General features: G+C 42.6%; 1 long non-coding RNA gene across 1 annotated transcript; it reads right to left on the reverse strand.

Annotated features, from left to right (window-relative positions):
* Positions 1 to 14,882: 14,882 nt before the first annotated feature.
* LOC149441924 (uncharacterized) lies at positions 14,883 to 81,775 on the reverse strand. Its single transcript, XR_016307269.1, has 5 exons — positions 81,485 to 81,775; positions 15,600 to 15,726; positions 15,411 to 15,510; positions 15,193 to 15,305; positions 14,883 to 15,084 (listed from the first exon to the last, which is right to left on the reverse strand). It is a non-coding gene; the product is annotated as an uncharacterized LOC149441924 (long non-coding RNA).
* Between the last annotated feature and the right edge of the window lie 62,404 nt (positions 81,776 to 144,179).

Raw genomic sequence — 144,179 nt, forward strand, 5'->3', positions numbered from 1 at the left:
AATTCTGTCTGTCCCTGAGTAACAATTCTCTGGCACTCAGTAACAATTCTGTCTGTCCCTGAGTAACAATTCTCTGGCACTCAGTAACAATTCTGTCTGTCCCTGAGTAACAATTCTCTGGCACTCAGTAACAATTCTGTCTGTCCCTGAGTAACAATTCTCTGGCACTCAGTAACAATTCTGTCTGTCCCTGAGTAACAATTCTCTGGCACTCAGTAACAATTCTGTCTGTCCCTGAGTAACAATTCTGTCTGTCCCTGAGAATGAATTCTGTGGCCCTAAGAATTCTCTGGCACTCAGTAACAATTCTGTCTGTCCCTGAGTAACAATTCTCTGGCACTCAGTAACAATTCTGTCTGTCCCTGAGTAAAAATTCTGTGGCCCTAATAACGTTTCTGTGGCCCTAAGTAACAATTCTCTGGCACTGAGTAACAATTCTGTCTGTCCCTGAGTATGAATTCTGTGGCCCTAACTAGCGTTTCTTTGTCCCTAAATAACGATTCTGTGGCCCTCATTAACAAGTCTGTGTCCCTGAGTAATGGTTCTCTGTCCCTAAGTAACTTCTCTCTGTCCCCAATTCTCGTTTCTGTGGCCCTAACTCTGTCCCTGTCCCTAGTACAGAGCGGTCTGCCTCTGTTCAATGACTGCAGGCAAATGAAGATTTCCAAAATGGCCGCTATATATACCTCGACCATTACACAGTGCTGGCTGGCTGGCTGCTGATTGGCTGATGCGATCACATGTCGTTGAGGAATGCATTATGGGGCAGCGCGCCTTGTCTGCGCGCCTTCCCCGACATCCCCGCTCCGTCGCCGCACATGTCAGCCGCCATTTTCGGAAAAATTTCGATTCGCGCGTCCGAATTAGGCTGTTTTTCGGATTCGGCACGAATCGAAATTTTTCCGATATTCGACTCGAATTCCACTTCGGATACTTCGATTCGCTCATCTCTACAGGATACATATGAAACACATCAGCATCTGGGTAACATAAAAGAGTACCTGTAGTTTTAGGGAAAATTATATGCTTCAAAGAAAGATCTTAGGGAAGGTGGATTTCCAACCTCAATGATGATGGTTTAAGGATATTTTGAAAGGGCCGTTGCAAGAACTATCAGTGAGACCTCACTCATCCATTTTGTCCAGTGTAATGAAGTTAGGCTGTTTGCTCAACTTATTTATTCCAATTATGATTTAGAGGAAGGTAACCTTTACCAATAGATATAAGTACTGAATAAAAGAGTATTAAAGAAAAGTGCCATAAAAAGCAAAATGATTTTAGCACATTGAATTTAAAGAAACACAAAAAAATGTCAAAAAGATTGCATAGATGTATACATTTATTATATGTATGTGCATAGTATTAATTTGAATACTTCCCCTTCATGGAATATTGGAACATGGATGGAGTTAACATTTCCACACCACCACATTCAGATGTGACTGCAGACCTGGAACTTGACTACTTAAAAGAGACCTTGATCTTTATTATCAGTGAAAATTCTAGCAGATTTGTGCTTCTCAAAGGTGGTGACTATACCAGTCAGATTAACTGCATTTCAAGAGAATGCAATCTGATGAACAATAATATGTGGCAGAATCTATTTAAAGGGTAACTCAAATTTCATGGGGAAAAAAGCAAATTAAATAAAAAATAATATAACATATACAATTACTACACATGTCATAATGTAACTGAATGTTATTAAAAATTAAATTTCCATTTCGATCTGCAATGTCACCATTTTCTGTAAAATGCAATGCAATATGGCTACCATCTGTGTACAGAAGCCCCCAAGAAATTTTACTGATTTTCTCAGAAGTCTGCACTAAGATACAAGTCAGATTTTGGGTATCCTCTGCAACAAAAATGTTATTTTTTGTGAGATACTCCCAAAGGGAAATCATGTCTAATAGGATGCAGACCCTGCCACTTTCTTCACACTATGGTTTCTCAGAGGGTTTCCTTTCCTAATGCTGAGGGTTGACTTTATGTTAGTCGAGGGGCTTCGAGGTTAATATCCTTATAGGATAATTTTTATTCATGGTTCATTTGTTCTTGTTATACTACAAACACACAATAATATAAAACAAAATATCAATTACAGCTACTGATTCCCTAAAAGTATAGAATTTTTTCCCCCATTTTTTCTTACTATTTTTATCATGGCTCTGAAGTGGGTAAAAGAGGGTGATAAGAGGGCAGACAGGCTGGTTAAAGGGTGGAATCAGAGGTTGGTATTAGCCATGGACTATAGATGTTAAAATAAAAACATTATGTTCAGGAAAAAAGGTAATGATGTGTTGGATGGTTGGATGAAATGAGGGATAATTTCATAGAAGAATAGATACAACCATGGATGGCTACATGGAGGCATAGATGAGTAAATGGACAGAGATGCATACAGAATTTACAAATGGACCCAAGTTGTGCAGCTGCTATTTTAACCTTTTCATGGTACAATAGTTTCTTTTAATCTGTTGAAAGAAGATTTGGAAGGATGTCTGCCATGCAATGGCAGCATAATGGAAAATAGACTTTTTTTCCTGCAGTTGGCCATTATACAGTGTGAACTGAATCTTAAAGGGAACCCATGAAGAGAGAAATCTGAGGTCTGCTTTTGCTGACCTGTTCTGCATTGCTGTCTTTTGCAGTGAATTTTTTAAACATAAGCACTGTCTGGCACCATGTTCTTTCCTCAGCAATATGACTATTTTGATGGAACACTGTCAACGGTGCATAGCCATGCCACTTAGATTTGTGTCACTTGGACAACAGGTGGCTAAAGCCACAAGTTCCACTGCCAGACTGCAAAAATGTAAATGTAAAGTGAGGGTGGAGGAAGCGCTCTCTCCCCTTTCTTGGGTTTTCATTCTAATATATACGGGATGTTAATTCAGACTTAGGCCAAGTACTCAATGATAGATCAGCTCCTTAATAAACACTTGTCATGTTTTCATGATGTTTGGTAAGTGGATAATAGTAAAAATATAAGTGAAAATATAAAAAATTAACCCTTGTGCTGTTACACCCTAAAAAACACAAATTATTTACTCCCAATAGCTGTTCACACCAAATGGTATTTTCATACACATATAAACATAAAATGAAAAGCAGTGCAGCACTTCTCCTTGTAAATTGGTAAAATAGTGACACTTTCAAAATTTGTGCATCAAAAAATAGTGCAATGCAACTTCACATATGCTACTAATCAAGAGACCTCTACACCCCAAAATGAAAAAAAAGCTCTTTGTTTCTTCTCTAACTTTAACAGTTCACACTGGGGTTTATTTACTAAAGCTGGTTCACTCAGAATCTCGTGCACTTCTGCATAAAAACCAATCAGCTTCCAGGTTTTATTGCTAAAGCTTTATTGAACAAGCTGAGCTTAGAAGCTGCTTGGCTACCATGCACAGGTGAATGAGATTCTAAGTGAACCAACTTTAGTAAATAAACCCCACTGTGTCCTGTACATCCAATATCTTTATAGTGCTCAAATCCACCTTCCATCACTAGAGATGAGCGAATCGAACATGACGAAGTGGAATTCGTTCCGAAGATTTGAAAAAATTCTATTCGCGACGAATCCGAAGATTAGCAAACTTCGGATGCACGAATCGAATTTTCCCAAAAATGGCGGCGACATGTGTGGCCACGGAGAAAATGGACAGAGAAGATGGGGCGGGGATCTCTGGGAAGGCACGCAGACAAGGCGCGCTGACCCATAATGCATTCATGACATGTGATCGCATTAGCCAATCAGCAGCCAGCCAGCACTATAAATCGCGGCCATCTTAGAATTCTCCATTAGCCTCCGGTCATTCAAGAGAGACAGACCTGTCTGTATTAAGGGACAGAGTTAGGGCCACAGAGACTTTAGGGCCACAGAATCGTTACTCAGGGCCACAGAATCGTTACTCAGGGACACAGAATCGTTACTCAGGGACACAGAATCGTTACTTAGGGCCACAGCTATCAAAGAATCGAAAATTTAAAGTGACATACACCCTTTTTTTTTTTGGTGGCTGTCGTGCACAGTTGGTGCTGCAGTTTGCCGATTGTGCAAAATAAACTGACTTTCTGCTTCACAACCACTATTGTACGTTCAAAGAGTTAGATCCATTTACACGCCGGGTGGCGGTAATATTTTTTGGGTGATTAGTGCATTCCAGTGACATAAACGTACAGTTTCCAGCCAACGGCAAGCTGCAATTGACCGATTGTGCTAAATAAACTGACTTTCTGCTTCACAACCACTATTGTACGTTCAAAGAGTTAAATCCATTTACACGCCGGCTGGCGGTAATATTTTTTGGGTGATTAGTGCATTCCAGTGACAGAAACGTACAGTTTCCAGCCAACGGCAAGCTGCAATTGACCGATTGTGTACAATAAACTGACTTTCTGCTTCACAACCACTATTGTACGTTCAAAGAGTTAAATCCATATACACGCCGGGTGGCGGTAATATTTTTTGGGTGATTAGTGCATTCCAGTGACATAAACGTACAGTTTCCAGCCAACGGCAAGCTGCAGTTGACCGATTGTGCTAAATAAACTGACTTTCTGCTTCACAACCACTATTGTACGGTAAAAGAGTTAGATCCATTTACACGCCGGGTGGCGGTAATATTTTTTGGGTGATTAGTGCATTCCAGTGACATAAACGTACAGTTTACAGCCAACGGCAAGCTGCAATTGACCGATTGTGTACAATAAACTGACTTTCTGCTTCACAACCACTATTGTACGTTCAAAGAGTTAAATCCATTTACATGCCGGCTGGTGGTAATATTTTTTGGGTGATTAGTGCATTCCAGTGACCTAAACGTACAGTTTCCAGCCAACGGCAAGCTGCAATTGACCGATTGTGCTAAATAAACTGACTTTCTGCTTCACAACCACTATTGTACGTTCAAAGAGTTAAATCCATATACACGCCGGGTGGCGGTAATATTTTTTGGGTGATTAGTGCATTCCAGTGAAATAAACGTACAGTTTCCAGCCAACGGCAAGCTGCAATTGACCGATTGTGCTAAATAAACTGACTTTCTGCTTCACAACCACTATTGTACGTTCAAAGAGTTAAATCCATATACACGCCGGGTGGCGGTAATATTTTTTGGGTGATTAGTGCATTCCAGTGACATAAACGTACAGTTTCCAGCCAACGGCAAGCTGCAATTGACAGATTGTGTACAATAAACTGACTTTCTGCTTCACAACCACTATTGTACGTTCAAAGAGTTAGATCCATTTACACGCCGGGTGGCGGTAATATTTTTTGGGTGATTAGTGCATTCCAGTGACATAAACGTACAGTTTCCAGCCAACGGCAAGCTGCAATTGACCGATTGTGCTAAATAAACTGACTTTCTGCTTCACAACCACTATTGTACGTTCAAAGAGTTAAATCCGGTTTTATTTTTGGGGTGCTTATTGAATTAAAGAGTATGTCAGACAACACGCAGAGGAGTGGCAGAGGAGGCAATGTATCAGGAGCGAGCAGACGTGGCAGCAGAGGAAGGGGTCGAGGCAGCACTAGTCGCAGCCAGAGGCCAGTGCTCCCCAGCGTCAGGTCGCTGGTGTCATCCAGCGGTCGTGTCTCCACCGACAACCCTGCCGTCATCGATTGGTTGACTCGGTCGTCTTCCTCTTCCCAGGTCACCTCTGACACCTACAGCCAACGGTCGGTGGGTACGTCAGACACAACCGTTAGTTGGCATGGCCCGGGAGCAAGCCCACTGAAATCACGTGTCCTCGACCTGCCCCTGTCCTTTGGTGTTCCCTCACCAAGCGAAGTATCGCATGCTGTGGGCTCAGCCCCACTGTACAGTGAGGAAGAGCTAACAGAGGGCGGTCAGGAACGGGGGGAGACATCTGCCTCTTCAGCAGCCAGGCGAAGAAGTACTGGCGAGGAGAGTGGCTCGGTAGCCGGTCTAGAGACAGGTCTGTCTCCTGACCCACACGCAGCCGAGGGGGCTAGTAGTGACGCGGAGACCCTAATTGATGATGATGAGGCTGATCGCACTTGGCAGCCTCGTCGTCATCAGGCTATTGCTTCCGCATCATCAGGAGAAGAGGGTGCCAGCTTGCCAGCGAGCAAAACAGTCGGTGGGTTGCCCAGGAGGCAGCAGGGTCGCAGCAGTGTCAGTGGAGCCAAACGGCCACGGAGTAGAGCACCAGCTCCACTGCAGCCTACCACCACGGCCAGTAGTGGTGCCAGTGTGCACGGAGGAAGTAGCAGTCAGCCAGTGAGGAGTAGCGGGGGCAAAGTTTCCTACTCGGCGGTGTGGCAGTTTTTCGTCAAGCCGCCCGAGGAAGTAAACGTAGCCGTATGTCGACTATGTGGCCAGAAAGTCAAGCGTGGCCAGGGGGCCAATGTTGGGACTACAGCGTTGCGTCAGCATATGCAGCGTCGCCGTTCGGTGGCCTGGGAAAACCGTGATAAAGATACGGCGGTTCTGTCTGCCCCAGCCCCCGCTCCATCACCCGCTCCGTTACTTGCTCCGTCACCCGACGTCAATCGCCCTCTATCAGCCAGTCAAGGCTCCAACACCTCTGCTGAGGGGAGTTGTCGCTCGTTGGCATCTTCCGATCGTTCAGATGCTCCTTCTCCTGCTACTCCTCTTCACGGATTCCGTCAGCAGTCTTTCTTGGAATCCGTTTCCAAGAGACAACAGTTTGCGAGCACGCACGCAGAAGCTGAACGTCCTCCTGTCCAAGTTGCTGGTGCTGCAGTCCCTCCCTTTCCAAGTGGTGGACTCAGCACCTTTCCGAGAAATGATGGCTTGTGCCGAGCCGCGGTGGAGAGTGCCAAGCCGGCATTTCTTCGCCAAAAAGGCAGTGCCAGCCCTGCATTCACATGTAGAAGAGATGGTGGGCCAGTCTTTGAGCACGTCGGTCTCTGCCAAAGTGCACGGCAGCGCCGACGTGTGGAGCTGTAACTACGGTCAGGGACAGTACATGTCATTTACGGTCCACTGGGTGAACGTGGTGCCGGCACAGCCGCACCAGCAACTTGGACAGGTCACGCCGCTTTTGCCTCCACATTTGCACGTCCTTGGTCCAGCAAAGATGTCCGCCTCTACCACCTCTTCTTCCGCCGTGTCCTCAGCCACCACCCCCGTGCCAAGTCCCATTACCCGACCGGCATATAACATGTGCAGGGCGCAACGGTGTCACGCTGTTCTGCACCTGGTATGCCTTGGCGAACGTAGTCACACAGGGGAGGAACTTCTGAGTGTAATGAACAGAGAAATTGACAGATGGCTGTCTCCGCGCAAACTGAAAATCGGAACCATGTTGACCGACAACGGAAAGAACATGGTGTCTGCTCTGCGTCAAGCAAGGTTGTGCCATGCGCCATGCATGGCTCACGTGTTCAATCTGGTTGTCAAGCGGTTCCTAAAATCCACCATCCCACTGCAAGACATCCTTAAAATGTCACGTAAACTTTGCATGCATTTCAGCCATTCCTACACCGCAAAGCACATCCTCCTTGAGCTGCAGCGGCAGAACAGAATTCCACAGCATCGCCTGATGTGCGACGTTGCAACAAGGTGGAATTCAACCCTACATATGTTAGACCGCCTTTACGAACAGCGAAAGGCCATCACCGATTTCCTGATGTTACAAGCGGATAAAGGTACTCCCCTGTGTAACTTAGATGTCAGCCATTGGCAGCTCATGCGTGACACCTGCCGCTTGCTCAGGCCCTTTGAGGAGGCCACGCTATTCGTGAGTTGGCAGGACTATGGGATGAACGACGTCATTCCTCTGTTGCACGTCCTGGAACAAATGCTGTTAACAATGGCTGGTCAGGGTGCGGTAGACGTGGCGCACAGATCTCAACGCCACATGACCCCTGTGGGGGCAGGACAGGAGGAAGAGGAGGAGGTAGAGGAGGACATTGGTGCTCAGGAATTATTGAGTGAAATGGGTGGTTTTTCCACTCAGCGGACAGGAGTGGAGGAGCAGGAGCATCTGGTAGAGGAGGAGGAGGAGACAGAGGACCCAGACGCACCGTGGCAGTATGCTGTGGAGATGGAGGCAGGGAGTCCCTCGCATTCCTTGGCACAAATGGCCCATAGCATGCTCGGTTGCTTGCGTAGCGACAGCCGAATAATAACCATCAGACAGAGGGATGACTTTTGGCTGTCCACCTTGTTGGACCCTCGCTACCGTTCAAAAATGGTGGCCTTTTTCACACCTGCTGAGAGGGAGGCCAAAATAAAGTACTATAAAAACCACCTATGTAGTCAGTTGGTCTCTGCCTTTCTGCGCCAACGTCCATCCTCAGACACTGTGGGCCCTGTGCGCTCGCGGGAATTGCTTTGTATATCTGTCGCCTTAGGGGCCGCTGTCTGGCGACATAATTTTTTGTCACTGTGTAGACATCTATTTATAGGCCGATGTTTGGCCACAAAAATATATTTAGTAATAACCTAGCCGTTCAGGCCGCTCCCTGAACACCTCGGGAATTGCTTTGTATATCTGTTGCCTTAGAGGCCGCTGTCTGAACAGCTCATGAATTGCTTTCTATATGTGTCGCCTTTGAGGCCGCTGGCTGGACAGCTGATGAATTGATTTGTATATATGTACTTATTGTCCGCTGTCCGGACAGCTCATGAATTACTTTTTGTATATAGCCTTCCAAACCACTCTCAGAATAAGTCATGATATTCATGCTGTGTATAGCCTTATAGGCCAATGGTCAATCAAGTCATGATTGTTATAGTGTGTATAGCCTTATAGGCCGCTGTCTTTACAACTTTATAATTCCATGCAGTATATAGCCCTATCGGCCACTTTCTGGCATCCAGTTGCTGTAGCCCCCATCACCACACTGTGCCACGGGCCCCTGTACCGCCTTCTCATACTGCTGCCAGATCCATCCTCTGCCATGTGCGTCTTTGTCGTCTGCTCACGCTGCTGGGTTCCAGTTTTAAACCTAGGCCTGTGTATGGCTTCCGAATACTGCTGCCTCCACCGCCACCCTGCGCCATGTGCCTCTGTCGTCTGCTCACGCTGCTGACGGCTTCCGCTTTTTAACCTAGGCCTGTGTATGGCTTCCGAATACTGCTGCCTCCACCGCCACCCTGCGCCATGTGCCTCTGTCGTCTGCTCACGCTGCTGACGGCTTCCGCTTTTTAAACTAGTCCTGTGTATGTCTTCCGAATACTGCTGCCTCCACCGCCACCCTGCGCCATGTGCCACTTTCGGGTCTCCTCACACTGCTGCCAGGTCCATACTGATTCATGGCCCCCTGTACCGGCTCCTCATGAACGTGGTTCAGCGGGTTTGCATCACTTAACGGCAAATCGTTGACAAATGCTGGGACGTTCAGTGTTGTGCGCATTAAGCCAGACACCAAAGGGCAGCACAGACCTGTTATTACTCGCTCAAGCATGGCTGAACAAAACCAGTCTCTACCACAAATTGGACCCAGACCTGCCCAGGGTCTCGTAACTAGATTGCACGGAGGAGTAGAGTCCGTTATCGGAATTAAATAGACAAAACGCCACACCAAAAAGAGTGGCCATTTCCAACACTTATTCCAGAAAGAGGAACAACCCGTTTCATATACGGCCCGTAGACGTTTCACGTCTGCCACATTCAGTCGATTTAAGACGCAAGCTCCACTTCCTGTGGTCTCTGACCGTCGATATACCTTTAAGTGTCAGCTTTGAAGCTATATTCCCTCCGGAGCACTGACACTGGTGCCCTTCCGTCAACATGCCTTTAAGTTTCAGTTTTCAACCATATTCCCCACAGAAGCCAAACTCTTGGGTATCCCAGAAGCTGCTCAGCGGGTCAGGGCAATAAAGCTCCCGGTTCGCAGGTTGTTCCGTCTTATGGATGGAAGTACTACGGTATATGATCTTCTTCGCACCCACGGCATTACCTCATAAAATTTCTGCATTGCATCTGCAATCACAACGCTGACTTCCTGGATCGCCACTCAGCCATTGGACTCTTGATAGTCGTCTCCCCACACTGCTGCTGGGGGGACTTTTTAACCTAGGCCTGTGTATGGCCTTCAATTGAAGCTGCTTCCGCTCCGCCACTCTGCCATTGGACTCTTGATAGTCGTCTCCCCACGCTGCTGCTGGGGGGACTTTTTAACATAGGCCTCTGTATGGCCTTTAATTGAAGCTGCTTACGCTCCGCCACTCTGCCATGGGCCTCTTGGGTATCCCAGAAGCTGCTCAGCGGGTCAGGGCAATAAAGCTCCCGGTTCGCAGGTTGTTCCGTCTTATGGATGGAAGTACGACGGTATATGATCTTCTTCGCACCCACGGCATCACCTCATAGAATCTCTGCATTGCATCTGCAATCACAACGCTGACTTCCCGGATAGCCACTCAGCCATTGGACTCTTGATAGTCGTCTCCCCACACTGCTGCTGGGGGGACTTTTTAACCTAGGCCTGTGTATGGCCTTCAATTGAAGCTGCTTCCGCTCCGCCACTCTGCCATTGGACTCTTGATAGTCGTCTCCCCACGCTGCTGCTGGGGGGACTTTTTAACATAGGCCTCTGTATGGCCTTTAATTGAAGCTGCTTACGCTCCGCCACTCTGCCATGGGCCTCTTGGGTATCCCAGAAGCTGCTCAGCGGGTCAGGGCAATAAAGCTCCCGGTTCGCAGGTTGTTCCGTCTTATGGATGGAAGTACGACGGTATATGATCTTCTTCGCACCCACGGCATCACCTCATAGAATCTCTGCATTGCATCTGCAATCACAACGCTGACTTCCCGGATCGCCACTCAGCCATTGGACTCTTGATAGTCGTCTCCCCACACTGCTGCTGGGGGGACTTTTTAACCTAGGCCTGTGTATGGCCTTCAATTGAAGCTGCTTCCGCTCCGCCACTCTGCCATTGGACTCTTGATAGTCGTCTCCCCACGCTGCCGCTGGGGGGACTTTTTAACCTAGGCCTGTGTATGGCCTTCAATTGAAGCTGCTTCTGCTCCGCCACTCTGCCATTGGACTCTTGATAGTCGTCTCCCCACACTGCTGCTGGGGGGACTTTTTAACATAGGCCTCTGTATGGCCTTCAATTTAGGCTGCTTACGCTTCGCCACTCTGCCATGGGCCCCTGTACCGCCTCCTCTTGCTGCTGCCAGGTCCAGAGTGTGTCATGGGTCCCTGTACGGCCTCCCATTGCTGCTGACTTCATCGCCAGACTCTGCCATGTGCCACTTTCAGGTCTCCTTACACTGTTGGTGGGTTCCATTTTGTGATAGGGTGCTGTATGGCCTTCCATTGCTGCTGCCTCCACCGCCACCCTGCGCCATGTGTCTCTGTCGTCTGCTCACGCTGCTGACGGCTTCCGCTTTTTAACCTAGGCCTGTGTATGGCTTCAGAATAATGCTGCCTACACCGCCACCCTGCGCCATGTGCCTCTGTCGTCTGCTCACGCTGCTGCCAGGTCCATACTGATTCATGGCCCCCTGTACCGGCTCCTCATGAACGTGGTTCAGCGGGTTTGCATCACTTAACGGCAAATCGTTGACAAACGCTGGGACGTTCAGTGTTGTGCGCATTAAGCCAGACACCAAAGGGCAGCACAGACCTGTTATTACTCGCTCAAGCATGGCTGAACAAAACCAGTCTCTACCACAAATTGGACCCAGACCTGCCCAGGGTCTCGTAAGTAGATTGCACGGAGGAGTAGAGTTCGTTATTGGAATTAACTGTGAGGGACTTTTAAACCTAGGCCTGTGTATGGCCTTCAATTGAAGCTGCTTCTGCTCCGCCACTCTGCCATTGGACTCTTGATAGTCGTCTCCCCACGCTGCTGCTGGGGGGACTTTTTAACATAGGCCTCTGTATGGCCTTCAATTTTAGCTGCTTACGCTCCGCCACTCTGCCATGGGCCCCTGTACCGCCTCCTCATGCTGCTGCCAGGCCCGTAATCTGCCATGGGCCCCCGTACCGACTCCTCATGCTTCTGCCAGGCCCGTAATCTGTCATGGGCCCCTGTACCGCCTCCTCATGCTGCTGCCAGGTCCAGAGTGTGTCATGGGTCCCTGTACGGCCTCCCATTGCTGCTGTCTCCATCGCCACACTCTGCCATGTGCCACTTTCAGGTCTCCTCACACTGCTGGTGGGTTCCATTTTGTCATAGGGTGCTGTATGGCCTCCCATTGCTGCTGCCTCCACCGCCACACTGTGGCTCCACACTCTGGTTTTGGCCCCGTGACTGCCCAAATGAGTGAAGTGTGCGGTGATTCTAAGATCGACGGCACTCATCTGCATGTCATACTGACTGACAGTATTATTTCTCTTCCCCAGCAGACTTCAAGGGCATTTAAATTAAAGGTACAGTGTTCTGCACTAATATAAAGGCTCTCTGAAGCCTAGAAACACCCTTTTTATAAGTTAAATTCGCAGCGAATATATTCGGCTCGAAGCGAATTTATTCGTCGAATTCGGCGAATCAGCCGAACCGAATTTTTGAATAATTCGCTCATCTCTATCCATCACCTCTGTACTTAACACCAGTTGGGCTCTCACCTGCTCTCCATGACCTATACATTATATTAGGCCATAAATTGCATTTTCCCATTCAATTCCTGCAGGTACCGTCTATCCTCTCCAGAAGTCAGGATCTCCCTGAGGAAGTCACGTGACAGTGACAAAATGCAGTGACGAAATGCATTGGACGGAGTTTAGGTGACATCATTATGCACACACGAACCAGAACATAACTGGGAGAATCTCTATGTGTATCAGCTGCTGATAACTCATTGTGTACTATACTACTGCACTTTATTACTTTGGTACACTAGGGTAAAGTGCACTATATAATGCGAGTGGATTTTTATTGGAATTTGGTTTCCTTTTGGGGGGTGGGAGTGATTAGTATCATATATGAAGTTGCATTGCACTATTTTGAAAGGGACTCTATTTTATTTGTTTTTTTAGGGAGTAGTGCTGCACTTTTTATCATTTGAAGTGAATAATACAGGAAAAGAATTGGCTGACAGGCGCATAGCATTAACCTCCAACAGAAAATGAATCAACAAGGGTATTCATGGCAAAGTTGTTTAATGAAAGTTGCAAATTTAAAATAATTAAAAAATTACCTTGGAAATTAATATTTCAAGATTATATAGGATTTTAATGATTGGGTTTACACATATGTCACAGGCATTATAAATCTTATCTATAACTTGGGGTCGATTTACTAAAACTGGAGAGTGCAAAATCTGGTGCCAATTACCTTCTAACTTCAGCTTTGACAAAACAAAAACCTGGAAGCTGATTGGTTTCTATGCAGAGCTGCACCAGATTTTTCACTGCAGTTTTAGTAAAGCAATCCCTTGTGTTTTTCACCTGCATAAGGTGTGCATTGATCATGCAGTTTCATTTATTGCACTGTACACACAGCCTATAGTAGAGTAAATCTTAACATTCCTGTTTCAGTTTGTGTTCAAATATGAGGACTGGAGTATGGCACTGCACAGGTTAATACACAACCTCTATAGGTGTGAACTAACTTGTAATTAGATTTGACAGACACACACAGGTAGATCAATAAACAAAAAGCTCACCATGCAGATTCTTACCATTTGCACTTTGCCATTTGTCATGCAACACAGATTAAATGGTGAGTCATGCATGGGACATTGTGGGGTTTATTTACTAAAGCTGGAGAGTCCAAAATCAGACTCCCTTCTGCATAGAAACCAATCAGCTTCCAGGTTTCATTGCCAAAGCTTCACTGAACAAGCTGAGGTTAGAAGCTGATTGGTTTCTATGCAGAAGTGAGTCTGATTTTGCACTCTCCAGCTTTAGTAAATAAACCCCTGTGTGTCCTAGAACAAAAAGTTGCCTGTCCCTTTAGTGAATCGGGACAAGCTATGTGAATGAATGCATGGACTTAGGGGATTCAGTGAACCCTGAAACTACAAACTGCAGCCACAACATATGAGGCCATCATTACAACATAAGGCAAACAAGGGACACATGGAATATAACTACATTAATACCTAATTAAAATAATGAAAACATTTGAAAGCGTACAATGCTTTTAAGTTACAATTCCAGTACAAATTCATGAGAAAACAAACTTTAAATAGTTAAACATTTTATGAAGAAAAAGAATGCCATGAAAGATTTATGACCTTGTTAATGGAACATTCTGATCAGATAAATATGAGGAGATAAAATATCAAATATATATGAAAAACTCCTACTCATAGTGAACAGACACTAATGTATATATTTCCTATACACATATCTGGCACTGCCAGTTGTAGCTAACATTAGATCTACAAGGTCATAGAGGTGAGGCCTTTCCTTGGTGCTCAAATTCTCTAGCTGGAGACAACACAAAAATACAGTGTAAATTTAAACGCCACATCTTATGAAACAGTGTTTATTTTCAGTACCATGCTTCCTTTCCACATGGCCATTAATAAGGTCAAGTTGCTTTCTGTGTTTCTAAATGAGTGTCTGCAGTGAATGTCAGTGCTGTTTTGTCCATGATACACTAAATTACAAGTACGAAATGCAAAATGAATTGGTTTATAACTAGATTTACTAAATGATAAAATACTATCCAGAAATCAGTCCTTTAAAATGGATAAAAACCAAAAATGTACAATTCCTCCCCACTCACCCTCTTGCTGCTGGCTGCCCAAAAATAAACATCAAAATAATTATCTTTCAGCAAGATCATTGATTCCCTAATATTGTGGTATTTGGCTGCTGATACTGTTGGGCTTTGTGTCCAGCAGGTGCTCAGACAGACCAGTCAGCCTTTCTGATTTACATAAATCCGGCTATTCACCACAGACTGGGGAATTATAAAGAACCACAGAAAAAAACAAATGGGACTTTACTGGTACAGAAAACAGACAACCTCATATTATTGTGTAAAAACATGTTTATTGAAACATATCTTCCAAAAATGTACCATAAAAACAGTATTTTAGCCAATAAGCCCAATAGTGTACAGCATTGTATGTCATGACATCAAAGTCCTCCAGAGGTCGATGCGTTTCGCGTTTCACTTATTAGCTTCCTCAGGACCCCAAAAGAGTTGGAGGCAAAGAAGTCCAATGCCCTAGCTGGAATATACATATATGCATATATATATATATATACACAAAACATTAATTAAATAATTGTAATTATTACACAAACTTTACCAAACGAAACCTTCTCCACAGACTCACATGTCAACATGAGTGGCAATAAAGGGTAGCAGCATCCACATAGCGATTAAAATGGTCATAGATGAACATTCGCACACACGGCCCAATCCCCTTGTACCTCACACAATGAGGTCCTGTAAATAGACCAGATAATCATATTTCATCCTAAAACAGAAAGGGGGGAGGGGAAAAGAAGAGGGGAAAAGAGGGGAACAAGAAAAATCCCAAATATGACTCACACTGAGTAGTTCACTGACAAGAGAGGTAGACAGCAAATCTAGCCACGTGCCAATGTCAAACACATGCGATATATCCTGTGCCCAGTCTACACAGAGTATTCTAAACACAATAATACAGAATCAGTGGGAGCATCCACATTTCTCACTGTTCCATCAATACCACTCCACCCTAAATCAGTAGACTCATACCTGGTAGTACCAACATCAAGGTGGAGGTAGATAAAGTCCACCCACGAATAATAATTATGCAGTATCACTGAATTGCTTGTCCAACAACTCTTCAGTGTCGGTCACCCGGATCATCCGCATATGGCTCCTGTAATTATATAAATATGTGACCATATTCAGTAAACAATACTGTTCCCAGCTCCAACCACTCCAAACAACATGCCGACTCAAAATGGTATGTTTTTTTCTGTGGCTCTTTATATGATATGAGGTACGTTTTCATTCTGGTTTATATAAAGATTGGGGAATTAGAGGTATATTAGACCTCCCTAGCTGACAGGCAAGTCATTTTTAGACATGTGCGTTTCGTTACGAATCAATTTTCGGATGAAAATTTAATTTTCAGAGATTCAGATGTATATAAATCTCCAAATTAGACATAGTAATGAATGTGAAGGAATCCAGAAAAGTGTTATAACAAAATTGACAATGCATTTGTTTCATTCTGATGACGTCACTTGATGCTTTAGTAGTTTGGGTCCATGGGGAAACTAATTAAATTTTTGAATTTGTTTGATAATTGAGATTCAAGTAACTTTTTTATTTAAATTGAATTTGTAATTGTCACAGTCAGTCAGATCAGTTCCAAAGTCTAATGCAATTCTTAGGTATTGAAAAATTCGGGGCCACCAAATTTTGCACTACTTATTCCGTTGCGTCCAAAAATATTGAATCCTTCCGAATAGTTTTGATATATGAATGTCAAATCCACCCGAAATATATAGCAAACTTCTGAAAAAATGGCAACATTTTTTAAATCCACCCGGACAAAGGAATATATCAAACGAATGCTGAAGATACGAAACAATTTCTGAAAACAAATCGGTTCAACATAATTAATATGATGCAACTAAATTCTTCAATGAACGAATGCATTTGAAATAAAACTAAAATTTCTTACATGCACGTGTCTAGTAATTTAAAATTTCTTACATGCACGTCTCATAATTTTACTGCTTTTATGTTTATTTTTCTGTAAAAGCAACAAGGGGGAAGGGTGGAGGGATTTAATTTAGACCTTTCAGTCCACTTTAAATCCTGACATAGCAATACTTGACAATAATGGTCAAATTCTGTTTCAAGTTTGATAAGTTGACTGGACATAATTTGAATTGTTTTGGTATACCCTGGCATGAAAATATTTTTTGCAGTAAATATTATTACCTTGACAGATCAAATCTGAAACAAAATCTGTGTGACCAGCCTAAAAAGAAAATGGTTAATTTTAATTTTACACTTTTTAAATACTCATAAACTGGCCTTTAGTGGCACATTACTTACGTAAAATTCTCATCTTATTAATAAATATAACATATCTCCAACCAAAAAAAAACTTAAAGTTTTGAATAGTGGTGAGGAGTAAGAAAGCCTTCCTTCCTGTTAGGAAAATGTTTTCTCTATTTTTGTCCAGTTGAAAATTGTCAGGACAAAAAGAGATAGAAATCCAAAACTACTGTATACACCAAGACAGGGAATGTGGGAAAATTTTTCAATGGAGAGACCTGTTTCAGTGACAATAGGCTATGAGGGTATTTGTTTACTACAGATGCCTTCATGACACTTTGTTTGCCAAGCATTCTGGGTTTTCCAACATGACAGTCCAGCAGTAGCTGCTCACTTTTGGACAGCAATCTACATTCTGATACATCCTAGTCTGAAACTTGAAACACTAATTCTCAGGCATTTGTATTAAAACTGTAATATTACATTATCTCTGTGACCATACACCATAAAAACTTCAGGTGCCGCTCCAGGTTTCCATCCCAGATTATGATGACTCTCACTGAAAAGGGTGCCAGTGTGGGCAGAGCCCACCCCAGCTCTGTGCACACTCACAAGGCACACAAGGATCCATCCATGACTACACCCTGTTAGTTGGGTGAAATGCATTGAAGGGGTGTGTCCTGGATGGAGCCAGGCAGAAGGCATTTCTTATCTGTCTGGGCTTTCTTTGGTGTGTGGCAGTTTGGATACTTGTTTGCCTAATAAATTATTTCTGTAGTCTTACAGCACAAATGCTTCAACTTCCCTCCCAACCTATAGTCCAAAGACGGCTGGGTGGGGCATTCAATGTTCTGGGTGGTCCTCCTGGAATGTGTCTCGGAAGCACCCCATGGGCCACGCTATGGTGAGATGGGTCACCTATTGTGTCCATCACACACTAACCAGTGTACCAGCCTCTGCAAGTACCATATGATCACTGTGACCAATCACAGCAGATCACATGACAATTGTACACAATGGATGGCCTTCATTCATGCCATCCATTGTGTACAATTGTGTTGATCCCTGTGATTGGTCACAGTGATCACATGGTACAGACAGAACCAATCACATCCCATCTGTACCATGTGATTAGCTGTGGCCAATCACAGCTAACCACAATAGTAAACAGTAAATGAATCAATTTCATTCAGTAAAAATGTTTGCTTATATCAGTGAAATTCACTGGTATAAGCAGTGTTAAAAGAAAATTCTGATCACTTCCCCATAGTAGTAAAATGTCACTATGGTAACATTATTTTGCTCTGGTCACAGTCTGTTAAAAAGAAAAAAAAATTATTAAAAAAAACACTTTTTTTTAACATCCTGCCACCAGTGTCCCTGATCACCGCCCCTCCAGTCATTTGATAACACTGTACTGCACTGGTGACAGTATTTTGAGAAAAAAAAAATTTAATTCAAAAGGCGTTTTTTAATTCAAAATGTTTTTTTTTTTTTGTTTATTCCGCAAAAAAGAAAAAAAACAGTTATGATTAAATATCACCAAAAGAAAGCTCTATTTGTGTGAAAAAAAATGATAAAAATATAATATGGATATTATATTATTACTGACTTTGTTGGCCAAATTAAATAAGCTGAATATTGTGTCACTCTTTGGAGAACATTTACAAAATTCCTTTACCACCATTTTTAAAAATTAAAATAAATACTGCCTGGTGCCCGAGCAACATGTTGCCAGCTCTGAGCGCTCTCACAGGGCAGCAGTGGATGCACCATATTATATGAAAGCGAGGGGCTTATTTAACAATGCTTTTGGTAAAAACTAATTTCTTTAGGAAACAGCGTCTTTTATCCACTTAGGCATGTGATTACGATGTCCTGTGAGATATCCTGTATTGCATGCCATTTAGCATTTCAACTTAGCAGACAGATAAACATTATGGTGCATGAAGTAAGACAGAGCATTGTGCAAAAGGAAGTATTCAATAGAAACCAAAACAATAAAAAACGAAAAAAAAAAAATCACTTTTCACTACTTGACTTTACTTAAATTTATAACCTCATTGTTTGCTAACAGGTATATTTAATCTTTTCAATACTTTTTTTAACCGTACACAAGGGATCACCTTGACATAAACACAGTACAGTAACTGTATTAGTGTGTTAATGTTTAGAAAGACCCTGTTTCTATGTAAGTATTTGTAATAATACAATATGTAACATTCACTCCTTAAGGATTTACTGGATTTTGTCTCCTGGTGACCCATTCTGTAGCTACATCCAACAATACACTGATCCATTATTAGCGACATCTAGGCTTTAGGCTCTGTAGATTCTAGAGATTTATTTGCTCAACACCTTGTAGAGAAAGGGTTAGGGGTACAGGCAGGGGCAGACTGACAACTCATGGGGCCCCCGGGCAATAGGGGATCATGGGGCCCCTGTGTCCTTGCCCAAACTCCAAAAAGCCTATGAAAACGGTACCAGGGGCATCTCATGGGGCCCCCTACTGACCCCGGGCCCTCGGGCAGTGCCAGAGTTTCCAAATGGTCAGTCCGCCCCTGAGTACAGGATACCTCAAAGCAGCAAAGAAAAATCTCTTAGGCCTTCAAGTAGCAAGTAGTAGAAAACTGATAGTGGCCTTTTAAAAGTATTGCTTAGTTAGTATGGCGATCTATCCTTTTTTTTTTGTTCAGCCTGCTAGGTTGAACAAAAAAAAAACTCTGTACCAGACATAAAGCAGGAGTGGAAACAATGTGCTCTTATTCCAACACAACCCAGTGTTCCTTTAGTGTCAAAACTAAAATTGACCATAAAAGCTGTAAAGAAACAGGTAAATACTTATCTATTCTGCCACAACTTTCACCGAACACAGCTCCCATCCAAAGAAGTCTTCAGTAGGAGGGCACTCCTTCAGGAGTGTTGAACCTGCTCCCCCACAGCACTCAATGGTTTCTTCTACTGACCTCCATGTCATTACTGTGTCCTGCTTGAAGGCTGACAAGAAAAACTACTGAGTACTTCAGGGAACCAGGAGATCAGCACCTCTGGAAGTGTTCATTTTATCAGAAAGCATTTCTATAGATCATAGTGGTGTTCAGCACGAGCAGTAAGAGAGGCAAGTACTCCCTCACTTCTTTACAGGTACAGCTTTTATGGCAGTTTTCGTTTTGGGGCAGGTTTGCCTTAAGTGAGATAGAGCAACTAAATGAAACCACTAAAATGTCAACTTTAGTGGGTAAACTACAAATCTCTTTAAACCTCTACAAACATATTTAATGCAAAAACAAAATTATGAAAGAGCTAGTTCATAAAAAGTGAAATTCTGATCCAAATTTTTTATAAGTGGAATTCAAACCTAAAAATAACTATTTTTAAAATGGTTCCCCTCCCCCCACCTCCTACCAATCCCGGCTACCCTGTGTGAAAAAATCAGTATACTTACATTTTTTCTCAATCAACTTTTGCACCCTGTGTCATGGAGAGCTCGACAATGACTGGGAATTCCATGATGTCACCCATAGGCTCTCATCGCCTAGCCAATGTAGGTGCCCCCTCCTTTCCCCTACAGCTGACACAGATACAGATCTTTTTTGCACAGGATAGGTAGGAAGAGGGGGTAGAGAACATTTTTAAGAATCGTTAGTGTTAGACTTGAATTCTACTGTAAAGTAAACACTGCAATAATAACTCAAATATTATTTTCCCCTTTAAAGTGTTACTAAACCCAAGACCCTGCATTCACTATATCTGGTCTCCCACAGTACACAGAACATGGGAATGCAATTCTTTTAGTAAATATAAACTGCTAAACACCTTTTCTCATCAGCAGTATATAGCAGTCTTGTGACTTCTATCAGCTGAGCGCTAGTTAAAGCTTGTAGGAGGAGTTCTCATTCTGCTTTAACTGTCCTATGAGGCTGCATAACCCATGACCCTCTGTCTGGACAGTGCTGATTGGCCCTGTGCTGATCACATGCACCCTCCCAAAGAAAAAAAAACTCTGTACTCTGTACTATCAGCAGATGGATTGGGGACAGTAGAAGAAGGGGAGGATCAGAGAAGACAGGATCAAACAGACTTTGTGCACAATGAGTATAACAAGCATGCTTTACTGCATATACAGACTAATTTTACTGTTGTGGGTTTAGTAACACTTTAAGGATACTTTGTACATTTTCATTCCTTATTACTGCCTAATCTTACCAAAGTTTTATTCAGACACTCAAAATACTACAAATATGTTGATAGTAAAAAAAATTGCTATCTACATGTACAATCTCAGCTGGAATCTATTTCATTAGAAGCTCTACAATATAGTCAGAGTGAAGTCACAGTAAGAGACTATTTTCCTGTTTTATTACAAATGCTGTCATCTCTTAACTCTTACTTGTAAAAGTCAGCCATCTTCAGTTAACCTTTACCTTGCAGCCTAATGGTGCCATTGCAATTATAAAAATGAATGGAGCATGGCCTGGACGGGCAAGTGAGCGGACGTGTCTCACAGAGCTCTTGACACTGATCCCCACATCGATCCTGATACCGGTACTCTCACCTGCTGTTACTTACTCAGGCTGCTTCTTACAGGCTCAGGCGCTCTGCTGACCTGTTCCTCTTGCTCTCCCGGAAAAATAGAGAACACACTGCAGCTCCAGAGGCCCATCATGGTGCCCAACCCCCGCTCCCACAGCACACATTATGAGGTGCCGCTGACAAACCTATAGATGCAGTGAGTAAATCTACTAACTCACACCGCTTCATGGGAAAGATCCCTCCCCAGGGTATGTTATTTTACACCCAAAAGCTGACGGGTGCCCACACTCAGGAGGAAAAGGGGGACTTTGATGCCATGTTCGTGGCTGCACAGGCCTTGCCTCTGCCACAGGGGTGGGGGGGGACTTTCGTGATTCTGAGCTGGACACAGACCAGGAGCAGGAGGTGGGGGGTGCAGCCGGGCCGGATGAAGTGGAAGAGGATACTCTCAGTGATATGCTCAAAGCTGTGCACAGGTGCACTACTTCTGTACAGTCTGTCCAAGACCAACTAGGGGGTTAAGGATTGAGGTCTCTCTACTGAGACAGGATCTGCAGTAGATCCGTGAACGCACCACAGCTGTAGAAAGCAGGGTCTGTGACATTGAAGACAAACTACCACCCCTGATTCAGGAGTCCCGTGTCACTTCACAGTTGGCTAAAGCCAATAAGCTACGAAATGAAGATTTTGAGAATCGCCTTAAGTGCAATAACGTCAGAATAGCTGACCTACCACAACTCATTGAAGGAAAAGACCCGACTGATTTTGTTGAGCAATGGCTATTCCAATTCTTTGGCAAAGAAGCTTTCATGCCACTGTTTGCGGCTGTTTCATCTGGCACATCCAGCAGTTCTCTCCAGTGGTAACTGCTGCAACCCAGATACTGACAGGAAGATTCTACCACCTGTTTTTTGCCATTTTACGGCTGTTTTGTTTTTCAGTTGACTTGGTTAAGACTTTCTCATTCCTATCTGACTTTTTGTTTGGCGCTGTTGCGCCCAGGTACATCCACAGGTTGTAAACATTGGTTCTAACGTGTATTTTCTCTGATTGCATCTGGTTGTTAGAGCCAGAAGCCTGTATACCCCACTTCCGAAGACATGGCACTCGGTGTGACTACCAGCAATACCAAGATGGACCTTTCTGCCTCTGCATTGATGGGACTTATCCTGTCTGTTCCTTAGTTAACACTCCATCATGGCAGATATCCCAATTATCTCATGGAATGTCAGGGGTATGCATGATCCAGTAAAGCGTACCATGGTTATTTCAATATGCATAAATATCAGCCTGCCATTATTTGATTACGAGAAACTCGCTTAAGCAAGGTGTGCTTAATTGTAAGTCTTATCGCTGGGTGAGATATGCCTGCCACTTGGTTCATGATTCCTACTTGTGTGGAGTCAGCCTCCTGGTGCACTGCCAGATTAGCTTTGAGGTTTTGGCATGTGAGATAGACACTGAGGGCAGATATATCTTTCTCCACTGCAAGATTTTTCAGGATCCTTGCATCCTTGCATTTGTGTATATCCCTCCGTCCTGCTCCACCATGGTCCTTAGTCAATTAGTTTGCTTCCTCCTTGACAAACCTGATCTACCTCTTTTGATCATGGGTGATTTTAATGGATATATGTGCCCTAGGCTAGACAAATATCCACCACTGGCTGTAGGTCCTCATAGAGGCACTGGCTTAAGTAGATTTGTGAGTGAAGTGGGTTGGTTGGACCTATGGAGATGTAGAAACCCAGAAGAGCGTCAATTCTCTGGTTTTTCCAAAACTTGTATGTCCCTTTCTATGATTAATCTCTGTTTAGTCTCTGTTAACTGTGCTGCTCTGATCTCCAAAATACAGTATGCCACTAAATCTGTTTCTGATCATGCCCCCCTGGTTGCGTGGCTCACTGCTCACCCTACCACCACCCTACAGAGAGTCTCCTGGAAATTCAATCCTTTTTGGCTTAAACTGCCTTAAGACTCAGCGGCAGTTGAATTGCTAATTACTTCCTCTGGCATGCAGATTTTAGAGGCTCTTTGCTATGCTCAGATGTCTTTAAATGCTATCTTGGGGGTCTCTTTATTTCAGAAATAAAGGCAGTAAAAAAGCAACCAGGGAATATGAGCTAGAAGTCACCCGAAGGGTTGGTGAGGTTGAGCTCCAATATATTTCTGACCCCTCTCCAGCACATCAGGAGGCGTGGTTGGAAGCCCAAAAATTGCTTCAACAACTGCATCTTACAGCGCCGGAGAGGAAGATATTTCTTAGAAAACAGGCTTATTATGAGGAGGGCGAGCAGACGGGATGCCTTTGGCGAAACTTGTCAAAGCCCAACAGGGAATATCTCCTATCACCACTCTACACATGCCTGATGGCAAATTGACTAACTGCCCTGATCTGATCATGGCTGAGCTGGTCCATTTCTATTCAGATCTATACCAACCTAAGGCCCACCCTGCTCTGCCTGACCTCCTGACTTTCTTAGACCAGATTGTTCTCCCAAAATTATCCATTGCTCATAGACGCTCCCTTGACTCCCCTATCAAGGTGGAGGAGATAATAACAGCCATCTCCTCCTTTCCAAATTGTTAGGCACCAGGGGAGGATGGGATACCCATTGAAGTATACAAGATGTACTGTATGTAGATACTTTGGCTCCACAGCTATTGAAGGTGTACCAGGCTGCCCTAGACAGAGGTTCCCTACTGGTTTCTATGAAAAGAGCAAACATTGTACTAATATTGAAACCTGGTAAATTTCCCACGGACTCTCGTTCATACAGACCTATGTCTCTGTTAACTGTGGATGTTAAGATTTTAGCCAAAATACTCTCTACTTGTCTGGACATATGTGTAGCCACCATAATTCACACTGTTCAATCTGGTTTTATGCCATTAAAATCTACAGCAATTAATATTTGGAGGGTCTGACTAAATATCAAAACACAATCAGATAACTGGAGTAATGGTACTGTAGGAACAGTTAAAGGGCGTACATGTATAAACCTACTGCAGGACAATTTTATGGTACAGTTCATAGAGGCCCCAACTAGGAATGATGCTCTGCTGGACCTGGTAATCGCAAACCAAGCAGAGCTTATTATGAATGTTCACATAAAGAACATCTGGGGAGCAGTGATCATAACATGATTTCATTTATTGTTAGCTGTAAACTTCAAGCATCAAATAAAATGATCAACTTTAAGAGAACTAATTTTCCAAGGCTGAGAGTTGCTCTCCAAGACTTAGACTGGGAGGGAATATTGGCATCAAAGAACACAACACAGAATTGTTCAAAAAGACTGTATGTGAACACACTGCAAAATATATTCCCATGGGCAACAAGTTTAAAAGACTAAAAATCAAACCTATGTGGCTTACGGCCAAAGTTAAAAAAGCTATAAACAATAAGAAAAGAGATTTTATTAAATATGAAAATGAAGGAATGCTATCATCGTTTAAACATTACAAAGTTTATAACAGAATATGCAAAAAGGAAACTGAAAACGAAGGACAGATTGCAAAAGATAGCAGGACAAACCCCAAAAAGTCTTCAAATATATTAATAGTAATCTAGAGTGGGTGACTGGGGACAAAGAGAAGGCACATTTATTAAATACCTTCTTCAGCTCTGTGTATACAAAGGAGCATGGGGGAGCTCTTATCCATAATGGGCATGGTATTGACACAACTCCAGATGATCCACATTGGCTTACAATTGATATAGTCCAGAAATATTTAGATAGAATAAAGGTGAATAAAGCACCTGGACGAGATGGCATACACCCACGGGTCCTTAAAGAATTGAGCTCTGTCATTTCAAAGCCATTGTTTCTAATTATTAGGGACTCTTTAATGACAGGCATAGTGCCACTGAATTGGTGCAAGGCCAATGTGGTGCCAATATTTAAAAAGGGGTCAAAATCTTTACCAAGTAATTATAGATCTGTTAGTTTAACATCTATAGTTGGGAAGATACTGGAGAGTTTAATAAAAGACCACATAGATGAGTTCTAAAAAAAATATTTTAAGCAACAGATGCATTGATTCATGAAAGACAGAAGTTGTCAAACAAATCTGATTTCTTTTTATGAGGAGGTGAGCAAAACCTTGGACAGAGGGGTGTCTGTGGATGTGGTATGCTTGGATTTTACAAAAATGTTTGACACAGTTCCCCACACATGGCTACTGTGTAAGGTAAAGGTAAAGTCTACAGGCTTGGAAAAATCTGAATATAAATGAATATAGGAATATATAACATCTATAGTTGGGAAGATACTGGAGAGTTTAATAAAAGACCACATAGATAAGTTGTTGCTGGAAAAAATATTTTAAGCAACAGACATCATGGATTCATGAAAGACAGAAGCTGTCAAACAAATCTGATTTCTTTTTATAAGGAGGTGAGCAAAACTTTGGACAAAGGGGTGGCTGTGGACGTGGTATACTTGCATTTTTCAAAATCTTTTGACACAGTTCCCGACACACAGCTAATGTGTAAAGTCTATAGGCTTGGAAAAATCCGTATGTAAATGGATAGAAAACTGGCTAAAAGATCGTATTCAGAGAGTAATGGTTAATGATTCATACTCTGAATAGTCTAGAGTTGTTAGTTGTGTACCCCAAGGTTCAGTGTTAGAACCCTTACTTTTTAATACATTTATAAATGATATAGGGTCTGGGATTAAAAATACCATTTCAGTCTTTGCAGATGACACCAAGCTTTGTAGTAGAATAACGTTCTTACAGGATGTCTCCAATTTACAAGCCGACTTCAATACACTGTGTAATTGGGCAACTATGTGACAAATGAGGTTTAATCTTGATAAATGTAAGGTTATGCACTTGGGGGCTAAGAATATGCATGCATCATACATACTAGGGGGAGTGCAACTGGGGGAATCAATAGTGGAGAAGGATCTGGGGGTTCTGGTAGATCATAAGCTTAATAATGGCATGTAATGCCAAGCTGCGGTTTTTAAAGCAAGCAAAATCATCTCTTGTATTAAAAGAGGTATAGACTCCAGAGAGAGATATCATATTACCCCGGTACAAATCATTAGTAAGATCACATCTGGAATATGCAGTTCAATTTTGAGCACCAATTCACAAAAAAAACATTGGGGAACTGGAGAAAGTACAGAGAAGGGCAACCAAACTGATAAGAGGCATGGAGGAGCTCAGCTATGAGGAAAGATTAGAGAAACTGAATTTATTCTCTCTTGAGAAGAGGAGATTAAAGGGGGATATGATCAACATGTATAAATACATCAGTGGTTCATATAGTGAAGTTGGTGTAGAGTTAACGTTATTCACCTTGAGGTCATCACAGAGGACAAGGGGGCACTCTTTAAGTCTGGAAGAAAAGAAATGTAATCTCCAGATATGGAAAGGTTTCTTCACAGTAAGAGCTGTGAAAATGTGGAGTAGACTCCCTCAAGAGTTGGTTCTGGCTAGCTCAGTGTATTACTTTTAAAAAGAGGCCTGGATTCTTTTTTGGATACACAGAGTATAATTGGTTACTAACATTTGTAGGTAAAGTTGATTGAAGGAATATCCGATTGCCTCTCGGGGGATCAGGAAGGAAATTTTTCCCCTGCAGGAGCAAATTGGATCACGCTTTGCTGGGGTTTTTTTGCCTTCCTCTGGGTCAGCTGTGAGTATAGGATTATAACTTTTTTTTTTTTGGTTTAACTGGATGGACTTGTCTTTTTTCAGCCAGACTATATAGAGCTTTGGTTTTGGGGACAGATTTATCTCCTGGGTGAAATTGCTATACCATGCCCCCTGCTTCCATTCAGGAGGGAGGCAGGTCCTCCCAGGCTTTTTGTTTGGGTAGGGGGGCAAGGCAGGCATGCCCCCTCTCCCTCCTCCTGTTTGCTCTGGCTATCAAGCCTTTGGCTGCGATGATCATGGCAAATGACAAAATAGTGGGCTTTCAATAAGGGTCGTTACACAAGAAAAATCACCCTATACGCGGATGATATGCTCATATTTCTGGGAGACACCGATACCTCGCTGAGAGAAGTCATGGTGGTAATAATCGCTTTTGGCCTTTACTCTGGGTTGACAATAAACTGAGCAAAATCTGCTCTTCTACCACTAAATGGGGTGGTTTCCCAGTCTCTGTCCACTTTCTGTCCAGTTCCAGTGGTGCAGTCATTTAAGTATCTTGGGGTACACATCTACTCAACAATTACAGATTATTGTGCAATCAATATCATACCCCTTCACCATTGCTTTAAGACTAAAATTAAGATTTGGAACAGGCTTTGGCTCTCCTTGATTGGTTGGGCCAACCTTTTTAAAATGATCTGTATGCCCCAACTACTTTACTTTCTCCATAACTCCCCTGTAGTGATCCCCTTATATATTTTTAGAATGGTTAACTTTATCTTTTGGACTTTACTCTGCAAGGACAAGCCCCCTAGAATTAAACTTGAGCAACTCCAGTGACCCAAGGATAGGGGCGGGGTAGTCCTGCCCAACCAGTGGCTACACTATTTGTTTGCACAACTGCAGCACTTTATTGGTGCCTTTGTAGAGGATGAGGACCCCACTGTCCGCCAGGCTTCCTCTGCCCACTCTGTTATGCAACACCACATGAAGGCCTCAGATATTCCTGGTGAACTAGACTCATCTTCTTTTCAGTCAACTAATAAGTCATTTCCCACTTACCCGTTAATCCAGAAGGTCTGGCAGAGAGTGGAGGGGTTTACTGATTACAGTCTCAACTGGCACAATCCAGCTTATGGGGATCTGGAACAATTTCAGTTTGCAGGGCTGTGGAAGCATTATGGTATTACTCACTTGAAGCAGATCTCTCCTCTGTTTTACAGATCTGTGTGAAGCATTCCAACTCCCTCTCACACTGCAGTTTTCTTATCTTCAGCTCTCTCATGCTGTCTGAGCCCAAGGCCCTCTGACTAACTGGTCTTTATCCCCCACACCTATCTTTCACTATCAATCGGTTAAGGACACTAAGGGTTTCATATCCAAGTGCTATGACATGCTACTTTTTCCATATCTAGGTCATCCCTGTAAGGCTAAGGAGCAATGGGAACAGGATGTAGGTCCTTTGGATGAGCAGTTGTGGGATAACGCATTGGAATCTGTCTTGCATAGCTCCCTACCAGTCAAAGACTTTTGCAGCTATACATACTGCTCCATGCCCATTACACCCCTCTCAGACTTCATCGTATGGGTTTCCTCCAGTCTCCTCTCTGTACTAAATGTGCAGTGGCCCAAGGGGATCTTATTCATCTCCTATGACACTGTCCTAAACTGCATTGGTATTGGGCAGACATTGTTGCCACCATAAATGGTTTTAAACACATAAACACAGTTTATGGGCATGGGTATAATAGACGATCTCCAATTAACAGATTTCCAAAAGCCCGCAGTTTATAGGGAACCGTTTCAGGCTCGTAGGCTCATTCTCCAACACTGGAAATCTGATCGAGCTCCCACGCATAAGGAATGGGTCGCGTATGTGGGTGATACTCTTGGGTTAGAGAAAATTATTTTTCAGCATAGAGGGTGTCCAGGAAAATTCAATAAATTATGGGAAGACTGGTTAGCTATTCCAGGCCTTCCGTCTACTGATTTAGTTATGGACAGGCTGCTGATTTAATTACTTACGTGTATTGCTTACTTTACTTATATTTGTGACTATTTGTGACACATCAATGCTTTGGAACACACTTAATTGCCTCGTTTAAAGTCTGTACTCATGTACGTTTAATGGATGTACCTCAATAAATTTTATTTCTGATTTAAAAAAAAGAAACATTGATGCACTCCCCACATTATTACAGCCACTAAATAAGAACTGTTTGTCGTGTCAGACTAGGTTAAGAGCACATTAAAACCTTTATCTAAATTGCACCTACAAGGATGTGAGTGGCATCTTTATATTTAAAAAAATCATAGATATCTTTATACTTTGCTAATGTTTTTGTGTATAAAATGACAGAATGTAGGGGCACAGTGAGCTAACAGTGCATAGTAAGTTTTTCATACCAGCAGAGAGTTCATTCCTAAAATAGTGGTCTCCAGATTGCAGCCATGGGCCGATGTGGCCGTTTGCTTAACTTTATCCATCCCTTGGGGCACTATTCCTTCCACTGACAACAATGATGGGGCATTTTCCTCCCTCCAACACCAATGATGGGGCACTATTCCTCCCACTGACACCAATTATGGGGCATTTTTTCTCCCACCAACACCAATGATGAAGCACTATTTCTTCAACTGACACTAATGATGGAGCACACCCCTTCAACTGACACCAACAATGAGGCACTATTCCTCCCACTGGCACCAATAATGGGGCCCTATTCCTCCTCTTAAATGTTTTACTCCTGCTGATCACCACTGATGCTGGGGCATTTTTTACTCCCGCTGGCCAAAGTCTGCCCCCCCCCCTTTGTTTAGAAAGTTTGGAGACCCCTGACTTAGATCATAATCAAACGAGTCTCTCATTTTAAGTACACGTATGTACTTTTTATTGGTTATCGTTAAAATATATTTTTTTTAACATAAATCAACCTGATAGTTGTTGTTATAGGAGATGTGATAATTACCAAAGTCTTTTTGACTTGTTAAAGGACATGGATCTAAATAAGCAGATATCAGCAATAATATAAATTTAGTAAATCACAATTTAGTCACACCAAATTGACTGGTTGTTTAGGCACTGAGGGCTGATTTTTGGCAAGACATGGGAAATAGTACTCATACAAGGAATTGCTTAGATGGTTTATCAACAGATAAAGTAAATAGTCTTTACTGATCTCTCAAAATAAGAAAACACCAATAGCTCCCTTTAGCAAAAATAATGGCAAATAGTACCTAGTCCTGGTATAATTAAGCCTACAAAATGGCTCACTGCAAGAAATGTGGCCCAAAATTCCTTCCTGAGTTCCAAATACCAAATGAAGACTTGCCAACTTAGAAAATCATGTAAATCAGTCCTCTCCTCTCTGATCGGACTACTCTAGAACCCCTCACCCTGCATGGGTGAGAACCCCTAAGTACTAAAAATGTCTCTTGAACTCTCCCTTGAAGAGACCACAACCATATAGTGAGGAAATTTATCTCCCACCCAGGACCCATTCCTGGAATCCTGTACACATCTCCCTCTGCCTTGAATTGAAGGTGTCAGAGGCACAGTGGAGGTGTCAGAAGCCTACAGCACCTGTGGTTTGTCCAGTTGGACAAGTCCGTTTATACTGAACACTCTGAGAGTCTGGGATCAAGCCAATGGAATGGGAATCATTTCTCCTCTAACCTCGCCTCTGACACCACTTGGGGGTTTTCCTTGGTTCCCTCCATTGTCTCCTTTTTCAATGCCTGGGTAGAGAAGGGAACTCTACATGTTTGAAATTGGCCCCTGCGGGGTGCCTACTGCCCATGGACAGATTGAGAAGTTCCTTTGAGATATTCTTCATGGATTTCTGGCACCATATACAGCTACATGATATCTTCAAGAAATGAGTCCCAAAAGTACGCCCAAACGACTCACTAACTTCTTTCGAATCTATATGTATGAACCTTGGGCAGTCCAAACATTTACTCTCCCAAATGTATAGGGGTCTACTATCCATTCACTCCCAGATGACTCCCTACTACAATAGGGAATGGATATTGTAGTTGGGACTTGACTTTATGCCTCACCAATTACAGAAAATAATCAAATTATCACGTTTTGTCCCCAAGAGTCGTGCTATAAATTCCTGTCCCGCTGGTATAGGACAACCTCATGGTTGGCTAAGATCTTCCCTGGGTTTGATTGTGGCTATTGGAGAGGCTGCCCTTATGAAGGCACCTTCCTGCCCCAAGATCCAAAAATTCTGGAGAGATATTTCCCCTTGGATTCAGAGAACAACCCTTAAACCTATTCAATTTACCCCGCTTCATTATCTGTTCCACGCTACCACCTCCTCTATCAAATCATATAAGCATAGTGTCACCCTTTATCTTTTGAATGCTGCCAAGAGCCTGATACCAAAATTTTGGAAACAATCTCAGTGTCCTACCATGCAGGATTGGAAGAAGGAGGTGGAAAAGATACTAGAAGCTGATAGCTGGGTTTATACAGTCAAGAATGATCTTGAGAAATTTCATGATATCTGGTCCGGCTGGATGTATTACTCTATGGAACTGGACAGCCCAGATGACCTTACCCCTGAAAATATACCGCTATAATCCCTAGAGCTTTTCTTGGGCAAATTTGGTTGGCGATGCCCCTTCACTGTTGATTGTTGCCGCATTCCTGACGGACTTTCTTTCCTTAAACACTGGACGATACATAACCTCATGCTATACTGATTTTTCACCCACACACTTACACACTTATCTCACATCTAAAATGTTGTTATGCCCTGTGATCATAGTTATCTTACAGTTGCCTACCGTGGCTCCTGCTACTTTTCTTTGCTTCTCTCTTGTTTGTACTCTGAATCATTTATTGTCTATCCTTATGTCTCTATCAAACGTGTTTGTTCATCTCTTTGTTAAGATATAATGGTTTTAATGGGACGCAACCAACTTATCACCTTGGAACTCGCTGGCCATGTGCAGAGTAATAGCTCCTGCGTAGCCACTGGGTCCCTGGGTGGTATAGAATTTGCCTATACCTACTGCCCTAACAGCGAACAGGTGGTTATATGGCATGTGAATATATGGTTACAACATGTCTGTTCTTATGCTCCTCATGTTTTTTTCTTTGTGTTTTTTGTATTCTGTCCTGAAAATTATTTTCAATAAAAAAAAGAGATTATAAAAAAAACGAAGCCTACAGCATACTCTAGAGAGGGAACCTGCATTCTCATGCTTCTTTCCTGGGCTGTGTTCTACCATGAATTCTAACACCATCTGGTTGCCCTGGCATACCTGTGTTTGTTCTGTCTTATCCAAATAAGTGGGGCATGGTCCAACACCACATTATACTTCCTGCCAAGGAGAAAATAGCATAGTCCAAAGTCCATTTACTGGCACTCCTGCTGCACTACAGCATCATTTTTCTTGGAGGCTGTCAACTTTCTACTAAAAAGACCATGGGGTGTTCATCCCCATTGCCCTCTTTGAACAAAATGGCTCCTAAGCTCTATCTAGAGTCGTCTGTTTGGACAATAATTCCCTTAGAAAAATCCAGGGCAACCAGCAGTAGATACTGGCATAGAGCAGTTTTGAGCTCCAGGAAAGCATTCTCAGCGTTGTCATCCCACTTAACCATGACTGATTTCTTATCCTTGGTAAGTCAGTCAGCGATGAAGTTGGAGACAAACAGACAGTAGAACCCCACTATGGTGGAGAGGGCAACCCTGAATAGCCTCTACTTTGTTTACCTGGGGTTTCACCAAACCCCTAACCGCAATATACCCAAGGTACTTGTTCTCTTCCATTGTAATGGCACACTTTTCCAGATTAGCAGTAGACCTCTCCTTCTTTAGAGCGTCCAAGACAGCTTGAACTCGGGGAAGATGGGAATTCAAGTCTGTACAAAAGATGACAATGTTGTCCAAATATACCAAGGTGCATTTCCGATGCAAGCGTAGGGTTTTATCCATCACCCCAAGTAGACAGGGTAGACTGTAAACCAAACTGCATTTTTTTATGTTGGTAAGATCTAAGGTGATATTACGCTCATCAGTTCATCTATTCTGGGCATTGGACACGCATTAAACTTCAATACTTCATTGAGTTTTCTGAAATCATTACATAGAGTCCTACTGAGCTTTGGGACCAATGTCAGGCTCAACCATTTGTTCTGCGATTCCTCAATGACACAGAGTTCAAACATTTTCTGAATATCCTCCAATACTACTTTCCTGTGTGTCTCAGGAATGCGATAGGGTTTTATATGGACCTTCATGTTAGGCTTCATGATAATGTCATGCTCAATTACAATGGTAAGGCCTGGAAGTTTCCAAAGCATCTCCCCATTCCTCTGTAAAATTTTTTACTTGTTGCATATGCGGCTTGGATAGGGTGGTGGTAGCTGGGACTACATCCACACCTATTGGGGTTCTTAATTAACCTTAGACAGTGCAACTACCTGCTCTTGGTCTCTCCAGGGCTTTATAAAATTCACATGGTAGATTTGGCAAGCCTTTCACGTCTTGGGAAATACTTTATAATTTTCACTAACATTTCCTACTACCTTTTAATGGCCACTGCCACCTGGCCAGGATCTTACTGTCTACTCTGGGTATAAGCACAGGAACCTAGTCCCCAACTTGGAACTGTCTAAGCTTGGCGGACCAGTTATACACCCTTCTACTTTTTGTGCTTTCTGCAAATGCTTCTTTGATAAAAGGCATCACTTTAGCAAGTCTTTATCTCATTTGGATTAGATGCTCTACTACTGTCCTATGTGGAGAGGATTTGCTTTCTCCAGTTTCTTTTACAAAGTCAAGCAGCCCCAGTGGTCTTCGCCCATACACCTCGAACGGAGAAAACATGGTAGACATTTGTGGTACCTCTTTGATAGGAAACATAAGAGCTGGAAATAATCCATCCCAGTGTTCTTTATCCTTTTGTACCACCCTGCTGAGCATGAACTTTAAGGCCTTATTCAATCTTTCAACCAGTCCATCTGTCTGTGAGTGACAGACAGACATACCCAATTGTTTGATTTGGAACAGCTTGCATATGTCTACCAGCGCCTTTGATATGAACAGAGTACCTTGATCCATCAGAATTTCCATGGGGAACCCTGTAATTGAGAACATAATAATTCTCAGGCAATCGCTTTCCAGGAGATCTTTCTCAGACGGACCTCCTCTGGATACCTCATTGTATAATAGAGTACCACAAGAATATACTGGTGATCCCATGCCAATTTCACCAAGTGGCCCAGTAGATCAAATGCCACTTCGATAAGCACCAAGGGATTCCTAATATGAGACACTGGTTTGGGTAAAGGTGAGGAGAGCATTACTGGTCAACCACCACACTCTGAACGTTGGTCTAACGGCCTACCCACACAGTGTCTTCATCACTGATTCACTAGTACAAAGTGCTTGAATATCTGTGCACCACATACGCAACTTATCAGAACTCCTACAAATACATCTGTCCCCCCCCCCCCCACACACACACCCCCACACACACAAAGTTACCATCTCTGTCTCACCTTGATATTTGTTTTCTTCCATCTATGACTCATCGGAACCCTTACGAATTCCAATGCCTGAATACCTGCATTCCCCATCCAAACCCTAAAAATGCAAATACCATCTTATACAGTCCCACATCCCTGGCTCACCAGTACACATTGCCTAAATATCTGTGCCCCCCATCCCCAACCCAGCAGTCATTCTGAATATACAACTGCACCCAAATAAGCCCCTTCCCCCACCCTCAGTCACTAATTTACCACTAAGAGTTGTCAGAACTTTAGCTCTGAGAAAATAATCAGTATACAATTTATGAAAACAGGTGGGGATCTGGAATTAAGGAGATTCCCTACTCATTTCAAAAAATTAACTGACATCCGAACAGTTCCGAGAGAGTGTCTGTGTAAATATACCAGTGCTCCCATGTCTAGCTAAGCAGTACACTACATTGAAAAATCACTTTTACCTAGCAACGTATCTTGTATCTTCAATGTGTGCAGTGTGTGCCCACTATACTCTCACACACCACACTTCGAATATTTCTATCAGCAGGGGCTGCCCGTGCTCTTTGTTTCATCACCTTGCAGTCACCTCAACAGATTTTCCCCCTCCCCCATTATCTTTGGTGTTCCACTGTACAGAGTTGCTTTGCCTTCCAGCTTTGCCCTTCAACTCCACTTCCTGGTTCCTCCACTTATTTGGCCCCCCGGCTACTGCCTTATAAGGTAGGATGAACTCTGATCTGAAGGTTCTGCTAGCTGACACTGGCTAGTGACACTGACATCAATAGTGACACTAATACAGTGATCAGTGCTAATACTGTACACTGTCACTGTTCTAATGACACTGGCTGGGAAGGGATTAACATCTAGGGGAAATCAAAGGGTTAACAGTGTGCCTAACAAGTGTAATACGTGGTGTTTTTACCAAGAGAGTTGGCTGTTTTTACTCCCTATAGCTACTGAAGAGCGCAGACCTGATGGGGAACTGGTGTCTTATCTGGCTCTGTCCACTGTTAGTGTCACTGGTTGCTGCTGCACAGTGTACAGAGAGAAGGCACCCTGCCTGTCTCTGCAAACCAAACTTATACTTGGTCTTCATTACCTCCAGTTTCTTTATCTACAAACTGGAGGTAATTATTTTTTAATCTGGTGTAGTAATAGCACCACTTTGTAAAAGCAGTGCTATTTGGAACTACCTGAATCTGCCGCACATGTTGGTAAAGCTACTGAAGCTGGCAGCAAGAATTCCTGGCACAGGCCTGCCACCAGAAAAGTGTTGTTGAAGCTTTACTGATTTACCCCCATACCTCTAATATCAAAAGGAACTTTATTTTGTAAGTCACCAGTGCTCACAATAACACCACCATACATCATACCAACACCCTGAACGCTGCCATACTCCATACCAGCACCCTGATCATACCCCATAACCATTATGTCTATTATGAATGCTGCTGCTAGACTCATGCACCTTACCAACCGATCAGCGACTGCTTCCCCTCTCTGCCAATCCCTTCACTGGCTTCCACTAACCCAACATATAAAATTCAAAATAATAACCACAGCTTACAAAGTCATCCACAACACTGCGCCTAGATACATCACCAACCTCATCCACAGATATCACCCAAATTGCCCACTCCGCTCCTGCCAAGACTTCTTCCTCTCTAGCTCCCTCATCATCTCTTCCCACGCTCGCTTCCAAGACTTCTCCAGAGCCTCTCCCATCCTCTGGAACTCCCTACCCCATTATGTCCGGTCAGCCGCCACCCTGTCTGCCTTTAGGCGATCTTTGGAAACTCACTTATTCAGGGAAGCCTACTCCGCCTCCACCTAAGAATTGTACTTGAATCACCTCCACAAGATCATCCCCTGCAGCTATCACCTTTTGTATCACCTCCCCCTTCCTTTAGATTGTAAGCTCCACGAGCAGGGCCCTCATATTCCTTCTGTACTGAAATGTATTGTAATAGTACTGTCTCCCTTATATTGTAAAGCGCAGTGCAAACTGTTGGCGCTATATAAATCCTGTATTATAATAATAACAGTGTTCTCTTCACTGCCATATAGATATATATACAGTGAAGGAAATAAGTATTTGATCCCCTGCTGATTTTGAATGTTTGCCAACTCACAAAGAAATGATCAGTCTAAAAATCGAATGGTAGGTGTATTGTAACCTTGAGAGACAGAATAGCAACAAAAAAATTCAAAAGAAATGTATGTCTAACAAATTATGCACTGATTTGCATGTTCATGAGGGAAATAAGTATTTCATCCCCTATCATTCAGCAGGATTTCTGGCTATCAGGTGTCTTTAATACAGGTAACAAGCTGAGATTAGAAGCAGTCTCCTAAAGGGAGTGCTGCTAATCTCAATTTATTACCTGTATAAAAGACACCTGTCCACAGAAGCAATCAAACAATCAGATTCCAAACTCTCCACCATGGCAAAGACTAAAGAGCTGTCCAAGGATGTCAGGGACAGGATTGTAGACCTACACAAGGTTGGACTGGGCTACAAAACTATCGCCAAGCAGCTTGGTGAGAAGGTGACAACAGTTGGTGCAATCATTCGCAAATGGAAGAAACACAAAACAACTGTCAGTCTCCTTAGGTCTGGTGCACCATGCAAGATCTCACCTCGTGGAGTGTCAATGATCATGAGAACAGTGAGGAATCATTCCAGAACTACACGTGAGGATCTTGTCAATGATCTCCAGGCAGCTGGGACCACAGTCACCAAGAAAACAATTGGTAACACACTACGCCAACAAGGATTGAAATCCTGCAGTGCCCACAAGGTCCCTCTGCTCAAGAAAGCACATGTCCAGGCCCGTCTGAAGTTTGCCACTGAACATCTGATTGATGCAGAGGAGGACTTGTTGAAAGTGGTGTGGTCAGATGAGACCAAAATCGAGCTCTTCGGCATCAACTTAATTTGCCCTGTTTGGAGGAGGAGGAATGCTTCCTATGACCCCAAGAACACCCTCCCAACTGTCAAACATGGTGGTGGAAACATTCTGCTTTAGGGATGTTTTTCTGCTAAGGGGACAGGAAAACTGCACCGCATCAAAGGGACGATGGATGGGGCAATGTACCATCAAATCTTGGGTGAGAAACTTCTTCCCTCAGCCAGGGCATTGAAAAATGGGTGTTCCAGCATGACAATGACCCAAAACACACAGCCAAGGCAACAAAGGAGTGTCTCAAGAAGAAGCACATTAAGGTCCTGGAGTGGCCGAGCCAGTCTCCAGTCCTTAATCCAATTGAAAATCTGTGGAGGCAGCTGAAAGTTCGAGTTTCCAAACGTCAGCTACCAAACCTTAATGACTTGGAGAGGATCTGCCAAGAGGAGTGGGCCAAAATCCCTCCTGAGATGTGTGGCCAACTACAGGAAACGTCAGACCTCTGTGATTGCCAACAAGGGATTTGCCACCAAGTACTAAGTCATGTTTTGTGAAGGGGATCAAATACTTATTTCCCTCATGAACATGAAAAGCAGTGCATCATTTGTTAGACATGCATTTCCTTTGAATTTTTTTGTTGCTACTCTGTCTCTCAGTGTTACAATACACCTACCATTTCGATTTTTTTCTTTGTGAGTGGGCAAACATTCAAAATCAGCAGGGGATCAAATACTTATTTCCTTATATATATATATATATATATATGATATATATATCATAGATTTAGACTGTGTAATTTTCACACAGACTAAATAATGTACACTGTTTTGGGTTATTTTTACCAAAAAAGTATCAGAGTACATTTTAGACTACATTTTTGAATAAAGGTAAAATACCACCAAAAGAAAGTTCTATCTGTCTAAAAAAATAATACAAATTTACTTTGGGTACAAGTGTTGTATGCCTGAGTAACTGCCATTCAACGTGTGACAGTGCTGAAAGCTGAAAATTGGCCTGGACTGGAAGGGGGTGAAAGTGTCCGGTGATTAAATCTGATTTGTTGCTATGGGTTACACCTGCTGCACATTCATCTTGCCTTTTGCAATTTTAGCACCCTCCCAGCATAGGATGCTAGGTAAATTTACATTATGTTGGTTCTGTACTCTTACGAGGGTAGTGCTACATACTGTTTATTAAAACCACTTCCTGTCCAGCCCATGTACATAAACGGCTGGACGGGAGCAGTGCAGGAGCGGATGCCCATTTATAAATGTCCTCCCGCTTCCCTGCCTATGCACGCTCAGCACCACAATTGCTGAACGGGAGCTCCGTGTGAGGTCCCGATCATGTGATCACTGATTGGCCAATCAGTGATCACATGCAAAGTAGTAAGCAAGATGTCACTTGTGACATCATTGCTTACTACGTGTGAAATCTGTGAATAATCACAGAGGTCACATGGTACAAGGCTATTCACAACAGCCTTGTACCATGTGACAAGCTGTGATCAATCACAGCTCACTCAGTACTTCTCAATGAGTGCAAGAATGCAGACAGAGAGAAAGAGAAATGATTGCTTTTACATCCTATATTGGTGTAAAAGCAATCAGTGTAAAAAAAATAAAAAATCTTCATCACCCCCCACAAGTAGTACAGTGTCACCATGGTGACACTGTACTTCTAGGGTGACAGTATGTAAAAAAAAATAAATAAATAAAAAATAATAATATAAAAAAATAAAATAAAAATGTTAAAAAATATTTTGAAAAATTATAATTTTTGGTTATAAACTAATTTGGGTTATTTCTTTTTTTTACTAAAAAGATAGCTGAATACATTTTAGCCAAGACTTATGAAGAAAGATTATTAATTTGCTAAATTGTATAAGAAAACACGTTTTTTTTTCAAAATGTTTGGACTTGTTTTCATTTATATAGCAAAACAAAATGTAAATCCCAGTGGTGAATAAATACCACCAAAATAAAGTTTTATCTGTCCTAACAAAATGCTAAAAAATGTATATAGGTAGAGTGTTGCATGACCACGCAATTGTCATTCAAAATGTGATAGCACTGAAAGCTGAAAGTTGGCCTGGACTGGAAGGGGGTGAAAGTGTCCGGACTTGAAGTGGTTAAACTAGTGTGGCAGAGCTTCCCAAAGGAACCCTGGGAAAGACCTGTTTGGGGTTTATAGTTCTCCGAGGTAAGTTACCTACCTTTAGGGATCTCTGATATGAGGTCCAGTGCAGGGTTTACCTCTCTCCATGGGCAATTAAATCCACCTGGGACCTGCAGCCAGAGCTCTAGGCCTGGGGATCCGACAAGTCCTGGTTGGTGGAAACTCACTAGCTGTGGATGTTGTGGCTGAGAAGCAGTTGGCTTGATCAGTCTGGTAGTTACTGCATTACTGGGTAGTAATAGCCGGGACATGGCTAGGTTTTTGTTTGACATTTTCCTGCCCTGTTTATTTTGGGTAAACACTGTACAGCACTTTGCATACTGTCTTTTTTAAATAGCAGTAATAAACACATTCACTGTTTGCCACTATTCTCACTGGATTTGGTATCTGTGCCTGAAAGACTGCTTACCCCAGGAAGCATATATCCAGGCTGCCTATCCCCAGCTCACACTAGTCTAAAAGTATTTAACTGCTGCCCTTCGCTCACCTTCTCTATCCTCCTAGTGTTTTTTTACAACAGCACAGGTTTTCTTTATACAGACTGTAGATATACAATATAACTCACAAACAGATCCATAAATCAGAATTTGCTCCTCTGTCTTACACTGCTTTCCATCATCAACTGACATCTTTTGATCACTGCAACCAAGCACTGCTCCAAGTAAGCTCCATTTATAAAACAGGATTTCAACAATATTTGCTCTCCAGCTGTCTTTCTAAATTCCTGAATTTGGTTGTGTTTTGCAAACCACTTATCCTATCCATTCTGTGCAGGATGCAACATACAGTTGTTATGCCCAAGCGTGTACACACCCTTACAAATGTGTATGATGAGCTCATAAACAAAGCTTAATTTTCACTAATATTCTGGAGATTATTGAGGCTTATTGTAAAATTCGAGCCTCCAGGAGGAAATATTTTCACAACTCAAACAGCTAAAGTACACAAAACTACCTATGACCGGCTGTATAGACATACGATCTTGAAACTACTTTTGAGTCTGAATCAAGGATAGATTTCTGTCAAATCACAGCGCAAAAAAAAAGAAAAAAGTTATAATGTAGATCTCCTTCAACAATCAGACCACATTTTTCTTGTTCTAAGGCTCCATGCACACTTGATGTTTTAATAACGCTGGTATCATTAGCTGTGTAAAGTGTTTCAGCTTTTTTTTAACATTTTTGCATTAGCGTTTAGTGGCGTTTTGCCGTGTTTAATGGCATTTTCCTGCATTTTTCCACGTTTGCGGGTTTTAGCATTTTTTTACCAGATAAAGTCCAAAAACGCCGGTTTGCGGCGTTTTACTGCATTTTGCCATGTTTTTCAACATTAGAGCGTTTTTACAGCTAAAAAACACCTCTAGAAACCGACTAGTGCTGTTTTTTTTTTCCAGCCAAAAAACGTCCCTGACAAAAAACGTTGATTACAGTCTTTGTGTGCATGGACACATAGGATAACATACTGGGGGGTTTACTAGCTGTGGAAAAAAATGTCAAAAGCCAAAAACAGCAGCTGTAAAACCATCAAGTGTGCATGAGGGCTCAAGCATATCTAAACCCAAAGTCACAAAATGTAAAATATTGCAACTTACTGGATGTGGAAACTGCATATATTTTAGCTTTTCAGGTTAAGAACATTCAGCAAGTACAGAAAAAAGAGTAGACATCAAAGAGGTCAGTAAGCTTTTAAACAGGTGCTTGATACATTTCATTAACTATTTCTATAAAATCTAATCAAATCTAAACATTTAAGACATCAGTAGGGTTTGAGAGGTAGTAGGAGTCACTGCTTTGACTTATTCAATTCTGCATGTAAATTTGAGCTTGAGCTACAGTATTTAGCTCTGCAAAAAAAGTAGCTCTGTTCAGCAAGGCAGATAAAGGTAACCTAACACATCTGAAAAGGCACCTGGAGCTCTACCTGCTGGCTGTAATATGGAATGCAAAATATTTATGTGCAATATTTCTTATTTTACTTTCATAAAAACTATTACTTCTGTTGCAGAACCTGAGAGGATGGCTGTGTTTAACCAAGTTTCCATTCAACCCTAAAATAATGGCAGATTTCACCTCAACCTAAAGTGGTTCTACAGTCTAAGCCCCGATTCACATACATTTGTGTTCAAAATAATAGCAGTGTGTTGAAAAAAAGGAATAAAGCTGAAAATCCTTCTAATAGCTTTTATTTCCATACACACAAATGCATTGGGAACACTACACATTCTATTCCAAATCAAAACATGAAGAAAAATATATCAAATTTGTGTTGTTCCTCTAAAAAAATTTAAGAAAAGTGAATATTAGACTGTTCAAAAAAATAGCAGTGTTTGTATTCTTCTTTACAAACTCAAACATTCACTATATAAACTGAAAAATGTTTGAAGATTTTGCTTTCCTTTCAATCACTTAATGAATATTTAGTTGTATAAACACTGTTTCTGAGAACTGCTGTACATCTGTGTTGCATGGAGTCAACCAACTTCTGGCACCTGTGAACAGGTATTCCAGCCCAGGATGATTGGACTACATTCCACAGTTCTCTATTTCTTAGTTTTGCCCCAGAAACTGCATTTTTGATGTCACGCCACAAGTTTTCTATTGGATTCAGATCCGGGGATTGGGCTGGCCACTCCATAACGTCATCTTGTTGGTCTGGAACCAAGATGTTGCACGTTTACTAGTGTGTTTGGGGTCGTTGTCTTGTTGGAACACCCATTTCAAGGGCATATCCTCTTCAGCATAAGGCAGCATGACCTCTTCAAGTATTCTGATGTATTCAAACTGATCCATGATCCCTGGTATGCGATAAATAGGCCCAACACCGTAGTATGAGAAACATCCCCATATCATGATGCTTGCGCAACCATGCTTCACTGTCTTCACAGTGTACTGTGGCTTGAATTCAGTGTTTGGGGGTCGTCTGACAAACGGTCTCCGGCCACTAGACCCAAAAAGAACAATCTTACTTTCATCAGTCCACAAAATGTTGCGCCATTTCTCTTTAGGCCAGTCAATGTCAAATTGTAACCTCTTCAGCACAGTCTTTTTTTCACCAGTGGGACTTTGCGGGGGCTTCTTGCAGATAGCTTGGTTTCACATAGGTGTCTTCTAATTGTAACAGTACTCACAGGGAACTTTAGACCTTCTTTGATCTTCCTGGAGCTGATTGTTGGCTGAGTCCTTGTCATTTTGGCTATTCTTCTATCCATTCGAATGGTAGTTTTTCGCTTTCTTCCACGTCTTTCAGGTTTTGGTTGCCATTTTAAAGCATTTGCGATCATTTTAGCTGAGCAGCCTATCATTTTCTGCACTTCTTTATATGTTTCCCCTCTCCAATCAACTTTTTAATCAAGGTACGCTGTTCTTCTGAACAATGTCTGGAACGACCCATTTTCCTCAGAATTTCAGAGAGAAATGGACTGTAACCAGCATGTACAACATTTGCTGCCTTCCTTCCTTACATAAGGGCAATAATTGCCACCTGTTTTTCAAAGAATGAATGACCTCACTAATAGAACTCCACACTGCTATTATTTTGAACATGCCCCTTTCAATTAGTAATTCAATTACACAGAATCAGCAGCATGCATGTCATGACTGTTGGGTCTGTTGGATTTCTATTACTCTGCGACACCTGCTAGTAAATTATTTGCCATGTAGAAATATCATTTCTACCAAAAACAGTGATTGATCAGGTTAGTGATGTCTGACTGCTATTATTGTGAACACAACTGTATATGCGGCCGTGTGGGCCACATTTGAATGGACTCCTGTGCACGGTGAAACGCAGAGAAGAAGTTCCTGCACTTCGTCTGAAAACGCAGCCCGCACGGGAACCTCGGTTCCCTGTACGGTTGCGTTTTCCAGTGTGGGTGGTGTGCCATTAGAATTAATGGCACCCACCCGCGGGCCTGCATTCCTCTGTGCGGGTGGTGCGGCTGCACAGATTTTCGTGCGGATACGCAGCGGCATCACCCACACAGATGTGAACCTAGCCTAAGTGACTTTTACCTTAATGCATTCTATTCAGACATGCGGGATCAATCCCGAGCCATGCTGTGTTTGTCTATTAACACATAGTTACATAGTTAGTCTGGCTGTAAAAAGTTCATCCGGTTCAATCAGTAAAAGAAAAAAAAGTTATAATCCTACACCTACAGTTGATCCAGAGGAAGCCAAAAACACCCAGCAAAGTATGATCCAATTTGCTCCTGCTAGGGAAAACATTCCTTCCTGATCCCCCGAGAGGCAATTGGATATTCCTTGGATCAACTTTACCTATAAATGTTAGCTCAGCCCTGCCCTTCTCACTAAATTTGACTGACAGCAGTAGGAGCCGATGCCTCCCGCTGCTGCCTGTTGGCTCTCGTGTGAAGGGGGAGTTTGAAGAGAAGGCTGCAGCCGGACACAGTGCTGGATCAATCCAGGTGTGAGGTAGGTGTTTAGAGGGGGAGGGGGGCATAACAAGCTCTAAAATGTTTTTATACCTTAATACAGGGAATGACTGACAGGCAGGAGCTCTCTCGTTCTAGGAGGGTGTCATATGATGTCATCTCACTCTAGCCACACATGTGCACCCCCCCGGGGGCAGGAGTTGCGGGATTCACTGGTGAACTGTGTCTCTTAGACACAGACCATCATCGATCGATGTAAAGAGCCAATGGCAGTGTCCAATCACAGCCAGTCACAAATGTAAACACAGAGCAGTAACTCACTGTTACTAGTTTCCTCACACACAGATCTTGTGGGAGGAGAGAAATATTCAAACAGTGAGTTACCATTCTGTACAGTGCATAAACACACCACAGTGCCGCTGTCACAGTGCTCGCCATCAGTGTACCTGTCTCCCATCAGTGCACCTGTCTCCCATCAGTGTACCGATCACCAAAAAGTGCACCTCTAGCCCATCAGTGCACCTGTTGCCCATCAGTGCACCTGTCGCCCATCAGTGCACCTGTCGCCCATCAGTGCACCTGTCGCCCATCAGTGTACCTGTCGCCCATCAGTGTACCTGTCGCCCATCAGTGTACCTGTCTCCCTTCAGTGTACCTGTCTCCCATCAGTGTACCTGTCTCCCATCAGTGTACCTGTCGCCCATCAGTGTACCAGTCACCAAAAAGTGCACCTCTAGCCCATCAGTGCACCTGTCGCCTATCAGTGTACCTGTCGCCCATCAGTGTACCTGTCGCCCATCAGTGTACCAGTCACCAAAAAGTGCACCGCTAGCCCATCAGTGCACCTGTCGCCCATAAGTGTACCTGTCTCCCATCAGTGTACCTGTCTCCCATCAGTGTACCTGTCACCCATCAGTGTACCTGTCTCCCATCAGTGCACCTGTCTCCCATCAGTGCACCTGTCGCCCATCAGTGTACCAGTCACCAAAAAGTGCACCTCTAGCCCATCAGTGCACCTGTCGCCCATCAGTGTACCTGTCACCCATCAATGCTCATCAGCAGGACACCTGTCACCCATCAGTGCCCATCAGCAGTGCACCTGTCACACATCGTCTATCAGTGCCGCCATCAGCAGAGTACTCGTCACACAGCCACCATCACCAGAGTAACCATCAAACAGCCACCCATCAGTGTACCCGTTACATGACCACTACCGGCAGAGTACCGTCACACAGCCACCATCACCAGAGTACTGTCATGAAGCCACCATCACCAGGGTACCCATCCTACAGCCTCCATCAGCAGTCTACCTGTCCCAGAACCAGCCATGTCAAAAAAAATTTACACTAATGAGGAGGCATTCAAAATCCTCAGTATGATAGATGAGCAGGGGCAGACTGACCATTTGGAAACTCGGGCACTGCCTGAGGGCCCGGGGTCAGTAGGGGGCCCCATGAGATGCCCCTGGTACCTTTTTCATAGGCTTTTTTGAGTTTGGGCAAGGACACAAGGGCCCCATGATCCCCTATTGCCCGCGGGCCCCATGAATTGTCAGTCCGCCACTGTGGATGAGAGCAGCGGGGAGCTCTCACCTTCCAATTCTGATTCAGTGTTTGAACCCATTTAAAGTAGTGGATCAGCGACGGAATCGGAGGAGGAAAGAGTCCCTCCTAAAAGTATTCAGTGCTCTGAAAACCAGGCAACCACCAGAAGCGCCATACGCCCCAATGGTCAATCAGCAAATACCAATGGTGCTAGACCCATGGATGAAAGGCCCAGTACCTGCACTGGAATATCCCATCAAACCCCAAGAATCAGGGCCCAAACATACCTCCCAGACGCTCTTGCCAACCAATATTATTATTATTATTATACAGGATTTATATAGTACTAACAGTTTGCGCAGCACTTTACAATATAAGGGAGACAGTACAATTACAATACATTTCAGTACAGAAGGAGCTTACAATCTAAATATATATTACTAACAACCCCAGTTCATCCTATGCCCGTTCATTTGCATGGAAACCTCTTACATTGGAGGAATTTAAGTTATTTTTGGGCCTCACCCTTAATATGGGGCTTACAAAATAAAATGAAGGACATGTTTACTGGTCCACACACTCAGTCCACCACGTGCCCATTTATTCTGCTGTAATGCTCAGGTCACGCTATGAGCTTCCTTCATTTCAGTGACAATACCCAGTACTCTCCCTGAGATCATCCCAACTATGACAAATTATACAACATTGGCCCACTTCTCTTTTTTCCCAAAGATTTGCAGAATTTATGTTCCTGACCAAAACGAATGTGTGGATGAATCCCTTGACCACTTCACTCCCATATGGAAGAAAAATATATTTGAAATATATTTTAAAAATATTCTTCCCAAATATATTGAAATTCTACAATTTTGCCCATATTCAATATATTTCAAAATATATTGAAAAAAAATAAATAAAAAAATATATATATATAAATGCATTTTTATGAATATATGAACAATATTTTAAAAAATACATTTCAAATATACTGTATGTCTTTAAAAATACAAATCTACATTTTTGGAATGCTTTTACAAATATATTTAAAAATATATGTTAAAATGACTTTTTGATATGTTAACAAAAATCTGAAGAGTTTATTTAAAAAAAAATATTTTTATAAATATATTTTTTTTAAATATATTCTTCAGATTTTTTTTTATATATAAAAAAGTAATTTTAACATATATTTTTACATACATATGTATATGAATTTATTGAAATATATTTTGAAATATATTGAATATGGACAAAATTGTAGCATTTCAAATATATGTCAATATATTTGGGAAGAATACATTCCAAGCAAAATGGCCAGATATGGAGTTTAAAGCTCTACAAGCTTTGTGAAAGAGCCATTGGATATTTGTATTTGTTACGTGTGTACGAAGACAAAGATTTCCAGCTCCAGCCCCCTGTGTGCCCAACCTACATTGGCCAAGTGGAACAATTGTCTGGGACCTGGTTTTTCCACTTTTCCAAAAAGGTTATCACATCTACCTAGACAATTTCTATACCAGACTGCCCCTTTTCTGACACTTGTTTCCTGAGAAAACCTTGGCCTGTGGTACCTCCTGAAAAAACAGGAAGGGCTTCCCACAAACTCTAGTGAACACCAGACTACCAAGGGGGGAATCAGCAAGTCTAAAAAATGACAAAGTGCTGGCCCTGAAGTGGAAGTATAAGAGAGATGTTTACATTCTGTTCACCATCCACTATGACAACTCGGTGGAAATTACCGGAAGACACGGTCCCATTCAAAAGCCTGTGTGCATCCAAGATTATAATCTCTATATAGGGGGGTTGATTTCAACGATCAGATGCTACAGCCCTATTTAGCAGTAAGAAATTCCCGTTTCTGGTATAAAAATGTTGCAAGTTATCTTATTCAGTAGGCAGTTTATAATGCCTATGTCACCTTCACCAAATCCACAGAAGGACACTCTACTTGAACTTCTTGATTATTTGATAAATAGTTGATTTCGGTGCATTCTTAGTAGCAGCACTATCCTTCCCTGTGAAACTCTTTTTGTGCAAAGCAATGATGACTGCACGTGTTTCCTTGCAGGTAAATTAATATTTGTGTCATATTCAAAACATTTGAGCAGGGCTGAAGACTCTATAGCTTTCACACAGACCAAATAATATAGACATATTTAGATTATATTTACCAAAGAAATGTAGCAGTATAAATTTTGGCCAAAATTTATGAAGAAAAATGACTTATTTGCAAAATTCACATTTTTTGGTCTTTTTTTCATTTATAGCGCAAAAAAAAAAAACAGCGCTGTTTAAATACCACCAAAAGAAATCTTTATTCGTGTGAAAAAAGAACAAAAAATTCATATAGGTACAGTTTTTCATGACTGAGTAATTGTCAGTCAAAGTATGAGAGCAATGAAAGCTGAAAATTGGTCTGGGCAGAAAGGGGGTATAAGTGCCCAGTAAGCAAGTGGATAGTAAGCATTTTGGTGTAATAGATCTTTCTTGTAGCTAAGCACACATTGATTTATCTTGATACTCTATTTCTTTGTTTATCGAAAATGTTACTTATGTATTTCACATGGATTGGGTGGAGGTCTCTTTACATAAAGAAGCACATGTTCAAAAATGTTTTGGTATCTGGAAATCTTTTTTCCAAGCTCTAGCTAATAATACTCAGCAATCAATAGCAACATGTCTTTGTTACTATATGCAGTGGTATCTAAGTACACTAATGCAGGCCATAGACGGTTCGTTTATCAGACGATTTTTTTGTCCGAAAGAATAATCAGCCGATTTTTGCACTGTTAGTGGGGCAATGGCATCGGACGATTTTCGTGGTTCCTCCTCATTTCATTTAACAGTCATGCTGGAAAATTCGTGAAAAACTGACGATATTCAAAATCATTGGTGGCAACATCGGTTTACAGAATGAACGATGTTTCGTTTTTCGGACGAAAAATCGTCCGATAAACGAACCGTCTATGACCTGCATAACTATATTGTTCCTCCAGCTGATATTCTATCTTCTGCACTTATCTCAAAATCAACCCTACCAAATGGAGCCTCTACTTCTACTTCTAGTTACAACACTAAAGCCTAGTACACAAGATCAGTAAATCATCCAAAAAAATACCGTTTTTGAATCGATCAATGATAATCTGAATGTTGGTACACAGCTTTCGTCTGAAATTATTTGAAGGGACAAGCATGAAAATTTTTCTCGTAAGTCATCAGATCATACAATTTTCATTTAACCACTAGCCGACCGCGCATAGCCGAATGACGGCTGCACCGCGGCCGGCCAGTTCTGAGTGGACGTCATATGACGTCCTCCCAGAACGCGCTCTCCTGCGCGCCCCAGGGGGCGCGCACCCGGCGATCTCCGTGATCGCTGTGTCCTACGGACACAGCTGATCAGGAGATGTGGTGAAAGGCCGAGCCCACCGGCCTTTTACCACGTGATCAGCGGTGTCCAATGACACGCTGATCACAGGAAAATGCAAGTGCCGGTTCTCGGCTGCACTTTCCTCACGCTGTCAGATCGTGAGGAAAGTACTGCCGAGAACCGGCAGTTGTCACAGCGGGGATCGGCACCGATCATCAGGGCACTGATGATCAGTGCCCTGATGATCGGTGCCCAGCAGTGACCCCCGCATTTCCGGTCAGCAGTGCGCCCACTAGCCCCGCCCACCCATTCCCAGCAGTGCCCCCACCTGTGCCCAGCAGTGCCCCCACCTGTGCCCAGCAGTGCCCCCACCTGTGCCACTCTGCAGTGCCACCTACCTGTGCCCAGAAGTGCCACCTACATGTGCCCAGAAGTGCCACCCACCTGTGCCCACCCACCTGTGCCCACCAGTGCCACCCACCTGTGCCCACCAGTGCCACCCACATGTGCCCACCCACCAGTGCTGTCCACCAGTGCCACCCACCAGTGCCACCCACCAGTGCTGCCAGTCAGTGCCACCAGTCAGTGCCCAGGGGTTGTGCCAGTCAGTGCCGCCAGTCAGTGCCCAGAAGTGATGCCAGTCAGTGCCGTCTATCAGTACCCATCATCAGTGTCACCTATCAGTGCCGCCTATCAGTGCTGCATATCAGTGCCGCCTATCCGTGACCCCTAATTAGTGCTGTCTATCAGTGCCGCCTATCCATGCCACCTCATTAGTACTGCCTATCAGTGCCCTTTAGTGCTGCCTATCAGTGCCCATCAGTGCCGCCTATCAGTGCCCATCAGTGCCGCCTCATCAACGCAAATCAGTGAAGGAGAAAAAATACCTGTTTGAAAAATTTTATAAAAGAAACAAATAAACTTTTTTTTTTTTTTCAAATTTTTTGCACTTTTTTTAATTTATAGCACAAAAAGTAAAGCGCCCAGTGGCGATTAAATACCACCAAAAGAAAGCTCTATTTGTGAGAAAAAAATGATCAAAATTTCATATGGGTACAATGTTGCATGACCGCGCAATTGTCAATCAAAGTGCGGCAGCGCTGAAAGCTGAAAATTGGCCTGGTAAGGAAGGGGGTATAAGTGCCCGGTAGGCAAGTGGTTAATCAACACAGTTTTCATCCAAAAATACAATACAAATATATCACTTCCAAATTTTTACTCTGTCGTACAAGAATGTTTGTAACTTTAGTAACCTCTTTGCTTTCGATATGAAACTAGCATGCAAAAATCACTCATCACTCATCCAATATTCTCATTGTGTGTATGTGGCTTAACTGTAACCTATTAACTATTAAGTTGTTTAGTAAATTCGATATTCTTAGCTGGACATTAAAATAACACTATATTCTGTTATATATCATCCACTGCATTTATGACGCTATGGGGTTTATTTACTAAAGCTGGAGAGTACAAAAATCAGGCTCACTTCTGCATAGAAACCAATCAGCTTAATTGAACAAGCTGAGGTTAGAAGCTGATTGGCTACCATGCACAGCTGCACCAGATTCTGAGTAAACCAGTTTTAGTAAATCTACCTCTATGTGACTGAGTGTGTATTACATTTGTCAGCCAAAACTAGCTGTTAACTACTATTTCAAATATAATATAAATAAATAAAAATAATTAATTTGTAAATATATAGTAAAATTTGTAAATATGCTAAATCATTATATATTCCCTTCAAGTACTTTCTTTTCTTTTGTAAAACCAGCCTGTTATGGTGTCTTTCAGTATCTCCACAGATCAAAAGCCAACAGGCTGAACATGGACTGTGCTCGGGGCTACTTTTCCTGGTACACAATATGAAAAAACCTGTTTGAGAAGGTTTAATATAGCTTTCTTTACATTTTACAGCATTCAGTTCAAATATACTGTCAGTTATGTTTTCTACAAACACTATGTATACTTTTCATGTTTCAGTTAACCACTTGCCCTCCAGAGGATTTACCCCCCTTCCTGACAAGGCCATTTTATGCGTTACGGGGCTGCTATTTTAACTGACAATTGCATGGCCATGCAACACTGCACCCAAATTAAATTTACGTCTTTTTTTCCCACAAACAGAGCTTTCTTTTGGTGGTATTTTATCTCCTGTGCGTTTTTTTTTTGCGCTATAAAAAAAAGACTGACGATTTTGAGAAAAAAAAAACAATATTTTTTACTTTTTGCTATTAAACATGTCCAGTAAAAAAATAAAAAACTCAAATTTCATCATACATTTAGTCCAAAATGTATTCTGCTACATGTCTTTGCTAATAGAAATCCCAATACATATAAATTAATTGTTTTACGTGAAATTTATAGCGTTTACAAATTGTGGTATATACACTGGGATTTATTTTTATTTTTTTTAATTTTTACTAGTAATGGCGGCGATCAGCGACTTATAGCAGGTCTGCAGGACTGTGGGACTGCGTCGGGCATTCTGACACTGGGGGGAGCTGGCTTGGTGTCACTGACATCCTCAGTGACACCAGTACAGTGATCAGTGCTAATAAAAAGCACTGACACTGTACTATGGCACTGGGCAGGAAGGGGTTAACATGTGGGGCGATCAAAGGGTTAATAGTGTTCTGTGTGCTGTTTTACTATGTGCTGTGTGTGTGCTTTAATGCGTAAGCACATTGCTTTGTATTGCTTTGCTATGCAGAGCAATACAAAGCAGTATGCTTGAGCTTACAGGGAATAGATCTGTATTGTTTACATACAGACCTATCCCCCGTCAGTGATACTCGGCGATTGCCGGGTGCCGGCGGGGAATCTCTGGCCGGGACCCAGTGATCGACAGCTGTAGGCACCAATGGTGGCGGGGTACAAAGTCATGTATATACTGTATGTGTCTGTGTGCTTCACTGTAAGCACACTGCTTTGCATGGCTGTGCTGTGCACAACCATGCAAAGCAGTGTGCAGGAGCTGACAGGGGAGAGAACTGTTTTGTTTACAAACAGTTCTCCACCCCTTCGGAGATGCTCGGCAATCACCGGAAAATAATCACCAGCAGCGACCCAGTGATTGACAGCCGCGGCCGCGAGTGGTGGCGCGGGTGGGGCACGCACGCACCTCGCGCGCACCCCCTACCCGGAAATGCAAAATCATGTGTATAAATACATGATTTTGCGCACCCGTGCTGCCCTTTAGCAATATTTCTGCTATAGTGCGGACGGAAAGAGGTTAAAGCTGAGTTTTCATAAATGAAAAGACTATAGATAGGGTGATAAGTTTGGCCTGACTTACATTTTCTATAGTAAAAATAATAATAAAAAATCTCATGTTAATCATGCAGTTGTCAAAGGACAGCACTGTACAAAGTGCCGTAACCCATAGTGCCCAAACATCTTCTATTGTATACTCTGAAACGAAGAAAAAACTAGAGAGAAAGAAGACCTTATTGTACTCAATCTCAATCCCTCATTCTCAAACACCTTAATTCTCAAAGTGCTGTCAATGTTAAGCCCTCATGCACACCTGATGTTTTGATAACACTGGTAACGTTAGCTGTGTAAAGTGACGTTATAAACATGCGTTTTTAAGTTGTTTTTGCATTAGCGTTTAGCTGCGTTTTTCCACATTTGCGTTATTTAGTGTTTTTTTAACTAAAAAAAATTTTGGGGACAAAAAAAGTTGGTTTGCGGTGTTTTAATGCGTTTTTCACCGTTTTTCAGCTTTAGAGCATTTTTACAGCTAAAAACTCCTTTAGAAACCCACTAGTCCTTGTTTTTTTTTTTCCTGCCAAAAAACGTCCCTGACAAAAAACGTTGATTACAGTCTGTGTGCATGGACACATAGAATAACATGCTGGAGGATTTACTGGCTGTGGAAAGAAATGTCAAAAGCCAAAAGCAGCAACTGTAAAAAAGTCAAGTGTGCATGAGGGCTCCAGCATATCTAAACTCAAAATCAAAATGTTAAATATTGCAACTTACTGGATGTGGAAACTGCATATATTTTAACTTTTCAGGTTAAGAACATTCAGTAAGTACGGAAATAAGAGTAGACATCAAAGGTTTTGACCTGGGTAGAGTTGAGAAGTCAGGGGAATATTAAACATCAAAAACAATACATATACTTCTAATTTAAACATAATAACTACATAGTGTACCTACAATCCACTATAACACTAAGGCCCCTTTCACATGGGGTGGAATCTGATTTGCTCAGCAGAGGATCACCAGATAGATCAGCAGGATGATAGCCTGCTCTGCTCTTTGGATGGCTGGGTTTAAGCATTTACATCCGACTTCCCTATAATCTGATCCGCCTACACGAGGTGAACAGATCCCCTTCTGTTTATTTTTAGCAGATCAAATCAGAGGTAGGCGGGTGTAAAGGAACACGTCCGCTTACACCCGCTGGTCTATTCATTTTCAGAGATGAATGGGCCGTACGATCAGGTCTGCGCTGGGCTGTTATTGATTGGACCCTGGGCAAACATTTTCATGGGCCTCCCATGCAATTTTATTCTCCACCTGCTCTGAGACACACAATAAATAGCAGGTAGACTCAAAATCAGTTTGTTTAGCAGATCACGCAGCAATTGCAATTGGTTACTGGAGGTTACTGCATATCATTACAACTCACTGACTGGTTGGTAAAGTTTACAGCACACATTACGGCTCACTTATTAGTTGCTAGAGGTTACTGAACATCATTACTGGTCAGTGATCGGTTGCTAGAGGTTGCTGCACATCATTATTGCTCACTGATTGGTTGCTGGAGATTACAGCAGATCACTACTGTTCACTGATTGGTTGCTAGAAGTTACTGCACATCATTACTGCTCACTGGTTGCTAGAGATTACTGCTCACTGATTGGTTGCTATTGGTTACTGTGCATCATACCACTTACATATTGATTGCTAGAGGATACAGCTCATCATACAGCTCACTGGTTAGTTGCCAGAGGTTACAGAACTTAATTACATCTCACTGATTTGTTGCTGAAGGTTACAGCACATTGTCTCCTCACTGCCTGCACATTATAGACTGCGAAGGTGATGGGACCCACTAATAGACAGAAAACTCCTTGGGATACTAGCACTCCTAGAATCAGTGGCAGTGCTGGGGGGTGGGGAGGGTGTGATCAGTGGCAGTGCTGGGAGGTGGATGGGATCAGTGGCAGTGGTGGGGGGCTGGGATCAGTGATAGTGGTGGGGGGATGGGATCAGTGGTAGTGCTGGTGGATGGGATCAGTGACAGCGCTGGTGGAGGGGATGGGATCAGTGGTAGTACTTGGGGGGATGGGATCAGTGGCAGTGCTTGGGTTGGATGGGATCAGTGGCAGTGCTGGATGAGGATTGAAGGTGACATTTCTACATTGACCACCAATGTACGAGGGGATTTACACTGACCACCAGTGTAAGGGCAATTCTACACTTACCACCAATGTAAAGGGAAATATACACTGACCACCAATGTAATGTGAAATTTGTACTGATGACCAATGTAATAAAAATGTACACTGACAACCAATGTAATTGGGGATTTTACACCAACAACCAATAAATGTCTACACTGGCCACCAATGTAAGAGGGAATTTACACTGACCACCAATTTAAGGGGGGCTCCTACATGGACCACCAATGTAAAGGAGGATTCGACACTGACCACAAATGCAAGTTAGGGAGTGCATGCAAAATTGTTTTCTTGACACCACAGAAATGTGCTACCCTGTTTACCTCCCCAGTGGGCAGCATTCAGTAGAGGTGATGGGGGCTGGAACCTCAAGGAGGCAGAATATACATATGAATGCCGCTGATATTTACACATGAATGTCCACACTATTTACATATCAATGCTGCTGGACTTCCATTTTTTACATATGAATAGCATTTTTTTTCATGTGAATGATGACATGGTCTGCATGTGAGTTATGGCAATAGGGCAGAGCTAGGCAGCATAAGTGACAGCACTTCACACTGAGATATTGGGGCACAGTGTGGGGTGAAGACAAGGGAATGTAAACTGGAATAGTTGGCAAATATGGGGCAGCTGCTTTGGGCCCCACAACAATGACTGGGCCCAGGGCAGCTGCCCCTTTTGCCCCTCCTTAAAGATGGCCCTGGAATGTTGTAGATTTTATTATGTAACAAATAACAACAATAATATAAACACCAGTTCTTCAAATGCACATGAATTCTAATACAGCCATTAAAGCAAGGTCCTTGACAGCACCACCTGATGTAATGCTGTGAACTGGCCACCAGTCATTCACTATCCACCCTGTGGTTACTCATCAGTCATTTTACACCATTGTTCACTTAGAATAAACCTTAGTAATTTCTTCCTTCATGAACACCATATAATCACACATATTCATGAGCGATAAGGGTAAAGTACTCGTCCAAATTATACAAATGATCTTCCTTTTTTTTTGGCACCATCAAGGACCAGCTGATGCTGAGAAAAAATATACCCCACATGTTCCCCAACCTCTTCCCATACCAAATTCTTCCCATTCTTATTCACCTCTAAACACACCCATCAGCTACACTGTTACCAAGAGCAGGTGGGCCACATTGCTCATCTTGTTGTCTGTTCATTCTCAAGGTCATCCTAACCTCTAATCCCTTCTTCCTTGCTCCCTACATCATCCTTGAAACTTGCCCACTCATTCCTTAGTCTTTTCCTGGGTTTCAGCCCACCTTGTCATGTGCCTTTTCTCCTATGGGCCCGAGGCAGCCTTAAGCATGGTATTCACAGGATCACCAGGTGAATATAAAGGTAGAAAAAGCCTGAAAAAAACAAATGAAGTCACCACATTTTAGGAATGTTAAGCTGCAATAAATTAAAGTGGATCTTCACTCTGTGGAAGGCTGTGGAAGCCTCCCAATGTCATCACAAAAGAAGATGGCAGTGAAGGGCTCTGTGCTTGTTGTTCCCTCTTGGAATATGCACATCTCATATCCTAGGAGGCATAATCCTTCATTGACAGAGGAGAGTGGGGTGGGTCTAGCAGCGGGTCATCAGTTTGAACCTAGAAGAGCCAGAAGCCTCCCAATGTCATCACAAAAGAAGATGGCAGTGAAGGGCCGAGCAGGCACTGCTGAGAAGAGGATCTCAGCAGGACAATGCTGGATCCGCTGGGTGGGTGAATATCTGAAATGTGCAGAACACAACATCAGATAAGCAGAGGTAAAAAAAGGATGGGAGGGGGATTCGCTCGGTCTAAAGGCAAAGCTGTAAATCAAGTGCACAGTAAAATAGAAGAGTACTATCTGATTTATCTCTTCATCATTGATCAACTTTTAAGAAGATCCTAGACAAGATCTAGTATACATCTACAATGCATCCAAATCATGCAAACAACAATGCAGGTTCTGTTCACTGAAACTGGTGAGAATAAGTATGTGAGGTTTTGGGTTATTTCTACAGCCATAATCAAGGACCAACATATATAAACAATATTCCATCCCTTCACTGGAGGTCATGGATGGCCCTAGAAGATCTCTACTTTATGTTTCTCTGTTCAAATAGTTTATGATATTTCTAGCTTAGGTGTCTAATAGGTTTATGTTGTGCTTTGCTTTGCTTTCCTTTGCTTTCACTCTGTATCTTTGTAACTGCATAGAAAGTTGGCAATGCCATTTCTATGTTCCCATGCAGAACCAGGTTCACTCTGATATGCAGGTCAAACTCCATTTCCTTCCTTTTGTCCTATGTGTTGTATTGCAAGGTGAATTGCAGAGTTGGGCGTGTATTTACCTACAGTCTGCACACACCTTGATTGGATTCTGTCTACAACTACTTTTATCACTTGACATTGAAATATGATACAGAGACATAAAATGTCTGTGACCTTCATAATGGTAGTAATGATGATATTAAGCCTGGGAAATTCCCCACTGCCAAGTGCTACCAATAAATATGTCTTAAATCCAAGTAAGAATAGTGAAACTGACACAAACAGAGCAAAGGTGTTGTCATGTAGAGGTGTGTAACTGAAACAAAGAACACTGACACAGGCGTGTAGTTCTGGTATGTTTTTTTCTTTAAAAAAAAAAGTATGTAAAATTGTTGAAGACTTCCTTAACTCCACCCAAAACTCAATTTCAGTATTTTTGTGGTTATTGTTAGGCTGAATTGTGCTAACTTATTGTACATCTCAAAAATACCAGTGGCAAAAGATTTGTTTGTGTGTTTGTCACCACCTAAGAAGATGTGATTCTCTTGCAGCTGGATTCCTTGATTACTTTATTGATATTTCATTTGTAAAACACTGACACCATCAATTGACTATGACAGCCATTGGGATGTATTTACTAAAACTGGAGAGTGCAACATCTGGTGCAGCTCTGCATAGAAACCAATCAGCTTCCAGGTTTTAATGCCAGACCTTAACTGAACATGGTGAAGCTAGAAGTAGGTTTCTATGCAGAACTGCACCAGATTTTGTACCCTACAGGTTTAGTAAATCACCCCCATTGCAGCTGGGATACAAAAGCTAAAGGAAGCCATGCTCAGCTGGCCAATAACCACTTAATGCCAGTCCCTTGTAACAGTGGCTGAGTTCATGCAGCTTTAAACCTCATAAGTTCTTTAAAGTATATCACAAAGTAAATACCTTGGGATTTTGTATTTTATTTAAAGTGTAATAGGATCTCAGAGTTCTAGGTAATTCTGTTAATAAGAGATCAGGAATCACTGTACTAAATTCACTTTGGTAGTATAGAAATCCATAGCGTCCATAACCAGTTACTGTAGAGCTGATTGTAAACCCTCATCTTGTAAAACAACCCATCAGTTTAAAAAAGAAATGATAGGCAAAACATTTGTGTATACATATAAAAAAAACATAAAATACACCTTTTTTTGAGAGATCCCATTCCCTCTGTTCTCAGCTGCATAAGAGCTAAGGGAGGAGAAACAGTAGCACACTGATTTTCCCAGTGAAAGGCTGAAAAGTGGGGCTGGGTGTCAGCAGAAATCTGATCTTTTGAGGACAGCACACTGAGGTTCCAGCATAGCTAGAGAACTGACTGAATGTTCTTCTGCTTAGTGTGGTCAGTTTTTTTTTTTTAAATAGAAAAGCAGAGGTACTGGCAGGGACTCCAGAGATTTCACACAGGAAGGAAGCAATACAAAGAGAACAGATTACTTTTTCATACAAGTACATGGTACAGCAGGTGCATATAGCATTGATGTGGCACTGAAGGGCACTGGCAGGTGGCATTGATGAGTACTGACAGCTGGCATTGATGGACACTGACAGGTGGCACTGCAGGGGCTACACTGATCATCGGGGCACACTGCGAGCCCCCAGAGCCGCACATGCATGGTTATAGTGGGAGGACGACATATGACGTCCTCCAGGAACGAGAGAACCGCCTTGCGCCCGTTATTTCCTTATATGGCGAGCGGGAGGCAGTTAAAGTATAACTAAAGGAAAAACTTTTTTTGGTTTTAGATAGGGTGGGAAGGTATTAGAACATCTATTAGGTTTTTATTGCCTGTCAGTGGCCCCATTAGGGAGATTCACCCTCTCTATTCCTGGTGAGCTGGGGGCACCAAGGGATTCCCTTCATTTGCAGGGATTTCCTTTCACTTCCTGTTTTGGCAATGGGACAGGAAGTAAGGGGCAAACCTCCCCAATGGGAAAAAAACTGCAAAAAAAAAAAAAAAAAAAAAAACTGCCAGGGGTTCTAACCCTCCATTACTCTATCCAAAATGAAAAAGAAAGTTTTGCCTCTAGTTACATATTCAAGCAGCCTTGAAGAACCCTTGAAATAACTTTCCATTCTCAGTGAACCCCTGATAAAAATGACTATATCTACAACTCATGATACATTAGTGTGAGGGAAGAATGCTCCTTACACATGTGGTCAGTGGGAGGAATTTACAGATAGCTAAAAAGATCAATAGTGTTAGTGGGAACTTATCTGATAGGCAAAAATTGCTGATTTCTCAAGAGACCCCTGGTTGAGAAACTCTCCTTTAAAGTCATTTTTGCTGTGATATTTGGTGCATTGCTATATCTTTGTACATGTCTGTTTTGTCTTGTTAGAGAATAGCCATTGTCATTCTCTGATGTTCTTGAAAATATCACTCTGGTATTCATCTGTCATTCCTAGTCCAATTCTGTCTTATGAACATTTGAACCAAATTTATCTCTAAAAATAATTGTGAAAAAGTAAAATATCCCCAGTAAATATGACATATGTTCTAACAAGGGATTAGACCAGTGGTGTCCAAACTGTGGCAGCTGACTTTTAAAAAAGAGCCACTCACCTGTCCTATGATCCAGCGGTGTGCTTACCCCAGCCGGTTTCACCTGCTGTCTTCTTTCCTTGGTGTCGGTATCTTAACTGTGGGCACAGCTTGCTACTTCACAGCCAGATGCCCACTGCACATGCTCGAGCACTGCTGCACATTGTGAATGGTCCTGCAGTCTTCTGGGACCTGTCACATTTTCCAGAAGACTGCGGAGAGGAAGGGGGGAGGACAACTTCCGGTTCTGATCGCCTAGGTCAGGGGTCTGCAACCTTTAGGACATAAAGAGCCACTTGGACCCGTTTCCGAGAGGGAAAAAAAGACTGGGAGCCGCAAAACCATTGCAACATTTAAAACAAATCCGACACTGCATATATTGCAAAAAGCGCTCTGGTCATGAAGGGGGTTTAAGGGCCCAGTAAGCAAAGGGTTAATCAGGGCCACAGTGTATCGTCATAATCACAATCATAGCCTTAGGTCAGTGGTGGGCAACCTTTTTTTTCAACTGAGCCAAATCTCGCCAAAACCACGATTGAAATTTATTTTGAGAGCCACATTTTTAAAACTGAAAATACATCCCCCATATAGTAATTCATCCCCCATAGTAATTCATCCCTCATAGTAATTCATCCCCCATATAGTAATTCATCCCCCATAGTAATTCATCCCCCATATAGTAATTCATCCCCCATAGTAATTCATCCCCCATATAGTAATTCATCCCCCATAGTAATTCATCCCCCATATAGTAATTCATCCCCCATATAGTAATTCATCCCCCATAGTAATTCATCCCCCATATAGTAATTCATCCCCCATAGTAATTCATCCCCCACATAGTAATTCATCCCCCATAGTAATTCATCCCCCATATAGTAATTCATTCCCCATATAGTAATTCATCCCCCATAGTAATTCATCCCCCATATAGTAATTCATCCCCCATAGTAATTCATCCCCCATATAGTAATTCATCCCCCATAGTAATTCATCCCCCATAGTAATTCATCCCCCATATAGTAATTCATCCCCCATAGTAATTCATCCCCCATATAGTAATTCATCCCCCCTATAGTAATTCACCCCCCCTATAGTAATTCATTCCCCATATTGTGTCAATTCACTTACCTTTGCTCCGCACGTTCCTCTCGCCGTGTTCCCGCGCCGTTCCGGTCTTCAGGGCGGACTGTGAGAGGAGAGGAGTTCGTCACGCTGCCCCGCCTACATCCTGACAGCCAATGTTTGCCACGCTCCGCGGGCCGGATTAAAAGGTCCACCAGGCCGTAGTTTGCCCATTGCTGGGCTAGCTGCAGAGTCCTGACTTTTGGGGTGGCCGCCCGAGAGGAAGGAGGGGAGCGGGCGCCCGGCACACAGAAGACCCTATTGCCTGTCACCTGGTGGGCAGTGTGCTCCGGAGCCGCAGCCAAGGTGAAAAAGAGCCGCATGCGGCTCTGGAGCCGCGGGTTGCCGACACCCGGCCTAGGTGGTCAGAACAGAAGTGGGAGCGGGTATCTGTCAAAATCAGGTACGCCGGCCTGACGTAGTGACGCACTTCCAGCGTGGTGGCCATCTCGGTGCACCTTTTTCCTATACCCATGCAGAGTATACCCAAAAAGCATGTGGTTTGAAACTGTTAAAGACTGAAGATCGATATACTGGCACATACCCATACCTTATTTGGAGAGGAGCCATTACCTGAGTGCTGACCCCCCTGAGAGGGAGATCTGTGTGTGGGGAGAGCAGACCAGTGGAAGAGGCTGTATGCTGCAAGGATCTGAGGGTGTGATCCCACAATACGCTTTGATCCTCACGGGTCGAAGTCGGGAGGTGAGAGGCTAATCTAGCCGTCGGTTGGATTTTTTACCAGCAGTTACCTCACTTTTATCAGCACGAGTGTTGGATTTGAAGTAGTGGTATCATCCACTTATTGGACTTTGAAGCACGGATCATACTTTCCAGTTTGATCTAATTAGTGTGTTGCTTGCACAGGGATTTACACATTTTGTCACACATTTTATATTTTTTATTTTATTTTTATTTTTTGCTTGATGTACGTTTGTTGCACATATTGAGATTTTCACATATATTATACTTATTTATGGTATTATCCTCTGTTATATATTGTGGCACTTGTGTATGGTTTGTTTATTTATTTATATGCACTAGTCCTATGCATGGTTTATATATTATATTTATATTTAGTGGTATTGATGTATCACTCTTTTCACTGGATCATTATTCACCTCCACGTTTGAGTTTTATTGCAGAACACTAATATTTGATGTAGTATATTTAGTGTCACATTGCATTTATTTGTATTTATCATTTTATAGGTACGTCACCCTTTATTGTGGCACGTTTTTGTTTTTATTTAGTCTGTGTTATTTATTTAACACTACATGTTTATTGGGTAAATATTCACCTAAGGGTTTACTGATTGTTAATATTCATGAGTAGCGCTACATTCATTTATTGATTCAGTTCTACAATAAGTTGTCATGACCTGGGACTAAACCATCACTTACATCAGAGAGTTTGGGCAAAGGTTGTAAGCACCTCGGACTGTAATGCAGGCCATAGACGGGTCAAAAATCGGCCGATTTTTCTTTAAAAAAACGAAAAATCGGTCGTTCAAGCGACCGATGTTACCAGCAACGGTAAAAAAAAATCGTCCAATTTTCATCCCATCTACAGCCGGCAAAAAGTGTCCCTGCAGAGAGCTCCACTATTTCTTTGGTATGAACAGGAGCCAGGCGCTGTGTAGTTTTGTGATAGAAATAATACACCTTGTATGGAGGTGTGTCTTTAATAAGTCATATGGTAAAACAATAATAAATAACCAGCCTGTGGCTTTAGGAAGCCAGGTTCCAAGATGGACGGCCCGTCCGCTCAGAGGGAAGCAGTGGAGTAGAATGCCTGTCAGTGCAGGGACCACGTTTACCCGACGTCCCAGCGTCCTGGATGACGTCACCACGATGTGGAGAGACAGAGGGGGGGAACTCTTGCTGGAGCCGCAGCTTTAGAAGGAAGAGGCCGGTTGCTGGGACAACATGTTTCGCGCGCATGCGCTTTGTCAAGTCAAGAGACCTGGCTCCTGTTCATACCTCCCACAAACCGATGTGTTTTTACCATGGCAGCAGTGAGTTTTTTCCCCACCAATCATAGTTGACATATACCATTCACTTATTTCCTTTGGGACACATCTGTGCGCTTTTATCCAGACCGTTCCACTATTTCTTTGACAGTTCCTTGACATTTATAGCAGTTGCAACAATGTATCTATTTGTATCCATTTAGGATACAGATGTTTTTATTCGGAAACAAATAGATACATTGTTGCAACCGCTATAAATGTCAAGGAACTGTCAAAGAAATAGCGGAGCTCTCTGCAGGGACACTTTTTGCCAGACTGGAATTCCTCTTCTTCATCCTCTTCTTCTGCATCCTCTTCTTCTTCATCCTCTTCTTCTTCTTCATCCTCTTCTTCTTCTTCTTCTTTTTAATCCTCTTCTTCTTCTTTTTCATACTCTTCTTCTTCTTCCTCTTCATCCTCTTCTTCTTCTTCCTCTTCATCCTCTTCTTCTTCTTCCTCTTCTTCATCTTCTTCATCCTCTTCTTCATCCTCTTCTTCATCTTCCTCTTCTTCTTCATCCTCTTCTTCATCCTCTTCTTCATCCTCTTCTTCTTCATCCTCTTCTTCATCTTCCTCTTCTTCTTCTTCTTCATCCTCTTCTTCATCCTCTTCTGCATCCTCTTCTTCTTCTTCCTCTTCTTTTTCTTCTTCCTCTTCTTCTTCATCCTCTTCCTCTTCTTCTTCATCCTCTTCTTCAGCTTCTTCATCCTCTTCTTCTTCATCCTCTTCTTCCTCCTCTTCTTCATCCTCTTCTTCTTCTTCATCCTCTTCTTCTTCTTCATCCTCTTCTTCATCCTCTTCTTCTTCATCTTCTTCTTCTTCTTCATCCTCTTCTTCTTCATCCTCTTCTTCATCCTCCTCTTCTTCTTCTTCATCATCCTCTTCCTCTTCTTCTTCATCCTCTTCTTCATCCTCTTCTTCTTCATCCTCTTCTTCTTCATCCTCTTCTTCTCCATCCTCTTCTTCTACTTCATCCTCTTCTTCTCTTCCCCTTCTCCTTCTTCCTCTTTTTCTTCATTCTCTTCATCATCCTCTTCCTCTTCTTCTTCTTCATCCTCTTCTTCTTTTTTCTTCTTCTTTTTGTCTTCTTCTTGCAGGTCACTGCTCATGCGCAGATTTTTTTAGCGGTAAAAGATCGGCCGATTTGCCCATCATTGACGCGAAAATCGGCCGATCGGCAAAATCGGCCGATCTTTTTTCCAACTTTACCGATAAAAAAAATCTGCCAAAATACCGAAAAACGGCCGAACATTTAGCCCACTAACGATCCGAAAATCGGCCGATTTTATTTTCGGCCGAAAAGTCGGCCGATTTTCGACCTATCTATGGCCTGCATAAACAGAATTGTGTATTGGGTTTAACAATGCATTCTGTCACAAAAAAACTATATTTTTTTTGCTAAGTATGACAGCTTTTAGTACACTGAGTTTGAATATTTACTTTCAGCGTCAGGAATCACTGCGATTCTGCCTGCAATTTCAAACGCATTGTTAAAATGTCAAATCGCACATTAGTGTGTTCAGGTATTATTCATATCAATGGCACTGACAAATCGTGCTCTAATCAAGCAAACCAAATTGCGCGGTATGTGTTGTCCAAAAGAAGTTCTGGAACTTTTGGGTGACACGTGTCACGTGATTTGGTTTGCACGATTGCAGCCTTCGATACAAAACGTCTCTATGTGAACAGTAAAAAAAAAAATGGGTTAAGTGTATGTTTGCAACCTACCACCTATCTGTCTAGCACAGACTACCCTCTTCCCACCATCCTCCTCCCCATGAAACACATGGTATATCATCCTGCACCTGTATAGTGTGATTGACCTGTCTGACCAGGAGGCAATAGGCTTAGGGCAGTTCCAAAACATATGAAAGTAGGAGCTCAGATGGATGCGACCGCAGGTATACAGGATCATGATCTTAGCAGATTCTATATATCTGGGTAGATTCGATCATAATTCTTCTATAGGATCAGCCTGGAGGAGAGGCCTATGGGCAAATTGGGACCTGGCAGCATGCTGCAATTGAAAATATCTAAACAAAATCCAACCTGGCAGCTGGAACAGCTGAGAGAGTTAAGAAAAGGATAGCAGGGAGCCAGTAGGCATAATGTCCCCCAGAGTTTTTACGCCGTATCTTGCCCACACCTGAGGGCTGGGTGGCGAACCACTGATTGACCCACAAAAAGCTACGTCTGGCAACTGCCCAAGCCCTCAAAGTAGCCCGTGTAGTGCCCGGCACAATATCATATGCCCTCATCCCACTGTACACCAGATTATAGAGGTCAGATAGATTGAAAATTAGGTAGCATCAAGCCCCATCGTTGGTCTTAGCAGGAGGAATAGTGCCCCATTGATGGTGTCAGTGGGAGGAATGGTGCCTCATCATTGGTGTCAGTTGGAGGAATAGTGTCCCAAGGGCCAGACAGAGTCAAGCAAAGGGCAGCATTTGGCCCCTGGGCCATAGTTTGGAGAACACTAGTCAAGGGGGAAAAGAACAGACTTGGACCAATAATGCAGATACCAGAAAAGGTCCCAAAGGTGTTAAAGATCTCCAAACCCCCCATGAGTGATGGCCCTGCATCATTCAAGTATAACAAGGAATATACACCTTCTCCTCCTCCTCCGCAAGCCCCGGACCGCCAGAGACTCCCTGACCAAAATTGCAAGGGGCTCCAGGACCAGGGCAAATAAACTGGGTGAAAGAGGGCAGCCCTGGTTGCTACCTCTCAGGAGCAAGAAAGGTTCAGACAACCAATCATTAGTGTGGACCCAAGTCTGAGGGGCTCTGTAAAGCAGCAGGAGCCAATGAAGAAATTTAAGACCAAATCTTTGCAGAAACTCTCAAAGGTATCTCCACTCCACCGAGTCAAAATCCTTCTTGGTGTTCAAGGAGGCCACTACTCTAGTTCCACATGTGTCATGTGTTAGGGAAAGATTCAAGAAAAGGCATCTGATATTGATACTGGTGCCCTTGGATCAAATCGTCTAACACCTTAAGTGAATAGCTAAGATCTTGGCTATAATTTTAGCATCAACATTTAATAAGGAGATTGGCCTATTTGAGGCCCAATCCTGCAGGTCCTTGCTCGGCTTGGGCACCAACACACTGACCACCTCCTCTACAGAAGCCAGAAGAGACTCCAATAAAGCAAACTCCAAAAACAGGGCAGTACTGTAAGCCTGGGAGCCAAAAGTTGAATGCGCTGAGAGTAGAATTCAGTTGGTGTACCATCTGCCCCAGGGTCTTTCCCCCCTGTAATAGCCCTATGGTCTTCTGGAGAATTGGGCTCTAGATATATACAACTCCCCCAAAATTCCAAAAAATTAGCATTAGTCAAATCTGGAGAAGCTAAAAGATGACCAGCAGGATCTTGAATACCACCAATATGTGTAGAGGAAAAATACCCAATGCCAACCAAGCCAGCAACCGCACACTCTTGTCACCGTATTTGTACACCCTCTGAGCAGAATGTAACAAGGACTTTTTACTTTGTTCCACCCGAAAGATGGAAGGGTCTCTCAATGCCCATTGCCAGACCGAATAAAGATTCCTATCTGGGGTCCCCACACAAGCCATTTCCAATTGCTTAAACTCCACCTCCAGGGTATTCAAATAGCAAGCTGCCTATTTTTGAAGTGCATAAACATGAGATATATTCACCTTTAATCCACATCTTAAAGGCTTCCAACATACCAGGGGAGTAGTGGAGTTGTCATTCAATACCCAGTAGTTATAAAATATTCACTAATTGATTCCTGAAGTCTCGGATCCATTGCCCAGAATCTGGAAAGACACCACAGTCATTCCCCTGGGGACTGAGAGACAGATAGAGTCAAACATATGGGGGGCATGATCAAAAACCCCACATGGGAGAATGTGACCTCTTTTACATTACAGAGGGCTGTCGGAGAGACATAGGCTAGGTCTATATGGGACAGGGTCCTATATGTGGCCAAATGGCAAGTATACTCCTTACTAGAAGGGTGGAAATGCCTCCAGACATCATTCAAAGCAATGGCTGAGGCCCATTTGGAAAGATCAGAGGAAAGATGGACCAAGGAGCGGAGTCTATCCAAATCTGGTTAAGGGACCATATTAATATCCCCAAGAATCAAAACTTCATCAGTATCATAGGGAACCAGTAATTGCATCAAGGTATATAATGATTGTGGATTAGCAGGAGGAGGTAGGTAAAGATCCATAATACCCATTTTCTTATCATAGATTAGAGCATGCAGCACAACATATCTGACCTCTGGGTCAGTTCTCACATCAGAGAGTTGAAATGGTAAGGTCTTACACACCACTAACCCCATGGGTGTAGCTGGAGTAGGATGACAGTGTGAGCCCACGCCGGGTTTTGCGAATGCTAACAACCTTAGATCCACTTGCAGGGGGTGGGTCTGGAGGAGGCAGTGCCGGAGTGTGTCATGTGATGTCATGGTGCAATGGAGCTGAGCAGATCGGGTTTGAAGGACGGGAGCAAGGCAAGTCGGGAACGGGACTGTCAGTGCTGTTTGGACTGGAGTGGACTGAAGGGACCATCTGACATGGAGACTGTCACTGTGACACAGGAACCGAAGTGTGATGTCAGTGAGGTGTCATCATCATCTGTGCTGCTGCACACTGCTGTCATTGTCAGTCTGAGAGTCAATTTTATGTGTGTGCCTGCCCATTCTGATTTCTTACCCTCCTGAGTCCTATCCATGAGCTACTTACTTACTATATTGAAAATAAAATAAGAACAATGTGTTTTTGCCTTAATATCTACCCTAAATCACATTGCTAATTGCATTTTATACTTCTTTATAGCCTAAATACTGAACTTTGCACTTAAAACTGTCATTGTTAACTTTTGGAAATGCCAGTAAAAACGTGGCTGTGCCAGTAAAATGTGGGTGTCATGTCAGTGAATTTCAATCTGGTATGTTGGCAACACTGACCTACATACATTGTGCTAAAAGGTGTTCCTCTTTCCCATCCCAGAAAGTCAGGAGGTATGGATGAAGCACATATGCTTCTAATCGACACAGGACTGTAAAACTGCATTATCGTGTATAATTGTGCATCAAAATGAGCATTTTATGCTGCATATTTCTGCCAGTTCCTGACAAAACGATCCAGCCTAGATGGGAGTATTTTAATATATAACAGATTTAGAAATAAAACATAGTGTAATTAACTTTGCACTTGACAATGTTCATGAACTTTTCAAAAAACTGCATCTGCCTCCATAGCCGTCATCTCTTATCTGATATGAATGGACATAATATTCTGATCTCTCCATATGTTTAACTCAATATCTCCTCCCTGCCCTGTTAGTATTCTTACAGCAGGAGGCACAGGGATTGGATTAGACATGTAACCAGATTGAGAGCGGGTCGTGTGTAGGTTGAGGTCAAACCAGGGACATTGGCTGTCAGTGTGTGACGACTGTGCCCTAGTTGCTGCTAGTGAGTGCAATCATTAGCTTTATGATTTTCAAAGAGTATCTATTGCTTTGTACTCAATGTACAGACATAGCAAACCCTTTCCAAAATATTTGCTATATAGCACCACAGAATGTACAGAGGCAATTCAGAAAACAAAGAAACCATTTTCTGTTAATGATTTGTAGAGGAACTAGATGATTGGAAAATGTGTCCATATGGAGTGATTTGCATTGCCTTATAATGTCGTCATGTTTACTTATTATTGCAATAGCATTGTATTCTTGCATACTTGGAAGACATTACAATGTACAGTGAACTTTAATACCTATTTTGATGGAAGTATTTACCATTGAAATTATGGGGAAGTAGGAGACCGTTAGACACCTGTGCAGCTTTATTTCTATAAGAGTGGTTTTAGCCACAGCCTTAGTGCTAATTCTTAAAGGAAACATGTAGGCTGAATAAACACAGGAATCTAGCAACAGGATAATAATACAAGTTGCTCCACATTCAAACCTAATTTCCAGAGAGCCCTTGTAATCCATGAAAATTGGAAGGATTGCAAAAGATAGCAGCGCAAACCCATAAAAATTCTTCAAATATATTAACCACTTGCCAACCGTGCTATAGCTGAATGACAGCTACAGCACAGTTGTCCAGTCCTTAGAGGGCGTCATATGACGTCCTCCCAGAACACGCCCTCCTGCGCACCCTAGGGGGCACACACCCAGTGATCTCCATGATCGCTGTGTCCTACAGACACAGCTGATCGCGTGGTGTGGTAAAAGGCCAATCACAGCAGCCGTTTACCATGTGATCAGCTAAGTCCAATGACACAGCAGATCACAGGTAAATGCAGTTGCCAGTTATCAGCTGCATGTTCCTCGCGCTGTCACAGAGTGAGGAAAGTACTGCCGATAACTGGCAATTGTCAGAGGACAGATTGGCAACCGATCATCAGGGCCCTGATGATCAGTGCCCAGCATTGCCACCCACCAGTGCCGCCCACCTGTGCCCAGTAGTGCCACCCACAAGTGCCCAGCAGTGCCACCCACCTGTGCCCAGCAGTGCCACCAACCTCTGCCCATCAGTGCCTAATACTGCCACCCACCAGTGCCCAGCAGTGCCACCCACCAGTGCCCAGCAGTGCCCCCCATCAGTGCCACCCAGCAGTGCTGCTCAGCAGTGTCACCCAGTAGTGCCCAGCAGTGCCATCAGTCAGTGCCCAGCAGTGCCTCCAGTCAGTGCCATCAGTCAGTGCCACCCATCAGTGCTGCCCATCAGTGCTGCCTGTCAGTGTCCATCGTATATCAGTGCAGCCTCATCAGTGCCGCCTATCAGTGCTGCCTATCAGTGCCACCTATCAGTGCCCATCAGTGATGCCTATCAGTGCAGCCTCAGCAACGCATATCAGTGAAAGAGAAAAATTACCTGTTTGCTAAACTATAATATCATTTTTTTTTCAAATTTTTTGCTCTTTTTTGTTTATAGCCCAAAAAAATAAAACACCCAGCGCCAGTTAAATACCACCAAAAGAAATCTCTATTTGTGTGGAAAAAAATGATAACAATTTCATATGGGTACAGTGTTGCATGACCACGCAATTGTCATTCAAAGTGCGACAATGCAGAAAGCTGAAAATTGGCCTAGGCAGGAAGGGGGTATAAGTGCCCAGTACGCAAGTGGTTAATAGTAAAAAGGCCTGGTCCAAGCATGTAGGCCCTTTACAAAATAATCTAGAGTGGGTGACTGGGGACAAAGAGAAAGACAATGTCTTTAATACCTTCTTCAGCTCTGTGTATACAAATTAGTATGGAGGAGCTCTTGTCCATAATGAGCATGGTATGGACACAGCCCCAGATGATCCACATTGGCTCACAATTGATATGATGCAGAACTATTTAGACAGTATAAAGGTGAATAAAGCACCTGGACCAGATGGCATACACCCACGGGTCCTTAAAGAATTGAGCTCTGTCATTTCAAAGCCATTGTTTCTAATTTTTAGGGATTATTTAATGACTGGCATAGTACCACTGGATTGGCGTAAGGTCAATGTGGTGCCGATATTTAAAAAGGGGTCAAAATCTTTATCAAGTAATTATAGATCTGTTAGTTTAACATCTATATTTGGGAAGATACTGGAGAGTTTAATAAAAGACCACATAGATGAGTTCTGGCTGGAAAAAAATATTTTAAGCAACAGACAGCATGGATTCATGAAAGACAGAAGTTGTCAAACAAATCTGATTTCTTTTTATGAGGAGGTGAGCAAAACCTTGGACAGAGGGGTGTCTGTGGACGTGGTATACTTGGATTTTACAAAAACGTTTTACACAGTTCCCGACACATGGCTAATGTGTAAGGTAAAGTCTAGGGGCTTGGAAAAATCTGAATATAAATGGATAGAAAACTGGCTAAAAGATCGTATTCAGAGAGTAGTGGTTAATGATTCATACTGTGAACGGCGGTCTAGGGTTGTCAGTGGTGTACCCCAAGGTTCAGTGTTGGGACCCTTACTTTTTAATATATTTTTAAATGATATAGGGTCTGGGATTAAAAATCCCATTTCAGTCTTTGCAGATGACACCAAGCTGTGCAGTGGAATAACGTTCTTACAGGATGTCTGCAACTTACAAGCCAACCTCAATGCACTGTTTAATTGGGCAACTATGAGGCAAATGAGGTTTGATGCTGATAAAAGTAAGGTTATGCACTTGGGGGCTAAGAATATGCATACATCATACATACTAGGGGGAGTACAAATGGGGGAATCAATGGTGGAGAAGGATCTGGGGGTTCAGGTAGATCACAAGCTTAATAATGGCATGCAATGCCAAGCTGTGGTTTCTAAAGTGAGCAAAATCCTCTCTTGTATTGAAAGAGGTATAGACTACAGAGAGAGAGATATCATATTACCCCTGTACAAATCATTAGTAACACCTCATCTGGAATATGCAGTTCAGTTTTGGGCACCAATTCACAAACAGAACATTGGGGAACTGGAGAAAGTACAGAGAAGGGCAACCAAACTGATAAAAGGCATGGAGGAGCTCAGCTATGAGGAAAGATTAGAGGAACTGAATGTATTCTCTCTTGAGAAGAGGACATTAAGGGGGGATATGATCAACCTGTATAAATACATCAGTGGTTCATATAGTGAACTCGGGGTAGAGTTATTCAACTTGAGGTTATCACAGAGGACAAGGGGGCACTCTTTATGTCTGCAGGAAAAGAAATTTAGTCTCCACATACAGAAAGGTTTCTTCATAGTAAGAGCTGTGAAAATGTGGAATAGACTAACTCAAGAGTTGGTTCTGGCCAACTCAGTGGATTGCTTTAAAAAGGGCCTGGTTTATTTCTTAGATACACAGAATATAACTGGTAAAGTTGATCCAGAGAATATCTGATTGCCTGTCGGGGGATCAGGAAATATTTTTTCCCCTGCAGTATCAAATTGTATCATGCTTTGCTGTTTTTTTTTTCTTTCCTCTTGACAACTGTGGGTGTATAATTACAACTTTTTTTTACTGCTTTTTTCAGCCAGACTACGTAACTAAAAAATGAAAGCCACTAAGGGAGTGATTGAAAGTGGCCAGGCCATCATCAGCCAGCCAGTGTCCCAGATTGTGAAATCATAGACTCGTTTTTGTAAAAATATATTTTCTTAAAACACTTTGCTGGTTAAAGTGGAATACATAAATAATGCAGTTTATAACTACCATTAACTGATAGGATCAATTTCTGTCTGTCTTTAGCCTGCCCTGTCCTCGCTTATCCCACCACCAGCTCCTGAAGAAATAAAGCTCCAGACACCAAAGTGTAAAAGCAGTATTTCTAAAAGTTTAATACAAAGGAAGAGATGATATACAGAAACTCAACAGGCATTTCTAACTCAGGATAACCAATAAACATTATACTCTCATCAGTAAAGTTACATGAAGAGTAGAAACTACAAATTGCTGAGGGGTACCATATAAGGTGCATCCGTTTTCAGAGAAATGAAAGCAATTCCTGAGAAATGAAACTAAAGCTGTTACATATTCAAGATGGAGGCATTATATAAGCAGGGCCCTCCGAACCCTCTGGTATTGAACTGTATTGTTGCTGTATTGTCTCCCATTATATTGTAAAGCGCTGAGCAAACTGTTGCCGCTATATAAATCCTGTATAATAATAATAATTAAAAAATGGATGCCAGTTTAAAGATATATTTCCTTACATTAACACAATAATATTTCTTCTGAGTTGACCCATAACATTCTTTATTACCTGTTGTGCAGATGCCAGTAGATCCATCATTTTCTACTTCCTTTAACAGGGAGACATGGTTCTTTTGCAGTGAAATCACAAAGCAGCATTGGAACCCTGCGGACAAGGTAGTCTTTGATGGACAAGTAGTTTTAAATGGGCATTAAAGTAAACCTGTGACTATGTACATTTAAATATTTCCATAATCTAATCTATTACAAGCACTTTACTGAAACCTCATATAAAATACTGTGTCTATTTCTGGAGACCTCACAAAAAAATATCTATTGGATGGAACTAGTCCAGGAACAGGTAACAAAAATGGTGAAAGGTCTGAGGGATAAAACATATCAGGAGAGACTTCGGGACTTAATATGTACAGTAGAGGAAAGAAGGGAAAGGGGAGACATGACCAGGGGAGGACTGACAACTCATGGGGCCCCCAGACAATAGCGGATCATGTGTCCTTGCCCAAACTAAAAAAAAGCCTATGAAAAAGGTATCAGGGGCATCTCATGGGGCCCCCTACTGACCCCGGGCCCTCGGGCAGTGCCCGAGTTTCCAAATGGTCAGTCCGCCCCTGGACATGACTGAAACCTTTAAATACATCTAGGGGGTGAATAAGGTTCAAGAGGACAGTATTTTCAATATGAAACCAAGGTCGGGAACATGACATCAAACTAACAGGAGGAAAGTTTAAAACCATCTTAGAAAGTATTATTCAACTGAAAAGGTAGTTGATGCTTTGAGTAAACTTAAGTGGCTTCAAACATGCTTGGGACAAACATAAATCTATATTCAGATATAAACGTTAAAAGTTAATAAAAAAAAAGAAACAAACCAAAAAATACAAAAGCCTTACATAAAAAAAAAACAGACTCGATGGACCATGTGGTCTTTTTCGTCTATCGCTTTTTTATGTCTCTATGTTCAACGCGGTTACCTCTGTAACTGTAGTTATTGTGGAGAAAATCATCTTCAAAATTCAGGTGCACTTTCAAAAAAGTCCAGCTCCATCTACACTTTTTTTTTTTTGTAAAAAAGTTTTAAACCGTATATAGAGTATAATATAAAAATAATTCTCTTCTCACTAATAAGAACTAGTAAGAAAATGATGTTGCTTGTATTTCCCAAGATACAGTTAAACAAAACACGTAAATACTCAGAATATAGATTGGCAGATATGATGAAGGGATATACAGTATGAGTAAATAATGGAATATCCAGTTTGTGTTTTTCATCTGTTTGACTGACTATAAAGCAAAGCTATATATTTTTTTACTGGAATCAGAGTAAAGTACAGTAAAGACGGTCATACATGTGAATACCACTTCATTTCGTATCCATTCCAGTTCATGTTATGTGATTCCTCAGTATCGGGGCAATGCCTTATAGCACCAGTTTATCAGACAAACCTTACAGCTTTTAAACTCCTTGCAACAACAGTTTGCATAATTCCCATTTATTCTCATCCCTTCCTACTAAATATTGGCAGTTGAGGCCACCCATCGCAATAAGATGCTGAAGGCAACAGGAAACGGTGAGGCTACATGGTGACCATACAGGCTCCAGTTTCACCCAGCATTTCAGGCAACTGGGGTGCTCTGGAAATATGGTGAATATACATGCAGGTACCTAAAAGTCTTGAATAAAAAGGACAGCAGCCAGCTTAACAGCATGGGACCATCCCACAAACCTTCTTTGAGGCCTTTATTGCTGTACAACAAACAACCCCACAGTAAGTAGAATGCTACAATTTTTCTAGACCAAATTCACAGGCTTCTTTTTCATAGCTGTTTTGTTCTGCTAATGACACCACAAGGAGGTGTATGTAAAGCTGTCAGGTGACCTAATTAATCTGAGGAACATTTGAATGACTACCATATCCAAAGAATAAGAACACAATATAATGTAGATCAAGGGTGCCCAACCTCTTAAAGAAGGAGGGCCATTTAAGTGATTTGGTAGCCAGTCGCAAGCCAAAATGAAATGAAATGGTTCAGAATTTCACATTTTTCATTTTGAATAGAATAATGAACATTTTCCTTCTGTAGCCACTGAATGCAGGAGGGAGAAGATAAGAAGCCAGATTTCAGCAAATTCAGGAGGAAATAGAGAGGAAAGGTTCTTGTATTTGCTGCCTCTCCTGTCCAAGCTTCTGCTGGCTTCAGGCTGCTAGAAAGGTCCCAGGCAAAGTGCACTTGGTATCAAACTGAGACAGAAAGTGGCGCTACAGAGGAAGATTTGGCTTATGTGGCTCCTGCTCCCTCTGAGGCTGCCTTCTTCCTCCGCTGCACTCTGATGCTCTGGGATGGCGGGTTGGCAAGCCCAGATCGTGATCAATGGCTTGCTGACCCCGGGCATGCACTTTGCTGGTTTGAGGTCGAGGGCCACAGCAGAGGGGTCCAAGGGTCACAGGTTGAGCACCGCTGATGCAGATGCTGGAAAAGTAATAATTTATTGAGCACTGAGAATTTAATTTAATTTCTGGGACCACTTGCATTAAAAACATTCTTTAAATTTAGTAATTCATTCCGTTTGTGACTCCATTAAAGAAACAATGCCTACATCCCTGAAATACTTACTTTTTATTAGGGTTCATCCTTCCTTCATAAACCAGTAAACCAATGCTTCCTTGTCACAGCCACGTTATGAGTTCGATCAGCAAGGCAGAGGCACTGATTGATTGCTTAGGCAGAAGCAGCAAACCAATGTCTTTCATTCACACAGCTCCAGTTCCTCGTTATGGCATGGAAACACCAGGGGCGGACTGACAACTCATGGGGCCCCCAGCAATAGGGGATCATGGAGCCCCTGTGTCCTTGCCCAAACTCAAAAAAGCCTATGAAAAAGGCACCAGGGACATCTCATGGGGCCCCCTACTGACCCCGGGCCCTCGGCGGTGCCTGTGTTTCCAAATGGTCAGTCCGCCCCTGGGAAACACTATGGGTATTTGTATTATCTTACTTTAGTCAACAGTAAGTTGGTAGGAGTACTAAAATTTAAGATACATTTTAGATCCACATGTCCATAGAGCAGCAAAGACTTCAGCTGTTTTAATGGTTATTTTATGGGCTCATTCACATGGGCACAGAGGACTGTACAGTAACAGAATTCTAGTTATTTCTGTGTCCAGGAGTCAGAGTTGTTTGCGTACAACTGCAACCAGTAGCATGTACAGGGCAGCTCAGTTTTGTTAGTGTTCAGTCTTTGCACTCGTGTGAACAATTTTTTAACAAAAATAGCATATTATTTCATCTAAAGTGCATGTATAGCTATTTTGGTTATTTGTTTAGGATAGGGTAGGGAGTGAGTAAAACCACTGTCAGTTTATTTTTGGTGTCGGTGTACCACTGGGGAAAATTACCTTCACTTATTTTCCAAAGATGCAAAAAGGAATGTCTCAAAATTAGAGGAATTCCCCTCTTAGAATTTTCCCCAAAAAAGTTACACCATTGGAAGATTTCCCCTTGCCTGATGTTCTGTGGAGAACATTTTGGATTTTGGATAAAGAAGAAAGGTCAACCTTTCAGTAGAGACACAGACAGCAATACAAATTTGCCATATGGTCTAACCTTTACCCACTCAATGCAAAACTAAAAAAAGTTTTGCCTAGAAATATGCTTTAAGAATTAAAAAACTATTTATGGGTTATAAAAATCTGTGATAATCTGGGTAATCATGTACTGCAGCAATTCTTTGCAGATCATAACTGTAGTCCTAGATGTTGTAAAGATACTATGCATACTATGTCAAACTAGTTGTAAGAATTAACTTGTTCTGAGCAGCAATATCAAGTTAAAGTACTCGATTATCTAGGAATGTTTGAGTGAGCAGCATATAGATATGGTATCAACCTTATCTTTCATGGAGGAAAAAGGTACAAGGCTCTACATTATATACCTATGTATGTTTACTTTGTTGATAGGTCAAAATCTACAACTGACTAAATAACACAGAATGTCATAGTTGCCAACATTTTTAAAAAAATACCTGGGGCACCAAGCCATTGTAGGAGTATAATTACTTTATTTGGGGATGAAGCATTCATTTAAAATGGACATGGTTTTACAAGAGGCATATCGTTACCTAATTCCATACTTAATTAAGCATATATAAGAAAGTTGTAGTTATGGAGATAAAAAATACAAAAGTAAACAAAAAAGTATGCAGTAAGAAATGGCAGTGCAGAGCTATAGAGTGAATGGTATCAGGCAGCAGAGCGATCAGTTAGCAATATTCAGTGGCAAGGCAATCAGTGAGTAGTATGTAGCAGCAGGGTGGTCTGTGAGCAGTATGTAGTAGTGAGGGAAATCAGTAAGCAGTATGCAGTGGCAGGGCAGTCAGTAAACAGTATGTACCAGCAGGGGGATCAGTGAACAGTATGTATTGTGAGACAGTCAGTGAGCAGTAGGTAGTGGCAGGTCAGTTAATGAGCAGTATGTAGTGGCATGGCAGTCAGTGAGTGGTATGTAGTGGCAGGGCAGTCAGTAAGCAATATGAAGTAGCAGGGAAGTCAGTAAGCATTATATAGTGATAGGTTATGGTAGTAGGTGGTGCCAAGGAAGTCAGTGAGCAGTATGTAGTGGCAGGGCAGTCAGTGAGCAGTGTGCAGTGGCGGGGTAAGGCAGCATGTAGTGGCGGTGAAGTCAATGAGCAGTTCTGAAGTGGCAGGGTGGTCAGTGAGCAATATGTAGTGGCATGGCAGTCAGTGAGTAGTATGTAGTGGCATAGCAGTCAGTGAGCAATATGTAGTGGCATGGCAGTCAGTAAATGGTATGTACTGGCAGGATAGTCACTAAGCAGTGGATAGTGCCAGGGAAGTCAGTGAGCAGTATGTATTGCCAAGGTAGTCAGTGAGCAGTATGTAGTGGCAGGGTGGTCAGAAAGCAGTACGCAGTGGCAAGGTAGGGTAGCCTATAGGGGCAGGGAAATCAATGAGTAGTATGTGGCATGGCAGTCAGTGAGTGGTATGTAGTGGCAGGGCAGTCAGTAAGCAGTATGAAGTGGCAAGGCGGTTAGTAAGCAGTATGAAGTGGCAAGGCGGTCAGTAAGCATTATATAGTGGCAGGCTAGGGTAGTAGGTGATACCAAGAAAGTCAGTGAGCAGTATGTAGTGGCAGAGCAGTCACTGAGCAGTGTGCAGTGGCAGGGTAGGGCAGCATGTAGTGGCAGTGAAGTCAGTGAGCAGTTATGTAGTGGCAGGGTGGTCAGTGAGCAATATGTAGTGGCATGGCAGTCAGTGAGTAGTATGTAGTGGCAAAGCAGTCAGTGAGCAATGTGTAGTGGCATGGCAGTCAGTAAATGGTATGTAGTGGCAGGATAGTCACTAAGCAGTGGATAGTGCCAGGGAAGCCAGTGAGCAGTATGTAGTGCCAGGGTAGTCAATAAGTAGTAAGTAGTGGCAGGGTGGTCAGTAAGCAGTACGTAGTGGCAAGGTAGGGTAGCCTATAGGGGCAGGGAAATCAGTGAGCGGTATGTAGTGGCATGGCAGTCAGTGAGTGGTATGTAGTGGCAGGGTAGTTAGTAAGGAGTATGAAGTGGCAAGGCGATCAGTAAGCATTATATAGTGGCAGGCTAGGGTAGTAGGTGATGCCAAGGAAGTGAGTGAGCAGTATGTAGTGGCAGGGCAGTCAGTGAGCAGTGTGCAGTGGCAGGGTAGAACAGCATGTGGTGGCGGTGAAGTCAGTGAGCAGTTATGTAGTGGCAGGGTGGTCAGTGAGCAATACGTAGTGGCATGGCAGTCAGTGAATGGTATGTAGTGGCAAGGCAGTCAGTAATCAGTGGATAGTGCCAGGGAAGTCAGTGAGCAGTATGTAGTGCCAAGGCAGTTAGTGAACAGAACAGTATGTAATGGTATTGTGGTCAGTAAGCAGTATGTAGTGGCAAGGTGGGGTAGCCTGTAGGGGCAGGGAAATCAGTGAGCATTATGTAGTGACAGGGCAGTCAATTAGCAGTATGTAGTGGCATGGGGGTCAGTAAGCAGTATGTATTGGCAGGGCGGTCAGAGCAATATGTAGGGATGGGGCAGTCAGTGAGCAGTATATAATGGCAGGGTAGGCCAGTGAGCATCATGTAGTGGCAGGGTGGTCTGTGAACAGTTTGCAGTAGCAGGGCAGTCAGTGAGTTGTATGTTGTGGCATAGCAGTCAGAGAACAGTATTTAGTGACTGGGCAGTCAGTGAGCAGTCTGTAGTGGCAGGGTGGTCAATGAGCAGTATGTAGTGATAGGGCAGAGAATGAGCAGTATGTAGTGGCTGGGCAGTCAGTATGCTGATGCAGAAACCAACATAAATTGCATATGAAAAAGATAAACCATTGGAGAATATACAATCTGTGCTGCATAACCATAGTGTTTAGAACAATCCACACAGCAGAATCCAGATTTAGTAATTTGCAGAAAAGATTACAGGTCATCCAGTCTTGTAAAAATGGTCAGCTGTGCAAATTTGTGAAACTGACAAGATCAGCTCATACAGTACCTATGGTAGCACACTTGTGGACATAATAATAATGCTAAGTGCAGAAATACATGTTAATAATTCATAAATTAAAATGGAACTTCACTCTCTCAATCTGCATTGACTATTTTCAATCCTTATGCTGCTAGCATTAGTAAATAGATAGGAAAGTATATTATATTTACGTGTTTTAAACTTTTATTTTACATTTTTTTTCCAGTTACTTCCTGGTTTTCACACCTAGGCAAATGATGTCATTACCAAGGACTCTTAGCAGTGATTGCGCTGATACACTCCCCTCATTCCTTCTTAAATGATGTCATACATCCCAGGAGTCTTCAGCAGGAAGGATGGGCTTTTTCAGCTAAGGCAGATGGCAGATGGATTGCAGATTCCAGGAAGTACATTCATCTGCCCTTACTTAAGATGGCTATGGCCAGAAATGCTAGAGGGGTGTTTTTCAAAGTGATTTCTCTGCAAAAAAGAGCATGGAGACATGGATGGATGGGGGAGTTTGATTTGAATATTATGAATGAATTAAATAGTGTTTTTGGTTTGTGCTGCTTAGATGCAGTGTAGTTCCTCTTTAACTTTCATTGCCTTGATTATAGCAGAATAAAAACCAAAGAATTAGTGACAGTGGATTAATTATTTTGCACCTCAATATTTTTCTGTGAACCACGTTGTTAAGTAAATCAGACTATAACATTTGGGAGAGATTAACTTACTGTCTCTCAACAATGAATTCAGTGAGTTTTAAAATATTAAAGTTAGCACCTGGAGAGCTTAATTATGACTTGGAATGAAGTCAAGGCCTGAGCCTAGGATCCAAATTGCTCTACAGGCTCACAGGGCTCAGGCTTTACATAGAACCATGAATTTTGTCCAATTCAGGATTTAGCTTTCCAGGTGACAAGTCATGAAATCCAACTTTTAGGTGCCAGAGCCTCTAATGCCCATTGAAATTCTGGTATTTAAAAGATGACTGATAGGGGGTGGGGCTTATCACAAGAAAAAGTGGGTCCTAATCTTCCCACAAAGGCACAGGAAGTTTAGTAGCACTGGTATTCATTTTACGTCTGGTTCAATTCAAAGACTACTTTATGCCCTGGGAAGAAAGATGGAGGAAAAGAGATAAAAATACTGTAAATAGAACAAGTACTTCATTCATTTGGTTTTAGTAATTGTACGTGTCTTTTTTCTGTGCACCAAAACTGTTTTTTTTTTTCATTTTGCTTAACATAAGGGAGGATTATAACCCCTCTCAATTTTTTATGATCTATGGCCGGCTTTACTTTGAAAAAGCATGTGATATTGACTATACTATATTCATACCTTCTAGAGTTGCAGAGTGCAGACTGAAAGGAAGATGAATGTAGCAAATTCCACCTAAAGCAGTGTTAACCTCTCTGGCGGTATTCTTGAGTGTAGCTCGGGGTAAAATTTCAGTACCAAAAGTGGTATCCCTGAGCTACACTCAGGCTTACCATGTGGCGTTGCTCAGGGATTCCCTGCAGCGTTTACCTTGTCCTTTGCTCCCGCGATGTGTCCCCTGCAGCGTCCCTGGCCATCTCCTCCGGCCAATGCCAGCATCCAGCTTCCATGTTCCTGTCCCTGTGACGTTGGGACATACGGGCACCGAAACCGGCGGAAAATTTGAATGTTTTAAAAAATTTCATTTTTTTGAAAACGATTATTACATAGCAAAACATTGCTGTTTCAAAGCATTTCACATACATTTTGTCCCTACTGCTTTGTCCTGTGCCCTGCCTGCATTTTGACTGTTCTTTCTGCCTGGAAACTGGGAAAAGTCCATGGCGTCCAAAAAGCGTCCCTTTAGGTCAAAATCGGTTTTAGACCAGCTAGAGAACAGCGATAGTAAATCAGAACCACTTGCAGAATTGAATGATAATGATTCATGGGGAAATTTGTCATCAGACACTGAAAACAATTCTGCGACTTTGCTCAGTGATGTGCGAATTTGCCTCTGTATTTCAAATTTCAGTGTTTTTGGTTTGATTATATTATTGAATTAAATTTATTATTATTTTTTACGATTATTTATTAAATTATAATTTATGATTTCGTGTTTCAAGTTTTATCATATCCGGAATGTTTACTAGACTCTTGTTCGGACAGATTTCAGTGAGTTATTCCTAAAAATTACAGCCTACAATAAAAAAACTACATATTTCCATGCAAAATAATGGTACCACTTTCAGCACCAAAAATCTGAAATATTCATACCGCCGAGGAGGTTAAACCCAAAAGTAAACACTTATTATATTGCAACTTAACAATTCTTAGATGTGATGGACTGATGTCTGTATTAGTTTCCTTTTTAAAGCAATTCTAAAGGTTAATTTTTTTTGTAAAATAACAAACATGTCTATACTTACCTACTGCGTGCAGTGCTTTTGCACAAAGCAGCCTGGATCCCCCTCTTCTCGGGTCCCCCGCAGGCTCTCCTGGCTCCTCCCATCTGTTAGGTGCCCCCACAGCAAGCAGCTTGCTATGGGAGCACCCACTGCTCTGTGTGTCCATTCACACACGGAGCCACGGCTTGGCCCCTCAACCTCTCTCTCCTCATTGGCTGACTGACTGTGATTGACAGCATGAAGGTAAAAGGCCTTCAGCCTTTACAACCACTGTAGCACACCCTTGGGTGATGCTTGGCTAGATATATAGGTTCAGCTCCCACCTGAATCTGGTGACACCTCCGATTATACCCAGAACACTTCGACACTCTGAGAATATTTTTTATGGGTTTTATTGAAGAAGACAAACCCTGAAAAGTACTAGCTGATTTAACACAGGTAATGTACATAAAACACAGATACCACTTTGCATAACACAGTTAGTAAGAAGTCACAATTCACTCGCCAAATTCTCCAAAAACTGACTAGTATCACACTGACTAGGGTGACATATGAGAGTAACATTGACACATGAAACAATAACTGTTAATGAGATTTAGCAGCTTATTGACATTTGCTATAGCAGTACTATCTAGAGCAGAAATGTCCTACCTAACCACTGGCCAGTGGGATGAAACTTAAAGTCTCTCAACGTTGGGGCCCTTTAATCAATGGAAGAGCGCTCACTCTCTGCATGGGAGAGTATTTGTAATCCAGGGGTAGCAGGATAGCACAGTCTCCTTTAAGCAGAATCTTCCAGTGAACATTGCAATAGAAGAAAAACAACACTTCAACAAATCTTTACCATACAGGTAAAATCCTGATATACTGACACTTGCTCAGTATATTCAAAGCAGCAAGCTTCTGTGGGGATTTGGAACAAAACACACTCTTCAGCTACAGCACAAGTCTTGAGGAGACAAACCAGTAATATACAGTGACAGAGTTCTCTCATCAATCAGCAGCAGGCATAGCTAATTCTTGGCAGCTTGGGCTTTCCAAGATCTGTGTCACTCTGAGAATTAGAGAGCAGGCTTTCTCATGACCATTCTCTAGAGATGAACAGCAAGTGCAGCAATATCAAAATCCCCTTTCATCACAGAGTACTCACTGTTTCTGGATTGTCCTCTAGATAGCATTAGACAGTAGTAGAAATCCTTCTCTCTTTCGGCAGCTCCAGACTTTGAGAGACACATGCACTTGAGTGGCTGTAATCTTGAGTGTCAGGCAGGACAATCCTTGATTTGCACACTGTCCTCCTGCAACAATTCCTCTGCTACACACTCCCAGCCCAACCCATGGGCTCTAACAACACAGAGAGTGAGACTCTGTGACTTTACACCAGGAGCCCTTGCTCCATGCAGTCCCCTGAAAATGTCTGCTTCCCCACATGTGCTTCTTCTTCCTTTTCCTTTCTCCTTTCCTCCACAGCCAATCATACGTTCAGCTGCAACAGTGCTGCTATGGGTGGATCCTTTTCAGCTGTAGCAACAACCAATTAGAGCACAGTCCTGCTTTTCCTGTCTGTCACTCACAAAGAGAGAAAAGAAAAAACATGCTTGGCAACTGCTGTTTAAGATTTAAAGCAACCAGCACATCTCTACACCACTTTAAGGCTTTCTTTCTTCTATTTGTATTGTGTGATCCAGCCAGTAAGTCTCTTCCAGTTAAGGGGATGAGATAGGTCATATAACACTGTCAGTGGCGCTTAAAATGTCTAGCTTTTATTTATTTAGGTAAAACCTTTATCTCAAAAGAAATAAATGTTTGCTGTAGCTGAATATAAAGTATTAGCTGGCATTTAGCTTCAATTTGTTACTGTATTTAAATATGCTAGTACTTCAAACACTTCGTTCCCCCAGACTGACAATGCTGCTGTCAAGATCTGCCCCCTGTGCTCATTCATCCAGAGAGGTGTTTGTCCCAGCAGGTAGAGCAAGTCTCTGCCCAGGAGTCAAGAAGGCTTCACTTAGGACGGGTGTCGGCAACCCGCGGCTCCAGAGCCGCATGCGGCTCTTTTTCACCTTGGCTGCGGCTCCGGAGCACACTGCCCACCAGGTGACAGGCAATAGGGCAGCAATAGGCAAACTACGGCCCGGCGGACCTTTTAATCCGGCCCGCGGAGCTAGGCTCCTCTCACAGTCCGCCCTGAAGACCGGTGTAGCATGAAAATCTGTCTCCTATGAGGATCTGTCCCCCTCGACGTATCTGCGCATGTGCTGGAGATCGCCGATCGGCTGCTAATGCCTGAAACTGGCACATGTGCAGATACGTCGAGGGGGACAGATCCTCATAGGAGACAGATTTTCATGCTACACCGGAACGGAGCGAGAACACGGCGAGAGGAACGCGCGGAGCAAAGGTAAGTGAATTGACACAGGGGGGACTTGGGGACTTAATAAGGGGGATGAATTAATATGGGGGATGAATTACTATAGGGGGGATGAATTACTATGGGGGATGAATTACTATATGGGGGATGAATTACTATGGGGGATTAATTACTATATGGGGGATTAATTACTATGGGGGATGAATTACTATATGGGGGATGAATTACTATGGGGGATGAATTACTATATGGGGGATGAATTACTATGGGGGATGAATTACTATATGGGGGGTGAATTACTATAGGGGGGATGAATTACTATAGGGGGGATGAATTACTATGGGGGATGAATTACTATATGGGGGATGAATTACTATAGGGGGGGATGAATTACTATATGGGGGATGAATTACTATGGGGGATGAATTACTATATGGGGGATGAATTACTATGGGGGATGAATTACTATAGGGGGGATGAATTACTATAGGGGGGATGAATTACTATGGGGGATGAATTACTATATGGGGGATGAATTACTATGGGGGATGAATTACTATAGGGGGGATGAATTACTATAGGGGGGCTGAATTACTATATGGGGGATGAATTACTATGGGGGATGAATTACTATATGGGGGATGAATTACTATGGGGGATGAATTACTATATGGGGGATGAATTACTATGGGGGATGAATTACTATGGGGGATGAATTACTATATGGGGGATGTATTTTCAGTTTTAAAAATGTGGCTCTCAAAATAAATTTCAATCGTGGTTTTGGCGAGATTTGGCTCAGTTGAAAAAAAAGGTTGCCCACCACTGACCTAAGGCTATGATTGTGATTATGACGATACACTGTGGCCCTGATTAACCCTTTGCTTACTGGGCCCTTAAACCCCCTTCATGACCAGAGCGCTTTTTGCAATATATGCAGTGTCGGATTTGTTTTAAATGTTGCAATGGTTTTGCGGCTCCCAGTCTTTTTTTCCCTCTCGGAAATGGGTCCAAGTGGCTCTTTATGTCTTAAAGGTTGCAGACCCCTGACTTAGGAGATACAGGTGAGAGCCAGAGTAGCAAGGGGCTGTTAAGTGTGTGGGCCCAAACATGTGAGTGAAGACTGTCTGTTGTAGATAGACAAGGGACTAAAAAATAAAGCCAGAGGAGCAATGATGAACATGTAAGCCAGGAGCCCGAATGTGATTTCTTTTTTTTTTTTTATGGAAGAGCAATACTGAAAACCCCTGCGAGGGAAACTTATGTTTTTGTGTTTTCTGAACTTTCTTTTTCCTAACGTTCTACCATATGAAGCAAATTCTCACAATATATATTTAAATCAGTGGCTTGAGAAGAAAAATGGTATTTGTAATACGATCAGAAAAAAGGTATGTAAATAGTAAAAGCTTTTCTCCTGTCATTTATTTTATTGATTCAAATTTGTTGCTTAGCCTTACTGATAGAAATATATAAACCATAAAAACTTACATTATGGTCCAGAATAGCAATCATAAGTCTCCAGTTTTATTGCAGTATAGGTAAGCATGCTGTGCTGCAATTTGCTCTGGCTGTAGGTGGACAGTTATTGTTGTACAAAATACATATAACATTTTTGTGGTTTTATACTTTCTAAACACAATGTAATATTCTATTGGAAATGGTCATTTCACAAGGATCTCACTGCTTAAAGTGGTTCTAAACACTAAAAATGTTTTACCTTAATGCAGGGGTGTCCAACCTTTTGATCTTTCTGGGCAACATTGAAAAAAGAGGAATTGTCTTGGGCCACACATAAAATACACCAAGGATAGCCGATAAACAGAAAAAGTCAGACAGATCACGTTAATGATCACTGATATCAATTCAGCCTTTACAACCACTTTAAGGCTTTCTTTCTTCTATTTGTATTGTGCTTTTCCTGGGACTGTAAGCAAAGATAAATCTCCCCAGTAGGACTAATATGACAGAAACCCCTCCTTGCTATCCAGAATGAAAAAAAGGGTTTTACTTTAGTTCTACTTTAACTGAAGTGAACTTAAAGAATGGTAAAATGTAGATATATTGGTAAAATGGAAATACGATCTGCACAAATATGTCCACAAATATTTTTAATTTTTTAGGGAAAACTTTAAAATATTGGTGAAATCCACCTATCAGACTTTGCAGAATTACCATCTGTAACGATTAGGCGCAATAGAGACATGGAAGCTGTATGAAACAGTCATCTTGTTAAGCAAGTGTACAATCCAAACGCACACGTTCCTGCGTTAAAAATGGCTGTGGGTATTAGTGGGTGCTGCAGTTACCGTTGGGTGGAACCGAACAGAATCAGCAAGGGAGAATGTCACCAGCACACCGAGGATCACCAATATGGGTCCAAAAGTTTTAATGAACGATCACATAGTTACAGCAAGGCAACGTTTCAGAGTCTCGCAGGACCCCTTCATCAGGCATGTGACCAGGTCACTTTTGGACCCATATTAGTGATCCTCGGTGTGCTGGTGACATTCTCCCTAGGCATCTTGTTAAGGTCTCAGTCATTTTGGTTTCATGAGCAGTGTTCCTATTCTTCCCCCCTCCCTTTTTGCAAACTATGAAATTTGTAGCTGTAACTTGTAAAGAACTTCAAAAAAGCCTCTTATCGTAATTAAAACACAAATAGAGGCCAGCTCTAGAGCTGTAAGCTGTTAATTAGTCTTACCAGGATGTCTATTTTTCAGGAACCATGAAAAACACTTTCCTCTGCCCTATTGTAAAACAATAATTTATTCCAGCCATCACACATGATGGCCTGTTAGGCCATTAGAGCTCTAGGAATGCAGAACGTGCCATAAAACTTCTATTCCACATGTAAAAATTCAACATACAATTCATAGAATTCAACAGGAATAGGGCACATTAATATTAGGTATATATTTGAATAGAGCATATCATGCCGAACAAATCAAGGTCCTACATGACTATGTTAGCACATAGGAAAGGGGAGAAAGCAGTCTCTTCCCTCCTGGGTGACAAAGTGCTGTGTTTGGTATCCCTGGGTTTGAAATATAATTCTGAATATTAATCTGCCAGTTGCTAGAATAACACCTGCACGTATTGGATGTTATTAATATTAGTATGAAATTGTAGTTGAAACTTGGTCTTAAACTTGCACCCATCCCCTAAACCGCATGATTGGTCAGTTGTTCTCAGGCGACACCCCTCTAATATCATAGAAAAGGACTGACAGGCCTGGTGAAGGGGAGCTCTCATTTAACACTGATCAAGAAACATCTTAACGGACTTGAGAACCAAGGCAACATTTTTGCTCAGACAATTGGACTCTGCTAAACCAGGACTTTGCAAGTATTCTGCCTTAACTCCTTCCTTTTATTTCTCTGTTATTATTGTTATTATTATTGTTCTCTTTATATCTTTGTAACATCTTTTTTCTGTAAATATTTTAATTGCACAGTTTTGATCTTTTTGATCTCTGCTTGGTACACTATAACTCCTGAATATTAATAATAATAAAAAAATCTCTTATAAAAAAAGACTCCTACATTCTGTTTAAGGTGGAGTGCTAAAGATTAAACTGCACTGGCATTTAAACAGAGCTATCTAGGATAAGTCCCAGAATTTGTGCCTGCCTGGGACCCGAACCGCAGCCAAATGTGCTCAATTATGCAGCACTAAGTGAGTAGTTACACTAGTTAAACAAGCCTTTATGCAGTTAAGCTCTTAGCAGAAGCATAGGGTTTAGCATTATCTGAGGCTGAGAAAATAGGGGGTCTAATCCATCAGTCATGGCTCCTATTTGTGTATCTCAACACATAGTTGCTATGGACCTGTATGAATCAAATCTGACTCATTTCCTGGGGCAGGAAAGACATCCATCATTGTTTAAGAACTGGAAGGTTCAGCCAAACTCCTATTGTCGTCTGCTGGCCCAAGAAACTGACACCACTTTCAGGCATGATTTTACTAGATATGCATACATGCCAAAATAAGGAACCAGTGGTGTACTGTGACCTTGTCTGCTACTCAGGTTCGGAATTCAGCCTGTCTTCTGGTTTTTGGTTTCTGCCTGCTTTGACCTTCTGCCTGAACATTCTTGTCTGCAGAATATGCTTTTTACCACCTACCTACACCAGAACAGGAGAAAAATATGGTGAGGGGGAGTGAATCATCAAAGCATTGCAGAAGGTAAGCAGCCACTGGCAGTGCATTACAGTCAGTGGTCTCCAGTGTGGCATATACAAGAGAAATAATCTGGGAAACTCACACAATCAAGTCTAAACCTTCTCAAGAAATTATACCTTATGGTGCCGCTGCAAGCTATGGATGGAAGGAAAAGGATCTCAAGTGAGAAGAGGGGAGCATGAGTCCAAGCGATTCCAGTGTCAGCCAATACAAATGAAGGAATGGATGCTGCTCAACCGACCCCAGGAGTCCAGTGTTGAAGAATGACCTCAGCCACTGTTCTGGCCATGCCCTCTGATGTGGTTCCCCCCACCCCCCCATGGGGCGAAAAGCATCAGAGGGCGTGGCCAGTATGGCGGCTGAGGCCATTCCTCAACTTTGGACTCCTGGGGTCGGTTGAGCAGCGTCCATCCCATCATTTGTATTGGCCTCTCAAGAAGTTAGTGAGGATCAAGTACTGCTTGGATGCTGAAGCTGTGGGGGAGCCCAGGCATACCACTAATATGCAGAATGTTCACACAAGCCCATGACATGTTGAATGCCTGTTATTGTCCTGATAAGGAGTTCCACCAAAACTGCTACACATAACTATTTTACCATACTAAAAACATTCTTTACTACAGTAACAAAAACATTTTTATTACAGTTCCCATGTGATCTTATTATTTGGGAGTAAAAAATAGCATCTAACCCCATGACTTATTGGCCAGTGTTGACTGCTATCTGACAAGCTGCAGTGAGCTTCCAAGTGAGCATGACACATATGACGCAAAGGCTTAGTAATGTTTTTGATATATTTCTATGAGTAATAAGGTGTAAAAATGACTCCAGAAGAAAACCCAAGATTTAGTCACAAAAAGTCAGCATGACTGAAGGGGTAAAGTGCATGGGAAACACCCCCAACAAGGGTAGACAAGAGAAGAAAGTTAGAACCTAACAATCAACTGGTGAGATGGGTTACAACTCTGATGAAGATGAGGATGAGCTAGAAACACTCACTAGCATGCAGGTTGCACCTATGGAGCCACTCAACAAAGAAGGAATCCTGGTGAAAAAATAATCCTGACTATCCTTGATATTAGGAATCACAGGACTAAGAATACTTCTGACTCCTCAGTTTCAAAGAAGCAGCAGCATTTTCAAAACAATAGGCAGGAGTCCTATTAAGACAGTGAAGAATAATCACCTAAATGAGTCTAAAAGAGGGAACAGTGCCAGAAGGGCCTTCATCTTGAATCTGCAGAACAGCCAAAGAGGTACCTAATTCCAGGTACACAGGTGCTACTGGGTCCTTACAGCATTCCCTGTTGTTGATGGAAGATACCTGCAGCAGTAGACACGTTTGTTCCACCCTAAGACAGCCCATGGAAGCATAATGCCCTCCTCCAACATCCTTCAGCTGCAATTTAGGGTCTGACACACCTAGGTGTATGAATCTCTCCTCCATTTACAGAAGCTATCAGCTGGGGAGAACTCGCTTCCAGGGGACAGCTCTTATGGGGATTAGCGTGGGTAAGACTGAGACCCACGATACCATTCACAACCAGAACCAGACTTCCTCTCTTGACGCAGGAAGGACTCCCATTACTTCTTGACAAGGACACAGCAGTATTTATGTGGTGTCCATACCAGGGCATCTGACCAAAGAATGATTCCACAATGTAGAAGGGACCACCTGTTCTAGAAAACACACATTTGTGGGTTAGGTGCAGTATTGTGTGGTATCCAAGTTTACACAGATCCCAAGTTTAGTAACAGCAGTGTATTATAGCAAATACAAACAGGAATAGCAGGGAATCACACCTGTCCGGAAACACTTACAACTGCAACAGTGGTGGGACAGCGGTATGAAGACTGGAAAATACGCGAGCGGTGGACTGCAGTCTGGCCTTTCCACACCCAAAGAGGAGGCTTCCTGGAGAGGTAGACATAGTCCCTGCACTGTCCTTGCTCCTCCAGAACCTTTTATTTTTCACTATGCATTGTCCCTTTCAGACAGGGAACCTGTCCCTATGCTAACCACTAGCATAAAGCACCAAAGCATTGAGCCACAGCCTTAAATAGACTCTGCCCTCACCCAAGCTGGCCACCCAAGTCACATGGGCATCAGCATCCAATCAGATAGCTGTCTCCCTGTGACTAAGGAAATCATAGAGCAGTGGTGGCAAACCTATGGCATGCGTGCTGCAGTGGGCACGCAGAGCCCTCTCTGTTGGTACACGAGCCAAGTCACCCCAGCATCACCCCAGCAGCCAAGCATCGAAGAATAGCACACATAGGGGCCATGCGCATGCTTGCAAAGGAGTAGCGATGCCAGACGATGACATCACGAGCAGCAACTCATTAGCCGCAACTCGACTGAGCTTTCGCATGGGCGGTCAGTGCACTGCCAAGAATATATACTGTATATTGGACTGGCTGTGAGTTTTAATACATTTGTTTTTATTAGCACAAGATTTTAGCTTGTGCAGGTGGTCAGTGGAACTTTGCCCCCTTGTGCTGGTGGTTAGTGGAACTTTGCCCCCTTGTACTGGTGGTCAGGGGAACTTTGCCTCCTTGTGCTGGTGGTCATTGGGTTGTTTTTTCTAAACTAAAACCTCAGTATTCAAGTTTAATTGCAGTGCTGGCACTTAGCGATAAATAAGTGGATTTTGTGTTGCAGTTTGGGCACTCGGTTTCTAAAAGGTTCGTCATCACTGTCATAGAGAAATCAAGTTCCTCACAACTTATCATTTGCCTCTGTTTGCCATTGCTTGTTATTATTGTTGCTGTTATTTACTCTGTTGGACATGAAATCGGAATAAACAGCCTTTCCTTCAGCCTTGGTGTGTCAGAGGATGCAGTTCTGCCTGAATGGTTGTTATTATCAGGAACAAGGGAACCCATATATCAGCAGCACCTTCGGGGATAAGCGCTATACATGCTTTTTTGGCACCACGTTAGGAAGAACCTGGTTACTCTATCAGTACACTTCTGCTCTAAGAGAGGAAAGAGCTACAGTAAATCACCTCGTAGGCATCCAAACAAGCATTGTCCAAGGTCATGACGAGGTTTCAACCTAAGGCCTTTATTGCTATACCAGTAAAATTGAACTTTTTTCAAATTGGGAGATTCCGAAGTAAAGTGACTACATGAATGTCCTAACAACGGTGCTTTACTTTGCAGAGTAAGCCATTTTACAGCTGGCAGACCTTTCTTGAACTACCACAGCTGCACAAATAATGAGCAGCATGCCTCCCTCTGAGGAGAAGGGATGGGCCAGAATGGTGATCTTTTAAAGACAAAAAGCTTGTAATAATTTTACAGCGGGGTACATTATCATCCACTTCAATGTAGTATAAAACTAGAATGCAATGTTTTGGTGTTGGAGGACTTTGTAATCAGGACAGACCATGTTCTACCAGTGAGATCCAACCTACTGCACACCCAACTCATTCTCCAGTGAAGCTGGGATCTCTCTCTCTTCTACTGTGTTTGAAGCTCTCTTCACCTTTCTGTTCTTTCTGCAGATTCTTCGTCCCTAGTGCATGTGCATGCTTTATAATACATACCATTGGACTCTATGCTATGTGTTTTATAGTGAAATACATACTGCACACTCCTCCACTCTTTTTAATGACTTGAATGTTTACACTGTACACCAGTCCACTCTAGATTTAGCTGTATGTTTTATTCTGCACACTGCTCTAATCTGTACAGTGCACTGCATGTTTAATACTTGCTCTTTATTCTATTCACTTCATTATATATTCCATGCTGTGCAACTCTTTACACTCTCTTGTACACTCTGCACTTGACAATGCTGCACTATAAATCCTCCTACACAATATACATCTGTCACTCCTGTTTCATACCAAATCATTAAACGCCCAACTATATTCATGATTGTTGTTGCTTTTTTGCCTAAATTAGCTCACTTTGCTTAGTTTACAGGGGCGGACTGACCATTTGGAAACTTGGGCACTGCCCGAGGGCCCGGGGTCAGTAGGGGTCCCCATGAGATGCCCCTGGTACCTTTTTCATAGGCTTTTTTGAGTTTGGGCAAGGACACAGGGGCCCCATGATCCCCTATTGCCCAGGGGCCCCATGAGTTGTCAGTCCGCCCCTGTTAGTTTACATACATTCCTAGAGTACTGTGGTATGCCCATTGGACCTCCTTCATAAAGCACAACCACATATATCTGTGCCTCTATTTGTGCATCGTATACAAAATACATACGCTCGATGCATAGGTACATGGTACGCTACACCACAGATTACCTTGGGCTCCCCCAAGGAACAGGGTCTAATGAAAGCCTGGTCTTCACCAGTGGCCCCATATGAGTTCTGGGTATACTACGCAATACACCAATTCATGAAACTAAGCTTTGCCAGCTAACATACAAGCTGAAAAACATGGTTAACCGTCCATAAACTGTTAAGATGTTGCCACTTTTTGGACACTGATTGGAAATGTTTGAACAGTCAGCTTTTGCTGAATGGACTGAGAGGGCTACTCATTGAGCGAATTTCGTCTGGTTTATTAGAAACTGGCCAAAATGTATTTGGTTTCTGGCCAGTTTAAAGCATTGCATCAACAAGAGTAACGTTTATAAAGATGCCAGTGCAAGCTGAGTTCAGGCAAAGTTATAATACAAACTGAGGTTAGAGCAGCGGTCAAAGGAACAAAATAGCAGAACAATGGAGGTAGACTAGTGTTGAAATCAGAATAGCAGCGTGAATTTACAAATCAGAGCACTAAAGTGCCAAAAAGGAACAGACAAAATGAATTCATTCTCCCCTGATGAAGCCACGTGACCCTGTGGCGTAACATGTAGGGGAGGGGCTTTGATGACATGATGCTCGAGATTGTTTGGATGCGGTATTACAACAGCTAGCTGCAGATATTATCAATGGATGTGTATCCCTGATTGCCTTATGAGACTTCTAGTGTGGTGCGCTTAGACACCTTGTAAATGTGACTGGAAAATTGTTTTATGTTAAATGTTTTAAAAGGATAAGCACTATGTTTTGGTGATCTTTTCCCCTATGCATGAATGTCTGAGGAGGATCAATAAGGAGAAGGTGAAAAGGTGGAATTATTTAGAAGTGCAGACTCGTCTAAACCGTAAATAAGCATCAGTCCTAATAGAGGGACACAAGTGACAAGCGGTTTGGTCATATAAACCAGGTGAGAGCGTATCTGGTGGAGGGGATCTGTCACCATTGTTGGATATCATCTTTTGGGCACAAGAGGTATTGAAATATTTGAAAACACAACTGAAGTATATTCTGTATGCGAAGAAGTGGATGTTTGACTGTTGATCGAACTTTTGTAATTAATGCACACACATGTATAATTATTTGATGTAAATTCAGTTTGTTTTATATATAAGTTTTTTGTCTTATACGTACAATTTTGGGAAACTGTGTTTAAAACACAAAAAATAGGGTTGTTCATTTGCACATATGTTGGTGACGCGCGGCACTCTTTAAGAGATATAATTATAACACATCTGTATGGGAGTGTGGTTAGCGTGGGCGATTCACTATATATTCATTCATTTATTGATGTATGCAAAGCAGCTCACAAGATTCACAGGAACTATTTCACAGTCTATTATTTATTTATTTTCATTTGAACAGAGTAGCTAAAGCATGTTGTTGACCCCATAATATTTTCGATGTTTTGTCTGTACAGCATGCACAGGTTCATAAAACAAAGCCAACTGAAGCACATGTCCAGAAAAAAGACGTTACACAGGACAGCCTGTGCTTTTTTGACCTTTGACCCACATTCTTGAGCTTGGCAGGAGATCACAGGCCATAATAACAGGGGATGGGGACCTGCTGCTGTCAGTCACTCTGGCATTTCCACAACAACAAGGCAGACTTTACTTAGAACCTGCAATCTCTGTTGATAAGGTGGTGCTACACAAGTTAAAAGTAAACATGTATCACATATACAGTACATACCCTACTTCCTATGGAGTCAAAGTCTGATGTTATCTCCTCTGTTTTTGATTATGGGTCAATATTTTGAATAACAGCGTCAGCTTCTTGGAATTTTTCAAGCTGTGAAACATATATACTGGAAGTTATATACCTTTCAAAAGAATATTGAAACAGGTATAAACATTGATAGACTTCCTTCCATGTATCCTCCTAGAGTTTCTCCTCTCTGGTCTGTTACATCTTTAACCACTTCCCCTCCAGAGGATTTACCCCCCTTCCTGACCAAGCCATTTATCTCGTTATGGTGCTGGGTTACTTTAACTGACAATTGTGCGGTCATGCAAGGCTACACCCAAATGAAATTTACATCCTTTTTTTCCCACAAATTGAGCTTTCTTTTGGTGGTATTTAATCATCTGTGCATTTTTTATTTTTTGCGCTATGTAAAAAAAAATATGACCGACAATTTTGAGAAAAAAAACAATATTTTTTACTTTTTGCTATTAAACATGTACAGCAAAAAATTCTAAAAATCTAATTTCTTCATAAATTTAGACCAAAATGTATTCTGTTACATGTCTTTGCTAAAAAAAATCCCAATATGTTTAAATTAATTGGTTTACGTAAAAGTTATAGCGTTTACAAATGTAGGTATATATACTGGGACTTTTTTTATTTTTTATTTTTACTAGTAATAGCGGCAATCAGTAACTTATAGAGGGACTGTGGGACTGTAGAGGAACTGACTTGGTGTCACTGACATCCCTGACATCCCCAGTGACACCAATACAGTGATCGGTGCTAAAAAAAAGCACTGACACTGTAATAATGGCACTGGGCAGGAAGGGGTTAACATGAGGGATGATCAAAGGGTTAACTGTGTGCAGGGAGTGTTTTACTAGCGGGCCCTGTCAGTGTCCTTTACTGTAAACACACTACTTTGCTTGGCTGAGCACAGCCATCCAAAGCAGTGTGCCTGAGCTGACAGGGAGGACAGTCCTCCTCCCCGTTGGAGATCTTTGGAAATCACTGGGCGCTGGCTGGGACCCGGTGATTGACAGCCGCGGATGCAAATGGAAATGCAAAATCACATATATATATATATATATATATATATATATATATATATATACGTGATTTTGCACACCCGTGCCACCCTGTAGCAGTATTTCTGCTATAGGGAGGATGGGAAGCGGTTAAAAGTTAACAGCTACAGTATTTGTATTTTTTTAAAGTGAAGTGCCTCGTTTTTAAACTTTTAGATATTCTTCCTAAAAGCAGCACCCACAAAGTACCTGCTATTACCTTTGTTATCCCTAAACATCTATCTTGTATCTATCTAGAACTCCTTATCAGTACATTTATGGGATTAGCAGTAGGGATGCACTTATACTCTTTTTTTATTGGCGAGTACAAGTCCGATACTTTCGGTCAAGTACTCGCTGATACTTTGCAGTGGGATTTGTGTCAATATAAAATGTATGAATGCAAATTGCACCTCAAAAGAATAGCATGCAATTTGAACAGGAATGTGATTCCTGTACAAATCGCATGTGGTTTCCCCACTGCTCATGTGAACCCAGGCTGTCATAGCTTGCGTTCACACAGGAGCAGTGCAGGGAGGTAGATGGTGGCAGATGCTCCATATTCTCAATGGTAAGAGAGGAGAGAAAGCAGGAGGGATTTGAAATCCCTCCCGCTTTCTCTCCTCTCCTTGCAGGGATGACAGTTTGAGCTAGAGAGCTTTTGATTGGTCAGCACCGTCACATGGTTGGTACTGACCAATCAGATGCTGTCTAGCACATACTGTCATCCCTGAAAGGAGAGGAAAGAAAGCCGCTTCATAGGTCTGGGGATTTGAAACCCCAATACACGTCTTAGTGCTTTCATAAGAACTTCAAACTTGCAAGCTTGAGCAATCAGAAAAAGCAACCAGATATCCTGCCAGATCACCCCCATTGTAAATACCTTAGCTGGAGTCTTTCGCAATACACATTTCTGTCTCTCTTCCCTGGAAAAATCTGTAACTTCAGGGTATTTCATAACTCATGAAATAATAACAGTACAGGCAGAATACGGGCATATTTACCTCCCATTTATTTAGCAGTGTTTTGAGCCCAAACACCAAAACCCTAGGAAGTGCCGGGAGCAGAACTGACTCAATTCCTCTCCTAGGTGAACTGGACATCCGAAGCCTATCATATGTATATCCATTCAAAAAGTAACTGCACGCTGGACAATAATATACAAGTTGGCAGACTGTAACATAAAGGTATTCAAAGATATTAATACCTATAGAAAAAAGGATCTGTGGCATGATTGTAAACACAGTGACATCCCATGTCCACTTCTCAGCCGCTTAATTGGTCGGATCATTTTTGTCAACACCCCCCTCATGGAAAAGAAAAGAGGGGCTGGCCTGCAGCTGACAGCTCTCTTGTGCCATCAAAAGAAGGAAGATCTGCCAAGTCTTATTAGAGCGACGGTACCATTTTTCTCATTGATTGGACTGGATAAGTATTTTTATTTTTCAACCATTTTGTTTTGATATTGCATTGTTGTCTCTTTGTTACCTTTGTAATAGTTTTTTTCTGTAAATATTTTATTTGCACCATTTTTTTACCTTTTCATTATTAACCACTTCCTGCCCAGCCTATAGTAAAATGAAGGGCGGGCGGGACCATGTGACCTGCTGTAACCAATCACAGCATGTCACATGACATTTGTAAACAATGGATGGCTTCCTTTCATGCCCTCCATTGTATACAAGTGTGTCTAGTTGTGAATGGTCACAGTGATCACATGCACAGGCTGGGCCAATCACAGCCCATCTGTGTCATGTGATTAGCCGTGGCCAATCGCAGCTAATCACAACAAAAAACCCTGAATGAATCAATTTAATTCAGTTAAAGAAATTCTTTGCTATAAGCAATCAAATTGTGTAAAAAAAAAAATACTGATCACTTCCCCAAGGTAGTATAATGTTACTATGGTAACATTATACTACTTTGGTCATAGTGTAATATAAAAAAAAAATTTAAAAAAGAGAAAAAAAGTAATAAAAAATAAAAAAATAAATAAAAATGTAAAAAAAGATTATACGTTTTTTTTCGCACTGTCACCAGTCAGTGTCCCTAATCACTGCCACACCAGTTATATGATGATGCTGTATTGCACTGGTGACAGTGAAAATAATTTTTTTAATTTCTTCATTTTCCAAAAAATTATGACAAAAAAATTACAACTTCAAAAAAACTGGCCATGCCTCTTATGAAATATGTTAGACTGTCTACTTTGCAAAAAGGGGTCATTTGGGGGATATCTGTACTGTTCTGACATTCTTGGACCTCAAGAAATTAGATTGGCTGTCAGTACTTTAGGAATGATCAATATTCAGATATATCCCATAGTTTGTGAACTCTATAACTTTCCTACAGACTAAATAATAAATACTGAGTTGGGTTATTTTCACCAAAGACATGTAGCAGAATACATATTGGACTAAATTTATGAAGAACAATTATTTATTTGCAAAATTTTATAACAAAAACAAAGAAAAATGTTTGGTATTTTTTTGTTAATTTAGCAAAAAATAAAAACCCCAGCTGTGATTAAATACCACCAAAAGAAAGTTCTAGTTGTGTGAACAAAATGATAAAAATTTAATTTGGGTACAATGTTGTATGAGCGCACAATTGTCATTAAAAGTGTGAGAGCGCTGAAACCTGAAAATTGGCCTTGGCAGGAAGGTGTAAAATTGCCCGATATTGAAGTGGTAAAACAATATTTTGAAAAGTGCTAAAATTATCTCTAATTCAATGCAACACAAACCGTAAAGAATGCCTCTCTCTTGAAAAGCGCTACTACATGGTAAATCTCTGGATATACCTGTCTGGGGTGATACTGGGTGTACAGACATTTAATTAAATTCATAAATTGCTATTGCTAATTGTTTTGAATGTTTACTATATTTTGGTAAAAGTTGTTTGAGGCAGTGAAGGGTTAATTGTTAACCCTTGCCCAGAAATACTGCTACAGGGTAGCAGGGCTGAGCAAAATGAGTTTTGTGTGTGTGTGTGTGTGTGTATATACATGATTTGCATATCCAGGTAGAGGGTGCACATGCGCAACCCTACTTGTGCCGCTTTTGGCAGCTAGAGATGTAAATCACCAGATCCTTGGTCAAAGCTGACAGAGGAGAGACCCCTGTGTAAACATTACAGGTCCCTCTCCTGTCAGTATGGACTCCCTAGTAAAACACAACACAGTGCACAGTTAACCCTTTGATCACCCCAGATGTTAACCCCTTCCTGCCCAGTTTTATTTGTACATTGTTAGTGCCTTTTATTAGCACTGATCACTGTATTAGTGTCACTGGGGATTTCAGTGGCAGTTAGTCTGTTCCCACCCAGTGCCAGAATGTCCTCCGCAGTCCTGTTATAAGTTGCTGATCACCGTCATTACTAGTATTCAAAAAAATTTAAATAAAAATTCCAGTATGTATACCTCCATTTGTAGACACTATAACTTTCATGTAAACCAATTAATTGACACGTATTAAGTTTTTTTAGCAAAGACGTGTAGCAGAATACATTTTTGCCTAAATTTATGAAAACAATTAATTTTTTCACATTTCTTTATTGGATATGTTTTATAGCAAAAAGTCAGAAATATAGGTTTTTCTTCAAAATTGTCTTTTTTTGTTTATAGCGCAAAAAATACAAAAAAAACGCAGAGGTGATCAAATATCACTGAAAGAAAGGTCTATTTGTGGGAAAAATATGACATAAATTTAATTTATGTACAGTGTTGCATGACCGCATTGTCAGTTAAAGTAACGCAGCGCCGTGTTGCAAAAAATGGCTTGGTCAGGAAATTAGGTAAATCCTCTGGAGGGCAAGTGGTTAACTAAACCCAGTGACAATTGCGCTCAGTCTGTTGGCACTTAGATTGTGGTCCTGCAAGCTGGAAAAGTTTTGTGCAGGGTGCGGCTGAGAGTGAAGGGTTGTTGCGTATCAGTGACAGCGTGGTGTGACTTGACCAGCCATTTGTCACAAGTGGGTGAAAGAGGATAGTGGTCTGACCCCTGTTTGTCACAGTCTGGACAATCTCCCTTCTCCTCTTCAGGCTTCTACTCATTGCAAATTGTAGTATGCTTAACTCACAAGAATGACATCATGCCTACCTCTCCTCCTCCTCTCTGCGGTGGTGACAAGTCATAGCGCAGTGTGCGTGACACAGAGAAATGATGCCACACATCCAGAGCTTTATTTACATTTAGGATCTCCAGAATAGGAATTCTGGAGATGTAACGTTTCCAGTAATGAATCAACAACCAGATCAAAATTCCAATCCTGGAAAGTACCCAGCTATGCCAATGAGAGCACTTATGGGGCCAGTAGGGGTCCTTTCTTTAAACAGGAGGAATTGGTTGGTGAAGTTTTGCTCAAGTCTTAGGTCCTAGTGTGAGAAACAGAGTCCTTAGTAACAAAGTGGAGTCAGAATTATCTAGGTACAAAAAGCAGAGTTTTGTAGAAAAGAAAAGCGTCCACCTCTTGGTGTCTGCTCTTAGGCAGGATTTTGCCTTTAAAGTTTAAAATAGCTGCAAGATTTGCTTTAATCACTTCAAGTCAGTTTTGACATTTTTCCCACATGTAGTGTAGCACTTACCCCTTCAAAAGCCGCTGGTTGTATTTTCACACGACTCTCCTAACTTCTAAATCCCCTCTGACCCACTAGCTGGCACTCAAAAGACTATAACCAAGCTAAATTGAACTGTAACAAGTGTAGCTAGAGTAACAAGTGTAGCTAGAGTCTCTAGACTGTAGGAGAATAACAGTGTCAAAGTTTGCAGGCTATGTCCTCAAAATTGTATGTTAGTGCAAATAAAAAAAGTATCACGGACAGTACTCAATTGTTTCAGGCTACGTATAGAAATCTAGCAATGGGTGAGAGTGTGTGTTCTTAGATTATAGGGTACCCATTTAAGATGATGAATGGTGCCTGGTGTCTTCTAGATCATGTGGGCCGGTTTCCGGTGGGGCCCTTTTTAGGTGGTGCACTGTCCCTTTAAGAGTGGTCGTTTTGAATGTAGATAAGCAGTTGGATAAGATCAGTCTCAAGTGTGTGGTGAGATTTTAAGATGTCCAGTTCAGCCCACCCCTCCTGGCAGGTGACTCATCCTGTCCCAGTGACTTAGCAGTCTACAGGTTGAGAGAGCAGTGTCTCAGCTCCAGTCTTGGAAATGCAGTGACTCTCTTTCTCTTTCTCTCTCTCTCTCGCTCCCTCAAACTCAGTCTCTGAAGGCAGCTCTGGCAGACTCAAATGCAGGTCTGTCCTCTCTCCCTGATGTGGGTGAACGGGCAAACAACAGATCCAATACGACCCCTGCTCCCTCCTCTGCCCCCCAAAGGCAGCCACTTAAACTGATTTTGTATGCCCATTTCCCTGGTGTATGAACTTTTAAATCTTGACATGTATTGGTATTTATTTTCAGTGTAATATCATCTTTTATACCTTACTAAAAAGTGGGTATTATATTTTTTTTTTGTGCACTAAAAAACATTTAAGTATATTTTTTTCCTGAAAATTTACAAAATTGGCATGGATGTGAAGTAGTTACAGCAAACTTGCAGCCATTTTAAACTTTAAAGATAAAATCCTGCCTAACAGCAGACATGTTTTGCGTACGCGGCCAATTCTGGCTTCACTTTGTTACTAAGGGCTCTATTACTCAGACTATTGGACTTGGACTGGCTGGGTAAACCACCAGGTAAATACTAGACTGAAACCAGAAGTGACAAAATCCAGATTCATTCATCATAGAGTCGGCCCTAGGCCTGGGCTCTCCAATGGGACAGAAGAACATGGGAATGGCAGAGGGCAGTGGTGGGAGAGTGCTCCTTTCCAAGCCCTGTAAAAGTGATTGGGCAGCTGTATAGCCTCTTGGATCACATTTACAGAAAATACCATCATCAGCTGAAAATTTTTATATCAGGGTCATGGCTGCAGCTGTAGCCATGATCCTGATATATCTACTGTACATGTTTCCAAGGCCGTATATATTTGTCAAAGGACAACTTGGCTGGGATAATTCAGGTTTTTTTGCAGGCTGGTTGGTAAATTGAGTTGGGATTTTTTGTTTGTTGTTGTTTGCCCTTCCATGTGCTCCACTGTAAAAGCCAGTTATAGGTTGGGGCAGTTTCCATTTGTTTGTATTGTTGATATATGAATGAGGGGGCGCACCGCACACCTTTTCTGCCAATATGCTATATGCTGGGTGTCCAATGCACCCTTGTGCCTTTAAGGTGGGGTGGGCTCCCTCCAGGCTTACCTGCCATCGGTTTCTACTATGAAGGCTCTCAAAATTTATAGAGTTAGGAACTGCAAAATACTGGGGTGCCGTGAAGAGGCTCTGCAGCTTACGCATGTATCTGCAAATGTGTGCAAACTAAACCTCTGTTTTTAAGGTGAACTGTTAGACAAGATAATTTGGTTGGTTGCAGGCTGGTTGGTAAGTTGAACTGGGAATTTTTCTTTGTTGTTTTTTGACATGCATCACCTTTCCATGGGCTCCTTGCTGCAAAGGCCAGTTATAGGTTGGGAAAGTTACTGTTTGTTTGTACCATATACTGTATATAGACAGCCAAAGGACAGCAAGTGGTTAAAGATAAAGTATAGTGTATTTCCAGCAAATACATATTTTGAGCTATTATAACAGGGTTTACCCTAATATAATGCTGTTGAAGTCACGTTTTAAAATGCCTGCACTTGCATATTTGTATTGTGCTATTAAATATAGAGATCTTCGAATTAACCACTAGAAAGAGTTCTGCATCTATTTTACCTTCCTGCACAGCCTTTGATAGCAGTCATACATAACTGCTTTGCTGTTAGTGAGTCTGCTGACTTGTAGCTATGCACTTTTAATAGGAGCTGCAAATCACAACCATTACATCACATCAGAACTTTTGTATGTAATAGGTAAACATGGCTGCCTCCATGTAAATATAAAATTAAAACCTTTACAGAGAAATTAGGCTTCTAAATCATTAATACATATTGACAGGAAATTTTATCAAGCTAATCTCTTGTACATGTATTGTACGAGTATATGTAGAAAACATTAAAAAGATGATTCATCACCTTTAAAGCTAAATAATAGCCAATCTTTCTTATCTGTTACCTAAACTGCGTAAGTGAAGAAGTGCTAAATGCTTATGCTGCAGAAGAGTACTTCAAGCTCCCTCTGATGGTAGTTATGTGAACAAATACTGAGATCCTGAGCACACTATATCTGATGAAAACTTTTACATTATTATTATTATACAGTATTTATATAGCACCAAAGGGTATGCTCAGCGCTGTACAGTAGTAAGGGGGACAGAACATGAGACAAGACAGTAACAATACAATACACGAGGGGTTCAAGGGCCCTGCTCTTTCGAGCTTACAACCTAGGAGACATTGATTTATTACAAGTTCTTATATAGTGCTATCAATTTACACAGCGCTTTACATATATATTGTACATTCACATCAGTCCCTGCCCTCAAGGAGTGTACAATTTAAGGTCCCTTACTCACATTTATACATATCCATACTAGGGCCAATTTAAACAGGAGCCAATTAAACTACCAGCATGTCTGTGGGGAGTGGGAGGAAACACGCACAGTCACAGGGAGAACATGTATACTTGACACAGGTAGTTCTATTGTTGGGATTCAAATCAATGGCCCTAGTACTGCTAGGTAGAAGTGCTAACCACATAGCCACTGTGTGTTGGTTTATGTTCAAACAAAGCAGACTAATCTGATTTTCATGTAGCGCTACCCCCTCAGAAGCCACTGGATTTTTGGGTCCCAGTTTGTCTGTACAGCCAGGCAACACATATTTTTCAGCTTGAATCCATAGTCAATAACCAGTCCTTGGGCTTGTTTTTGTTTATTGGGGGAATATAAATTTGGATGGGGATATGGGGTTATAGGATGCCCAACTGAGTTCAACAACAACTTGGAGGACAACCTCTCTAAGTACAACTTGCAGCAAAATGGATCCTAGACTGTACTGCCTTTGGAATAATGTCAGTCCCTACTGGATCAATAGCAAATATCACAACTGCTTTTAGGAGCTCTATGTCCCATTAGTAGAAATCGCAAAGTCTCAATTGTATGCAGGAGTTCTATATCCCCTAAGTAGGAATATAGCACAGTCCCAACTGTATGCAGGAGCAGGGGCGGACTGACCATTTGGAAATTCAGGCACTGCCTGAGGGCCCGGGGTCAGTAGGGGGCCCCATGAGATGCCCCTGGTACCTTTTTCATAGGCTTTTTTGAGTTTGGGCAAGGACACAGGGGCCCCATTATCCCCTATTGCCCGGGGGCCCCATGAGTTGTCAGTCTGCCCCTGTGCAGGAGCTTTATATCCCCTAAGTAGGAATATAGCACAGTCCCAACTGTATGCAGGAACTCTATATCCATTAAGTAGGAATATAGCACAGTCCCAACTGTATGCAGGAGCTTTATATCCCCTAAGTAGGAATATAGCACAGTTCCAACTGTATGCAGGAGCTCTATATCCCCTAAGTAGGAATATAGCACAGTCCCAACTGTATGCAACAGCTCTATGTCTCCTTGGTAGGAATACAGCAAAGTCCCAACTGTATGCAGGAGCTCTATGTCTCCTTGGTAGGAATATAGCACAGTCCCAACTGTATGCAGGAGCTCTATGTCCCCTTAGTAGGAAATACTAGTGCACCTTGCTTCTATGAGTGAATCCCAGAGCAAGGGAGGGGTTAGGATACGTTATGGCACTGTCCCTTTTAGGGTAGTTGAATATTGCATCCGACTGCCTTATCTCTTTGTTGGCCCTGGAGGTGGTAAGTAGAGGTACTCACACTGTCCCTTGAAATCCTGCTGCTCAAAGACTGCTGTTCAGGATTTCTGCTGTTCAAGGCCTCCTTTGCAATACAGGGTGTCTCCTGGATTAGACTGAAGAGTGATGAAGATCCCTCTGATAAAACTGCTTTTTGCCTCCCTTCTTTAGCTTCTGCCTGGAGGCAGAGCCCTCAGTCCCAAGGTCCCCCCCCCCCCCCGGGCCTCACAATCCTCAATTCAGCACTCCATACTCCAACCAGCAACAATCCCGCCTGGCTTGGCTCTTCAATATTTATGGGTACATCCTACCACCCTGTCAGGCCTCCTGCCTGGGGATTGTTAAACCTCCCATGAATATTCAGATCCTAGCCCCTGTACCCCCCGCCCACTAGCTTCTAGAAGTTTCTGGAAACTTCCAGAATCAGGGGAAGGAGACAGAGACCTGACCTGACCTGCAGAGCCCTCCAGTATGACATGAGCTTGAACCCCACATGCTCACTTTAGCTACTTGTGAGCCAAACTAAATTTACCTAACTATGTACACTAGAGGGTGCTACATTTATACCAATTCTGATCGAACATTGATATTTCTGTGTAGGTTCAAGCAAACTTATGCCTAGTGTGTCCCAATTTACATGGTAAGTACAGTCAAGACCACCTGATCTCTGGCAACACAGTGGGCAAGTCTTCACCTACTCAGAGCAATGGCTTAACATGCATTGGCTAGAATCTACATGCATTATGTTCTTGCTGTGCCAATGGTGGGTGGTAGATCGAAGCCTTCCAAGATCCCACCAGTCTCTGTCTAAAATTTACGAGTAATTAAAAGTTACATTTCACTTACAGGTAGAGATACATGTTAATATCTCTATATACTCTGCATTAGAGAAAATAAGCATGACTACATTTGTTCCCTGTGCATTACTCAATAAAAAATATTTTCTCATAGTTTAGCACATTCCAGAAATCATCTCTCTAGTGCAGGTTCGAAAATCAATTTAAACACCTGATTGGTTGCTCTGAGCAGATGTTCCTTTTTTCCAGTCCTGTCATGTCAATACATTCTGCACATTACTACTCTAATTTTTGTTTCTTGATGATGACAATGATTATGATCTTTATTTACTTTGTAGTAAATGACCTTCAGTCTTTTATTTTCTCTCTTTCTATTTGATCACATTGTATCACCTCTATGTAATGACATGTGTAAGTTGTATGACCTTTATTTGCCTGCTTGCTTCTTTTGGGAATACTTGTGTTTTACTATAGAGTCTATCTGACCTTCAAAACCAAGAACACCATGTTTCTGCTACAGGACTGTATGTTCTGCAGCCTTGCCAGAGCAAGGGGTCCTGCCAAGTACAAAATCCATAAACAGCAATGTAACTGTACCTGGTTGAATATTCACATGGGAAATAAAGTAAAATCTAAACTGACTGACAAGAAGGAATAAAGTATGTCAACTTTCACATTAATCTCACCTGATGTTTAATGTCAAGAATTAAACTTATTGTAGACTGAAAATTTTGTGACATATTCAGCACACATTGTATTGGCTATATTTAATAATGCCCCATCTTCAGATCCTTTAATTACAGTTTAATTGGAGTAGATAGTGGTTTTGTATGCATGTTTGTGTATTTGTTATAGTCGAGACAAAAATCAACATTAAATCAGCATTATGTCCAGCTAATAGGAAATATCACAATTTTGTATTTTCATATATAGATAATAGATTGAACTCTAGGCTCTTTCTCATATAGAGTAGATATAAAAAGTCTACACACCCCTGTTAAAATGTCAGGTTTCTGTGATGTAAAAAATTGAGACAAAGATAAATGATTTCAGAACGTTTTCCACCTTTAATGTGACCTACAAAACTGTACAACTAAGTTGAACAACAAACTGTTTGTTGTTCAACTGAGTTGTACAGTTTATAGCTCCAGACACTACAGGGTTAAAACTTACTATACAGTGTTTGCTATAAGAAGTGCGCAGAAATCCCTTATCCAAAATGGCGGCACATGCACTTCTAGTTTGCGGCGTGACGTCATCAGCGCACCCTGCGCGTTACCTCATATCATGTGACTTCGTCAGGAGTAGCCAAACCTGGAGGTGAGCGCAATAGAGTGTTTGAAGTGGATGAGCACTAAGGGGTAACACAGGAGCACTGTACACGTGTATACAGTAGTGTGTTACACTGGTCTATTTGATGTACAGCTGATTTAAAGGGACGGTTCACCATTTTTTGAGACCATATTCTGGTGACACTTATAGTTGGTGTATTTGGATCACGATTTATGGGATATACCACACAAGTCCACGTGTTGATATTCAAGATTTAAAGGGACAGTTTACTATTAAGGACATTTATTTGTTATTTGTGTGCACAATTCATTTAGAGCACTGGTTATGTGCAGTTTATGGAGTCCTATATGCACAGTATGTATTGATTAGACGTCTGGTATAGCACACACTGATTTTCACAAGCATAGTCTTTTGTTTTTGCACATATTTATTGTTTAGCACTAGGTTTTGTATATATATTGTTGCACTGCATTTTTCCATTTATTTATTTATGTTTTACATGTGGGAACACATTATATGCTAGCCGCACAAGTTTTTTAGGAGGTCCATAGCGCTGAGGGTTTTCTATACACACCCAATAACATTGACTGTGTTGATGGGGGAATTGAGAGATTTTCTTCCCTGCAACCACTGGTTGCAGAAAAAAAAAATCGCATCATCTATGGCCTGCCTAAGTGATTACTTTTACTTCTATGAACAAGAAGAAAGATAAGTACAGTATCCCAATGACACAAATGTATCTAACATTTTTTAACATCAAAGTATATTATGATTTGAACGTTATATTGTATACATGAATGTGTACATATTATGTGCTATTAATATTCTGAGTTTTCTCTTGTACAGGAACATTCTCACTTCATTTGGCCCACCCTTAGTGCTACCCTTACTAGTATTTTCCAAACATCCATCAACTTTATAGACTTACTGAGTGAATTAATTTTAACAAATGACACATATGTAAAGTATGTACCAGGGGCGGACTGACCATTTGGAAACTCGGGCACTGCCCGAGGGCCCGGGGTCAGTAGGGGGCCCCATGAGATGCCCCTGGTACCTTTTTCATAGGCTTTTTTGAGTTTGGGCAAGGACACAGGGGCCCCATGATCCCCTATTGCCCGGGGGCCCCATGAGTTGTCAGTCCGCCCCTGGTATGTACGTTGTAATATTAGATGCACCCCAAAATAAAATCTAACCTACATCTAGTATGCCACCCTAGAAACGATAATCTGCTGTTAAAGAGGGAGGACACATGCTGCATGATTCTCAGTGTAGTCTTGTAGGAAGATGGTCCTAGCATACAGAGCACCTATGGGTGTATGGGTGTTGTACTTTCTCAGTTGAATGTTATTTAGAACCATTTTGTACAGTATCTGCCCAGTTTGTATGTATGTTTTATATACTGTATTATTATTTTGTCAGTTGCAATCCTGCTCCCTCAAAGTGATGAGTGTCCTCCATTTCTTTGCAGCTAATGCTCATTAAATTGCTTTAATTTCACACACCCCTATGGCAAATTGGCAATGGGAAGTTTATTCATCATATGTGCAACACATGTATAAATGAACACTTGCCTGGTATTACATATCTACTCTACCAATGTTTTATAATGTTCCCATAGATGCATTGTGGCTGTCCTGACCGATTATAAATAAATCATTTAAATGATTTCAAAACCCACAAAAAATGAATAAGTAGTGATAATCAATGACAGATTTACATAATTGGAGTTTGCAGGCAATCAACCTCAATCTTCACGCATTGTTCTTTCAGACGGGAAGACTCTCTAGCTAGTCATGTCACATAAATCAAATATGAATAAAAGTTGTAAAGATGCAACTATAAGCACGGCAAACACATTTGCAGAAGTTTCTATTTGGTGGGTATCCTGGTCTGTAGATTTAAAAAAAATGGATATCTAAAAGATAGGTTATATGCTTTGTGGAGACAATATTAAACCAAAACAACAAATTTATTGCAGCTTACCAACCATTAGTTATGGTGGATGCATCATTTTCTTTTCTTTGGCTTTTTTCCCCTCTGTTTTCACCTGGGTACCTGGCCAGTAACACACCTCCTGTATTAGTGGGCCACCACTTTGGATGAATGAGCACAGAAGGTACAACAGACAGTAGCACTGTCAGTCTGGGGGGGAGGAGGTAATGTTATTGTGGGATTTGGGGATAAAGGTTTTACACGAATAAATAAAAGCTGATCATACTATACATCCCTGCCAGTGTTAAATATTTTTTTTCACCCATGTAAACTGACACATTCTGCTGGAGAGCTTGTGCTTTTATAAAAAAAATAAACAACAGACTTGCTGGCTGGATCAGGAAAGAAAAAACAGAGGGCGCACAGGCCTAGTGCATTACCAAAAAAAATGTTTAATAAAAAATAAAGTATGTGTTGTACTCACAAACGACAATATAGTCGAGGCACATCATAAAGGGCTCTGAGGAAGAGGCAAGTCCTCGAAACGCGTCAGCATTTTGGATGTCTATACTCCCTATTGCAGACTGGTACTCAGCGCGGTGTTGACCCAGCTGTTCTTTATGATGTGCCTTGACTATATTGTCGTTTGTGAGTACAACACATACTTTATTTTTTATTAAACATTTTTTTTTGGTAATGCACTAGGCCTGTGCGCCCTCTGTTTTTTCTTTCCTCATTCAGTATATTTGGATTTCCCCGGTCCATTTGAGGGCAGTAAGGTGTGCATGTTCCAGGACATTCCTTATGTGGTTGTGGCCTGCATCGAGTCCATCCCCAAGCGCAGGAGCATTTGTGTTTGCTGGTTCTTTGCTGGCTGGATCACCAGATGAAAATAGAAGAAAGAAAGCCTAAAAAAAGAACATGAATACAGCCATCACATTTAAGAATTGGTAAGCTGCAATATAATAAATGTTTGCTTTTGAGTTTAACCCCTTGGCGCTGACATCTCCCGGCCCTTTAAGTGTTTCAGAAGCCTGGAGGCGGGGCAGGGTTTTAAGGTCATGTGACCACCATCACAGTGGTCACATGATCGGGAAAGGTTCTGATCGAAAAAGGAGATAGGGACCTTTCTGTGAATACTGGACATGTGTGCTGCGAGCACGCAGGGCGTGTGCGCTCAGCACATATATTTTTCTTAATTGCACGCAAATGTATGGCTGCTCGGCATCAAGGCCCAGACGTCGGGAGGCCGCACATTTGTATGCAGCCGGCGCAAAGAGGTTAATACCACTTTAAGCATTCTTAAAATCAGATCCTGTACTTTTTATTTATAAAATCAGTTAGACTCCGGCATACATTGCTTTACAGAGTATGTAAAAATGTACATTCTTTTGACCCCAGATGAGTTTTAAGTGTATTTCCACCTTTGCAGCCAAATTTGAGAAACTTCCCACCATATATTTGTTTGCTATGTATTCCCATTTACACAGCAAAATATCGTACTCTTATGGTTGTTTTTTTTTAGCGATATTATGCATAGGATTTTATAGGTAGCATCCACTGTTCAAAACAACTTGTAATGTACATTTGAGGAACAGATTGGTTTGAAAATGCATTACCCACTTGCCCTCCAAAAGATTTGCCCCCCTTAATGACCAGGCCATTTTTTTCTATTCGGCACTTCGCTATTTCAACTGGTATTTCTGCAGTCACGCAACGCTGTACCCAAACTAAATTCATGTTCTTTTTTTCACACAACTATAGCTTTCTCTTGGCGGTATTTGATCACCACTGTGTTTTTTATTATTTGTGATATAAATGAAAAAAGACCAACTTTTAAAAAAAAAATTACATTTTCTACTTTCTGTTATAAAAATATACAATAGACTCAACATTAGTCATACATTTAGGCCAAAATGTATTTTGCTTCATGTCTCTTGTAAAAAAAAATCCCAATAAGTGTATATTCATTGGGTTGTGTGAAAGTTATAGCATCTACAAACTATGGTATAGATACTGGAAATTATGCAACTTTTACTAGCTGACTGCCTATCACATTTCTTGAGGAGCTAATATGCCAGGGCAGTACAAACACCCCCAAATTACCCCTTTTCGGAAAGTAGACACCCTAAGCTATTTGCTGGGAGGCACATTGAGTCCATGGAAAATTTATTTTTTTAACAGGTTTTTGGAATATGACAAAAAAACATTTTTTTTTACACAAAGTTGTCATTTAAATGATATATTGCTCACACACACCATGGATATATGTGGAATTACACACCAAAATATATTCTACTAATTCTCCTGAGTATGGGGATACCACATGTGTGAGACTTTTTGGGAGCCTAGCTGCACACAGGAGCCCGAACTGCAATGACTTCTTTGAAAGCCTGAAGGTGCATAACTTCCTCATTTCACTTCCTCGCTACCTATCACAGTTTCAGAGACCCTTAAATGCCAGGATAAGACAACCCCCCCACCCCAAATGACTCCTTTTTTGGAAAGTAGACATTCCAAGGAATTTAATAAGAGGCATGATGAGTATTTTGCCAATCTAATTTTTTGTCACAAGGTTTTGAAGAAGAAAAAAAATAGAAAAAATACATTTTCTTTTTCTTTCTTCATTTTCCAAAAACTCTTGGCAACAAATGAGATCTGCAAGATACTTCATGCCTCTTAGCAAATACCTTGGAGTGTCTACTTTCCAAAAACGGGTTATTTGGGGGGGGGGGGTTGTACTATTTTGGCATTTCAGGGCCTCTGAAACTGTGATAGGTAGTCAGAAAGTGCAATGAGGAAATAAAGCCCTTTAAAAGCCTGAAGGTGCTTATTGATTTTGTGGTCCTGTACTTGGCTAGACTGCCAAAGAGTCTCTCACATGCGGTACCCCCATACTCGGGAGAAGTAGCAGAATGTGTTTTGGGGTGTAATTTCACATATACCCATGGCATGCCTGAGCAATATATCATTTAAGTGACAACTTTGTGTAAACTTTTTTTTTGTCATTTTTCCAAAAAAGGGGTAATTTGAGTGGGTTTTGTGCTTTCCTGGCATTTTATGGCCAACATTAGCACACATAACCCACTTTCCCAATCAACTGAAAACTAAGCCTTTTTTGATACTCTTTGTTTACATGAAAAAAATTAGTATTTTTTGCTAGAAAATTATTTTGAACCCCCAAACATTATATATATTTTTAAAGCAAAGGCCCTAGAGAATAAAATGGTGGGTGTTGCAATTTTTTTTGTCACACAGTACCGGTGCAACAATTTTTAAAACACAAATTGTTTGGAAAAAATACACTTTTTTGCATTTTAATGCACAGAAACACAATATAATGGGCAATTATTTGACAAAATATAAAAGATGATGTTATGCTGAGTAAATAAATACCAAACATGACATGCTTTAAAACTGCGCAGGCCCCACGCAATGGCGACAAACTATATTTAATATCCATAGGCAATGCTTTAAAAGCCTTTACAGGCTACCACTTTAGATTTACAGAGGAGGTCTAGTGCTAGAATTACTGCCCTTGATCTGACGTTCGTGGCAATACAGTACCTCACGTGCATAGTGCAACTGCTTTTTACATTTTGACACAGGAGCAACGCTTGCGTTCACCTTTGCGTGCAAGTGGACAGGGGTCCTTTGATTTTTTTTTAATTATTTATTTTGCTTTTTTATTTTTACACTGTCCCTTTTACTTATTCATTTTTTCATCACTTTTTGTGTTATCACAGGGAATGTAAATATTCCCTATGATAGCAATAGGCAGTGACAGGTACTCTTTTCTGAGAAATCTGGGGTCTATTAGACTGTAGATCTCTCCACTGCCCTTAAAGCATCTGATCACACCAAGATTAGTGTGATCAGATGCTTTCCTATTATGTTTATTTTCGGCAAAAACTGAAGCATGACATGCTTGGAGCTTCTGGTTTCTTAGATCATAGAGATGATTGGAGCCATTCCAGTCTCTGATCAGCTCTATGGTCAGCAGGCAGAACCATTGGCTGCATTCCCAGATTCCCTGGTGGGATGGGGGAGCCTGAGAAAATCCGTGGAAGGTGGTGGGAGGGGGGTCATCCCATCCTATCCCATGCTTGTAAAAGCAATCCAGTGGCTAATTAGCAGCTAGGATTGCTTTTACATGAAAAACGACCATTGACTGAAAAAAATGATACCAGGGTGATGCCTGTAGCTGCAGGAATAATCCCAATATAACCACTCAAAGTCCAGCGACATACCAGTACATCAGTGGTCCTTGTTGGGAATATGCAATGTTCTTTTTTTCATGATACCTGTGGGATAAATGAAAAAAAAAAGACCCTAAGAGATTTCTCCATTCACATTGATCAATGTGGATGAAGAAATCTCTGCCAGAAAAAATGAAACAATACATGCCGAAGCATAGGGGCGATGCACCCACTGACCACCCTAGGCCATGCTTGGGCATATATGTTCTTTTTTTAACTGCGGATGAAAAATCTAATCCAGCAGCGCTGCACGCACTGATGTAAATTCTGAGAGCAAGACCCCCCGTTGCTGTCAGAATAAACAGATCAGTGCTGCAGCTGAATGGTGTTCCTGCAAAGCAAACAACAACAGTTAACAATAAAACACAGTAACAATAGAACATTAACTCAATAAAACAACTTTTTTAATTGAAATATCTATATTGAATTTTTAAAATATATGCCGAAGCATAGGGGCAATCCACCCGCAGACCACACCAGGCCCCCATGCCTGGGCATATATGTTCTTTTTTAACTTCGGATGAAAAATCTCATCCAGCAGCACTGTAAACACTGCCATATATATTTTGAGAGCAAGACCTTGTTGCTGTCAGAATAAACAGATCAGTGCTGCAGCTGAATGGTGTTCCTGCAAAGCAAACAATGGTTAGCAATAAAACAAAGTAACAATAGAACATTTACTCAATAAAACAACAGAATGGTGCAAACAAAACGGTTAACAATGAAACAAAGTAACAAGAGAAAAATTACTCAATAAAACAACAACTTTTTTTGGATTTTGAAAAAAAAATGTTTTATGCATTTTTCTTTTACTTTTTTATTTATTTATTTTTAACTTTATTGTAACAGCCTCTGATTTTCAGGTCTCTCAAAATGCAACAGACAGTTTCCTGACTAACATCTTTGGAGACCTTTTGTGAAAATGGCAAATATGTGCTCTAGACTGTGCCATGCTGTACCCTATATTAATACTCCACCAGTGTGTTAGTGACAGAAGGAGTCCTTAAGGCAGAGACCAGGTTGGCCAGGACAGGAGGAACAAAAAAAGCAGGTGTTGCATCTTATTATGTGTGTGCTACAGATACATCTTCTTTGGGTGACCTTTGGTTTAGGGTACCAGAGAGGACATCCGGAAAATGCCTCTCATGCAGCCAGCTAACTGCATCTGGATTTGGGGATTGGGCCACAGCACCTTCTGGATACAAAAGGCCGTGATGATCTCTTTCTGAAATATTGGGAAGGCTCCAGTTCGTCCAGTTGCTTTGTAAATTACAAAAGCTTTATATATAGCCAATTGAAATAAATAGACACCTATTTGTACCAGTGTCAAGCTTTCCGGGAAACTAGGTATGGCTTCATCATTTGGTCGTTGAAGTCCACATCTTCCATGTTAAGGTTATAGTCGTGGACACAGAGGGGTTTCTCAACAACGCCAGATACCGTGCTAATTTGGACTGTCATGTCTGCGTGCATGGGAACATCCTGTTTGTCCTTCCACTTCACTGTGGGCAATTTATAATTTCTCAACCAAGCTTTCTCCCCCTTTCTAAGTTGGGTATTTAGGTTACACAGTGCCGCATGAGCCAATTCCAAGATTGTACAAATCGCTAAATAGTGGCACGCGTGTATAGAAATTGTCAACATATAAGTGGCACCCCTTATGGAACAAAGACGACACCAAGTCCCAAACTATCTTGCCACTGCTCCCCATGTAGTTTGGGCAGTCGAGGGGCTCTACTTTGCTGTCTCTTCCCTCATAAAATTAAAATTATATGTATAGCCTGTGGTCCTCTCACAGAGCTTATACAGTTTGACCCCAGATTTGGCACACTTGGTGGGGAGGCAGTGTTTGAATGCAAGGTGGCCAGTAAAGTGAACAAGAGACTCATCCACAGAGATGTTTTGCATATACATATCTGCAAATTTCTCAGTGAGGTGGTTTATAAGGGGCCAAATTTTGTAAAGCCAGTCATATTCAGGGTTAAACCGAGGACCACAGAGTGTGTTATCACTGAAGTGCATTATTGTCTCATATCTATGCCTGGCTATGGCAGCAAAGAATATGGGCATATGATGAATTGAGTCTGTGGACCAATACAAATGCAATTCATTCTTTTTTGTAATGCCCATGTTGAGGGTTAGGCCCAAAAAATTTTTAATTCAGAGACATTGGGTTGATGGTGATAGATTGTTGTGCATATAAATTGCTTTGGCCCACAATCAAATTGTACAAATCTTCTGTGAAAAACTGCTCCATAAAATCAAGTGGAGTAGTTAAATTTGCTGTTTACACTTGAATTTCAGGTTGGGCAGTGGACAGGGGAAGTATGGGTGCTGCAGAATCTGTGGGCTGCAAATCAGGATTTGCAAGCACGTCCAGAAGGACACTAGGGGCTCTATGGGCCTATGTGAAAATTATTGGTGGCTGTAGGATGCTACTTGTGCTCACCCCTGCACCAGATTATACTGCACTTATGGAACTCGCCATTTCACCAAGTGATACTGCAGTGCTGGTATGAAAAAGACCAGGATTTACTAGGTCGCTGGTGCTAGACAGTTCACCAAAAGGTATTGTGTCACTAGTACTAGCACTCTGCTGCATATGAGACAATTCATGTTTTCCTAGAATTTAAGCTTCATAGGGTCTGGTACACCCGATCTTAACAGGGACCTCTTCTCCATCATCTGAGCTAACTGACAGGGTGCTGCGGCTTTCTACAGGTTCGTATTCTGAGGCGGATTCTGTCAGAGAGGCTTCCCCTTCACTCCTCTGACATGCTCAGAATCCTGTAGACCTCTTCATTAGTGTACTTTTTTGGGACATTTTGAGCTCTAAATTTAAGGGTACCTAGTGCAACTCATAGGAAAAAGATTGCCTGGCTATCAGGGACTGCTTGAACCACTACCAATAAAATTCACCTGCTAATGCTAGCAGAGATCAGGCCTGATTATGTTAATGCTGCAGTTTTGTGTGCAATGTAACACAGGTGACAGTGATCAGAAATGACATTGACACTGCACTTCTTGTTAGGGGTTGGGGGTGGAACAATGGGATTGCGAACGCAAGCGCTGGCAGTGAACGGGACTGATCCTGCGAAAACTGCATTTTTGGGGACACTAATACTTAGGGGGCACTGGTATACTTCTGTTTGTGATCAATATATTGATCGTACAAAATTATACTAGTAATGCTTGTGATCAGTGGCCTATAGCATGAGAGCGACAGTGTGCGGGCAATCTAAAGCTAGCTAACCCTGGCTGGGAGGGGCGCTAACTGACCCTGACGCTATCTGACGTCGCTAGTGGCAGTAATACAGTGATCAGTGAAAAATACCGTACACTGACACTGTACTAATGGCACTGGCAGGGGGCAATCAAAGGGTTATAGTGGCAATCAAGGGGTTAAATGTCTCTATCTAACGTATGTGGATGCACTGTGCTGCTTTTACTCACATGTAATTAGTCTTTATTCTCTCCCTGGAACAAAATGGTTCCAGGGAGAGAAGATCCAGCTAGATCCTGTGCCTGTATTTACAAATACAGGTACAGCTCTGCCTCTCCATTCCTTGTAGGAGATCAGCCAAAAATCACTGGCTGAGACCTGCTGAAATGCATCTCCTACAGCGAATGACAGAGGGGGTCAGCAGTGAGGCGCACGCATGCAAGCTCTAAACCCAGAAGAGCAAAGCAACATACGGGTATGTCACTTTGCCTGTAGCTTCCGCCCCTCTGCAGTACACTGTGGGCAGGGTGGGCAACAAGAGGTTAAAGTGGTTCTAAAGGTAAAACATTTTTTACCTTAGTGCAATTCCACCATTTTCTGACAGGCTGTCTGCTTATGTACTCAACCCTAGCACTGTAGTCATTGGCAATGCCAATGTAACCTCCTCTATTTAGCTTCACTGCACATTAGACCTCTGTACTGTATCTTCTCTATCCTGAGTTGTCCCCTGGTGCAAACCATGTTCCAAGATACACCATGCATGCACCACTTTAGTAGCTTCAGGCCTGGGAAAGATGTATAACAAATAAGTTCTTTACTGAAGTAAATGAAATACAAATAAACATTTACATTAAACATTCCTTTGCAGCTTGTGTTCTAAGTGCCCATTGGTGCCCCTGCCCCCCGAGGTAGCCATACTTTAATTAGGAGGAGGAGAGAGAAAGCTAGTTCTGCTTCTCCTCCTCCCGCCCTCTCCTCCTGTGTCTGCCCCGCCCACACTCCCTGGTAGCCTTGTGTCTTCTCTCCCACCTTTCTTCTTTTTCTCTTTCTTTCTTTCCTTCTCTCTCTCTCTTCCTGTTTCTCTCCTTTCTTTCTTTCTTTCTTTCTTTCTTTCATTCTTTCTTTCTTTCTCTTTCTCTCTCTTTCCCTTTGTCTCCTCTTCTTTCTTATTCTTTCTTTCTTTCTTTCTTTCTTTCTCTTTCCCTCCTTCCTTCTTTCCCTCTTTCGTTCCCTCCTATCTTTTTTCCCTCTTTCGTTCACTCCTATCTTTTTTCCCTCTTTCCTTCTTTCTTTCCCTCCTTCTTTCTTTACCTCCTTCCTTCTTTCCCTCTTTCCTTCTTTCCCTCCTTCTTTCTTTCCCTCCTTCCTTCTTTCTTTCCCTGCTTCCTTCTTTCCCTTCCTTCCTTCTTCCCTCCTGTCTTTCTGTCTCCTGTTTCTATCCTTTCTTTCTATACTTCTCTATTTCCTTTTTTCTTTCTTTCTTTCTTTCTTTCTTTCTTTCTTTCTTTCTTTCTTTCTTTCTTTCTTTTTTCTCTCTTTCTTTCCTTCTTTCCCTCCTACTTTCTCTCTTTCCTTCTTTACCTTCTTCCTTCTTTCCCTCCTTCCTTCTTTCCCTCCTTCTTTCTCTCTTTCCTTCTTTTCCTGCTTCCTTCTTTCCCTCCTTCTTTCTCTCTTTCCTTCTTTCCCTTCTTCCCATCTTTCCCTTCTTCATTCCCTTCTTCCTTCTTTCTCTTCTGCTTTCTCCCCTTCCTTCTTTCCCTCCTTTCTTTCCCTCTTTCTTTCTTTCTTTCCTTCCCTGATTCCTTCTCTCCCTCCTTCCTTCTTTCCCTCCTTCCTTCGTTATTTCCCTCCTTCATTCCTTCTTTCCCTCTTTCCTTCCTTCCTTCTTTACCTTTCTTTCCTTCTTTTCCTCTTTCCTTCCTTCCTTCCTTCCTTCTTTACCTTTCTTTCCTTCTTTCCCTATTTTCTTCCTTTTTTTCTTTCTTCCTTTTCCTTCTTCCTTCCTTCCTTTCTTTCTATAAAATTGTAAGAAATTAAATAAAAATAAAAACCTACTGACACTAGTGGCAGATCTACCAGAGTTGCAAAGATCACTCTTGCGACGGGGCCCTGGAGTTTAGCCACTGGGTTCCGAGAAAAGGGTCCCCAGGCTTGGGGCTACTCAGTCCAAAATGCCCGGGCCTATTTTTTGTCCCAGTCCGGGCCTGCCTAGAGACCATGGATTCACAATCCTCCCTTCATTAGAACTGTCTGAATCTGAGAAAAAGAAGGAACGTTGTTTTCTGAATATTTGAAATAAGGATTTTTTTTCAATTTATGAAATCTCAAGAAATACTTTACCTAGATTATAGTAGCAGCATGCTGCAGTTTATCATGATTTAAAAATCACATGAAGCTGAATTACAAAGGACAATAAACGTGACTGTTGTGCCTTGTTTGTGTTTTATAGGCAAGTGATAAAAAGACACCACAGAGCTGTGTGCATGTGATTACTCTAGCAAGTTTTAACACATTCTTCATCTTTGGCCCAGTTCTTTCACAGGGTTTCATCAGATGGAAGCATGGGACTTTATGCAAGATATGAAAACAACAAAAACGTCCACAAAGCACAACAAAAACACAGCTCCCCATCACAATACAGTTAATCATTTAACAAAATTATAAATGATAATCTGCAGAATGATCAGACAGAGTGTTAACTGTAACTTGTAGTTTACGATAGAGGTACAAGGGTAGAAACAATAATGCAAAACAGGTCCAGGATGGCAAAAAACAAGTATGCACTGCAAAATAATAAAAGCTGCACAAATATAGACTATGATTCAGTCAGGGTAACATTCGGCTGCAAAGCATAATCTGTATAAGGGTTCATGTACACTGCAGCTGATAAACTCATGTTTTTTCAGCTTTTCTGCTTTTTTTTTTTAGCAGCCCCTGAATTCTCCCCAATGTTTTCCTATGTCATTTACAGTCGTTTACAGCCAGTTGAGTTTGCAGTTGTTTTTTTGAACGCACCAAACTTGCATTCATGAGTAGATTTTATCAGCGTTTCAAACGCCAAACGCTTGTAAATGCTTGTAAACACGGCTAACCGTGTTTATAAGCATTTGCATTTATAAGCGGTTTTTAACTGTTCCATATCCAGATGCTGTGCAGAGCCTTTTTTCATCATCAGAAATGCATGCAATGTATTTTCCATGCATTCAAATGGACCTAGTACACCAGCGCAGTCAGTTCCAGGTTTTGCGTGAAGGAAAAAATGGTAGAATGTGCTGCATTATACTCATGATGGGATCCATAGTGAATACAACCAGAAAAGACAGGTCAACTCAACACATACTGCTCTCTCTGCTTCTGCTCTCTCTATTTCTCTAAAAATGTTTAAAATAGTTCATTTTCTACTGTTTTTTAGTGAATTCTGGGCATTTTGGAAGGTCTCCTGAGGTTATCTTTAAAAAACACTTTTAAACGCAAATGCTCATAAACGTCATAGACGCGGTATGCAAATGGGACTAAACAGATGTTTCTTAACTTACGTTTTCCACCAGTCAGTTTCCATCGTTCAGAAGAGTTTTCCAAATGTCCCGTGTACATGGAGCCTAAGACTCAGAAAGTCTATCCGAGAATCACCACTACAGAACAGAAAACAGTTACTTGCAATTATCTTTATAAACAGCGTTCCTAGCAGTGAAGTCCAGGGTAGCTCTGGTAACACACATCTAGAGGGATCCAAGGACAAAGAGCCACCCCAATGGAACTGGAGTACTCTGATAGCAAATGAGGGGGTGCTCATAAACCCTCAGGCACTTGATGAGAATATGGGGTTAAAAATACCACTTTTGCAGTGATCTTCTGATAATCTGATAGTTAGCACACAGCTTTTGAGATTCAATCATGAAAGTTCATGCAAACATATCTGAAGGGACAAGCACGAAAATGTTTGTACGATAACAAAAAAAAAGGTTTTCGTTTAATCAGTTCATTATTTGTCCGTAAAAAATCAAGTGACTAAGACTGCGCATGCTTGGAAACAAAAGCAAAAAAAATCCATTACAATACAGTACAATACATTATATCACTTCCAAAGTTGCATTCTGTCTTATGAGAATTTTTGTAACTTTAGTAACCTTTTTATTTTTGATATGAGACTAGCATGCAAAAAAAAAATGTTCCATGTGACCGGAAGCAGCTTGTGCTCCACAAAAAGGAAATTATATAACAGGAAGTGATGTTAGTGTTCAGTGAAGGAAGCTCCTGAGGACATCCATCTGGCTGAAACGCGTAGAGGTGGAATTAATGGATGCTAATGTTCCAACTTTCTGAAATGATATAGAGGGACACATTTTAGCACTAAGCACACAGTTTGTAGGCAAAGGACATATCCCTGTCACGGCCCCATTTGCATGGACTATACAGGTCTAAACCACACAAGTGATTTTTTTTACCTCTCTTTCATTTATATTGGTTTTAACTTATAGTCTAGTAGACTGGCAGAGAGTGACTCAATACAAATGACATCCTGCAAACTTGTAAAGATCATAACATCAGATAGGGCAAAAAAATCATAGTGTGTCTATTTCCAGCAGGATACAATACATATGGTGAATGGAGGCTAAAATATGAAGAAGAATGGTGTGATTATCAACATAGAGCATTCCCTAGCTACAGAGTGAGGTACGGACCAAATTATTTAAAGGAAAACAAACAACAATGCATATGTAACATAATAGTAGTAAAATAATACATTTTGAATGGTCTTAAAAGAAGCACAGTCAGTCCAAATGAGGGAGAGTTGGGAACTATGGCGTATCCCTCTTCTACTCCCTCTTGACAGCTTGCTCCTTGTCAGTATTTTTGCATGCATCACACCTGATTGCCACCCAGTGTGGTTGATTGCAAGAGACTAATACAGGCCATAGATGGGTCAAAAATCGGCCGATTTTTCGGCCGAAAATAAAATCGGCCGATTTTCGGATCATTAGTGGGCTAATTGTTCGGCCGTTTTTCGGTATTTTGGCAGATTTTTTTTATCGGTAAAGTTGGAAAAAAATCGGCCAATTTTGCCGGTCGGCCGATTTTCGCAGCAATTATGTGCAAATCGGCCGATCTTTTTACCGATAAAAAAATCTGCACATGAGCAGTGACCTGCAAGAGGAAGACAAAAACAAGAAGAAAAAAAAGAAGAGGATGAAGAAGAAGAGGAAGAGGAAGAAGAAGAGGAAAGAAGATGAGGAAGAAGAGGATGAAGAAGAGAATGAAGAAGAGGAAGAAGAAGAGGAAGAAGAAGAAGAGGGGAAGAAGAAGAAGAGGATGATGAAGAAGAAGAGGATGAATAAGATGATGAAGAAGAGGATGAAGAAGAAGAGGATGAAGAAGAAGAAGAGGATGAAGAAGAGGAAGAAGAAGCAGAAGAGGATGAAGAAGATGAAGAAAAGGATAAAGAAGAAGAGGAAGAAGAAGAAGAAGAAGAAGAGGATGAAGAAGAAGAGGATGAAGAAGAAGAAGAGGATGAAGAAGAAGAAGAGGATGAAGAAGAAGGAGAAGAAGAAGAAGAAGCGGATGAAGAAGAAGAAGAGGAAGATGAAGAAGAAGAGGATGAAGAAGATGAAGAAGAGGATGAAGAAGCAGAAGAGGATGAAGAAGAAGAAGAGGATGAAGAAGAAGAGGAATTCCAGTCCGGCAAAAAGTGTCCCTGCAGAGAGCTCCACTATTTCTTTGACAGTTCCTTGACATTTATAGCGGTTGCAACAATGTATCTATTTGTTTCTGAATAAAAACATCTGTATCCTAAATGGATACAAATAGATACATTGTTGCAACCGCTATAAATGTCAAAGAACTGTCAAAGAAATAGCAGAGCTCTCTGCAGGGACACTTTTTGCCGGCTGTAGACAGGATGAAAATCGGCCAATTTTTTTTACCGTTCCTGGTAACGACCGATTTTTCGTTTTTTTTAAAGAAAAATTGGCTGGTTTTCTCCCCATCTATGGCCTGCATAAGCCCTGGTTCACATATATGCCGCCGAGTTTTTCATTTAAATGGCCCCGTGACACGCAGAGAAGAAGTCCCTGCACTTCTTCTGAAAATGTAGCCAGCACGGGAACCACGGTTCCCAGTACGGTTGAGTTTTCCAGTGCGGGCGGCGTGCCACTAGAATTAATGGCACCCGCCCGCGGGTCTGCATTTCTTTGTGTGGGTGGTGCGGCTGCACGGATTTTTGTGTGGATCTGCAGTGGCACCACCCGCACATATGTGAACCTAGCCTAATAGCATTGATATTTCCATTTTCTATACTATTTTTTCAAGCTGAACAGTGGATTAAAAGAGACTAATAGCAAGTCAAAAAGTTAAAGTTAAGCTAGTTACATGAATGTTGTATTAAACTAAAAAGCAAACATTTATTATATTGCAACTTACCAATTCTTAGATGTGATGGCTACATTAGTTTTCTTTATTAGGCCTTCTTTCCTTTATCACCTGGTGATCCCGCCAGTAAGTCTGTTGTTTTCCAACAGAACAAGCTGTCCAGCAGATGAAGCAGTTAGAGGGTTGAGAGAAACCATTTACCACTGACAGGGGTGCTTACAATGATCAGCTTTTTTTAATTTATGTAAACCCTTTATCCCGCAGTCATTATGTAGCAAAGCAAGAATAAGAATAACAGCCCCAGAGTTTGCAGCTTCTAAATGATGTCAGTTTCCAAATTTAGCTCCTGATACATTCCAATGAAGGGACTTGGTCTCTGGGAAAGGCGCATTTGGAAATGCAGCAGTTCAATAATGAAAGTAACATGTTTGTGTTGACTCTTGCACTGTCTACTTTACTATAGAGATTTTATTTTCAAATTATCTGCAGTAGTCAGGCATGAAGCAATTGTAATAAAAATATTTAAAGAAAAAATATTTCAGCGGCACATGCATCAATATAGCATGCGCCGCTGAAATATTTTTTCTTTAAATATTTTTCTTACATGTGTTTAATATTAATTTAATATGGCAGCAGGGTATTTATAACACCAATTTAATTATATTAGTGATTATTATTTAGGAATTGTCTGTATTTTGGGGCACGGACATAATTTAGTTGTATATGTTGGGGATTTCATATATATATATATATATATATATATATATATTTAGCGCAGTTTTTAGGAGGCTTTACACTTTTTGCACAGGCATGAAGCAATGTTGAAAAATCACAGATTTATGCAGAGTTTACAACAGAATCAAACCAATTAAATCTGAACTTCACTCAGCTGATAAAAATCACCTTATAGTATGTAAAGATGTCAAGAGCTTGCCCACGTTCTGGGGTTATGTTTACTTAAAAGAGTATGTCTAAACAAACAGTAAATCCTGAGACATAGGCAGATGCAGTTTTATGCAAATCTTGACTTTTCCTGTAAAAGTCACGCATAGCCTTGCCCCTTTCTAATTTTCTCTCTTGAGCACCCTAATGATAGGTGGCCACACTGTGTTGTAGGGAAGCTGCAAAGGTAGGGCAGAACCAAGCTTTAGTCCTCTTGCATACTTGACGTCTTCTCACTGCTAGCGTTGGTTTAGTCGCATTAAAAACGCAAGGGTTTTTTTTTCTTTTTCTCTTTTCTCTTCTCTTCTCTCTTCTTTTCTTTTTCTCTTCCTTCTCTGTGGTCCTTTTATATTTGTAATTCTGGTGTACTACATTTGAGGATGGCATTCTACTATTGCTTGTTCTTTATACCCAGTAGGTTGATAGCATTATTTTTGCATACTTCTATTCAGGGGCGGACTGACCATTTGGAAACTCGGGCACTGCACGAGGGCCCGGGGTCAGTAGGGGGCCCCATGAGATGCCCCTGGTACCCTTTTCATAGGCTTTTTTGAGTTTGGGTAAGGACACAGGGGCCCCATGATCCCCTATTGCCCGGGGGCCCCATGAGTTGTCAGTCCGCCCCTGCTCCTATTCCTCTGTGGTCACTTAATGTTGGACTGAGTTGTATTTTGCTATAAAATGACTGTATGTGACTGTTCTACACTTTTTCTTTCTTTCTGATGTAATGTTTTCATTTGAAAATGATTTTGCAATGCTGTTCTTGTTGCTACCATTTGTTTTCAATAAAAGACTTTATGTAAAAAAAAATGTGAGTTTTTCAGAATTTGTGCATAGTGTTCACCACGCTTTACAGCGTTTCAGCGTTTTTACAGCTGAAAAACTCCTCTAGAAACCCACTACTTTTGGGGTTTTTTTCCTGGCAAAAAACTTCCCAGCCCAAAAATGTTGATTACAGTCTATGTGTGCAGGGACACATAGGATAACATGCTGGGGAGTTTACTGGCTGTAGAAAAAAACATCAAAAGCCAAAAACAGCAGCTGTAAAAACATGTGCATGCGGACTTACACCTTTATCTCTGGATCTAGTGATTGTTTGGGCATGCAGTCTTCACTAAAAGTAACTTTTCATTATGCAATTTTCCTCATTTTTTCAGTCTGACTTTCCCAGGTTTGCAACAGGTTCAAGCAGATGTTATATACAGGTTTTTATGATCATGCAGACAGCACCCAGAATTCATTATTCTCCTTCATCTGCCAATAGCCTAAGGGAGTACAAATTGGTCAACTTTTAATTAACACATAGCAGCTTTTGAACGAAGAAAAATCATTTCACTAGTAAGAGATCAATTATAAACAGCCTGTTGAGTGAGCATGTTCATTTTGTTTATTAACTGCCATTGTAAATAATTAGCTAAGATGAAATGATCAGCCTGTTTTGCTTAGAGAAGCAAATGCAATTGAAATGCTATTTTATAAAGCCCCAGAGTGTCCAGTTGATGTTCTAACCTCTTCAGCAATTGCAGGGTAAAAAAAAAGAGTTACTGTAGTCAGACATGTACCCCTTCCATTATTATGTGCATAATGAAAATTTATATTAAAGAGTCAATAAAAAATCCTAGTTTATGGAATCTGCTCTCTACCTCCCATTGGCAACTACATCCAATAGGGTTGGGGAGTGAGAGCCAAAAAGTTAAATGGTCTCCCAAGACACTGAGGTATTGCTATAGGAGAGTTGGCACAGAGTATGATATGGATACTGCACATGTTTACATGTTTACATGTTTACAGCCGTCATTAGCTATACTAAATATACCACTTCTATATATACCAAGCCTGATAATATTGGCCCTGAAGGTACTGTACGTTACATCTGAACATGAAGCTCTTGACCCTTGGAACAAGTGTACATTTTACAGCTCCCCTCATGGTTCTTATGTTGCTTGAGAACACTTTGCCCTCTCCTTGCCTTAATAATTTAAAGCAGTATTAAACCCAAAAATAGACACTTATTATATTACAACTTACCGATTCTTAGATGTGAAGGCTGCATTTGTTTTCTTTTTTAGTCTTTTTTTCTTTTCTTTTTTGCCTGGTGATCCTGCCAATAAATCTACTGTTTTTCAACAGAACAAGCTGTCCTACAGATGTAGCACTTACAGGGTTGAGACAAACCATTTACCACTGACCGGGGTACTTACAATGGTCAACTTTTATTTATGTAAAAACTTTATCCCAAAAGGAAAAAAAATGTTTTCTGTAACTGTTTATAAAGTGATAGCTGGAGCTTAACTTCAATTTGTTAGTATATTTAAAGCGGAGCTTCACCCAAAAGGGGAAGTTCTGCTTTAAGCCTTTGTCCCCCGCTCCTCATTAAGGACTGGCACCTTTGGGCAGCGGGGGGGGGGGGAGGGGGTACCTGAATCTGCCAGGTACCTGCTCCCACTTCCGCTGCAATCGCCTAGGTGACCGAAAGCGAAAGTTGTCCTCCCCCCTCCCTCCCCGTAGTCTTCTGGGACATGTGACAGGCTACGGGGCCATTCACAAAGCACAGCGCTTCTCGCGCATGTGCAGTAAGCACCTGGCTATGAGGCCACAAGCTGTCACAGCCAGGAATCCACAAGATTCCGGCACCACGGAGAGAAGACGCAGTGAAACCAGCAGTGGTGAGAACACTGCTGGACCGAGGGACAGGTAAGTGTCTGTATTTTAACAGTCAGCAGCTACAGTTTTTGAAGCTGCTGACCTTTTTTTTTTTTTTTTCCAGGTGGAACTCCGCTTTAAGTCTGCTAGTCTATCTAACACTACCTTTCATCCAGACTGACAATGCTGCTGACCAAAAGGGTCTCAGTTGCTTCTGCATCCAAAGTGGGACCACTCCAATACAGGAGGTTACTAGTCAGATCACCATGAGAAAACAGATGGAAAAAAACCCTAAAAAATAAAACTGATGCAGCCACCACATCTAATACTTGGCAAGCTGCAATATATGACTTTTTTTGTTTGAGGTTTAATACTGCTTAAAACTAATTAAAACTTTAATACAATACAATAACTCTCTTTTCTAACAATAATAACCAATATGTGGCTCTAACTCAAATGCCCAGCGAACCTCTAAATGTGTCCCTAAGCCTAAATGCCACACCCTACTGTATATAACTTAACATTTAACTTTTGCATCATACATCTAACCCACCCTCAAACATAAAAGATCTGAGTTTAGCAATGGTAGTGAAGCCCAAGAAAATTTACAAAATCAACCAAATTGTTAGAATTTGATTGTAAAATCTACAAAATATAGACAAAATTGATTTAGCTGGTCATACATGTTATACTGCAGTCTTATCATACAATCTCCTTTAGGTTTACTAACAGCTATGTAGTGGGAAACTCTGCCTGATTGAGGATTAACTAAACAGATCGTTAAGGTAGGCCCTTGCATTGCATAGTTATTGGTAATCTAAAGAAGATACTAGGACAGTACAGAGACAGTACAATTATATCATAATGGGGGGGGGGGTGTCAGGGCTCCCAGGTGTGACCAGAGGTGTGTGGCTGACGCAGGGAAACGCAGACCTCAGATATGTTATAAACAATATAATTTATTAACACTAACAATACAAACATAAACGCAGTGCAATACTAAAACATAATACAGTGCAACCAAACCAACCACCCACAGATAACAGTACATACAAGCAAGCGTCGTCAGGCAGGCCGGGTCAATATCAATAGGGCAGGTAGGTACAGGGGGAGCAAGCGGAGATTGGTCGGGGTCACAGGCCAGGTTCAGCAGGTAGCAAGCAGCGTAGTACAGAGGGTCAGGCAGAGGGATGGTCAGGGTCACAAGCCAGGGATCAGAACAGGTAGCAAGCAGCGTGGTACAGAGGGTCAGGCAGAGGGATGGTCAAGAGCGAGCCGGGATCAGAGTAGGAGAAGTCAGCAGCGGTTCAGAAACAGGATGCAGGACAGACACAGGATACAGGGCCCAGGACAAACACAACACCAAGGCCGAGTCTGTGGGTCTGGCCATCCCTTAAAAAGCCCAGCATAATCAGTTCCAGGTGTTAGCTGGCTGCAAAGTTGAGTCTCTGATTGCTGGGAGCATCCGCTGGCCAGCCCTGGTACTGCAGATCAAAAGGCAGGTGAGTCCCACCATTGCTGGCCAGTCCATTCCTGACAGTACCCCCCCCTCAAGGAGCGGCCTCAGGACGCTCCAAACAGTCCTAGCTGGGAAAAATGTTCCACCGCCTGGGTCTGGTAACTGGCGGGATATCAAAGACTGGCACACCGGGCAGGACTCCGGGCAGCGGTACACCGGGCAGAGGCACATCGGGCTGGACTCCGGGCAGAGGCACACCGGGCAGAGGCACACCGGGCAGAAGCACATCGGGCTGGACTCCGGGCAGAGGCACACCGGGCTGGACTCCGGGCAGAGGCACAGCGGGCAGAGGCACATCGGGCTGGACTCCGGGCAGAGGCACATCGGGCTGGACTCCGGGCAGAGGCACATCGGGCTGGACTCCGGGCAGAGGCACATCGGGCTGGACTCCGGGCAGAGGCACATCGGGCTGGACTCCGGGCAGAGGCACATCGGGCAGGACTCCGGGCAGAGGCACATCGGGCAGGACTCCGGGCAGAGGCACATCGGGCTGGACTCCGGGCAGAGGCACATCGGGCTGGACTCCGGGCAGAGGCACATCGGGCTGGATTCCGGGCAGAGGCACATCGGGCTGGACTCCGGGCAGAGGCACACCGGGCAGAGGCACATCGGGCAGAGGCACATCGGGCTGGACTCCGGGCAGAGGCACATCGGGCTGGACTCCGGGCAGAGGCACATCGGGCTGGACTCCGGGCAGAGGCACATCGGGCTGGACTCCGGGCAGAGGCACATCGGGCTGGACTCCGGGCAGAGGCACATCGGGCAGGACTCCGGGCAGAGGCACATCGGGCAGGACTCCGGGCAGAGGCACATCGGGCAGGACTCCGGGCAGAGGCACATCGGGCTACCAGGCGAAGCAGCAGGCAGCGGGCCACCAGGCGGAGCGGCAGGCACCGGGCCCCCGGGCAGGGCGACAGGCCTCGGGCCCCTAGGCGGGGCGACAGGCCTCGGGCCCCCAGGCGGAGCGGAGGGCACCGGACCCCCAGGCAGAACTACAGGTCTCGGGCCCTCAGGCGGAGCGGCGGGCGCCGGACCCCCAGATGGAGCGACAGGTCTCGGGCCCTCAGGCGGAGTGGCGGGCGCCGGACCCCCAGATGGAGCGACAGGTCTCGGGCCCTCAGGCGGAGCGGCGGGCGCCGGACCCCCAGATGGAGCGACAGGTCTCGGGCCCTCAGGCGGAGCGGCGGGCGCCAGACCCCCAGATGGAGCGACAGGCCTCGGGCACCCAGGCAGGGCGACAGGCATTGGACCCCCAGGCGGGGCGACAGGCATCGGGCCCCCAGGCGGGGCGACAGGCATCGGGCCCCCAGGCGAGGCGACAGGCATCGGGCCCCCAGGCGGGGCGGCGGGCGCCGGACCCCCAGATGGAGCAACAGGTCTCGGGCCCTCAGGCGGAGCAACAGGTCTCGGGCCCCCAGACGAAGCGGCGGGCACCGAGTCACCAGGCACGACAGTGGGCTCCGAGTCAACTGGCGGAACAGCGGGCATCGAGTCAACTGGCGGAACTGCGGGCACCGAGTCGTCTGGCAAGACTGCGGGCACCGAGTCGTCTGGCAAGACTGCGGGCATCGAGTCAACTGGCGGAACAGCGGGCACCGAGTCGTCTGGCAAGACTGCGGGCACCGAGTCGTCTGGCAAGACTGCGGGCACCGAGTCGTCTGGCAAGACTGCGGGCACCGAGTCGTCTGGCAAGACTGCGGGCACCGAGTCAACTGGCGGGACAGCGGGCATCGAGTCAACTGGCGGAACAGCGGGCATCGAGTCAACTGGCGGGACTGCGGGCACCGAGTCGTCTGGCAAGACTGCGGGCACCGAGTCAACTGGCGGAACAGCGGGCATCGAGTCAACTGGCGGAACTGCGGGCACCGAGTCGTCTGGCAAGACTGCGGGCACCGAGTCGTCTGGCAAGACTGCGGGCATCGAGTCGTCTGGCAAGACTGCGGGCACCGAGTCGTCTGGCGGAACAGCGGGCATCGAGTCAACTGGCAAGACTGCGGGCACCGAGTCGTCTGACAAGACTGCGGGCACCGAGTCGTCTGGCAAGACTGCGGGCACCGAGTCGTCTGGCAAGACTGCGGGCACCGAGTCGTCTGGCAAGACTGCGGGCACCGAGTCGTCTGGCAAGACTGTGGGCACCGAGCCAACTGGCGGAACAGCAGGCTTCGAGTCGTCTGGCAAGACTGCGGGCACCGAGTCGTCTGGCAAGACAGTGGGCTCCGAGTCAACAGGCACGACAGTGGGCACCGGGTCATCAGGTATCGGATTGTCTGGCTCGACAGCGGGCATCGGGTCACCAGGTATGACAGCGGGCACTGGGTCACCAGGCATCAGGTCATTTGGCTTGCCAGCGGGCACCGCGTCATCTGGCAAGGCAGTGGGCACCGGGTCACCAGGTATGACAGCGGGCTCTGAGTCAACAGGCACGACAGTGGGCACCGGGTCATCAGGTATCGGATTGTCTGGCTCGACAGCGGGCATCGGGTCACCAGGTATGACAGCGGGCACTGGGTCACCAGGCATCAGGTCATTTGGCTTGCCAGCGGGCACCGCGTCATCTGGCAAGGCAGTGGGCACCGGGTCACCTGGTATGACAGCGGGCTCTGAGTCAATTGGCACGACAGCGGGCACTGGATCAGGTACCGGATCATCTGGATCAACAGCGGGCATCGAGTCAACTGGCCTAATAGGATCGTCGGGCTGGATCAGTTCATCATGCTGAGTAGCGGCATCAGGCTGAGTAGAGGCTTCAGGCTGAGTAGAGGCTTCAGGCTGAAGAGAGGCATCAGGCTGAAGAGAGGCATCAGGCTGAAGAGAGGCATCCGGCTGAAGAGAGGCATCCGGCTGAAGAGAGGCATCCGGCTGAAGAGAGGCTTCAGGCCGAGTAGAGGCTTCAGGCCGAGTAGAGGCTTCAGGCTGAAGAGAGGCATCAGGCTGTGTACAGGCATCAGGCTGAGTAGAGGATTCAGGCTGAGTCGAGGCTTCAGGCTGAACCACGGAAGGCAGGTTCACCGGTTTGGATACTGGCAGGATGGTATTGGTTGGAAAGAATTTTCGATTTTTTCTGGTTTTAACTACTGGAGCACTGCAAGTAAACGCAGGTCTGCAAACGAATGGAGCAGCTGGAGACAGAGAAGAACTGGAGGATGGAACAAGAGAGGGAGCAGTTGCTACAGAGGGCTTTTTTACAGGGTTAAAGGCAGGATAGGTGCAGCGAGTGGGAACAGGGGACTGACATGCGGTAGATAGCCAAGTATACTGGGCTGTAACTGGAGGAGCTGTTGGGAATACAGGAGTAGAGTTAGAAGCAGGACTGGGTTTTTGTAAGCTGACTGAGGCTGGGTGCAACAAGTCTGTCCATGTCTGCAGTATGGGTTGAACAAAGCTGAGCTTACACAAAGCCTGTCTGGTCAATGACTGCACTGCGTTTATACAATCGCTTAGTACCTGTGGTGAACATGTGGAATAACGCTCCAGAAAGTAACCCACATCATCCTCTAATAACCACACCAGGGACTCTACCTGGTCTGCACTAAATGGTGGCAAAAATTCATCCCTGCATTCGGGGGTACCAGATGAAACCAACTCTGCACAAACCTCAATCAAAGGCTGCACCTCAGAGAACTCTGTGCCCTGATCTACTAGAACATGAGCGAGCCGTATACATTCTAGCAGTTCATCCCAGGTATACTCCTTCAGAGTTTGATAAGCATACTCCCTGTCATCAAACACTAGCAGATATAAATACACAACCTCATCCAGATCCATCCTTCCCAGCAACAAGCCAAGATGGCTTCCCTGTGCAGCCACTTCTGGTCAGGATTGGCCTTGGTGTAAAGTCAGGGCTCCCAGGTGTGACCAGAGGTGTGTGGCTGACGCAGGGAAACGCAGACCTCAGATATGTTATAAACAATATAATTTATTAACACTAACAATACAAACATAAACGCAGTGCAATACTAAAACATAATACAGTGCAACCAAACCAAACCAACCACCCACAGATAACAGTACATACAAGCAAGCGTCGTCAGGCAGGCCGGGTCAATATCAATAGGGCAGGTAGGTACAGGGGGAGCAAGCGGAGATTGGTCGGGGTCACAGGCCAGGTTCAGCAGGTAGCAAGCAGCATAGTACAGAGGGTCAGGCAGAGGGATGGTCAGGGTCACAAGCCAGGGATCAGAACAGGTAGCAAGCAGCGTGGTACAGAGGGTCAGGCAGAGGGATGGTCAAGAGCGAGCCGGGATCAGAACAGGAGAAGTCAGCAGCGGTTCAGAAACAGGATGCAGGACAGACACAGGATACAGGGCCCAGGACAAACACAACACCAAGGCCGAGTCTGTGGGTCTGGCCATCCCTTAAAAAGCCCAGCATAATCAGTTCCAGGTGTTAGCTGGCTGCAAAGTTGAGTCTCTGATTGCTGGGAGCATCCGCTGGCCAGCCCTGGTACTGCAGATCAAAAGGCAGGTGAGTCCCACCATTGCTGGCCAGTCCATTCCTGACAGGGTGTTAGCTTACTATTTCTCTTTTCTTGCTTATAAAACAATTTCATGTGTGTACTCTTTCCACCCTGGACTAAAACCCCCATCCCGTACATCTGTGCCTCTTGCTTCTGCGTGTATCACTACCCCCTTAGGAGTTGCAAAAGAGTTTTTGGGTCCCCCTATCATCCTGCACAGCCAGGCAACATGCATCTTCACACAGGCTTGCATTCAGAGTCAGAGATAAGTCCTTGAGCTTGGTTTTGTTACTTTTATTAAGGGATTTGAACTGGGATAGGGTTAGGGGTGTACAAAATGCCCAAGGGAACTGATGAACTGAGGACAACTTCCTGGAACTATTTACAAGTCACCACACATAGCACAGTTTCTGTTGGAGAGCTAGCCAGCGTCTCCTAATGTACCACCTCAGACCCTAGATGAACTCTTCTACCTTCGCCCAGCAATCTGGAGGTATCCCTGAGCAGGGGATCTGGTGCCTGTTGCCTTAAAAAAAAGGACAGTGCCAGAGAAGTGGCGAATCCGGTTTCCCACTAGAGTGCTCCTTCCCCTTCCCCAAGGGGTGCAGGGGTACTCAATCAGATCTTCTCCTGTGTCGCTGATGGGTTGGTGGCTAGGCTGTTCCTTCCTTGCTGTACAGGTGGTCCTTGCTCTGGTTGCCAGTGAAGCTCTGAGTTTTCTTTCTTTCCAGCTCCACTACCTGTAGATGGGCCCCTCTCTCCACCTGGGCCCCCTCCCAGGCTCCTGCCTTCGCCTCACATCTTCCTCTTTGTCTTCAAATCGAACTCTCCAACCCAATGCTGAGCAGGCTCACTTACTTTTAAGAGTTGTCCTGGCCCTTGCCATACCTTCTGCTTGGGATTGACCAGGATCCCTCAAGAGTACAAGCCAGCCACTCCTCCAATCAACGCACTGCATCTAGACTGTCCTCCAAAGGTCTAGAGCAGGGGGAAATACCAGAGGGGCTGGCCTGCAGAGCCTCTCAGCCCTGAGCACAATTTGATCTCCTGACTATTGCACCCAAGCTGCTACTCAGTTCTCCGCTCTAACAATCAGAACTCTAGCTCCCCCTAGCTAACTAGGAGGGTGCTACATGTGTAGTCTACAGCTGATAGGAGGGCTGGCCTCTCTAGACACACTTGAGTATTCAGTGCTACAAATCCCCTCCTGCTAACTCTGACCTCTGTTCCATGTGCAATGCCTGCCTTAAGCTGGGTACACACTATAAGAAAATTGGAAGAAAAATTCAGTACAAGGAACGATCAGTCAATTATCTGATCATTAGTATAGTGCTCTTCACAGTCGATTGCAACTGTTTGGACAGGAAAAAAACCAATGTGCAAGCTAGAAAATTTTTATCATACGTGAACTCAGCACTCAATGTGTACAACAATTGTATGGAAATCATTGAATAAAAAAAAAATGATCAGAATTAAAGAACAACCCTAAAGAAGGTGGCAACAAACATAGAATTCATGCAAAAGAAAAAACGTTTGCCTTTGTCGTTCGAATTTTCGTACAAGTTTGTGGAAAATTTTCCCATAGTGTGTACCCCACTTTACATTCTACAGAGCAAGAAAAGACAATGATGGGTGTTGGACAAATGGATTCCCCACTCCTGCATAGCCAGGCTCCTAGGCACTTGCCAAGTCCTCTGCCCAGGTTGCCTCACTAGTCATCCGGATTTGATAATCAGGAAATTCTATTTAATGCCCAGCAAACTGCCAGCATAGAAAAGCTTAGTAGACATTTAGTACGTGGCAAGCATATGTCTGATAGATGTCCCAAATGCTAGCAAAACATTTTTAAATGCACTCAAACTCCAATTATATCAATTAGTCAAAAGGTTTTTTTGATTGTTAAAGAAAACCTGCACAGAGGGAACACACCTATAAACAGTATCCTTGGTAGCATGCAAACCCAGGACATTAGCCACTACCTTCCAAAGAAATGTTTCCCATAGTTTCTAATGACAGATCTGTTTAGAGATATAACCTACTGTATTGCAGGCTCTAGTGCAGAGTTCGTGTTTATGAAGAATGCAGACTAAATATTTTTTTTTTTTAAGTTTTATTGTTGCTGGACAATAAGTGAACACACACATACCATACATATACTGTTACAATGCCAATGCCATAAAAGCCAGAATACAAAAAATAAGTCAGAGACACTTTTCTTGACAATAATCACAGCATTAGATGCGTACTATATATTTTTAAAAATGATACACTTGTACACTTGTATTTGCACACATGTAAATGTAACAATTGCTTTATCACTTACCCTTTTGTGAAAAAATGAGAGACAACAGCAGGTTTAATTGCATTGGATTACTGTTGTAATATATGCAAAATGGAGGTGTACATTTGCGGGCGGCCGGAGCAGATGTCCCGGTAAACCGCTCCTCACCCTCTCGGCACATCCAGTGCTCTACAGCGGGCACCAGACCTCGCCCGGGCTCCACAAAAGCTCTGGTCAACTCCGGGCACTATACAGCCCTTCCCCATGTCACATGGCTGGGAAAGGTGGGAGTGGCTCACAACACCCAATCCCTGTGGCGGGCAGGGGAGGCAAGATGGCAGTCGTACAGCCTGCAGCTCTTCCCTACAAATTAAACCTCTTCCACAGAGGACCAAGACTGGCACCTCCTGCAATGGAGACCACGATGTGGGTACTTCGGCTTCTATTAAGGGGGTGAGTGATTTTCTGCAATATGCCCCCCATCCTTCCTCTAGTCCTGCTGCATCTCCATCACAGGCTTCGGCCATGATTCTCACACTTCCTCTGCCTTGGATAAGGAGATGGCTGATATTTTTCTCAGCCAAAATAGCGGTGTGGACCCTGATCTGGATAGCCCTGAGGGATCTCCAACACCTTTGCCTATCCCACCGCAGTATTCGGGAGACACAGTCCTTATTGCCCGTTTTGCTGATCTGTTACAGCGGGAACTGGATAAGGCTACTACTAAGCTAGCAGCGGATTTAAAGCAGGACTTCCAAGAATTGGACGAACATCTGGATAGTATTGAATCTAAAGTAGACGCAACTGTCCATAATGTATCTCAAAATTCTAACATGATTACTGAGTAACTGGACCAACTGGAAGAAGCTTACACTAAAATAGACGACCTGGAAAACCGTGCCCGACGCTACAATTTCCGTATTCAGGGACTCCTGGAATCAATGAAGTATCTTACTACCCTTACTCAGTCACTTCTGCGATCTGCGGTGCCAGAGATCAATGACCTCCATATGGAAATTGACTGCATTCACAGGGCTCTGATTCCCCCCAGACCGCAGTGGCCGTCTAGAGACATTATTGTCAAACCACACTTCTTCCGGATTAAGGAAGCGGTCATGAAATACACTAGAGAAAATCCAGTCATGGAATTTGCTGGCCATAAAATTCAAAACTTTGCAGATATCCCTCCAACTACTATCCAGAAAATAAGATCTTTCAAACCAGTACTTTCCTCCTTGGTATAGCGGGACATTCGCTATCGTTGGACTTATCCATTTTGGCTTCAATTTACCTACAATGGTAAACCCTACACTTTTTCCACATTTCATGAAGGGGAAAAGATCTTACTCCAGCTGGCCTTCATTTCCCATAGCCCTTCATTCCACACCCAATCAAGATCCAACGTTCCGCCTCCGCCACTTTTGCCTCTCTGGTCCGTCTCACCATCGAAGAAGATTAGACCATCTCGTAGAGCTACGTGAGAATCATTCATTGACGTGCCTTGGACTTTTTATGTGGTAGCTTCTTCTTGGTTCCTTACAGGAACATTGGCTACCGTTATTAGCTAATTTGGTTTGTTTGTTTTTTGTGCCTGTGCATTTTTCCCTTTCCCCCTTCTTTCGTCTTTGTTACTTTTGTTTCCCTCCCTTCCCCCCCTGGTGTTTTTTTTTCCTCACGAAAGTAGTGTATGTTTTTTTTTGTTTCAAGCTAGTTGTCCGTTTACAGTTGCTTAATTGAGGTTTCTATGTTCCTGTTGCTCACTGACTTTTGCAAGCTATTGGTTGTCATTTATGTTTTATATTGTGTGTCAGGGATCCCGGCCGCTCAGTGCGCGCTGGCCATGGCCGGCGGGTACTGGGTTCTCAGCAATCGCGGTGGCGGCCGCGCATGCGCACTGGCGATCGCAGCCGCACCAATGGGAGCACAGGGCGCCCTATTTAAACCAGCCCTGTGCATCTCCAAATTGCCTGATGGTCTTGTTCCCTGTACCTGTGTTCCTGCTGATCCTGTGTTCCTGGTTTCCTTGTTGCCGACCCAGCCTGCTCCTGATACTGCTGTCTTCTCCTGCCCTGACCCCTGGCTCGTCCTGACTATTCTCTGTCTGATCCTGATTGCCTGACCTCCTGTTACTGAACCCGGCTTGTGACCCGTTATTCTTCTGCCTACTGCTCCATACGGTCTGCTCCGCTGTTGCCAACCCGGCCTGTCTGACTACGCATACCTCTTCACATCTGGCTCTCACCTGCACCATGCCATTGGCACCTGCCTCTACCACAGCCGATGTTTCTCGGGGGTCGCGACCTGGTCTCAGGCTGCTTCAAGTCCATCCCCACCATCAGGGGCTCTGGTGAACCAGCAGACTGAGGCTTAGACTCCGTGCCCTGGGGAATTCCAGCCAGTGGGCCGCTAGAGGCTACAGCCAGTCGGCTACTGACATTGTGCTTCTTTTTGTGTCGGGAGGTGTCTATGTGCCAACTCAGATTGGAGGACTCTTCCCAGAGGTTGGTCTCTGGGAAGACCCCTTCCTTTCCAGGGCCGCAGCCCTGGACTATTTGGTTAATTTTTTTCTACGTTGCTTTATAATGTATATTGTAATGTTCCCTTTGACGCTGGGTTATGAGTACCCCAAGTGTCTTGCCTCTATTCTATTCTATTCTTATGTTTTTCTAATTCTTTTCTTTCCTTTTACAGGAGGGTCAGCCATGTTCTCCAGGAAATGTGCATAAAGATTATCCTGTATGCTATTTTGCTAATGCTTCGGAGAAGAAGAGGGGGGTTGCAGTTTGCCTGTCCTGGCGCTTATCTTTTACTGAAACTAAGGTAATTAAAGATCAGTAGGGACGCTGTCTTTTGGTAAAAGGGCATCTGGGAGAAAATGTGGTCACCTTTCTGGTTTATTGTGCACTGCACACTAATCAGATGGGGTTTTTTCAATCCCTACTCTGCTCTTTGGCTTCAGAGTTTGAGGGCAATGTAATATTGGCTGGAGATTCTAACTGAGTATTAGACCAGATTTTGGACAGGTTTCATACTGCCATGCTTAGATCCCCTTCCAGACAGAGCTGCAAGCTTGCCCAGCTACTTTTTCGCTATGATTTAGGCGACGCCTGGAGGGAAGCTAACCCAGCTTCCCAAGACTATTCTCATTTCTCCAGAGGTCATAATTGTTATTCCCACATTGATCATATATTTCTCCTCTCGACACTGCTGCCTAAATTACTCAATGCTAAGATTGTCTCTACATCTTGGTCTGATCATGATCCGGTCCTATTAACACTTCCTACCTTGACAACTAAGACAGCTAACCCTCACTGGCATCTTAATGAATTTCTCTTGAGCAACGAATCCTATGGTCTTGATATTTCTGCTCATCTGAAATTCTATTTTAAAACAAATAAAGCACAGGACAGGAACCCTGCTATAAATTGGGTGGCCCATAAGGCCTCGGTTAGGGGTTTTCTTTTTCAGCTATCCTCACGACTCAGGAAGGCTTGTGATGAATTGATCTTGGCTAAATCCAAAGGTTATAGTGTTCTTGCTGCCCAACATAAAAGGACTCCCGACCCTGATTTGTTAGCCAAACTTGACCATGCCCACATAGAACTTAATCTATGCCTCACTACTATGGGAGATAAACAGTTAATTTTGGCTAATCACAAATTTTTCACATGATGGGATAAGCTGGGCTCCCTGCTGGCACTTAAGTTATCTCCCAAGCACTCTCATATAGCTCTCCCTAAAATTAGATTATCGACTGGTAATATGTCCCAGGATCCTTTTATACTGACCTCTATTGTCAACCCTGAGACAACGCCTCTCCGTCTATTAATCATTTTCTGACATCTTTGACTCTTCCATCTCTCCAGGAGACTCATAGAGACCTCATGGATCAATCTATCATTTGTGAGGAAATCCAGAAAGCTGTTAAAACTTTAGCTCCCCATAAATCACCGGGACCTGATGAAAGAAGACAGCTGGACCAGCCATGGTGAGGACACCGCTGGTCCAAGGGACAGGTAAGTGTCTGTATTTTAAAAGTCAGCAACTACAGTTTTTGTAGCTGCTGACTTTTATTTTATTTTTTTCAGCTGGAACTCCGCTTTAAGCTTTGTTTGGAGATATTTTCTTAGGTTCTAAATCACTTCACATTTGGATAACTAGCCTTAAAAAGTGACCTTAGTCTTGTTCAGAAGTAATATTTGAAGCTCAACACCTCCACATTTATATGTGTCTGCAGGTTTGGAGTATGAGTACCCTAAAATACTGAATTTGATCTTAAAGTGTTACTAAACCCTAAGGAAAATATTTATATAGTGCTGCAGACCTCAGCCCTTGTTAGTCTGCTTTTCTTTTTAGCTTGTTAGACATTAGTACTACTTAAAAGTGATGCTAAACATAAAAAAGTTTTTTAACGTGCATTAAGAAAAAAAAAGTTTATATTTGTCTGTGCTCCCCCTTCCATGTGTGAGGGGAGAAGAGATCAGTGCTGTGCACGGCTGCATGGCTGCATCTCTTCTCCCCTCACTTTCTCTTTACACAGGGATAACAGCAGCAGAAGATATTGGCTCTTGCATGTGTCAATTAAATGTAATGAAGAGGAAGTGGGGGGGGGGGGCAGGGCTAAATCCCACTGTGTATGTCTATGGAGCACAGCTCCGTAGACACATAGGTTGGGAGCATGAACGCAGCGTGTGTCCCCATAGCAAACAGCTTGCTATGGGGGACACACAAAGAAGAGAAGGAGCCAAGATCGCTGGTGTGGATCCTGAGAAGAGGAGGATCGGGGCTGGTCTGTGCAATACCACTGCACAAAGCAGGTGAGTATTGCATGTTTGTTATTTTAATTGAAAAAAAAAAAAAGACTTTAGTAACATAAAATTATCATTTAATTAAGGTCGTAACAAATTGTCTCTTTTCAAAGGGGGTGAATACTCCACCCAGACCGTCAAACAGCATTTAAAAAGAAACAAACATAAACAGCAATCTAAATGACTATTTATTCAGTGTTTTAGTGTACTCATACGCCAAACCTGCAGACACATATACTGTAAATGTGGTGGTGTTGAGCTTCAAATATTACTTCCAAACAAGATTAAGGTCACTTTTTAAGGCTAGTTATCCAAATGTGAATGTATAAATCAATCTCTGTACAACCTCCTAATTCCTAGGAAAGGGCATTCATTCACATTATGGCTCTACAGGGGTTTCCAGCAGAGGGGAATTTCTGCGGTATGAGTCGAGGACCTTCTTCCATTTCTTCCAGCTCCATCTGATTATAGGGCCGGCTTCAATATCATTGGTTTCTTGCACAGACTTCAGATAAAATATAATTTACACTAATTATATCCCCAATTAAACTCAAATATTAGTTGTAACATGCACGAGGGGCATTCAAGTCAAAACAGGACTTTTGAGTCAATATAATGAAAGGACAATTTTCATGGAGTGGAAACTGCATTTATTTTTCGACATACTTCTCTGCTACATTTATACACTTAAGCCAGCGTTTAATTAATACCTGGAAAGCTTTGGCATAGAAAGATTTGTCAGTACACCTGAACCATCCTAGGATAGCCGGCTTCACTTTGTCACCATTGTGTTCCCACAGAAAGATTCATCTCTTGTGCAATTTCACAACAGGCTATGTGACAATCATCCAGGATCAGGCGTTCTATGCTCTGAATGTTCACAGGAATGACTGCTGATGGCTGGGAACCACCACAGCTTGGATCGTCAGGCCATTTTTGAAAAGTTTACACCATTCGAATGCCTTACTGCAGCTGAGCGTCTCATCACCGTACTGTGCTTGAAGTCTTCTGTAGACATCTGAAGGTTTTATGCCTTCGTTCACAAGAAACGTCATCACCACATGCTACTCCATGCGCGCCCTAACACCATTGTGTGCCATTTTAATTAACAATCTCTAGACTGGCCCATGACATGTGCGCCGCCTATTAGTAATAGGACATACTTGCCTTACTGCTACGTGTAGTACCTCCACAATAGCATCCCTTTTTATACCTGTAAAATTAAAAGTCCCGGTTTGACCTGAACGCCTCTCATATATTACCCAGTTTTACTTTTCTATCTTCATCATTGATCTGAGAAGAGGGGAAAAGAGAGTGATGAGGGAATGGATACATTGGTTAATGACTGATGTGGGTGGCCAAGATTCGGCATGGAATTATGATACAGGTGTGATGTTAACAACACTAGGTAAGCTCAGTGTTCAGGTAATACAGGTACTTGTGTGCTGGATACATGCATGATAGATTATGTTTACACATGGACCCAGATTGTCCACATACCATTCTAACATGTCATTTGGGTTTGTATTGTTTTTTTCTAATCTAAAGGGGATCTAAAAGGATGTCTGTCAATATACTAGCAGAACAATAGACAACAACCTGTCTGTTTACCTGCAGTTGTCCAGTTTGCCTCAGGGGTGGAGAAACCCATGAGGTTAAAAATATAGGGTCTGCCAATGCTCATAGTTTGCTATTTGTCAAAGGAGAATTCAACCATAGGTTGCATACTTTTTGCCCTAGGCAGTTGAACTTTAGCTTTAGGTCCTGCTGCCCCAGTGTTATTTAAATAATAAATAAACAAATAAAAAGGAAATATGTGTTCCTCCATAAGAAAACTAGCTGAACCAGCTGAAGAGAACTACTGGTGGACAAAGTTGATGTTGATGAATACTTTTAAATACACATAGAAATGAAGAGATTCAAATTAAATTTAAAAATTGTGCTTTTGTGTTTTTTGCGCACACTGGTAAAGGCATAAGAGGTGTATCAGAATATCAGAGAGGAGTGGGAGTAGGTGGCACAGAAAGCCCATCATGTCATCACCCTTTCCTGAGCACTAATTAAAGCACTAATTAGAAACGGAAAAAATAGAACATTGTTAAATATTAACCCTCCAGCTACAGATACATTGTAAAAACACAGTATCAACACTATGGACAACAAGTCTTTATAGGGAATGATTAGGCATATGGAAAAAATGAGATTAAATCTAGATACACAGCTGTTCCTGAATTAAAATGTATTAGCTAGAATATGTCACCTATATTTATCAAAGGATAATTATAGTTTAGTGGCAGAAGTTACAGAGTGTGAACACCACCATTAACATGGATCAAGTATACAGCAAGCAGAATTGAGGAAAGCAAGTCTTCTAAAGAAACCAATTGTTAAAGCTGGAGTTTAGTGAATTTTTTTAATCCATGGAAGGTACTTACATGAATGAAATGTTGCTATTGTACTGGTACCTGTACATTGAAGTAGTTAGTCCTCAGTCCTCACTTTGATCTTCAGGTGCTGCAAGGGTTAACCACTTGCCCTCCAGAGGATTTACCCCCTTCCCTGACCAGGCCATTTTTTGTGTTACTTTAACTGACAATTGCGCGATCATGCAACGCTGCACCCAAATGAAATGTATGTCCTTTTTTCCCACAAATATAACTTTTTGGTATTTGATCGCGGTTTTTATTTTTTGCACTATAAACAAAAAAAGACCAACAATTTTGAAACAAAACCCTATATTTTTACTTTTTGTTATTAAACATGTCCAGTAAAAAAATTTAAAAAATCAAATTTCGTCATAAATTTAGGCCAAAATGTATTCTGCTACGTCTTTGATAAAAAAAAATCCTAATACGTGTAAATTAATTAGGTTATGTGAAAGTTATAGCATTTACAAATGGCGTTATATATACTGGAATTTTTTTTGTCTTACTAGTAATGGCGGTGATCAGCGACTTATTGCGGGACTGCGGCGGGCATTCTGACACTGGGGGGAACTGACTTGGTGTCACTGACATCCCCAGTGACACCAATACAGTGATCAATGCTAATAAAAAGCGCTGACACTGTACTAATGGCACTGGGCAAGAAGGGGTTAACATGTGGGGCGATCAAAGGGTTAACCGTGTGCTGTTTTACAATGTGGGCTGTGTCTGCTTTACTTGGTAAGCACACTGCTTTGTATGGCTCTGCTATGCAGAGCCATACAAAGCAGTGTGCAGGAGCTGATAGAGGAGAGATCTGTATTGTTTACATACAGGTCTCTCCTCCTCCGGTTATACTCAGAGATCACCAGGACCCGGTGATTGACAGCTGAGGCGGCGAAAGGTGGAGCGGGTAGAGCACACAAGCCTCCTTATATATACACGTGATTTTGTGCACCCATGCTGCCCTGTAGCAATATTTCTGCTGTCAGGCAGCCGGGAAGAGGTTAAGCAGTTTCAAGCATAAATATTAAACCTTAAATATTAAATATTAACCTTAAAACCCGAGCCAGTTACAGTTAGACTGTGAGCACTCCCAAAAACATAACTTGACCTAGTCTAAAGGCCTGTTGTTACCATCAGTTCCGGACAGCCCTAGACTGCTCTAACTTCCACTGAAGGGCATATCTAGGACGGCGCGGAAGCGGTTAATATGCATTAACCGCATGACAAAGAAGTCTGTTTATCCAGATACAAGGTAAATGCAGCTAAAACTGTATGTTCAGCACTCTTTTGTGGGGGTTATGAGAAATGACTCTCCTCAAACAGGATTGTGCGCTAAACCTATAGTTAAATATGAGAACCAGAACCTTTAAGTGAAAGAGTGGGTTTGATAATAAAGTTGGTAGTGCTTCTACCCAGGACGGGACCTCTGTAATTAGGAACACAGGAACTACTGCAACCCATCGTTGTGTCAGAAACCTGAAGTCAAGATAAGCAGTGATGGGGAGGTCCTCCAACTGTTGTCCAACCATCCTGAAACACAGCTTTTCACACACAGAATCTGTGGTATGGCACTCAGCCTATATAATCTGCGCTTTAGTCCCTCCCTAGTAGTTTCTAATTTGATATTCAATCAGACCAGAAGAGGCTGTTGGATGCCTAACCTGGCTCTAGCCCACCCTTTTCAACCAGGATGTCCAGACCTTCCAGTGCCTTGAAGTTTCTTCAGGGGTGTCTTTGAAAAATGCCTAAAAAATGCCCAAACATTGTATACAAGCTTGCAGATGGATCAAGCCTTCCTCTTAGTTACACAATGCCATAGTTTTCATTGTGCACCATTGCATCCTAGCCACCTACGTCCTAACAACCAATGACACCATCAGTTGATATGGAGGATGTTGGTTACCTGCACGGCATCCTTTTTAACCCTCCCCTGCCCCTCTCTGTCAGTAATGGGGTCAAATTAGCTGTGTGATAGAAACTGAGGCAGAAGAGAACATTAAAATACTGTTAATGTAAAACTGTATCATTGTGCAAAAGTGTATTTGCTTTGGAAGAATAAATCCCCTCTAACATTGGGTGTCCTACATGTGTGAGTGTTGCTGCATTAGGTAAAACTATTAGAATAGTTTTTTTACATTTTATAATGGGGTGCTTTGAGACTGTTCATAACTTTAAAGGGTGCCTTGACTGATAAAGGTTGAAAAACACTGCTCTAGCCTATGCTGGTTATAGAACCCTAAGCTAAAACTAGCTATAGAATCCCAGACCAGAAGTGTAGCACTACCCCCTGAAGGGTTGCTGTTGAATTGGGTCCCTCTATAGTCCTACACATCCAGGCAATTCACATTCTCCACACAAGCTTGCATCCAGAGTCAGAGAATTAGTCCTTGAGCTTTGGCTTTGTTATTTATTGAGAGGACTTAACTGGAATAGTGTAAGGAGCACCAATAACTGAGAAAAAATTTCCTGAAGCTATTCACAAGCTTCTCTTCTGCAACACAGTCTCTGTTGGAGCGCTAGCTAGCGTCTCCTTGTTGTACCACCCTAGACCCTAGATGAACTCCTCTTCACCCAGCAATCTGGAGACTTTTCCTGAGCAGGGGATCTGGCTCCTGTTCCTTTAAATGCGGTGAACAGTCAATAGCAGGGGCAAATCTGGTTTCCAACTAGAGTGCTCCTTCCCCTATCCGCCAAGGGGGTGCAGGTGTACTCACTCAGATTTTCTCCCGTACCGCTTGCGGGTTGGCTTTTGCTACCAAGCCTATAAGCTGGGCTGCTCCTTCCCTGCCATACAGGTGATCCTCACTCAGAAGGCCAGTAAATTCCAAGTTTCCCACCTTTCCATCTCCTGTCTCGCAGGCAGGCCCCATCCCACTAGGCTTCCTGGCAGCCTTACTCTTTCAGCCTCACATCTTCCTACTACATTTTCCACCCGACTTCTCACGCTCCTCCTACTGAGCAGACTCCTACACTTTTAAGGGACTCCCAGCCCCTTGCCAAGCCTTCTGTTGGGAATTGGCTGAGGTCCCTCAAGAGTGCAGCCAGCCACTCCCCAGATCCACCCACTACCTCCAAGGCCCTCCTCTGAAATCCTCAGAGCAGGGGGGAAATTCCAGAAGGGCTGGCCTGCAGAGTCTCTCAGTCCTGACCACAATTTGACCCCTCTAGCTTTTACGCCTGAGCTGCTAACCAGCTCCTGTCTAACCATTAAGCTCTAGCTTCCCCTAGCAAAACTAGGAGGGTGCTACAAGGGGTTAACTAAAACAGCTGTATACAAACTCAATTACAATAAACATGTTCACCTACTAATATACTGGAAGGTAAGCCTACATACAGTAGTACAGACCTAGATCTCTGAAACTATGCATGAGACAATAAAAATAAGACAGAGATACTCTGCCCATCACAAGGATTCATAAACACATTCAAGAAGATATGAGCAGCTGCATTTAAACTTTTAGCACATATAAATATTTGCATAATAGTCTGGATTTAGCAGCATGGATGGGGCATGTGGCTGAGACTTTTCTGGTGATGTGCAGTGTTGTTTTTGCGCCAAAGATATCTTTTGAAATCATGGCCAAAAAGTTCAACCTTGTTTTCATCAGACCATAACACATTTTTGGGAGACTTCAGATGTGTTTTTGCAAAATTTAGCCAAGCTTGGATGTTTTTCTTCGTAAGAAAAGGCTTCCGTCTTGTCACTCTACCCCATAGCCCAGACATATGTATAATGCGGGAGATTGTTGTCACATGTACCACACAACCAGTACTTGCCAGATATTCCTGCAGCTTCTTTAATGTTGCTGTAGGCCTCTTGGCAGCCTCCCAGACCAGTTTTCTTCTCGTCTTTTCATCAATTTTGGAGGGATGTCCAGTTTTTGGTAATGTCACTGTTGTGCCATATTTTCTCCACTTGATGATTACTGTCTTCACTGTGTTCCATGGTATATCTAATGCCTTGGAAATTCTTTTGTACCCTTCTCCTGACTGATACCTTTTAACAATGAGATCCCTCTGCTGCTTTGGAAGCTC

This window comes from Staurois parvus, unplaced genomic scaffold (assembly GCF_062004578.1).
Source record: "Staurois parvus isolate SC_StPar_1 unplaced genomic scaffold, SC_StPar_1.0 ptg000934l, whole genome shotgun sequence".
Taxonomy (NCBI): Eukaryota; Metazoa; Chordata; class Amphibia; order Anura; family Ranidae; genus Staurois; species Staurois parvus.